The sequence below is a fragment of the Jatropha curcas genome, chromosome 11, assembly GCF_041381405.1.
Source record: "Jatropha curcas cultivar XTBG-Jc1 chromosome 11, XTBG_Jcur_1.0, whole genome shotgun sequence".
NCBI lineage: Eukaryota > Viridiplantae > Streptophyta > Magnoliopsida > Malpighiales > Euphorbiaceae > Jatropha > Jatropha curcas.
This window is the reverse complement of record NC_143161.1, coordinates 9,131,924-9,236,579: the sequence shown is the minus strand read 5'-3', so window position 1 is coordinate 9,236,579 and position 104,656 is coordinate 9,131,924. Positions and strand designations below refer to the sequence as shown.

Here is a 104,656-nt window from a genome sequence, read left to right as displayed (position 1 = left end):
GGTTTCTACCCAACCTCAATGGAGCTTCATATTAGCATATCAACAATGTAACACAATAGCACATAAATGGTTTTGCAACTTCATAGTTCATCCTATTGATTTGATTTCACACCATATAAATGCTTACATGTTGTTTGAATCCATGTTCTTATGTTGTATTTTTGTTGTAAAATGATTGGATGCATGCATGTTGAGCAAAGAAATGTGATTACATAGCAATTGAAAGGCAAAAGAGGGTCACAGCACAAGTCGCGACCGCGTATGTGAAAGTCGCGAGCGCGACTTGTGCACCCTAAGAGTCAGTGTGTTTCTGGCTGAAGTCGCGACCGCGCAGCACAAGTCGCGAGCGCGAGATGAAGTCGCTAGCGCGCTTGTGTGATTCGCGAGCGCGAGATGCGCACTCTGAGAGTCAAAGAGCTTCTGGCCAAAGTCGCGACCGCGCATGTGAAAGTCGCGAGCGCGAGTTGTGCCATTTGAGAGTCAGAGAGCTACCTGACTCAAGTCGCGAGCGCGCAATAGGAAATCGCGAGCGCGACTTGCTTCCCAGTATGCGCGAGCGCGCGACGTGATTCTGTGCAGTCTGTGTTCTTTTGGCCATAACTCTCAATATACAACTTCAAAGTGAATGATTCAAAAGCCCATGTAAAGCTAACACAGAAAGGAACAAATAACTCTTCTATGACAATTCCTAATTCCATCATTATATGGGTTCAAAATCAAGATGAAGTTGCTGGTAACATTTCCAGCAAACTCTGTTTCCGTTTCATATATTCATCCCCTGTTTTCACATCATTTCCAGTACTTCCACCCAACAACAAGCAACATATCATCTCATGAGCAACACTCCACACAATTTTTCATGCAAAGAACATGGAAAATAACAAGAGATATCAAACCTGTCTTGCCACAAAGCTGGGGCTCTGTTTTAACTTCTCTTTTCTGCTACCTTTGAACTTTCTTCTCCTATACACAAGAATTCTCATAACTCATCTCCAATATAACTCAATTAAAGAGTGGATAACATATAACTTCAAGGAATTCTACTTACTTGGAGGTGACTTAGTGCTTAATGTGCATGAAACTTGCAAGGAAACGGGAGGGAAAGTAAGAAGAGAATATGAAAATGGGAAAGTGAGTTGATAAGAACGGGTAGTCTCTAGAAGCAATGACTTGGCTGTGTAACATATCTACTTGGTACCTCAAGTGTACAAAGACACAACTTACTACCCAAGCTATATGTTTGGAGGCAAACAAGTCCTAAACTTTCCATGCAAATAAGTCCACTTATCATCTCATGCTACCCGAACCGGGTTTGGTTTAACCCAACTCACCCTTCCTCTATGATATGACTCAACTCAACGCACTAGGATGTTACAATAAACCCATCATGAAGTTCGAATTACAATTGCACTATCAAATGCCCGTCTATATAAATTTTTCCGAACTTTATCTCAAAAAAAATATATAAATGTATCTGAACCAATTATTTTAATATTTTATTATTCTTAATTTTTTATTTTGATAAATAGAATATTTTTACTTAAAATATTATACATATTAAATATTTAAATTTATAAAATCATTTTATTTGACATTTCAACTTATAAAATTAAATCAATTAAATACTTATTAGATAGTTGAAAATGTAAAAATTATTATTACAAACGTCGTACTTACTACACATTAAATCAATAATTTATATATAAAGTTAAAACTTTAAAATTATTATCGTTAGTGTAGAAAAGTTGTATAGTATTACTATAATTCATAATTTTAAGGATACAATTAATTTGTCTTAAAATTAGAGAATGCAGAAAGATTAAAAGAGAAAAATTCAAAGATAATTTATATATTTGGCCATTGTCATTTATATAAAGGTCGAATACATGATTTAATTCCTAAAATTTGGTATAAAAAAAACGATGGGTTTATAAATTTTAAAGTCAATCTTGTAGAACCCTGAATTTTACTTTTTCGAAATATTGATTTGAGATAACTTTAACATAATTTTTAGAATAATAATTTTTTTTAATTATTCAATAAGTATTAATTGAACTAATTTTATAAATTGAAGTATTCAATAGGTAAAAAAGAAATAAAAAATGCCATGATATTTTTATGAAAAGTACATAGGTAAATTTATATATTCGACGATTATAAATGCAACGGCACGTATATACACACACATGCATAATTATCAAATGCATAAACACACACATGCACTCAAATTTAATTTAATTTTTTATTCCATTTTACTACAGAAACGTTGATGTCAAAATATTTTTTATTCCAAAAAAAATCATATTTTCCCTAAGACATGATATTGATACTTTTTTTTGGGCTAAAAGATTGATCTACTTGCACATCTTCACATCCAAAATTCTAGGGATTTTAACATTATTTCAATTTTTTTTATAATTAAAGTTATAAAATTGGTGGTTCATAAAATTAAAAAATTGTTTGATATAAGAAATTGTCGATCTAGCTAGTTTATACCTAGTTCAATGGACCAGAATAACATTATAGGCTACACAGTAGGGGGAGCCTTCCCCTTTGAAGGACATTCAACAAATTAATGATAACTTTTATAGTAGAGAGGATTCGAACTCAAAACCTCTTACTCCTACATCTTTTACAAGAAGTACAAAAATCAATCAGACTATACTTGATCAGCAATCCTATTAATTTTTTTTTGTATCATTCCGCCCCTATGCATATAATTAAGAAGAAGGTTGTCTAAATAAATAATAAATAATAACAAATTTTTTTTTTTTTTTGGAATAATGCTAACCAGTCAATATTTGTAACACTAAAATAAAGTCTGCTTTGGACTGGACTAGACAGGTCACTGACACCATGTTTTTTTTTTCTTGGTTTTTAATTTGTTTTGCCATTTTTTATTTCTTTTTTTTATTAATGAGTACTACCCGACCATAAAGAATGGGATACCTCAGCTTGACTAAAAGCCTACGCTATCAGGTTTGGCCATTTTTTAATTTTCTTAACATTATTTAATTGTTTATTACATTTATGATTTGTTTAATTCATAATAAACAATTTATATCGAATTGAATCAACACAACATGTGGAAGCACACAATATAATAAATACTACTTATATATATATATTTATTAATTAAGCATTTAATTATTAAGTTTATTAGTCACATGAAAATCTCAAGTATTTTTTTACTCTTGCCAACCTCTCACCACCACAAAGGCAAAAAGAATAAAGATGAGAATAAACCAAAAAAAAAAGTGTGCCCAATTAAAAAAAAAACAAAAAATTCACAATAAAAACAAAAAAGACGTGTGCCCAATTAGAAGTTTATGGATCTCATACGGAAGTTGTATAAAAAACAGAAAAATCAATGAACCTAATATATTTTTTTATGATTATTATTTATCAGGAGATCTAACGAGATAAATAATACTATAAGCTACATAACATGATAGTTCTTTCTTTGATTTATTAAATTAATGGAAACTTTTGTGATCAAGAGAATTTAAATTCAAAATTTCAAACTTTTATATAAATAAAAATATCAACGAGATATCACATAATTAGCATAAAACTAATATTTTTTATATAAATAAAATCTAATTTCAAAAAAACTATGAAAATGATTTGGATGTGAGGCACAACAGCATATATTCCTTTGATCCTACGCCAAATGTAATCACTGTCTACCACAGATTTTTTTTTTTTTTTTTAATTTCAAACCTTTCAATTATAGAATGACAAAAGAGCAGGATCAAACCGATAATATAGTTTATTTAAGGTGTTACTTTTTTTTTTAATTATTGTATTTCTTTAAAGTAATTATACAATAATTAAGGAAATTATTAAATAATTTTCAATGGTAGCAAAATATGTTAATATTAGTACTTAAACAAGTATATATAAATCATTTAGTATTATATAATTTGAATTTTAGGTTTTTTTTTTTTTAATTTGATACGTTAAAGCACGTTAATTGATGAAATTATCATGATGGTGATGCATTTCCTACCGAAAGGAAAATTGAACTACTTGAAGTAATGAAGTCAACGTCGTATGTCAAAAATGACTTGTTTGACTAACTTTTGCATCATCCATTATGTCACAAATTGTCTCCACGTAATGCAATGGGTCAAACCGTGACGTACAAGAAATAGCAATAAATGTAATGCTCTTAGCCTCTTGGCATTATTGGTTAATTACTTTATTCACGCTACTTGTAATGTATACGAGGAAAAAACTTAAAACTTATACATTGAATGTATTACAAATAATAGTTTGATTCAAACAATAGCACTTTTGATCATTCATGGAAAAAAAAAAAAAGATAAAACAGTAACATTTTTTTAAAAATATAATTCTTAATTAACTTGGTGTAAAGGTTAAATGTAGGCAATAAATTTTCACTATATACTTAATATATGAGCCTTTATTATTTCTATTTTTAATTACTATTTTAAAAAAGTATTACCCTTATTATTACTTTATTTCTTTTTATAGAAAAAATATACAAACACTTTATTTGTGCCAAACTTTTTTATTAAATTGTATAAATCCATACATTAAGAGCAGGTAAGTTTTTTTTTTTTTCCGTAGAACTACTATCCTATCTTAGAGGACTAGTCTTTTGCAGTGTACAAATAGTGACCAAATGGGACAAAAACTTGATTTGGACAATTGTCTACGTTGTCCCAATCTTCCTATTTGATTTGGCAAATTCCTAAAACAATCTTAAGAAAATAAAGGAATCAAAAATTAAAAATTAACTAAAAATTACCTAAATAAATTAAAATCATTAAAAATCCTAATAAAAATATATTAAAATTAACTATAAATATAAATCTATCAAATGCAAATTCAAACACACACATTAGATCTTCCATAAAATTCAAAATACTATAAAATTAAAATTATAAAAATTAGGGGGTCTATGTGGACTGATGTGGTGTATTGTCTTTTCATCGTTTTTTAAATTAATATTGTCAATTTCTGATTTGTTCATTGATATTGATTACACAGGACACTGACTTTCTTTCCTCTTTCTTTTGTTTTTACAATAAAATTTTTAAAAGCGAAGGAATAATAAGAATCTATAAAGATTATCTTATCTTTACGTTTTTAAGCTGCCTCTCATGCTATTCCTCCTTTTCTGAAGAATTGAAAACTACAGGAGAGAGAGAGAGAGAGAGAGAAAGAGAGAGAGAGAGAGATTTGATTGATGACACGAAGAAGAATAACCAAAAAAGGTTCATATTGGGTGAAAGCAATGGTGGAATCAAGATCGACAATGGCCAACAAAAGTTGATTAAATCCTTTCAAATCTAAGATAACGTTTCAAAGAAAAAAAAAAGTTATTGCGAAGATTCTTACTTCTTTTTTTTTTCTTAATGGCTAAAAAATATTTTATTTTTCATTTATTAGGAACTCTGCATTCGGTGGCTACACAATACCAATATCGTTCCCTTTATTTACTAATCAGTAAAAAAGTTTTTATAGTTGAGAGGTCTCGAATCTGAGAGTGTTCATCCATCTATCTACTTCTCATGTAAGTGAAAAAACTGATAAAATCACACTCAATTAGCTATTTTATTTTCCAATTAATTAGTTAAATATAAATTTTAAACTTAGTGGTGTTAGCCATAATCACAACTCACAAGGATTATGTGCAAAAAATGACAGACACGTATTATTATATACTAAACAAAGAGGGAAAAAAAATAAAAGAAAACATATGATTATCATATCAGTTATGATGGAAAGCTAGTCTGAAAAGAAGGATTTTATGAAAACATTCACCTCTTCGATCAATTTTTTCATTAAAACCAGTTTCTAAAGCCATGTAAATCCTAAATCTTTGATTGAAATATTTATTGCATTTATCAAGAATTGAGAGAAATATTTGAAAGAAAAACATAAATTTACAGATAGTTGAAAGATTGAGAGACCTTGAGAAAGAAGATGCAGGAGATAGTTCAGAATTGTCATACAGTAAGAATTGTTACAGAGGAAGAAGGAAGAGAAACTTTCTAAGAGAGGAGAGAGAAAGTGTTTTAATTACTTTAACGAGCAATCAAATTAAATTACCTCTTGACCACATCTAATAGATATATCAGTCCTATGATTTAAAATATTTTACAATGCATAATACAATACCGTTAATAATACTAGAATTCAAAACATGAACTAAAAGTTGAGAATCGATAAATAAACAATCAAATTTACAATTTTTTATATTGAAGCAAAATAATTTGTGGGTAAAAATTGCATATGTTAGATTGAAAAGAGATTATTTTATGAGATTTTGATATTATACATATCCGTGAGAGTGAATGAATATAAATATTTTAAAAATACATGCTTTCTCTTCGATGCTGAAAAAAAAATACATGCTTTCTATCCAATTTGAAAGGGAAGAATATTAGCAATTTTAGCAAATTTAAAAGTATAATTAAAACACTTTGTTTTTATATATGATTAAACATTCGAAATATTTGAAATGATAAAAAATATACGAGTGAATTTATGTGATTTGTTAAAATATTAATGATAAAAGAACATTTTTCGCTGATTGATGCAATTTATTACTCTGATGATGGCTAATTTTAGTTTCTTACCTTGGGAAAAATAAAATAAAATGAAAAATAAAGGCAAAATTATCATTAGATTCCAAAAGCAACGAAGCCAGAAAAAAAGAAAAGAAAAGAAAAGAGAAAAACATAATCTTATTAAAGATTTGTCACCATTTAATTACCCCACCTTCAATAGTAATGCAATTAATGGGAGTCTTTTTTTTTTTTTTTTAAATGCAATTAATGGGAGTCTTTGCTTCAATAGATAATTAAAAACGTATGAACACAGCCAGCTGTCAGGATATTCATTTTCCAACCCTTTCGCGTACCGGCCTGAGACTAAAACTCCAACCCACCATCATTTTGGGGGATATCAATCTTTTTTTTTTTTTAATATACAACATCCAAAACATTCCACTTGGCAAATCATGAAATAACAACTTTTAATCTGACATTTTTTTTTAATTTTTTGCTTACCAAAAAAATATTCTCTCTTAGTGTATGGATTAAGATGATAGTTTAACTGAATAATTTTTTTTAATTTATATCTATTTACCCTTAAACAAGGTTTTTTAATTGATAGAAGCCAACTCATAACGATAGACTCGTAAAAAATCATTAACTAAACGATTTCAGTTGAAAAAAGAGGGAATTGTGAGCTGATATCAAACTTTTCTAAATTAACATTCCACGTTTATTGAATTTCCATCATTTTCTAAAGTCTTAAGCAATTTCAATCAATGATGCGCAAATATGACAAAAATATGGAGCCAAAGTTGTTGATACTCTTATTATCTCCTCAACTTCTACAATATGCACTTGTATAAATTTGAAGCAAAACATGAACATGTAATTGCATTCACAAGCTTTTCAAACTAAAGGCAATAAAAAAGGGAAATGATATTTCTTGCATCATAAATAATCCATTTTCATTGATCTCAATAAAATTTCAATAAATTTATAATTAGCTGCTACTGTTTTTTTTTTTCATTTTGTATAACGTATTCAGAATATGAGCATGAAATTTTCAGCGGTGCGCAGTCAAACTATAAAATTATATTAAGTAATTCAGAAAATGAAATTCGTGCACATATTTACAATGTGTGATATCAAAATAAAAAGGTCTTTTAAAACTATGGTGCAGTTATCCAATTATGTGTTCATATTTTGAATAATTACATAAATTATCACTCATGTTTGTGCTCACATCCATAAAATCGAGCACACTTTAAAAAAATACACATTGAAAAATAGTCATCCAATCATAATTTAGAAACTTAAGTGCATTAAATATCTTTTCTTTTTTGTCTGTCACTTTCCTCGTTCAAAGCACCATCGGCATGCGGATTACATAGTTAATATGAGAACATTTTGGATATCATCTTATATCTTTTTCAAAGTTTCCATTTTGAGTAAAGTTCTCTATAAAAAAGAAACGCCCTAATGAGCAAGTTTCTCTATATAAAGAGAACAAATGGAGCAGTACTCATCTTGTCCCATAGTTTTTTTTTCATCCATTTTAAATTATTATCTTTTTTTATTATTATTATTAGTGAATAGCATTTGAAATGTACTACTCTATATTTGTTTTCTTTATATAGAGAAAACATAATTTGCACAAAGATTAATGAGGTAGTTTAACTGAATATTTTGTCTATTTTCTTCCTAGTTTGCCCTTGAAACACCATTAAATATTGTCTTATTTTTACTGTCAGCCAACTCACATTTTCCTTCTCTAAATTCAAACTTTACCTAAAATTGAAATTCGTTTTAAAATTTGGACTTACTTCTTGACATTAAGTATTGTCCATTGAAAAATATGTGCGCAAAAATGATAAAAGAATTGCAGAGTCAATGATTTATGAAAGAGTCTTTTGAACTTCTTAAATATACCCACATATAAATAAATCTTGTGTGCATATTGATAAAGTTTCAATGCAAAATAGAGTACACAAGAATTTTTATTAAATTAGTGTATTTCCAAATAACTTTGTGATCATGTTTTACATATGTATATAAAATTTTATCCAAATTCGTGATAATATTATTCACGTGTGTACATTATTAACTCTCATGTACTAAACGATTGCGTGAAAACACGAATAAATATGTGCATCATAATTAAAAGTAAAACAATATTGCATTTAATGGAGGGAGAATACACTTTCAATTATGCTTTGAAAACATAAGGACGTTAAATGCAATAACCCGTGTTTTGTTTGTCATTATCTCATTTTTCTAACAAAATTAATGCAGATAAGAAAGGTAAATTAAGGGAATTATAATCGTTTTCCTTTGGCATTCTTTCCAAAGTTATCAAATCAAGTAAGTTTCTCTATATAAAAAAAAACTATAATTAAAGAAAATAGAAAGAGTATTTTACTCTCATTTTATGTACTTCTTGTCAATAAATATAGTCAAATTATTACATTATCATTAATTAAATCTTGATATAAACAAAACTAAAACATCGATTTTTAATCTTTCAATGTTTGATTATAATTTGACTAGTTTTAAGAAAAATTTAATATGAACCGTTTAATTTCAATGGATATTAAAAAAAAAAGGATTTACTCCCTCTGTTCTATTTATATAAGGAAAATTTCCTCTTTTTTTTTTGCATTCTATTTATACAGAAAAAATTGCTTAAAATGGTAACTTTAGGAATAATGCCAAAGTAAAAAGTTCAATATGTTATTGTTTTGGTTTTTAGTTTAAACATTGACCTTGAGAGAATTTCAAAAAAGTGGCAGATATTATTATATTGTATTGAACAATTAATGTTTCAAAACAAATTAAACCGTTCATTAAAAGAGTGAGAACTTCACATTATACGCACATATTAAATTTGATCAAGTTGCAAGCAAAGTCTGAGTTATATACACACCCTCTGCCTATCCCTCGTAATTAAGTTTGCATGTATTGTAAGATTTACACACAATTCTAATGAGTCCAAAACAAAAGAAAATTTCCTTCAAACGACGACAATGCTTAAATAAAAATTGTTGTACCATTTATATCCATTATGATTAACTTTACCTTATAAACAACTTAAAATATTACAAACATATAAAATAGTTAGTCCATACTTATAGCAAAAATATGTGGACATTTTTTACATGACAGCCCAAACTTTTTTTCAAATTTCATGCCAATTTTTCATTCTAGATTTGAGGTTGAAATTTTATTGGCAGTTGTAACAGTGAAGCCACGGTCTTGCTTGGTTGGAAGCCTAAGCAAATAAAACTCTTCATTTAAGTAACATCATCTCTCTCATTATTTACCGCTTTTCATAAATTTGGAGACCACTTAAATGTCTTTTTAGGGGTAAGTTACGAAAAAAAATTTAATAAAATGAAAACGAGAAAGATCGATTAGGCAGAAGTGGTGATGAAGATGTGCTCCTAACAAGCTTCAAAATCGTGATTCCCACGTTTTTGTTCCTAATATTGTGTTTCATCTTTTATGAGACAGCACCCTTTGTCATAAATTTTCTTTGATCTGTGATTTGTGATTTGTGACTCACTTCATTCTTTTGGTTTGGATTCTTTAACACGTGTACTTCAAATATTTATTTGGACATCACACTTTAAATTTTTGGCCAAATACAAAAGTAAATTAACTCTTCCAAGGGAGTTATACATGGAATAAATTAATGGAGGGGGGAAATGTAAATTAACAAACTAAAATGTAGTGGTATGCATTTCCCCTTTTTTTTATTTTAGGGTTTAAATTTTCTTATTTTTCCATAACATTTTTACTAGTAAAAATACCATTATGTAGATGTTTGATGTTGTTATTAAGTCATGTGAAATAGGCAAGTAATATAATAAAATTATTTGGCCGAATTGTATTTATTTTGAAAATAAAAAAGTTGAAAAATAATAAGTTTTTTTAATAACAAAATTATAAAAAAATTATGAAAAGAAGTATAATTTCTTGTAATATTATAAAATTTGATATTTTATAAAAATAGTAAAATTTAGATGGTAATATATATATGTGTTTATTTATTTATTTATATTAGGTAAATAGGTACGGAAGATTGACTCACAATTTGATCCTTGTTGAATTGGATCATTTTTTTTTTTACCATAAAAAGAGAACTTGAAAAGAACAATGAGTAAAATAAGAGCTCATGCATTTTCCTTCATCCAACTCACGGTTCTGCTAGAATTTTATTGTCTTTAAAGGTATTGCAAAACTTCTCATCTTAATAAATAAAATATTTTAAAATTTTATTTTTTAAAATTTTAAAACTATCCTATTTTAGGCAATTTAAAAAAAAAAAAAAAAAAAAGTTGACCAAACCATATAAAATACACTAAATTTTTTGATAAAACGTCCTTAATCCTTAGATCTCTAATTTTATTTTTATCACATTTGCACCCTAATCAAAGTTAGGGTAAATTTTCTGTATAATTACATTTATAAGTTCAAATTATAGCAAATTATTGATAAAAAATAAAAATTATGGATTTCAGTTTTGAACATTGAGTTTAATCCAAGTTGTTGATCAAGTGAAACGTTGCGTTTCCTTTTAACCATCACCTTCTAATCTTCCTCTTCATTCATTGATTGTCAATCGGTTCTCCATCTCTCTCCTTTGTGCCTCCATTTCCTCTATCATCTTTCTCATTATGAATAAACCTCATCTACGAAGCCACCATAAAGTGTTTTACTATATTCTGAACCTTATTTTCTCGGAGTTAGAGTTTAAATTTATGATGTACTTATGATAAAAAGTTTAATATAATTTGAATTTAAGATGCAATTATGACAATTAATTTATTATAATTTGAATTTATAGGGCAAATGTAGCAAGTTAAAATTGAAAAATCAGAGAGGTTAAAGGTCGTTTCTTGATACAATTCTTACAACCTGCAGAATTTTGCTATTTTATATGATTTTAGCAGTGAATTTTGAGGATAGGGCTAAGAAGGCCAATCTTAGTACCCCTATTTCAACCGCTGTATACAATAAAATATCGCAGATGTATAATTTTAATTAAAATTGAAAATTTATTATGTCATTAAATAATTATCCCACGTTTAATAATTTTAATCTTATTATATCTCATTTAAATTTAAAACAAAATTTTAAAAATAAGTAAATGAAATAAATAGGCTATTCTGTATCAATTTTATACTAATCTTCAATCGTACCCTCACAAACAAGCGCAGGTGCATCGTAGCAGTTGTGAAGGTGAGCAACGGAACTGATTGTGACAGTTTGTAGAAATAAGACTGATTATATAATGTCGTTTTATTATTCTGAAATTAACCACTACTGCTCCCTTAGTCATCAATTCAGGACCCATTTTGATTTTGTCATTTCTATAATGTCTACATATATACAGAAGATACGATTCTAAGAGGATATAAGATTTGTCTTCTTTAAAAGCACCTGTCATAAATTGAAATTGACTAATCATTCTCCATGGACATAGAAATGGCACGAGATGGAAAAAATGGTCACGTAACTTTGGGGTGGGTGGAGGCAGCCGAACCGAATTGAAAAACACATCCCAACTGAAAAGTCCGAATTTTAAAAATGTGGAAACTGAAATGGATTAAGTATGAAATTCAAGTTGAATTGAATAAAACAAAAAAAATCCATTTTTAATAATAGAAAAGAAACCCAATTGAACCAAAAAGAACCTTGAACCAAACAAATGAAATCATGTCGATTTTTTTTATGGACCAAAATATAGACTTATCCAAACACTAATTTGATTATTTCAGTCCATTTGGTTTTCTGTAAAAAAAAACCAAACCAAAATAAGAAAATAAAAAGAATAGCATCTATTCAATTTAATTATTCAATTAGAACAAAAACTTCCTCAACCATAGTACGATTGGGATAAATCAACTTTCTTTTTAAAGAAAGCCAAAATGAACAGATTGGTAGATATAATTGAAACAAATCAATTCAACTCAATCACCTGAGCTTATTTCTTAATTATTTAACCAGATTCAAAACCAAACCACATATTTTAGAAACCATAACAATTTGATTTGATCAGTTAAGAGCAAATCTTTTATATATATTTAAGCAATAGTTATTACCCACTAGCTAAAGAAAAAAGAAGAAAAGGATACGAGCAATTTCAGTTTAAACTTAATATTACTTACAATAACTTATCTTTTGCCATTAAGAGTTATGCTTCAAAATTTTCTCCCAGGAAAGCTTAAACCTCACCTTGGTAGTTATAATTCATGTTAATGTAACAGAAGAATGCGAAAAACAAAAGGAATTTTAAAAAAATAAAACAGAGAAGAAAAAAAGAATTTAAGCTATTATTTTGCATTAGCGGTAGCGTGTTTGTCATGTTTATGGAAAGGCCAAAGATTCACCAAGCGTTCTAGTACTGCTGCACTTTTCGAGAAGTAGCCGGAGAATCCTGCTGGGGTTGCTGCTGGTGGAAAGTCTTCTGCTGGCATGGCGAACGGGCGAACCATCTTCTCCATTTTCTCTAATGTGAGATACGATCCCACTTCTTGCAGCCTTTCTGGACCCATAATAGGCAGCGTATGTTCCTGATGCAATGAGGTAGCCTCACTGTCGTTTTTCTGTCAAGCAAAATAGAAATAGTGTCATTTGTCAACATCACCCTTAAAACATGTTACTTCAATATATGTAATCTAACTTTTAAAATCTAATCTTGTGGATACACATAAGATCAGATAACTCTCAGTGTTAGCAAGGTCAATTTAATAGTATTAGGAAATGCGAAAAGAAGTTTACTGAACAATCCGAAGATGCAAAGGTATCATGTCCTTAGTAACCTAATTTAAGGTAAATTCCATAAAAATTTAATCCAACTAATGATAATTTTCAGAACCATAAGTCTAACCTCTCATTTCATTGAAGTCCAATTTCTCATCTAACATTCAATTCCATGTTTCCAAATAAAATATAAGCTAAATCATATTTAAGGGCATATTATCCTTTTGTCTCTCTCTCCATTGCTTTTCCCATTAATATATATACATATGTATATGTCCTATTCTGTAAAGTAATAAATGTTTATTTAAATGGCCTTAGGACATAATTGAAGTAGATGGAAATTTCCCCGGAACAATTGAAGAAACATTACCTCTAATGGGGATAAGTCTGCACCACGACTATATGTCATCTCTATGCGGAACCTTTTTGGGTCTTCTAAAGCAACCTGCTGTTTTAATTTTGAGAACACTTCTTGTTAAGCAAAAGAATCCCATATGAATAATTATCGAAGAATAACAAATATGAGCAGTCAGTGAAATTAGTATTAGTAAGTAAACCATTAAGTACAATTGTAGAGTAAGCATTGTTACATGATCCTGACAATAAGAAGTTGTTTTCCTGCTTTAAACATGCTCAGTATAACACCCACACATTCCAACAATCAAGAGGGCAGATACTTGTGCAATTGGATTTTTGATTGGATCTAAGAAACTATCTCAATGTAACCATTAAATGAGCTAGAAATAAGGTAAAAGTATAAGAGTACATTGTTACTAGTAAGGCTGTGCACAGTTCTTGGGGACCCGAACCAAACTGAATCCAATCGAAACCGACAAAGAACCCAGACCATAGGAACCAAAACTGAATGCAGTTTACTCTTTTGGTTCTAGTTTGGATTCTTCATTAAGAACTGAACCGAAATTGTTCCAAACCAAAAGAACTGATCTATAATTTTTTTTTAAAAAAAAAAATTTTGCCACTATGTAATCTAAAACAGCCATCATATTTTATTATGTAAAAAAAAGATTACCAATATTTACTAATAAAAATTGAACTATTTGCCCACACCAGAAATTGATAACTTACCATTTCTATCTAATATTTTAACAATAAGATAATCCATAAATGTATATAATTTAAAAAAAAAAATTCTTACTATAATATATGCAACTTAATTTGTTTTCAAAAAAAAAAAAATATGCAACTTAATTTAAGAATTAATAATCATAATAAACTTGTTTTAATTATACATCTATAGAACTTGAATAAAGATGTTTTAAATAAGCTACACATTGAAAAAGAACTGATATTATAAAACCTAAAAATATGAAACCAAATTGATATCATATTCTCGGATAATCTTATTTTAATATAAAATTTAAAGAAAAAAATTAGATACCATCATTCACTAAATATAAAAATATTGCATATATAACATATACAATTTAGGTATATATATATATATATATATATATGGTTATTTTAGCAAGTGTCAACTAACAAATAGGTCCTGTCAAAAAAAAAAAAAAAAAAAAAAAAAACAAATAGATAGGATTTCTATTAAAATTTCAACAAAAAATCACATGCAGTAATGTTTTGGATAGGGTTTCGTTAACTCTGAATTAATTTAATATTTCAATTTCAATATTTCAATTCAGTTCAATTGAAATAGAGATAAAATCAATTTTAATATTTTAATTGAGTTCAGTTAATATAGAAAAAGAACTGGAACATAAACTAGAAGCAAAGAACCAAATCGAACCGAACCAAAATTTTCAGTTCAATTTGACAGTTCTGGAGCATTTTGTTTCTGGTTCCCAAAAATAAAGAGAATCAAACTGTGCACAGCCTGGTTGCTAGAAATGAAAGGTATTTATGCAAAGTGTAATAAGACAGCCAACAAGAACTCCGGTTCCTCAAGGTTAAAGATTAACAACAAAACTTAATGTCAGTGAATTGGTTGCAAAGCATTAAAGAGAAAAAGAAAAACACCACTTCATTGGCTAGATTCAAGGTCTCAAATCAGACCAAACAAACCAATTTCTGGCGGACTGCTTATAGAACAAGCCAAGGACAGAAAAACTAACTTTCAACAATAGAAATGCTTCATCTTAAAGAAGAAAGCTAAACACCATGTAAAATTGAAAAATTTAAATAAACACAGTACAGAAAGAATCAGTACCTCAGTATTCTCAAACATCCTCAGCACAATGTAACTCATGTAGTCAAGCTCCTTGGTTTTGTGAAGACGCTCCAAGGCATTAAGACAAACAAGACTATCCTCTCCTTGAAGAGATTCGTCCAGGTTACAGTAACGGAGAACATTCATAAGGGAATGGATATGAGATTCCTGTTGGACAAAATTGCAATATATAATTTAAGAGTGCCATCATGTGTCATACAAAGAGAATATCATACTTTTATATTTATTGGATGTGAACTACATAGCACTTTCAAATATCAAATTGATGGAATATCTAAAATTTTTCATGACATAATAAAGTCAACTAGAGCAAATGAAGGAAGAATAGCAATGATAATATTTTCTCTCTTGTTGCCTCTTTGAAGAAGGGGCAACCCTCCTTTATGTTGAAAGAAGTAGAAGAATGAGCCTAGAGAAATAATAAATTGGTAGAAAAGCATGGGTTTAACTCGATACCTTTCTAATCTATTAATAGATTCTTTGGATTGAGGGTTTTGGGGGCTTCTGAGGGTAAGATAAAGCTACAGTTAACAAAATGGGTTATTTGGAAAGAGGATTTAAGGGAGGAGAGTTTTTTTATGCTTATTTTCCAACCCATCAAATGGGAGGAGTTAGAGAAGCTTAAAAACGTTGATTTCCCATATTATCCATGGTTTCCTAGAAAAAAGAACCCGAAATTGACCCATACCCTATTTCATCAATTTTTTTCTCAGTAAAAATTTTTAAAATAATGTCCTTAAAAATTTTTATTTTAATGTCCTTCAAAATCTAGTTTAGGAAGAAGCAATTTAATATACATAAATTAATATTTTATTAAAAAAATTCTAACCAATTTATATATCTGAAATAACACCTTTCATGAGAAGGGCATTTTCGTAATCTTCATATTTAATATTGCCTTCCGATACCCCCAGACCAAACAACACAAAGTTACTACACCTGACATTTACCTTATCTTACTTTAATAAACCTTCCCTCACCCATCCAAACAAAAGCTAATGCTATTTCTACTATACCAAAAGTGCACAAAGAAAGGAAACAAATACAGATTTAATCTGAACATTTGAAATCCAAAAGGACATTGATTCCGTGAAATGTTTTCAAGTCCCTCACGAGAGTTTGATACTTTGCAAGTGTAAAATTCTTCTTCAATGAGGGAAAAATTGCTAACAAGCAACCAATAAGCTATTTCTTCACCTTTCTTGGCAAACACATTTGAATGATTCCCATTTTACTTTATGTTCAAAAAATTTCTATGGAGGAAAAAATTAAGAAAATCTTGACTCCTGCTTTGTGTTTGTCTACAAGGGGGAAAGAGAGACAAAAGAGGTATAAGGCGATTTCAGAGCAAGCAAATGGTGCACATATTATACTTACTGAAGTAAAATAAAGACGTGTCCGGACATGGCGATCAGGCGTCTTCACATTTGCATACCTGTTTAAGAGTAATTGATGTTGCAATATTCAGTTAGGGCATTAAACATTTTAAGAATGAATTGAATGGTTGGAGTTAGTACTTTGGATCCAAACGATATTTTGTCTCTTTATCATCATCATCATCTTGATCCATCGATTTTTCACTTGTGGTGCTAGTTCTTCTGGGGTCTTCATTTTTAATAAAAAACTTTGATTGATTATCTGGATCGTCCTTTTCACTCTTTGTTAATGTTGAATGTTGGTCTTGATTGCTTTTTAATTCTGCAACACTGATGGCTTCTTCTTGGGTATTCCTTAGATCAATCAATATTTTACCCAACAAACGACGCGCAATCTGAAATTCAATGAAGTCGAAGTTCAGCTATGTTTAATAACGCATTCATGTTCTTAGGAAGTTGAAGAGAGCAGACACATCTATCAAGGCACAAACCATGTGATTGTTAAGAAATGCATGCTAAAATCTGTGAATCCACAAACCCAAACATACTTAAAGAGAATATGCAACAAATGGTTTCCTCAGGAAACATTAGAAAGAGTGTTCTGATCTTACAATCAACACAGGTTGTCAATACAAAAACCCAAAGCAACCAAACAAATTGCTATCACCTATCAAATGAATTTATGGTGCAAGATGAAACCAGAAGCAGCAAATCAGGGCCTCACCTTGGAGCCAATCTTCAATTTCTGCTTCGGATTAATCCCATACTCATTTGGAATGACACCATCTGCAAGTAACTGCAATAATAATATAAATGGAAGTAAGATAAAAGCAATAAAATAAGTATTTGTGGCACTCCTGAATTGTTATAATGAGAAGCAGGATTACTCATCTCATTATCAGTAAGTTAGACCAACAATTGATAAGATGTGAAATTTAAATGGAAATCAAACCACCTTTAATAATGAAACTAGTGTGTGATCAGACAGTATTCATACCTGAGCAACTTTGAAGAGTTCATCCAGCCCTTCTAGATTAAGGTGTGCATTGTGCAACAGATCATATCTACAAAATGATAGGTTGGTCAATTGAAAAGAAGCACTTTATCAGTCAGAATAGGTGTACCTAGGAATGACATAATACAAGACCATTCTTAAAATCGGATTTCCATAAAGTTTTGAAGCAAGGCCATCAATTGGCTTAAATTTTAGTGTCATGGAACATAACATCAACTTAAAAGTATTCTGTCATTACAAATTTCTTTTTCCCTTTCCTGTTCAGCACTAGGAAATAATAGCCATGCCTACATGCATGCCAGCAGCACAATTTGTGTCTAATGGCCCCTGTGCATGTTACGTATTCATGCACAGGTAGTGGCAAAAGTGCATGTTTGGCATGCCTCTGAGACCAAATGTTGTTACATGCCTATATTGGCTACCACACAAGCACAACCCAACCTAGACCACCATAATTGAGGTGCTAGTCAGCAAATCTCAAATGTCTTTCCACTACTAATTTTCAAATCGGATGCCCTTCAACAGGTAAAAACAATGTTTAGAAGCAACTTTAAAATAAAGCAATGCACAAATTTGGAATCGGGAAGTTTATCCACTAGAGGTCTTAGATTTTACATTCCATATTTCAACAAGCACTTGCAAAGAATTATCTGAAGAATTAACAGTTTGTACATTAGGGAGTGTCTCAAAGAACTATCTGGAGTAACAATAGGTTCTCAGATCAATGGAAGGTCATGACACATAATATAAGGATAAACAATGCAACATCTGATGGCAAATAGAATAGCACAAGCAATAACCTTTAGACAATAACAATCAAATTTAAGTTAGAATGCCTACTAATAGCTTAGTAGGAGAATGGGTTCTTCAAGCTAAAATCATAACATTACAAAAAGTGCTTCTACATCATGAGTAACAGAATTTTTTACTTATGTATGGATATATTACTACTACCAAACAGCTTGCATCCACATACAAATTGGAAACAGAGAACTTACTTGCAAGAGTCATAAACATCAGGAATTTGAGTTATATCAAATCGTCTGCAAGTAAAACAACAATGACACAATATCAGCAAATATAGTACCCAATGGGGGAAAGCATATTAAAATACTAACCACCCCCCCCCCCCCCCCCCCAAAAAAAAAAAAAAAAAAAAAAGAAAAGAACCCTTTTTCCGTTTGTAGACACCAGAACAACACAATTCTCAGTAATTTGAAAGAATTGAAAATGCAATATTCTTAATATATTTTATTGATTATCTACACTATTAATGTAATGAATGATCAACCGAAAGATAGCAACCACTTACACTTTGCGTTCATTGTACAAGTCCCTTTCCAGTTTTCTCCAGCGTGCATACATCAAAAGGAATCCCTCACTACCACAGGGTAATCCAGCAGCAATACGATCAATATCAATGTTTGTTTTACCAAGGGCCTTTGCTTGGTCATATGGGAGAATTACATTGTATGAGCTTGTCTCTGTAAGTTCTTCATCTTCATCCTTGGCAAGCAATCTCACTTGTTCTGTGACCTTCTTAGTCAATTTTACCTGTCCATGAAGCAAACAGAGAAGGAAATAAAAAAAAGTTTGAAAAAAAAAAGAATAAAATAGGTTATAAAACCAATGCTATAACATGCAAACATACTCTTTTGGTGTCTGACTAATAGTTCCGAGCATTATTATATATAACACATCATATAAGTTCCATATTAGAAACTACTACTATTCTTAAGACTATTTTCTTTTGGAGAAAAGATATTATAATAAAAAGACTTTCTTGATATAGCTAGGCATATTTTATATATAATTAATAAACAATTGGTTCCATAGTTGAACTGCAGTCTGACACAAAGATATTTTTTAAATATAACTTCAACGATATTAATCAAAATCACATCAAGCAGCATTGGGTGAAACCTCATGGTACAAAAAGTGATGCAAAACGTTCTTGTTGACTTGTGTGATTTAGCATAGCCTATTTAGGAGAGATTGTTGATCCTACCTTACTTGTATTTCTTCCTATTTAGAACTACATGTGTGTGTATAAATAGGATGTATAATCTCATGAAGTAATATAGAAAAATTTAGAGGAATTCTTTTTCACATATTCTCTGAAAATCAACAGTTCTTTTGTTCCATCTCAAAACTAAGAGCTACTGAGTTTTTTTTTTTTTTTTTTTGCAAGAATTTTTTTTCCCTTTATCATATTGCACTGTAACTGCACAACTTAACTTTAAACAAAAGCAAAGACACAGGCCAAATAGGGATTAACCACCACAGTAATTAGAGGCGCAAAGGACTGCTGGAGCAGGCACTAGCCTCTAGGCAAAGGCGCACACCTGAGTGAGGTGAGGCGTAAAAAATGTTTGGTTAGTTAAAAAAATTGCTTGGGATAGGTTTCCATTTTTCGGTTTTGTTCACAAGGAATCCAAAATTCTTTTATACATATTTTTATATTTAATTAACTTGAATTTATATTGAAATTCATCAATTTTCAAGTATAATATAACCAACGAATTTTATTTACTTATTTAAGAAAAAAAACTTGGATCCATTTCATTTCTAAGGTGAACCAAAACATTCCATTGTAAAACATACATATGAACAAGCAAATATGCAAATCATACATGCAAATATATTTAGGAGTACAAGGTAAAATGTCTCAGTTGAAAATATAGTTACCAGTTTGGGAAGAAGTTCAGAAGCATTTTGAGGCAGTCCAGCTCCATCAGTCATCCAAGGAAATTCAGAGGAACCAGTGTTACAAGCAGCCTTTGCACCAGAAGTTATGATCTCATTTAACCTAGCCTGCAAAAGTTAAAAAGAGAAAAGGGACCAATTATCTTAGATAACATAACAATGGGCGAGGCAATTCAAGTTGGTATGTTATTTTCGTGTTGTGCCAATACATAGGTGTTACCACTTAACATGACACAAACACGTTTATCTAATAAAACCCACTTAACTGTTAAACTAATGCTTTTCTTTTTTTTTAGAAAAAAAAGTTTTATTTAGACAATATCCTACTTATTGTATCCAATAAGAGAAAGATATGTTCACTATATGGATGCCGAAAATAGGATATTTAAGGTCAATCGCAAAAGGTCGATTTGTATTTTATTGAACCGGAATAGTCATAATGAAAATATAGAAAGTAAATATATACCAATCCAGTAGTGTTCTAAGGTTGGCATGTCAACTCGTAACATGACATTATTATCTTTTTTCAAAATTCTGTGAATGTTATTACATAATGGAAACAATTAGGTTCAACACAAATTCTAATTTTGTGTTTTATACCAGGTTCATATTGCATACACGTCATGCTGAACATTCCCACCCCTATTCCAATTTTGACAACATCAAAGTGTAGTTAATGCTCATAAAGGCATCCATGGCTCATGAGGGTCCTCATCCAGGGAAGGTATAGGGAGAGTTCTCTATCATATCAATTTTTTAAGATGTTGTCTCCACAAGAATTCATGATCATCCAGTCACAAAAGAGCAACCGTATCACCAATCCAAGGCCTTATCGTTAAGTAAATGCCATTACAGTTAGTTATTAGTTTAACCATGTCTATCTTCTGAGATCAAGTCAATCAGCACTAGTAGTAAAAAAGCAGTCTTAGGCAATAATAGCGTATAAACTAAAAGGAATATACGTGAATTGAGTTATTAACATTCTTTGGGCCGTAATCTTACTCAATGACTAGATGCTGACTGCAACATATTCACATATAAAAACGCAAGACAAACCTTGGCTTCTTCCATCTCAACACTGGCATTGTCAAGTCCATCCAACATTGAGGAATCTTTGCTAACAAGGGAAACCTGGACAAAGCTTGATGAGTAAACTACAATTAAACATCCATGAGCAGTCAAACCCTAAAAACATGAGACCACAAACCAGGATTGGTGTAAGTTGTCCTTCGAGATCAAGGAGGCCTTTGGCAAATGCAGCTGCAGACATCTGCAAACAAATATCTTCTAAAATGGTGTTTGGTGCCAGAAATATTTGGACAACAAAGAAAGCAATTAACAGAATGACAACAAATCAACCAAGATCAATTATTATTTTCTCCTCATGAACTGTTATGTTATACCTGAACTCGACCCTCATCAGAGCTGTAAATTTTAAGATCGTGACGATACGTGCTATGAAGGCGTAGCAAGCCTGTACCTTCACCTGCAATGCATACAGCTTTTATCAAGAGAAACTTAGGAGGATGCTAAATATTAAATCTAAAAAATTTTTGGACATGACAGATAAAGCCGTCGAGCATGTTGTACCATATCAACCGCCATCTATTTCTTCAGCTCCCTAAAATTCATGTGGTGACTAGGGAGTCTCGCTTAACTCCTGATAATTCTAATTTCTATTGATTCTACTCCTATTGCTGACGGTTTTGATATTCCTATTGCTATTAGAAGAGAAGTTAGAGCTTGTATTAAACATCCTATTTCTAACTTTGTTTCCTATAGTTACCTCTCTCTTTCATATAGATTTTTTCTGTCTGTTGCTTCAGTTTCTATTCCACAGGATTGGCAAGAAGCATCTTATGGTAAATGTTGAGAGATTATATTGTAATTGTATTTCTTGTATCTCATCAATCGATTACATAGGTCTATATATAAGGAATTCCCATGCTACCGAGCTATTTAGGAATACAAATCATAAACTAATTAGGAATCTAACTCCTAATAGAACTCTATTTACAACTAATTCTTAACACTCCCCCTCAAGTTGGAGCATAGATGTTAATCATGCTCAACTTGTTACAAACTACTACTTTCAGCAAAGCACAATACCATACTCAGCAACTATACCCACTTCATTATAGCAATATAGAATCCCAAACCAAATAGTAGTAGCAGAATTAAGACAATACACTTAGGTTGTCGAAACAAATCTCACTGAACCAGAAAAACTCACAGGGCTGTTTCAAGCTTCCATAATCAATGCCTCAAAGAGGAAACCCAGTAGCGCGGATATTCAGAAACGCAGCAAAGGAAAATCTGGCAAACGGAGCACACCACTGAAGGCCAAGAACACAATGCAACTCACTGGGGTTGCACTGCTCTTGACAAAGGAGAAGGTTCAAAAGCAGAATACCTGTAATTGCAGCAAAGGTGCAGTACTAAACCCTAATGCAAAAAGGAATCACTAGAAAATCACCGAAAATTACCTAAACCAATTGTCACAGCAAAGGAAAAATATGTTTCCTCAGCAAATTAAAGCAACAACAGTAGCAGAGGACTGTCCGACACAGCTGCAACAGAATCGCAGCAAACAAACCCATTGAATAAGCCCAAGAATGACGATGCAACTCACTGGGTTGCACGTCTCTCTTCAAGCCAACGTCGGAGAGAGGAACCGGAATGAAAAAGACCATTAGATATGCACCAGCGCGTGAACTAGAGCGGGAAGAAAGAGGTGGCGAGTGGTGGCCATTCACTTGGAATCCAGCGACCGGATTCTGAGGTCGCTGATCGGCAACTGGAGAATATCCTAGGGTGGATGGTAAGGCAAAATACTAACCCTAGAAAGGCTTCCTAGGGTGGCAGTAGCTTCTCGTAAGGGAAGTTTCGAGAAATTTTTTTTTTTTTTTTTTTTTTTTTTTTTTTTTTTTTTTTTTTTTTTTTTTTTTTTTTTTTTTTTGTGTGTGTGTGTGTGTGTGTGTGTGAATGGAAGGCTCTGATACCATGTTGAGAGATTATATTATAATTGTATTTCTTGTGTCTTATCAATCAATTATATAGGTCTATATATAAGGAATTCCTATGCTTCCTAGCTATTTAGGAATACAAATCATAAACTAATTAGGAATCTAACTCCTAATAGAACTCTATTTACAACTTGTTAAGGATTAGTTGTAAAAAGAACTCTATTAGGAGTTGTAAATAGAACTCTATTAGGAGTTAGATTCTTAATAGGTTTATAGTATCTTGTATGTGTATATATATGTGTCCCTATTGATGAATCAAATACAGAAAAATATTTTTCCACATTAAATCTACATGGTATCAGAGCCTTTGGCTCGTTAAACCTTTTTTTTTCCGTTTGCGTTGAAATTCCAGCGGCTGTCGGTCTCGGTGACAGTTCTAGGGTCACCGTTTTGTCTCACCACCTACCTCAGAAGGTTCCCCAGCTGCCGATCGGCGTTCCCTCCAAATCCGGTCACCGGATTCCCTGCGCGTGGGCCCCACGCGCTGCTTTTGTGTTTCTGCTACAGTACCACGCGCCGGCGCATGGCGGCGCGTCCGGCTATTTCCGGCGATCGGAAATAGTTCTCTGGCTTCGTTTCAACTTCAACAATCTACTCAGGTGGTTGTTTTTCCGATCCGGCGAAGTTTTGGTAGGGGCGTTCTCAGTTTTTGTCAATTTGGCGTTTTCAGGTTACTGTTTGCTCCTGTTTGCTTTTGAAAGGCTATTTTTTTTTGGATCTCTTTTTGGGTTGCTGGTAGGGTGTTTAGTTTTTGTTAATAATGGATCCTCCAACTACAGATTCTAAAACTACTATTACTGAATTAATCCCAGCAATGAATAAGATCACAGAACATAAATTGAAAGGAACTAATTATTTAGATTGGAGTAAGACAATTCGAGTTTATTTGCGAAGCGTTGAAAAAGATGATCATTTAATTGATGATCCACCAACTGATGACACTAGGCAACGTTGGCTCAGGGAAGATGCTAAGTTATTCCTACTGATTCGCAATTCTATTGACAGTGAAGTGGTTGGATTAATCAATCATTGTGAGTTTGTTAAAGAATTAATGGAATATCTTGAATTCTTGTATTCGGGAAAAGGTAATCTGTCTCGTATGTATGAGGTCTGCAAAGGATTTTATCGGGCTAACCAGCGAGATATGACCCTTACAGCTTATTTCATGGAATTTAAAAAGATTTACGAGGAACTTAATGTTTTATTGCCTTTTAGTCCCGATGTTAAGGTTCAACAAACGCAGCGAGAACAAATGGCTGTAATGAGTTTTCGTGCAGGTCTTGCTCCAGTTTTTGAAACTGGCAAATCACAAGTTCTTTCAAGCAGTGATGTTACCTCTCTTCAGGAGACTTTTGCTAGATTGCTCCGTACTGAAGGTTCTCATACACCTTCCCCTTCTGATAATAGTGCCCTTGTGAGTCATAATCAGGTAGCTAGACAGCCAGGAAACAGAGGAAGAGGAGGAAATAACCGTGGTAATGGACCAATCACTCGGGAGACAAGCATTCTTATCTGTCATTATTGTCATGAACCTGGTCACACTAAACGGTATTGCAAGAAACTAATAAATAAGCCACCAAGGGTAAATATGGCAAATCAAGATTATGCAGTTACTTCTTCTGACAACAATGTAACAATTTCTGCTGCGGAGTATGCTGAGCTCTCTAGATACCGTTCCTCTAAGTCTACTAATTCCTCAATTGCTGCTGCTGCCAACTCAAGTACTCCTCCTTCTTGTCTTATGTCTACCTCATCAGAGTGGGTCATTGATTCTGGTTGCACCGATCACATGACAGGTAACCCTAGTCTCTTATCCTCATTAAAAGAACCTAAACAATTTAATCGTCATGTTACTCTAGCTGATGGGTCCACATCTCCTGTCAAATGTATTGGCACTGCCAATCCCATTCCATCTCTTCCATTGTCTTCTGTTTTTTGTTTGCCTCGTTTTTCGTTTAATCTATTATCTGTTAGCAAAATTACTCGTATGCTGAATTGTTGTGTCAAATTTTATCCTACATATTGTGTGTTTCAGGATCTTTTGACGAAGCGGATTATTGGTAGAGGACGTGAGTCTGGTGGCCTTTATCTTCTGGATGAACACGTTTCATTATCTCTTGGCTTGTGCTGGTGCTCTATCTCCTCTTGAGGTTCATTGTCGTTTGGGTCATCCATCATTGTCTACTTTAAAGAAGTTGTGTCCGCAGTTTCAGTCTTTGGAATGTGAATCTTGTCAATTTGCCAAACATCATCGTTTACCTTTAGTTCCTCGAGTCAATAAACGGGTTTCATCCCCTTTTGAGTTAGTTCATTCTGATGTTTGGGGTCCATGTCCTGTTATTTCTAAAATTGGCTTTCGGTATTTTGTAACTTTTGTGGATGATTATTCTCGTGTTACTTGGTTATTTTTAATGAAAACTCGTTCTGAGATATTCTCTATTTTCTGTTCTTTTTGTGCTGAAATTAAAACTCAATTTAATACTTCTGTTCGCATATTGCACAGTGATAATGCTAAAGAATACCTATCTAGTTCCTTCCAATCTTATATGTCACAAAATGGTATTCTCCATCAAACATGTTGTGTTGATACTCCTTCTCAAAATGGGGTTGCAGAAAGAAAGAATCGACATCTTCTTGAAGTTGCTAGGGCACTTTTATTCCAAATGAAAGTCCCTAAACATTTTTGGGCTGATGCTGTCTCTACTGCATGTTTTTTGATTAATCGCATGCCTTCTTCTGTGCTTAATGGTGCAATTCCTTATAATGTCTTGCTTCCTTCTAAACTTCTATTCCCCATTGAACCTCGTATTTTTGGTTGTACTTGTTTTGTTCGTGATGTTCGTCCACAGGTTTCCAAATTAGATCCAAAGTCCCTTCGTTGTGTTTTCCTTGGGTATTCTCGGCATCAAAAAGGGTATCGTTGTTTCTCTCCCGATCTTGACCGTTATCTTATTTCTGCAGATGTCACATTTTTTGAGAATACTCCATTTTTTCCTTCTTCTATATATAAGAGTGAGAGGGAGGATGATGACCTTTTAGTCTATGCTATCCAGCAAGTTCATAACTCTCCTGCTCCTGCTCGTATTCCTGACCTTGCTCTTGCTCCTACTCCAGTGTCTGCTGCTTCTATTCCCGCTCCTGCACCAGCATCTACACGCCCTCGTTTTGAACAGGTTTATTCCAGGAGACCAGGAACTCTTGACTCACTTCCTCCACCTGCCGTTTCAACAGAAGATCCGGTTCTCTCCACTCAACCTGAGCCTGTGCCATCCACTCCCCAGTCAGACCTTGACCTTCCCATTGCTCTTAGAAAAGGTAAACGCAAGTGTACCTACCCTATTTCCTCTTTTGTTTGTTATGATCATCTTTCTTCTTCATCTCGTTGTTTTGTAAGTAACTTAGACTCTGTCTCTATTCCTAAAACTGTTGTCCAAGCCTTGTCCCATCCTGGTTGGTGTGCAGCAATGAAAGAGGAGATGGCTGCCTTAGATACTAATGGTACTTGGGATCTTGTGCCTCTCCCGGCAGGTAAGAAAGCTATTGGTTGTAAGTGGGTTTTCACCGTTAAAGTGAATCCTGATGGGACTGTTGCTCGTCTCAAGGCTCGATTAGTTGCAAAGGGTTATTCTCAGATCTATGGCCTTGATTATTCTGATACTTTTTCTCCTGTTGCCAAATTGTCTTCTGTTCGTTTATTTATTTCATTAGCAGCTACTTTTGACTGGCCTTTACATCAGCTGGACGTTAAGAATGCCTTTCTTCATGGGGATCTTCAGGAGGAAGTTTACATGGAGCAACCACCAGGCTTTGTTGCTCAGGGGGAGTCGGGTAAAGTGTGTAAACTTCAAAAATCTCTTTATGGCCTAAAACAGAGTCCTCGAGCTTGGTTTGGTAGATTTTGCAATGTGGTACATCAATTTGGCATGCAGAAGAGTACTTCTGATCATTCTGTATTTTTCAGAAGTACTAAGACTGGTTTGATTCTACTTGTGGTTTATGTTGATGACATTGTTATTACAGGGAGTGATTCAGCCGGCATTACATCACTCAAATCATTTCTCCAGACTCAGTTCCAGACAAAAGACTTAGGCTTGTTGAAGTATTTTTTGGGTATTGAAGTATCTAGGTGTAAGAGAGGCATCTTCTTATCTCAAAGGAAGTATGTCCTTGACTTACTGAAGGAAACCGGAAAGTTGGGTGCCAAGCCATGCAGTGCTCCAATGACTCCAAATATGCAACTTTCAATTGGTGGTGAGCTATTTGATGATCCTGAGATGTATAGAAGGTTAGTGGGCAAATTGAATTATCTTACCGTAACACGTCCAGATATTGCTTACTCTGTGAGCGTCTTGAGCCAGTTTATGTCTTCTCCTACTGTTATCCATTGGGAAGCTTTGGGACAGATTTTGTGCTACTTGAAAGGTAATCCAGGTCGTGGCCTGCTTTACAGTAATCATAGGCATTTGAACATTGAATGTTTTTCAGATGCGGATTGGGCAAGTTCGAAGGTTGATAGAAGATCAACTTCAAGATATTGGGTCTTTGTAGGTGGAAACTTGATATCATGGAGGAGCAAGAAACAAAATGTAGTCTCACGATCGAGTGCTGAATCAGAATATCGAGCTATGGCACAATCTGCTTGTGAATTAATTTGGATTAGTCAGTTGTTAGAGGAAATTGGCTTCAAGTCATCCTTGCCTGCAAAGTTATGGTGTGATAATCAAGCTGCTCTTCACATTGCATCAAATCCAGTATTCCATGAACGAACAAAACATATCGAGATTGATTGTCATTTCATTCGTGAAAAGATACAACAGGGTGTTATCTCTACAGGACACGTTAAAACAAGTGAACAGTTAGGGGATATCTTTACAAAAGCTCTAAACGGACCCCGGGTTGACTATCTTTGTAACAAGTTAGGCATGATTAATATCTATGCTCCAACTTGAGGGGGAGTGTTAAGGATTAGTTGTAAATAGAACTCTATTAGGAGTTGTAAATAGAACTCTATTAGGAGTTAGATTCTTAATAGGTTTATAGTATCTTGTATGTGTATATATGTGTCCCTATTGATGAATCAAATACAGAAAAATATTTTCCCACATTAAATCTACACAACTAATCCTTAACTGTAAAAAAGGAAACTTTAGCAAAAAAATGAGACTTAGGAACTTTTCACTCCTCCATTAAGGAACAAATAAGTTGGATGTAAATGGGTGTTTATAATAAAAGATAAGGCAGATGGTTCGATTGAAACGTACTGTTAAGAGAAAATATTGTAGTTGTATTTCATGTATCTCATCAATGAATTACATAGGTCTATATGCAAGGAATTCCTAGGCTACCTAGGCTATTTAGGAATACAAATCATAAACTAATTAGGAATATACTTCGGAACTAATTAGGAATACTTGCTCTATATTGATTTCCCTTAACACTCCCCCTCAAGTTAGAGCATAGATGTTAATCATGCGCAACTTGTTACAAATATAGTCAAAACAAGCACCATTCAAAGCTGTTGGGAAGATATCTCCCAATTATTCTCTGTTATCCTAGTCATTACCGGAACAACATCAGTGATAACAGCCTTAGGTTCGATAATCCCTGGAGTCCCCATGACTTTTAAATGGAAACGCTTTCAGCAAAGATAGCACAACACCACGCTCAGCAACTGCACCCACTTCACAATAGCAATAAAGAATCTCAAACCAAATAGCATTAGCAGAATCAAGACAATACACTTCGGTTGTTGAAAACAAAGAGGAGAGGAACAGGAACTCAGAAACAAATCTCACTGAACCAAAAAACAAATCTCATATTTTATTTTACAAGTTGGCATATGTGATATCTGTGCACCAACTTGAGGAGGAATATTGAATAGTTACTTCCTATTTTATGAAATGTCATATTTGTATTTATTCCTTATGTTAAGGATTATGGAATACTTGCTATACTAGGATTAGAGAATATTTCCTATTTTAGGATTATAGCACGTATACATGCTTCTTCATAGAGATTTTTATTAAGAATAAGAGTAATTTTTTCTCTCTCAAAATACCTAGAAATAACAAAAAAATGCAAAGCTAAAGACTATTGACTACCCATTACCCATTATAATACCTGCCTACAAATAACAACCCATAAAAATAAAGAACTTGCTTAATTTCCATCCACTATTAAAGAGAATGATTCCCATTAGAATATTAAATAAAACTACCCTAATTATAGCAACTCTGTAACAAGTTGATATTTGGTTACACAACGAATCGAGATGAAAACCACTTCAAATCAATGAAGGGACTAACTCCTTTCAAATTATCCATTTATTTTTATAATTCTATTGATCACTTAAAACTAAATTAACATATTCAGATTCTTTCTTTGTCCTTTCAATATTAAATTTCATCCCCCTTCCATCTATCCAAACTAAAAATAAATGTTTCTCTTTCCTTCCCATCCACATCTAATTTTTAATTTTCCAAATATGAGACAAAAGTTTCCTTCTCCCATCCCATCCCCCTCTTCCCTTCCTTTAAAAAACCTTCCCTTCCCCTTCACCCCTTTCAACCTTGCATAGTGTTAGAGAGAAGGAGATGATGCATCTTTTGAGTTTTGGTTTTTGAAGGATTTTTTTACCTGAAACTTTGCAGTAATGGTGAATTAGGAAAGTTCAAAGTTCACTTTTGGCATGAGATTTCAATAAGGAAAGCTTAATTTTTTTTACTATTTTTAAGTTTGAATATTCAACTTCTAATATAAAGCAAAAATTATTTAAAATAGGAAAATATATAGAAATTTTCAAGCGCACCAAAATCCAGTACTATGCCTGACGTGAGGGCCCAGATGTAATAGGCATGCCTATTAAGTTTGCATCTCACTGGGGTATGATTCAGGCAAGAAAGTTGCGCCAAGTTGAGCCTTGAGCCTGGGCACACATTAAGAACACTAGAAATCTAATGGAATTGTTTTTTTTTGTAAACCATTAAAAACCAAGGTTATGTTTGGGGAAACTGTAATGGAACATAATGTAATATTGTCAAAGACATCTCTAGTAAGAGTATAGAAAATGACAATTCATGAAGCTCCATTTGTACACTACAACACTAATGCAATTACCACAAAAACCATAAATTAAACAAGGAATTCTGAAGAAGACTTGAGTCCCAGTTTTTGCTAGTCACAGATGCTCTAGTTATGAGATTGTAACAAAATGTGTGGAGAGAGGATTAAGAAAATAAACCTTAAACATACAAATCCTTATGAGATTACTCCCATAAAGCAGGTCAAGTGAACTAATTTTGCAGGAAAAAAGGAAAGTAAATAACTTACCTGGATACATATTATTCCGAAAATATCTACCCAGTTCTTCTGCCTGCAAAACAATTAGAAACAGAAAAGAAAAATCAAAACAGAAGTTAGAAGGGTACCTGATGATGAAAGGTGTTAACCTTTAAGAATTTTGCCAGCATGCTTATCTGAAGATATCTTTATCGTTCTATTGTATATGCAAAGATGAATAAAGAACCATATCTATCTATGAGTTACTAATAATTAACACCTGCTTTCTGCCAGCATGAGTAAGAACACCCCCATACTTAAGAACCATCAGAGCTTCGACAGGTCGTTCTTCCTCACCTTCACCATTACTTTTTGGAACTTTAACCCACTTTAGTGGCTTTAGCTGGACCTTCCTATAAATTCCAGAGAAATGCCCACCCTGGATCATAAAAATTTGAAAATATTACAATAAGACATACTCCCAATTATAGTGTATTAAAGATACTGGTAAGCATAAGATTAACAGTTAGGTGTGACGACTATTTATTCTTTTCCTTCACCACATGGTCCAGCATCATTCGCATTAGTTTTAACAATTGCCGAAATACAAGTCAAGCGAAACCACCAATCAAATTGTGAGCTAACTATATCACAATGACCACTTTCGCTAGAGAATAAGGTTGAATGTTAAAAATAAATTTAATTCCTTTAGGATAAAAAAACTGATTAAAATGAGCAAACATGCGCACGCAGAAGCAATAAACCCACTTGAGGCTAGGTTAGAGCACAAATGCAATGCAACATATTACTGAATCGAAAATTCATAATTTGAAGTGATGCTAACCTCTTCAAGCACTGCTTTAACTTGGCGAAGCTTTTCAGCGTGCTCAATGTCCTCCGCCTCACTATCACTTTCTCGACCAGGTCTGCATAATGTATGAAGTCACCAATAAATCAGAATCGAACTACTCAATTTAATAGTGGATAAAGTAATTCCCACTCTTATTTTTAATTTCAACATAGGACGCCAAGATACAACATTTGGATTCTTCACTTGGTACTAACACAAATGAAAGGTATATCATGGACCTAAACTCTCCAAGCTCTCAAGTTTGTGCTTCTACTGTTTCTCAAAAGACCTCAACATAAATCATGTACTTATAACCAATCCATATTCCAGAAAATAGATCCCCTAAAAGAGAGAAAAATATATATTTCAAATGCATGATGTCGACCATGATAAGGGAAGCAACCATAAAATTTATACAATGAGCATATGTCCAAAATTGCAATTTACCAAGTTCTGAACATGCACATTAGTAAGACGGATTTCATATCATATGTACAAATTAACCATGGCAACAAAGATAAAATAGAGTTACAGTTTTGGGTAAAACCTTGTCCGTGGTACAAGCATTCGTGTGGCATCCAACAGATCTTGCAACTGAATTGCACTTTTAAGTTTCGTCTGCAGAACAAATGAAGGGGGGGGAGAGAGAGAGAGAGAGAGACCCAAATATTAACCAGTTGTCTTGCAAGATATTAGAAAAAGAAAAGTACCAACAAACTAACTCACTTCAGATCTAGGTCGTCCCCCATTGTATTTCAACATCAGGTTTAATAGCTTTTCCTCAGTAACCTTTAACTTCACCTTCTGTTTTGGAGTTCTATCACCACTGTCCACGAAAAATTTACATAAAAAGAGAACTGAAGATCACCTCATTTTTTAATTCCATAAAATTGTGTAGAATTCTCACTTGAGATTCTGTAACTTAAATCCCACGAAATTCAGAATACTTAGAATGAATCTTTTGTGATGAATGGAATTCAAGATTGAATTCCACAGTAATGCAAAACCAATTAGAATTAAATACACTCCATTATTTAATTAAAGCAAAACTCTTCTCTATCTTTTGACACTCCCTCTCTTTAATGCATGCAATGCATTCTTTGAAAGAACATATGAACTCAATTCTCCATTTGTTCCAGACACAATACTAGTTTGATTTCTAGTTATGGCAAACAAACTATGGATTCAATTGCTATAGATTCTTGAAAATAAAATAAATTCCTTGTTAACTAATCCAGTAAAAACAAGAGGGAATTTTTACAACATACTGGCGAATGATTGCTATTACACAGCGTAACTCCTCTGACTGCCCAAATGCACCAATAATCCCACTTCCCTGACGAGTTAGTCCCTCAGAAGGCTGTACTGGTTCATTGACTTTCCATGGTAAAGTGGGTGGAATTACTGATGAAAGGTGAGGAGCTTTGGCATCTAAGAACATCTTCCTTAATACACAAGCAGCATCATCATAGTATCTGCATTAGAGAGAGTACTAATAAGTAAAATATAAGGAAACTAAGAGTAGTGCAAAGGTGGTCAACAGGAAAATGGATAACAGAGTATACTAGCTTCCGTCAAAATAATCAGCCTGAAATGTTAAATAAATAACAAAAACTAAAATTATAAAAGTTGGAATAAAAACAATGAATACAATATCAAATTTTTATAAAACTCGAGAATGTTTAGTTGTCATGCTTGAATGAATAAAATACCACTTTATTTCTGAAGATTTAAGCATTACAGTGACATAAATCAAGCATTAGTAGTTTGAAAAGTATCATGATAAAATGTCTTGATCATTAATATATGTTGTGTCGTACCAATTACAAGAACACTGATGCATCATGATGAAGCTCACCAAGTTTCAAACATTATTTTTATTTTATTTTTTACGCTTGATTAGTTTCCAGCTAAATTTGTAAAGTTTTATGTCACAAATCACAATTCCTATGCCACTTTCAGTCTTCAGACACAACAAAATTCTCAAGAGATTGGGGGCAGGGGCAAGGAATCAGCCTTAAGTTAACACAGCAATGACAACAACACAAATAGCGACAACTGAATTTTTTTTTTTTGTGCTTCCTCTTGGTTCCTTTTGGAGAGGAAATTCAATATAATATTTACACCCTAAAATGACTTGCTAAGATTTGTAGCAACACATGTTTTTAGGCTATATCAAGAATGAGAAGAAAGTGAGTATTACTTGTAGGAATTTTTCACAAAACTCCATCCATTCACATCACATACATATGACCGTCCTTCACAACGCAAGAGATCAAACCCACAAACCTGCAAGCAATGAGTGAAATAATGACTACAATAACAACAAAAGTAATAACGTAGACAAATACTTTAGGAGCTTATTTTACTAATACAACTTGCTCTAGCATTCATGTTCAAACTACCCACGATTAACAAATAACTGCATATTAGCTCTGCTTATATGACTTCAGATAAACCGGTAAGAGTTCAAATAAAGACAGCAAAGCCTATGCTAAAGTAATTACCACCAAGACGAATTGAAGCACATATTATTGAGATCTAAAAAAAAAAAACATTATATTTCCAAAAATAGAAGAGAAAAAATTTTGAACAGCCTAATTGGAATGGGCAACAACAAGATGAGCTTATTGTTCTGGCAAACTTCAGTAGTTCAGGGTGAAACACTAGAGAGCCAACTCGTCCAACTAAGATCACTAATCATTTAATGGAAATTTACTGTGATAGATAATCAAGGCACAAGTCGATAAACAAATGTGGTGACACTTTGCACAATGTTGAATAAGTAAAAAGAAAAAAAAAAAAAAAGAAAGTGGAATGCATTAGATATTTCAAAGTGGCCACAATCAAGTTAGTAAAAATAATAACACATTGGAAATCAGAAGAATACTGATTATTGAATCTAAATTCTAATGTATACCGCTTGCCTAAACGCCAAGCAAACTTCTCTTGCCATTTGCTTCTCATTAGGTGTCAGCAACACAGGATACCTCACCTGTAACAGAAATTAACAATAATGAGTTTCAAACATATCCTGAGGAGCTACTTAAATACAAAGTAAATTCAACAAATCCAGTGCTGCTCATCAGATCCTTAAACCTCAACCCATTTGTAAATAAGTGCCCAATCTCCCCCAACAGTTTATTCCTTCCTTTCCCTTTTTAAATGGAATTCCGGCTTTTCAAACAAGTTTCTCAACACTTCCACGAACAAACAAACAAACTAAATAGAGACATTCTATGCAGCAAAAGAGACTTTAAATATGACTTGAAAATGAAAGCACTCTTGAAGACAGCAAAAAAGAAAAGAAAAAAAAAAAAAAAAGGCAACGTCCAATTTAAACCAAACAGAGCCTAAATGATTCATTACAGGCAGTAAGTTGTATTAAATACATCAAGCACCCAATCTAAACCTCACAGTTTTGAAGAGCAATTGAACAACAAAAGCCACAAAATAAACATTCCTCATTTATGGAAATGAAGCATTACAGATTTACTCGATGATAAAAGTATTTAAGGTTTTGATTTGCATTTGTTCCATGCATGGCAAGCATGTGATTCTCTTTACTCTCCTCTAAGAGACCCATGTGTCACGGGCATAGAGTCTCGCGCAGCACTGCGCCCGTGCGGCGCCCCGGGAGCCCTCCCGCATAGTAGTCGATCCCTGAAAATTCCAGCTACTTGTTTCCTTCACCATTTTACCCTTTTGTCATCAAATTTCACTGTTTCTCAACAAACTCCGGACCTTGAAAAAAATAAAAATAAATAAATAAGCTAAATCCTGACCCTCATGCTTCTAAAGTTTCCTAATTTGTGAAGCCTCTCACCGAAAGACTTTGCCACATGGCTCCGCTATGACTCATCAACCAAGGGACTGATGCTTGCCTAACATTAAGCAAAATTTAAAATGACCAATCCACTAACCAGAGTTAGCGGAAAAGATAGGAACTAAGAACATGCTGCTGACAACTATACTGATAATCAAATTGAAGACTAGTGGTAGCCTGCAGACAACATTAATTGTTTTCTGTTCTAGATAAATCTGAAGAGAAGATATTGAAGAGTAACTGCACTATATTGATGACAGCCAGCAACACAAGTAAGCAAGTGCAATATTTCACATTGACGAACAAAATAATTTCATTAAATATCAGTTTAACGCTATTGTCCTCTCTGTCATTTCATCACCTTCAATCAGATATACAAGTCTTCACAAGGGCAGGCACTCAACTCCATTACACGTCGCCAAATCATCTCAACATTCATATGATAGTGCTTAAGGTATTTCATGATACTTCTTCCACACTTTTTGGCATTCATTTGACTTTAGATCAACCATAGGAGAGTTCAGTAATGATTAGTAACAAAAATCAATTTTTCTCATATGGAACGAAGTGAATGAACCATTTACCAAGAACAGGTGACATCCATAAAAATCTTGCTTTCGCACACTTCAAAATCTCCAAGATAAAAAAGAAATATTGCCAGAATAATAAGAGTAACGACAGGGATTTTTTTCCTTTTTTTTTTTTTTTTTTTTTGAATCAACAACAACAGGGATTTGAGAAACAGGGAATTGACATATAAGAGAGTAAAAAATGGATCTGTGTATCTCAAAGTTAGGTGTTCGGGTGTGTGACAGTAATATTTGTGTCTCAAGTATTTGGATATATGGAAGAGAGATGCTTAGTAAACTGCATAAGTTAAAGGAATTACTTCCTTGCCGTCAGGGTTTCTCATAACGACACCATCAACAACAGGAGACTTCCTTGCCTCAGCATGTGCATATTCAGGGCCAACAGTATATACCTATAATCAGCCAATGAGATGCCAAAGCAACCATTCATGAGGATTGGAAAATAAACAATTTAATTGCTACAGAATTAAAAGTTGCATGCAAAGAAAAACTATATGAAGAAGAAGTCATAAAAGCATTACTGGAGATACAAATAACCTCGAAAATCAAAACCAACCAGCAGTGAATAGCAGGAACTGAAAACAATTTACGAACTGCATACTAAGCAATGACCAGTTGAGACAACAATGAGTCAATACAAGAAACAAAATAATTGATATAGCTAGAAACTCATCTTACTTTTCACAAATTCAATTCCTTATAATTGATATGTTTATGAAAAAAATAGATATTTGGAATAATATAGTCAATCAATTGAAAGGATGCTCCCTTACAGTCACAACACATGTGCTCAACACAGTGCATGGAAGACACCAATCACAAAAGAGTGACAGCAGGCTTTGGGTGCAATAAATCATTTTCTTATGGAAGCGGTTAATTCCAATTTTAAGAAGAAAAAAAGTTAATTGAAATTTCAACCTAAAGAGAATGAAAATTTACTAAAATTTATAAAATCTCACAAAATCATCAAAGGACCTTAGAAGAATAATCCAACTGTTTAAAGCAACTCACTGCCTCCGATCCAACAAATTTCAGTTTGAAAGAGTCTGTTAAATAGTTAAAGTATTGCACAAGAATGTGTGCTTCATTGGCAAACAAAATTTAAGAGTAATCAAACATATTTTAGGAAGTAATATAGGTGCCAAGCATGCAACCTTGACATCTGTTCCTCCTGTTGGCATAAATTCTTCATATATATAAGAGCCTTCACGCCTCACTCTTCTAACCTCTGGGTGGAACTCACTAGACCGATTCCCAACCTGAATCAGAACCAATCAGATACAAAGTAATTCATAATGAAAATAGATACTTATCAGTAAATAAATTATTGAGACAAAAAAGTAATTGCACATGCTGAAATGTCTAATGCAAATATTACATCTTAATTCTGATAACACGGTTATAGTTTAATAAGTTCACAGCCATACACCAAGTAGAGGTAACCTAAAAAAAAAGAGATTTGAGTTTCCTTTTCTATTACCAGAAAACTCATTCTGATAAAAATCTCTTTCAATAGTAGATTCACCTAGGATTTAAGAAAGAGTAAAATTACTGATTTACATGCCAGCATCAGAGAAGAAACATGGAGCGTATTTTTTGCTCCGGATTATAAAAACATAAGATTGTCAAGACGTAAACATACCTTTCTAAATAATTCTTTCATACCACCACCTGCCGAACTGGGATAATATATCATGATACTATGATCATCCCCTTCATAAAGCACAAAACGTAACTCAGTATCAAATGGGCTTATTGCAAAAGATATGGTCATTTTACTAACCAATGCCAATAATGTACATGAAAGAAAATACTATGGTAGAAAAATTTTCAAATAGAACGCCATAGGTAGTACTGATTTAACACAGAAGCCTGCATCCAGTTGTACCAAGAACATTCCTAATAAAAGAGAATAATGTCACTAATGGTTAAAACAAACCAAATCTTACTAGAGGAGTTCTGGAAAATTGAAAACTAAGGACATTATCAAGCTCAATCTTTAAAAAAAAATCATAATATTGGCACACATTTAACTGAGCTTCACCAAATAACAAACAAACCATAATCTGCATTTTTTATGTTATAGATGTTAACCAAAAGAATGTGTCTCATTGTTTCATAATTATGAGGGACCAGAATCCAGCATTGATACTGCGAAAGCCACAATTCAGCAGAGGTGATTTCTATATATTCCCAATTTTCAGCATTTTCGATGAAGCATTATCAACAGTTAAGACTGATATTTCACATCACAGTTTTAGATAGTGGCTGTTTCATAACCATTTAGCATTTCATAACAGAGTTCTAGCATACCATCACATAATTTTCCGTTTCTCTATGGGTGATTGATCAATCACCTAGAAACAGTAGATGAAACATGAGAAACGACCATTTCTCGATTCTCATGTTTTTTCTAATTATTAACATAATATCTTCCATTTTTATTTACTCTTTTTCCAACTTATATTTATTCAATTATTGTTTATTGTTGATTTGAATTATTTTGTGAGTAACTTTAAAAATTCACCATAGCAGCAGCTATTTAGAACGATCCAATCCTGTTCAAACTGATTTTTGGACACTGTTTCCATTTACATTAATGCTTCTGATTCCATTATTAAAACCCTGATCAATGTACTTAAGATTGGTGGCTGAAAACTCGTAATGACCAATAATTGAAAAGAAAATTGCACAGCTGACAGACATGAAATTTACAACTGCCTCTTCTATCTTCTTTCATGGTCTGTCCACTTTATTAACAGGACAACAAAAGTAAAGAGACTAGTAAAGCTACCTAAATAAGCAAGCATGTGATCAATGCTTTTATGCAAAAATAATTGTCTCCTCAGCTCACTTATGCATTTTATTAAAGCATGTTACTAAGCTTTTTCGATTGCATGAAAAATGGAAATATAAACCAGATCAATTATCCAGTGAACGCATAATAATTTCCCCAAGTCAAGGGCAATAAAATCCATCATACTTTTTTCGTTATTAAAACTAGCTTGAAGCATCAAGTAAATAAAGGAGCACATTCACATCATGGTCAAGTGCATAAATTAGAAAACTAATGGTATATTAAGTAATATGCTCACCATCAATAGGCTTCTCCACAAATGGCTTCCAAAAACGATTACCATGAACCTCGACAAAATCTTCTTCCTCAACAAAACAATCCAGTTCTTGATATGGAAATTCTCTATTGACAAGGGCATATCTTGGAACAGGGATTCCAAACATTTCAAGGCGCTGCAATCCCCAAAAAATAAATTAATAAATTTATTAGTCTCACATTCAACTATTATATTAGGAACTAACTATGAACATGATACAGCTTAATGATATCCATAAACAGTTATTGACTTTAGAAAATAAATTAAAGGAGTAATTTAAGATCATTCTTCCGAAGTGAATTCACTGATTATGGGCAAAACTTGCCCTTGGAAAGGGAGGGTGGAATGAGAAAAATGCTTCAATAGAGAGAATTATAAAATGCTTTTTTGTTTTTCCCACAAGAAAACAACAATGTGTAGTTGCAACATGTGAAAAGACTGAAAAATAGCTTTAAAAGTCTTGATAATAAGGCGGAAGCATGCACCAAATACCTGGTATACTTTCCTTCGGTCATGAAGAAGATGTTGTGGCTCTAAGTCATTAACCAGATAAGGCCTGAATCAAGAACATGAGCAATATGTCAAAGTGCATCCCACATAAATGATTCAAAATTTAGGGAAGATGCATCTGAAAGTTGATGATATACGAAAGCAAATACAACATTGCCACTAAATTCTCATGAGACCACTTTACCTTTAGAACTGCATTATTACTTAATTAGTTATCTAATCATTAGCTAACTTCAGTAAGCAATGGAGTTTGATGGAATTGTGTTTTTATCCATAGTGCAATCATATGAAACAAGGGTAAACAAATTGGAATGGTTAATGATATAAGTTGACATCATTAACAGTGAACAAATTAGAATGATAATTTAGCAAGCAAAACTAAATCCACAACAAAAGTTCTATTATATATTATACACATATGGTAAACGAGAAAAAAAATGTGTTATGCATAAAAAGATGAATTGGGAGAAATCATTTCAAGCTTACTTATCTTTGGATTGGGAAGTATTTACGGTTAATTGGTCATATGAAAAAGATATAAAAATAATAAGTAAAACTTACTTCCTTAGAGCAGCATATGCTTCAGCCTTTTCAAGGGGATAGCCACTGGAATGGAAGGCAATCAAGCAATCACATATCGGCCAGCTGAAATAGGCAAATCCTGCAACAATTAGTCATCTTGCAGAGAAAAATTGAATTGTCAAATTCCAAATCTCCACAATTTAAATTGATTAGGTGAGATAAGACTAACAACATCTATACAAAATGTTAACAATAATAACTGCTCGCCAGTATAAGTATGTGCAACATAACCATCATGCCTTCACCTTTATATTACTAAATTTTGAAATCCATGCAGGATCAAGCACACTTGTCATTCGTTTTACTTCAACATGAAGTTGAAAAGAAACGAATATTAACCAAATAATTTGCCACTAAAACTCTAACCTTAGAAGGAAAACTACAGCCAAATAATAAGATAAGAAAGTGGGAAACATAAAGAAAAAAGGTCAATAGGTTTATGTGCAAAAGCAAATGTAAATTCAATGCTTACAGCTAGAAGAAGAAAGAGCGGCAGATGGGGAAGATGCTATTCTGTCGATTCTAGAAAGAATCTTCTTGATTGCTAAATGTTCCCTCGTTCTTGAATATATTTCCTATTTGGTTGCATCTATTAGGTAATGAAACAATATCAACTTTACTTTTAGCACAGAACCTCCTCTATTGTGTTACCATATCAAAATGTTATCACCTTCAGTAGTCAAGTGTAAACATGAAAAGGTTGCAAAGTTTACACATTGTTAATTTGCATTGCTAAAAGACACTCTTCCCCTTTTCGCAATCAGAAAGTAAAAGACAAAATACTCTGTACATTATGAAAATTAAAGGCTTTTTGTTTCTTTTCTTAAATGATCAGACTATAACAACGACCAGAGAAATATTATTCACCCTCAAATCCATGCCACTATCGCTACCACCATGATAAGATAACACAGCCAGTGGACCATTGATGTCATCATTACTCGGGACCAACACTACTGTCATCACCACTACATCTGCACCTATTATAGCTGTAATTGATAAACCGCCACTGTTGCTGCCACCACTAGTAGCAATTTAGCAACATTGAGGAATCACAATAACCACCACATGGCAAAATACAAATAAAGCACAAAATGCAAAAAGTATACGCTTGACATGTATGCTCTTACTAAACATTCAAAATTTGTAAGTGCCTTTGCCAAACTAAAAAGTCAAAAAAGTCAACCTAACAGTGTCTTGACGGGTTAACCTACTGCACATACTTTTCACAGAAAATTCCAATCACCTACTAATCAACAGACTTTTAAAGAACAGTCAAACAACCACAGGAAATGAAATCCACAGCCTCTACAAGCCAAGTAAAGGAACAACATATTCATTCTCAGGCTAAATCAATAATCAAACATAGTTTCAACTAATGATTCAAAAAATGTACCTCTCAATTGGATCTTCGAGAATGACTTTATCGCCAAAATGTATAATCTTCAAACATAAAAGTCACAACAAAACAGTCACATTAAAAACTCAAACTCAAGCAAAATAAAAAAGGAACACGGTTTCATCCCAAACTCAATGTTCAACAAAATTCAAGTACCTCAAATTCACCAAAAGCCTCTAATCTCTCCATAATTCGTCCCATTGGAGCCGAGGATACCTAAAGAAAAACACAAAATTCAGAAAAAAAATAAAAATAAACAAACACATACAAATCCTACATTATTCCAATCCTGCTTTACTTGTTTCAGACTCTGTTTGTTTCTCTAAGTAGATTCTGTACGTATATTATTAAGAACAAAGCTAAAAAGATTAGAACCTCAAATCCGCATTTCACCTTCTTTTCCATCACACAGACTCCAATAGTTATCTTCTTCTCAACTCCTCTTCCTTCTTCATCTTCCATCTCGCTTCTCTGTTAAATTACGTATCTCTTTCTGCTCCCTATAACCAAAACCGGAGGCTTGTATCTCTCCCTGTACACAAGCAACAAGCGAGAGCTCAAACAGCAGAAGCGAACGGAAGTCACAGGCGGCAAGAAGAAGGCGAGCGAGCGAGACGAACCGAAATAGATTTTGTTAGCGAGCGAAGGCTCTGTTTGGAATTTGGATATGAAAAGAGATGAATATATGATTCTGGAATATGCAATTTCTCTTTTAAAAAAACAAAATTAATAAACAAAAGGAAAGAGACGTGTAAAAGTTCTTTTGAATTGAAGAGAGTTTTCCTTTTTAGTTCTTTATAACGGACGTAAGATTAGTCCGTGTCGTTTTGGTTTCTCAAATATATTTTATTATAATAAGCTTTTTGGACCTATGAAAAACGAACATAATGTGACAAAAAAGTAAGGATATAGATAATACAATAAAGAAGAAGTGGGATCTCACGTGTCATTTGCTACCTAATTCCATTGGTCCCCTCACCCTCTTAATTTAATGATTATAATATATAGTTTTAGTTTTGTATGCCCACTGATTTTGCTAAAATAATTTGACTTGCTGTTTTGGCTAAATTTTATTTTATTTTAATTAAAATTTTTGTATAAAGTTCTTTTTATGTGAAAGATGAACTTCCATAAGGGTGAAGTTCTAGAAAACCCAACAAATCAATTAAATTAAATCCATTCGTTTTTTTCTTTAAGCAATCAACTTCATTACTGCAAATTAAACCTCAATGCATCAACAATAAAAACTGAAAGGGATACGACCAGACTCATAAAAAGAATGAGTTGCTAATAGATGAGCAATTCTATTCGTTGACCATTTTATAAAACACATAACTATAACAGATTGTTTGAGTGGAGGTTATTTGGTGGGTTTAAAGAGCAAAAGAGGTTGTTTAGGCGTTTGGAAAAGAGAGTTTGAGGAAGATAATGATTTTTGAAAATTATTTGAGAGTTGAAAATTCATCTAAACAACTCAATTTTCAACCGGCTATTGGGGTGTAAGCATGGTTAAAATTTTTTATTTCCAAAATTATTCACAATTATATTTATAAATCTTTCATGACAATGGTATTTTGTAATTTTTATATTTAACATTACCTTTCTCTACCATCAAACCAAACAAAACAATATTATTAAATCTGCATTTATCATCCCTTATCCACAAACATAAAAAAGACATTTACCATATTTTCTCGTACCATACTTTACTATACCTTACTTTAATGATCTCTCTCTTTTTTCATCCGAACAAAACGTAAGCAAGTTCCTCAGTTAAAGATTTACAAGTTCCTCAGTTAAAGATTTACATTCTAAAATAAGACTACCAAAATAAGAATTATCTTGAGACCCCTATACATAGCTTGAACTAATATTTGGGAGTTAGATTCAAACACCGCACTTGTAAAACCATGTTGCTTAACCCAACTTGGTGCTTCTCGAAATGGTAGAGCCTTTACAAGATTAGGAGTTGGTGACCCCGAAAGAAGAACTTGACAAACCTGAATTGATTCGATTTGATTCGTTTATATAATTAATTTAATTTTAATTTTTTAATTCAGTTGGATTTTTATTAAACTTAGAAGTAAGTTTAAATTTACATAAAAATAGCTAAAATGAATAAACTTATTTTGATTGAATTTTAATTTTATACATTATTCTATTTAGTTTACATATTTATGAAAATATCAATTTATTGTGTAAGTATTTTAAATGGGGTGCCCAGCATTTTAGAGTAATCTTGCAACAAGTTGCATATTAAAGCCCACAAAATATTAGCTAATCCTAAAATTAAAGAAAATATCGTCTACAATTATGCAATTATCCACAACAAATTATTTGTTGAAGGATTCAAATTGTACTTGGCTTAACCATTTTTTTTTTTTTTTTTTGAAATAGAGTGAGCAACATCATCTAACGAATTAGAAAAAATAAACAATCTATATATATAATATATATATGAAAGCTAAAAGAAAGAGAGGATTCAAAACTTCTCTCAACAATCACTATTGCATTTCTCTTTTTTTTTAGAATTTTTTTATTTTTCTGCAATCCGATTAGATGTATATTTTTAAAAAAATTAATTTTTAAAATTGATATATAGATAATTAGGCTTTTTAAAATGTTTAAAATTCAATTTTCATTTAGATAAACACTAACCAAAAAAAATATCAATTTGAATACAATACAAATTCTCTTTAATCCAACCTATTTATATCATTGGAATTGAGCTGTCATTTCTTGTATTGGCAAACTGAGTAATGCGATTAAGGATGTCCGACTTTCAAGTCTTTGGTTTCTAACTATTGACAAATTGAGCATGCCAGCTATGAATTATTTTATTGTTGTGCAGGGCTCTCCAATTGGATCAATGAGAAAGGGGTAAGGGCAGCAATGGAAGAGTGTCAAAAACTAGGGTTACCAAATTAATTAGCGTCTGTAAGAAGCTTTCAGATATTCTTGGTATAGCAGAGATCTCTCCTGCTGTTAATCAAGTAAGTGCGTTTGCGTTTTTTTTTTTTTTTTTTTTTTTTTTTTTTCCATTTTAAGTAATATTTGCTTATGCCGGTTGCTTAGGTACTTTTCGTTTGTTCTAACTTTTTTAAAATTGCTTGTGCATCATATTTGCAGTGTAATTCATATTTGCAGTACAATTCAATCCTTGCAAGAAACTTAAAATGGCTACAACTCTTGAATTTCACGAAATTTTCAATTATGCCTTAGATGGCATATGAGCAGGGAAAGGAGAGGATGAAAGAAAATCTCAAAGAAAATTCTAAGAAGATCAGTCAAATTACATAGAGTATTATTATATTTTATTTTGCAATTAAAATTTGTGAAGGCGCTGTTGGTATATTCCAAGTAAAAAGATAGTTGGCCATTTTAATCCTAAGGTAGCCGAAGTTGTGGCAATTCGAGAAGTTTAAGTTGCTTTAAAGACAATGGATGGAAAAATGTGCAAGTTGAATTAGATGCCCAATTGGTGATAAAAGAAGCTATCAATGCTAACAGTAATGGAGATGTTAGTTATTTTGGGTGGGTCCGTTATTCATGATGCTAAATCTCTAATCACATAGATAAGTAATGGTCAAATGCTTTTTGTCCGTAGATATGCGAATGAAGTAGCTCACGTGTTAGTAAGGGCAATTCATTCTATATCAGATTGACTGCAATGAATTATTTTACCACCTATTTGTATTATTGATGCTTTAAAGTTTGATAGCCTTTAGTTTATAGAAATTATTATTTCCTTAAAAAATATATATATAATTAAATAATTATGACTTTTTTTTTTTCAAAACTATGTCTATCTTCTTTTTTTTTTTTTAAATATTTTTTTTCTTCAGTTATCTATATATTTATTTAAATTGAAAAATTTTATCTTTTTATTAATATATAGATATAGATTACTTTCATTTTTTTTCAAAACTCAACTTATCTATTTATTTATCTTCTAACTTTATGAAAAATGTATTTATATATAAATACCTGCGAAGCGCGGAAGAACTACTAGTTTATATATAGTCAAATCATTGATCATTTAATAAAAAATGAATAATATTTTGATTGCACATATCTCAAATATCATATTCCTAAATTTATAAATTCATTACCCACTAGATATGAATATAATTTGACATTCAAAAGATACTTAATTATTTTATTTTTATTATTAATTTTTTTCTAGAAAAGAATGGAAATAATTTTTTATTTGTAGTTTTCTTTAGTTGCAATTGAGGATGCTATTACTACAAAAACTCAAAATGGGCTAAAATTAACAGAAAGGTCAAAATATGGAGAAATTGCAAAGCCAGCAAAATTCAGGATATTCCAATACATTAGATTGGGATTAAAAATGTAACATTTCTCCGTCTTAATCAATTTAACCCCCTAAACTTAACTTATCCCATGATTAAAACTAAAAAAAGATGCATGAAATATCGAATAGACGAAAGAGATTCATGAAATATACTATACCCCTCTTTACTTTAACCGATGATCTTGGATTCGTAAATTTATACTAATTTAAATATTTTAAAACCTTTATTACTGATTTATCATATATGAAATCCATGCATTCTCATATTGAGCAAATCATAAATTTATACTAATTTAAATATTTTAAAACCTTTGTTACTGATTTATCATATATGAAATCCATGCATTCTCATATTGAGCAAATCATTGTTATATTACATATTTTGTGAATTTTACTGTGTTGGAAAGTAGTACTTTTATAGATTTTAAACTTTTATTTAGAAATGTTAAGAAAAATTTGAGAAATCGGCTCAAAAGGTAAAATTTGGCCTTTTTAATCAATTTAAACATGCGTAGGTGTTAAATTAGTCCAAAAGGTAAAATACGAGCTTTTTAATCTTTCTAAACAAGTTGAGGGTTGAATTAACCTTTATTCCAATTTGGCATTCTTCAAAAAGATGTCAGGTAGAGAAGAATATAATGTTGATGACTAGTGTAGTAAATTTTATTTGTGTACTGTTGAGCAAACATGCATATGAAGAAAAGCTAAAACAATATGAAAAATGAAACATTCAGGTACAACTTCTCATAAAGTGAAAAAAGGATAATGTTAGGACTGACTTTCAACTCATAAAACTTCCTCCTTTAGACTATCTTCAACTGCTAGTTCACCAATACTTGTCCCAGCAATGTATCCGCCAGACCACGCATTCTGTAAAGAGAACAATTGATGGTGCAATTTAGTATCAACAGAACAAGAGTGTGGTGAATAGAGAGGGGTACGACATTCCAGCAGTTATAATTCCAAAATTTTGTCAAAAATCTGTAGAATGCATTGTCCTCGGTATTTTAAATATTTCAGTCATTGGTGAAAAAGCACAAAGGGTTGCAGAATTAATTTGCTCTGTTAAAAGTTCAAAATTCTGGTAACAATCTGAGAGATTCGAATGAGAACTACCAATCTAGTAAATAAATTATTGCCATTGTTACGAAATTACTTTGGCCTACTAATGGAACAGTTCAAAACTATGTTAAATAGGAAAATTAATCCATATCTAATTAATTAGAGACCTAGTTGCAACTTCACACATTCAACTTCTGTGCAAAATTTAGCAGAAAGAGATTTGCACAGTGAATAAAACTGAATTACAAAATACGATATCCTCAAGACAAAAAACAGAGTTACTGCATTTGCTATAGCTTTACATAGTTTATTTATAAATATATTATCATTATACTACATTATATTATATATTGAAAGAATGATTTTTGTACCTGGAAATTAAAACCACCTGTCACCCCATCAACATTCAGCACCTGCAATTGATGTTTAATCTTTACACCCGAAAAGAAAAAAGATAGTACTCATTCACACTTGTGCAGGAACTCACAAAATAATGGACATTTGGGCAATTAAATTCAGTGTGGAAGTTGCAATTGTCGCATCTACATTGAACAATGTCTCCTAGTAGCTCACTCAAACAAGAAATAAGAAGCAAAAAGATCTAAGATGATAAGGGACAATACCTCTCCTGCAAAGAAAAGCCGTGAACAGATCTTGCTTTCCATTGTGTTCAATGAAATCTTCATGAAAGAAAAAGCAAGTAGAGGAATATTTTCAATAAACAAGAGAGAGAGAGAGAGAGAGAGAGAGAGAGATAAAGAGGGAGGGAGGGAGAGAACCTCGGACAATGGAACACCTCCTGCAGTGACAAATTCATCCTTAAATTGACCCTACAGTAGGTATAAATGCATACCATTTAAAGAAAGTATGGAAAAAATATTAGGAACAGAGCCTAGATTTCACAGTGCAGAATTGTACCTTTCCCATTATTCCAAATGTACAGTGTTTTAAAAGATGCGCAATGGAAATGATGGAGGTATTCGATATGGAAGCCCACAAGGTATCTCCAATTACATTCTGCATATCAACAACAAAAATTGAATTTTGCAGATACTTTTATGAGGAATCATTTAGTACATGATAAGTTGGTTTGAAACATCCAAGTACCTCACGATCCAATATATATTTCCAAAATCTCTTTGGAAGGCCAAATTCTGAAGGACATGAATTGACTATTTTTTGCTTCTGCAAACAAGTAAATACAACATTAGAAGTAAAAATAACACTATTCTGCTAACTTGCATTCCTAAAAAAAACATAAATGAAGTATGTCAATAATTTACAAGAAAACATAGAAATGCTAGTATTGCAAAATCATTTTTTTTCTAATGCCATTGTCTTTGTAGAAAACTAATTTTTATCTCTATTTCAGGAGGAGGCCAACAAGATATCATGAATCATGTTTGACAAGGTTTTTGATACCCTTCATCGACCAGTTTTTGCCAGTTATATTTGCTGAAAGGTATCATTTGAAGGAAAAATGATTCCTTCCTCACTCTTCTCATGCTAATGTGAAGTTAATGCCTATTTCCAAAGTTCTGTGTACTCATGGTCTTGGTTTGCTAACTTAAATTGACAAGGCAACTTATAAAATTTAAACATCTACATGGGTCAACCCAGATACAGAGTTAAGTTTTCCAAGGACTATCGTGAAATAACCCCTTGACTTCATGATCCACAGTCAAAAATTCAATTTCAGACTCATTTAGTATGACTTTCCAAAACTTGCAATTACTATATGCAAAAAACGTGATTGAAGATTACCAAAAATTTAATCTTGTGTTGACTGAGGATTGACTTTATGCTTTCTATATGCAAGTCAGGTATAAAATCCACCATAAGCATTCCTGCATTCATATCCAATGAAGTTACTAAATGAGAGAGAGACAGAGAGAGATAAAGTTTCTGATAATACCTTTGTAAACTGAAGAAAACAGATGACGCGCCCCCCAAGCAGATAACCGAAGAATTACTGGTCCACTAAGTCCCCAATGTGTGACTAACATGGGACCAACCTGAGTTTCATAAGTTCCTATTAAGGCATAGAATGTGTATATGCATTTACATTATAGTTTTTGAAAAAGCTTGCCTGTGTAAGGTGTGGTATATTCCTTCGGACATTTTCTAATTTCAGCTTTGCCTCAACCTTAGGAAATGTAACCTGAGAATTAGAAGAAGCAAAACTTAAGTAACAAAGTTAATAAAGAACAATTTAACTAGTTAATACTCAGCAAGTTTTCCAGAGAGCCTGGATATGTGCAATGCATATGTATCTAGATGTCTTGATGAAGGACGAAACTTAAAAAAGAAAAAAAAATGTATATATAAACAAAATTGTCAAAATATTTTCCATGACACCAAACTGACAATGGAAAAAGCGGGATATCCACTGCACAAGAAAATTGTAGGATATCAGTAATATATCAAATTCAAAATAAATTCACTGTCACAGTTATGACCGAGGCAAAACATATTTTGCATTTTTGCTCCCTAAGACAGAATTGTATGAAGGCGAATTATTTCTGTAATAACAAATAAATTAACAGAAATTTACATAACATAGTTCAACAAAATGCCACTCACTGCCAATAAAATGAAAAAAAAAAAAAAAAGTTGGGGCATGTATAAGCAGAGGTGACTGCTCAAAAAAATTAAATAAACAAATACATGTCAATACTAATAGAGCATGATTAGAATTCATGCACTCACACAGTTTGACTATATTGCAGTTATACTTGCAAACATTACTTTATGGATGATTAAAAGGTGTACAACCATCAATTATATCACTTATTAGTTTGTAGAGCTATAATTACAACAAAAATGTTACTATGTGACCTTTTCCTTTTCTTTTCTTTTTCTTTTTATTTTCATTCTGAAACTCAAGGACAGAGAAAATTGTCAATGAGCAACTATACTAAGGAAATAACAGTTTTTTGACTTGAATACACATAGTACACATAAAACAATAAAACTAGAAACACCAACTTTTGAAAGTAGCATGGCAAAATCTTAACTGATTACTAGGAAGCTTTACCCCTGCTAACTCCGCAAGCTGTTTATCTTCAATCTTGAAAGTGAATAAGCTTGGTACTGGATCAACAATTGAATGACCTAGCTGATTTGCAAGATTATAACCCTATGAAAAGGGTAAAAAAAAAGAGAGAGAACTGTCTCAGGGATCTCAGCTATAGTCATGATGATGCAAGTGAACAGTTCATCCATTATTACCTGTCGACTACTCCCACTGGCAATCAATAGATAATCAGCTTCAACAGATTCAACATAATCAATTGTACGTTTCTCAACCTTCAGATGAAACTTTCCACCCGCACTGATAGACGCATTTGTTACAACTTTTCCAGTTTGCAGAGAAACTGATAAGGAACTCACATTTCAGATTGCACAGCTTTGAAAATTTCCTTACTATGGAGAAGGCTCTTATTTAAACAGTCTAAAATGCATTTAACAGAAGGAACAAAATAAGTATAACTTTAGATGAGGCCAAGACTAAAAAGAAAAACTATTAATCTCCTTCACATGTTTCTTGAAGATTTATCACATTAACATCTCATATAAATTTATTCAGTGTGAGGATTAATCTCCTACACTACTGAGATACCTGTGTCATATGCTAAACAAATACTTACAAGAAAAAAAAAAAAAAAAGAAACAGAAAGAAAATAAGAGAGAGAGAGAAAGAGAGAGATCAAAAGGCCTATTTTAAGTTGAGACCAACAAATGAAAATATATAAGAAACTACCTTCCTTCCGCTTTGCCTCTGTTAGAAGACAATCAATAACTGAAGATGAACTATTGCTGATGGGAAACACTCTTCCATCATCCTCAATCTATAGGCAGATAAGCATAAATCACATAAGCAGAATAAGAGAATTAACATATTTTATGAAGTTTTCTCGAAAACCTTCAATGCCACCCCATGATCAGAAAACCAAGACATAGTATCCAATGGGCCATGTGTATTGAAGAAAGATCCTCTCAATTCTTTATGACCCCTAGGATAATGCTCTGCCAAAACCTGCAAAAAAATAATGAACAAGGAATACTCACAAGATTCTCAATTTACAAGTATTTACAACAATTTCAGTTAGTTGATGCTGATTAGAACCTATTATATATACTTTAATACAAATTACAGGTTGAATTAAACATATGAATGAAGTCAAACTTGTTCATTACAGTGTTTAAATATCATACGAAATTTTTGGGTAACGTCTATTTGTAGATTTTAAACAAAGTTCATGACCTCTGACAAATTCATGCTAATCAAAGTTCACTCGTGTTCATATTACTCTAGAATCTTCCACTCTAAATAATTACCAGATTCAAATAAGAAGTAGGACAAGGAAGTAAGTTCTGTAAAAATATTACTCTTGAGTTTGTTTTTTCTTTTTTAACATTAGATAATACTCTAAGTTGAATATTATATTAAACTGTCCCTTGCAGCTCAAAAAACTTTTTCACATTGACACAGCAATAAAAGCAAATATGATTATCCAGATATTCTCTTCCCTCTTCAGGGTATTACTGAATCAAAATTTTTAACTTCAAAGCTCCATACATTTATTAAACTTCTAAGCATCCACATTCATTTTCTGTTGTGCACTCAAAAATTGAATCTAAAAATTCAACCACTATTATGTTTCACCAATAGTGGTAGATGAAATCTCATGAGAATAATATATTTTCTCATAAAACAAGCCCTGGCATATGGTATTTTTCTTTCTAAAATCAATTGACAATATCCATTCCATACTTCTAATCTCACAAAAGAGTTCCTAACTCATGCACTATAGTACAAAAGAAGTGCAGAATGTTCCAAAATTGAAAGAAATCTCAACTGATAAGATAACAATTTCTTACCATATGATCAGTATAATGCCCATTTGTAACATTGCATCTACCTCCTCCAGATATTTTCACCTGTCAATAAAAACAAACAATCACCAGCATATTATACATACCAGCCAAGAAAAATGGAAATAATACATGAATATAAGTTAATTTAAAAAAAAAAAATCCAAAACCTTAGATAGAGGCTTTCCTTTCTCTATAATCACCACATTAAGATTAGGAGCCAAAGTGTTGGCTCTAATTGCCCCATAAACTCCGGCTGCTCCACCGCCAACCACCACTAGTAGCTCCTGGTTCGACTATCATCAAAATGGAAAAAGATTTAAAGAAAAAAAAGGAGGAAATAAACAAATTAAGAGAGAAACATTACAGGTACTATAAGGCCGAGATAAGTTAAAAACCTCGTGAGCTGTAGAGGCGGCAGTTGCTGTAAATTTGCGTTTGTTGGGAGTTATAAGAAGAAAGCCGTAGTTGGCGTTGATGTTTGAAGAAATTCCAAATTTGAGGAGGAAGCGCGCTAAACTGAAGCTCATGGGTAAGCACCAACTAACACTAAGAGAAAGGGAGCAGGATTGAGATAATGATTTTTTTTAGGTCAGTTCTTTGACTGTTCATTGGCAAGAAGGAAAAAAAAAAAAATACTAGATTATATTGATTTGTAGTAAAAACTGGGCTGGAAACTGCGATTTGAGAAAGGAGATGGGATTTTGGAAGGGAAATTATTAATGGAACGAATCGTTCCATGGAACAATGAACAGTTTGGATTATATATATATATATATATATATATATATATATATATGCGGAGAAGTTTGGATTATATGTAAATTAAGTATAAGCTTCTCAAATTGTCAAGCGTGAAAAGAACAATAATCATTTAGCAATGTTGTAAAAAGATAAAGTGTAACAGTAATTGTAAGAAGATAAATTGTTTTATATTTATACATAATGCGTTTTATCATGATAATATCTATTAATTACATCTAATCAAGGTAATGCATTAAATTAAATTAAAATTTAATTAAAATACAAATAACCCAAATTTATACCAAGAGCTAGGTTGTACGGACATAGCGCACCGAGATACGGAATGTATGATAATAAATAAATAATCATTTATAATAAATAAAAAATATAAAATAAAAAGTTTAATATAATTAGTTTAAATTAAAATACAGATAACCTAAACTATAAAATAAAAAAATTTAATTTCTTACTTTAATGATTACCTTGATGTATGAGGTAGACTTATATACCAGAAGTTAGGTTGCACAGACATAAGACGCAAGATATAGAATGTATGGAATATGATGATATATAAACAATGATTTATAATAAATAATAAATACTTAATTTCTTATTTTAATATAATAAGTTAAATTCTAAAAATTATTATCATAATTCAAAAATCTATATCCATCTATATAATATATAAAAGTAGGGTAGTTTGTTTTATATGGAAGCCAAGTGTAAGTAACATAGTTTACCACTTGGCATCATTTCGGATTATAGAATAACGGATATTAGAATTTACACAATTAAGCACAATTGTAAAAATTGTATAGATATCAGTTGTTTTATATTTTTAGAAAATACCTCTATCAAGATAATATATATATAAAAAAAAGATTATATCTAGCATTTAATTTAATATATTAATATAATTTTATTTATCCTTACAAAATAATTAATAAGTAATTCACACGTTTAAAAGAGTGAAAATAAATAATATATCACTATTAAATAAACAATATATAAGCAATTTAAAAAATATAAATTGAAGCGTATGGGATAGGATAATTTAAAAAAAAAAGTATGATATCCACATGCTTAGAACATACTACACTAAATAAGTAATACATTAATATTTTAAATAAATAAATAATAATTTATAATAAATTATAAACATAAAATATTTTTTTTTAATTTCTTATTTCAAGGACTCAAAACCAAATAAAAAAACACTTTATTTTTATTGTTAATAAAAAAAAAACTTGGTTGATTAGCTTGGTGTAAGGAGTAGTCTCCTATACTAGGAGTTAGGTTGCACGGACACAAGACACTAGACATGAGAACATAAAGACACAACAATTTTTTAAAAAAAGTAGGACATTCACATGCTTAGGACATAGTATACTAAATAAATAATACATTAATATTTCAAATAAATAAACAATCATTTATAATAAATCATAAACACAAAATAAAAAAATACTTAATTTCTTATTTCAATGACACAAAAGCGTATTAAAAAACATTTTATTTTATTGGTAATAAAAAAAACCTTGGTTGATTAGCTTAATGTAAAGAGTTGTCTCATATACAAGGAGTTAAGTTGCATGGATACGAAACACGAGATACGGGAACGTACATGTACGATAATTTTTAAAAAGTAGGAAATCCATATGCTTATGTCATACTCTACTAAATAAGTAATACATTAATATTTCAAATAAATTAATAATCATTTATAATAAATCATAAATATAAAATAAAAAATATTTAATTTCTTATTTCTATTGTTAAATTCTCAAAATTATAGTAATATTGAAAAATATATTAATAGCGTGTATGCATTTTTTATGTAAGTCATATCATGCATGACTTTTACTATTGCATATCTTATGAAAAGCTTCGCATGATAAAGATATATCTTAATATCACAACTTTTCAATATATCTCAATAAGATACAATTTATTATTTTATTATATAATTTTACTATTTTTGAATGATGTTATAAAATATTATTTCATCTTTTAATATTACTTTGCACATCATGCGAATTATAAGGGAAAAAATAATTATATTTTCAAATAATATCATATAGGAGAAAAATAAATAAATTAATATAAATAAGTAAAAACTATTTTATTTGGAAATAAGAAAGAAATATAAGAGAAAAACTAGAAGACAAAAAGTTTGAGGACAACTCACAAAGGTAAGACACTAGTACACTAAATTAACTTGTTTAGAGCCATTAATGACCATATATGGACGAAATTAATATAAGAGTATATTAGGAAAAATAAAATAAGTATAATTTTACTGTATTAATTAAATTTTTTTAATATATGTGCAAGTCAAATTATGATAAATTTTTTTTTCCTAAAAAAAAAACTACGATAAAATTTTCTTCTCTCGGTTAAAAAGAAAATTTTTTTCTTCTAAAAAAAAAACTATGTTATTTTTTTTATCAGCAAACTATGATAAAAATTATAGGTTAAAGGGATATAACTTAATGTGTTTAGTTATTGATATTATATAACAAATTAAATTATTTTATTAAATTTGATTTTTAATGGAAATTATTGGTCAGAGTTAGTCTGCATTTTGTCAAATTTGATTTTTAATTCAAACTTGCAAAGTATTGGTCAGAGTTAATTAGTTATATTTTAACTATCCGTTTTTGTACAACAAGTCTAACAATTATGTAAAAGATAACAGGTCCAACCGCCAGTGGATTACCACTCGCCTTCACTTTGTAGCTTAGACAAATGCTAAGTTACAGTTGCACGGCGGTTTAAACTTAGACCGGACTCGGGTATGTTGACATAATTATATTACTGTTTAATAATATTTAGAAATATCAAATTCATATATAAAATTTAAAATTTATGTAATATACTAAGAGGACATTATAAAATTTTATAATAGAAATATATGAAAATTTAAATTAATTAGAATTTCAAATCCTATTATAAATATGACGGAAGTAATAATTAATATTTTATTTAAATGAATTTATTATAAAATTTAATTATTGAAATAAATATCTAAATTGCATTAAAATAGATAGAAAATTTGAAAATGCGGCAATTATTTAATTCTTTTAATTTTTAATAAAAAAGAGTCACATTTCAAATTTTAAGTAAGGCAAATTAAGAAAAAAAAGGAATAAAATGGTATTATCTACAAAAATTGCCCCATCCCTATTAAAACAAGCTATTAAAGCAAACTTGTAAAGAGCAGTACCCTCTGGACCTCTCAAGTTAAAAAATATATATATATATTTCTTTTAAAGTTAAGCTTAGCAAGACGAACAAACTTCACCAATCAATTTTAAGGGAATTGTCTGCTTTACCCCTCCTTTACTGCACTTACCATCCTTTTTTCCTTTCTTAAACGGGGATTCAGTTAAAATCTACCATGGCCCACCTATAATAATAAAATATATACCGTGCCGGGATCGAGTCGTTCCATGTATCACTGCTGATTTTGGAATTGAGAGAGTAAGGTGGGGAGGATAAGGGTGAAAGTAAAAAAAATATTAAAATTAATTTTTTATTCTTATAAATAAAAAATTTCCCCCATAGGCAAAAAAATTTACTGACTGTGTTTCGAGTAATATTTAATGTTTTGATATGATTGAAATACTATCTTAATTAATTATAGCGTCTGGTAATAGAATTTAAGATAATATTTTATGAAGGTTATCTTCGTTAACGTTTAGCATGTTATAATTTCTTTGTGACATATATACCCGTCACTTCTTGTCTTTTTACCTTTTTTCCTCGCTTTCATATCTTTTTTGTTATTTTATATTAGTCGATTAATCAAATAGTTATTTGTATCGAACACTTTTATCATAAACCGCTATATAATCATTAATCACTAACCACTAATATTTAACAGCCGACAGTTATAAAAAAAATTAAATTCACGAAATAGACTCTTAGACTTTTAGTAGCTGCTAATTGTCTAGCCCAATAACTCAAACTCTACTACTTCTATAACATTACATCACCGAACAAAAAAAAATAGTGTTTTGAACTTGGTTAAATCCCTATACGCTGCCTCATAAGCTATTACTAAACAAGGCCTAATTTTATAAACTTACATCTATCATCCATTATCACAAGAACATCATTTATCATTATTATTATTAATTATTAATATCAATTGCATCAGTTGAACTAGCTACAAACACATTCAAATTTGGGTTTTTTTTTTCCCTCTTACAATCAAATAAGAAACCATGCATGAAAAAAAAAAAAAAAAAAACTAAATAATGGAGTTGAAAGGAGAAAATAAAACATTTACTTTTAAATATTACTTACGGTTTGCATTTATATATTCCTAATATTGTTACCGTTTCGGTATCTCTTATTGTGTCCCACGAGTTTTCAAACGGACGAAATTGTTTATCGTCTTACATGAAAAATGATCAGTTTTTTATATAAAAGATTAATCTCTTCTGCTATTATTGATTGTCTTTAAATAAAAAATTTTAGTTTTCTATATTTGTATTTTTTTTATTCCTATAAAAATATTATGATATATTTATCTTAAATTTTTTATCAATAATTTGCCAATTTTCTGCAAAAAAAAAAAATTAAAAACATTAATAAATTTAAAACTTATACAAAATTATATATTTGAAATTCTACCAAGTTATATCTAATAAAACAGTTATGCAATTAACTAGTTATATGTTTTCTTTCTAATCAATATTTGCATGAAATTCTGGTAAACTCATGACCAACTAATTGTTAATGATCAAAATCATAACTTTTGCATTAGAACTGTTTTATTTAATATTCATGTTATATTCACACTATTAAGTTATATATTGAAATGGTCTGGTAAATTGTAAAATATTTTAATAATTTGACATTGTTATTTTCAGATATACATTTATATGGTCTTTGGAAATTTGTGAGATATTGGAGCAAAATTAAGCATTATAATTATACAAAAATTCAAATAATTATGAGTTAATTCTTTTCTATTAGACAAAAAGTAAAATAAAGTTAAATTGTCAAAGTGGCATTTGAACCGACGCCCTTTCCTTGCACCGAAAGTTTAAGCCTGGTGCCTTAGACCACTCGGTCATCCTAATTCATGAAAATATTTTGCTTTAATAAAAAATTCTATACTTTTAAAAACAATTTTCGCTTTTTAGGTGAACCAGTTATGAGGCCCCCAAAGAAAATGGAGGAGGTTTTTCGATGGTTGTTTTTTTTTTTTTTTTTTTCTACTTTTGCACCGATTATCTAATAATCTGTTTAAAACTTTTCTTTCGATATTTTAATAAATAAAAAGTTAACACACAATATACACAATAATACTTTACATTGTATTGCAATAAATTTAAAAATAATTAATTAAACAATAATGGCCAATAAAAGATATTAATACTCTAAATTAATTAATTTAAAAATAATTAATTAATAAATTCAACAAAGTGTCTATAAAAACTCATTTAGAGTAAGTTTGAATATTAGTAAATGAATTTGAGACAGATGTGTATTAAATTAACTACGCATAACAAGTTTAGCATAGGTATGTTTAAAATTGCATGCACTAGCTCTCCACTACAATCCATTATATAATTTAAATATATTTATGCAATAAAATATTTTAGATGAAAATTTAAGTGCATATTAGTGATGGAAGCAGCAATTTTCGCATGTGTTCTACTTATCTCAATCCATTTATTTATAAAATTTGATATTTATAAATTTTAAAATTTATTTTAATTCTTTATGATTTTCACTAATTTTATTTAATACCAATGGTCCTTCGTGTTTCGTACGGCTATACAATATTTATATATTTTTTTTCAAATGTAAGAAATATTTATATATTTTTTTTCAAAATCAGAAAAATCACATGGGTAGCCTATTTTCATGATAAATTCAATATAGTCATACAAACCATAAAGCGAATTTAAAGATCTCAAATATTATCGACTTGAAAATATTCAACTTATCATGTAAAGGAAAACTAAACTTATATCTTTGTGATTTACTCAAAATCTGAAAATCATATGTGTACATTATATGTTGCAAGTTCTTGGAAAACAATCAAGGTATAGAAGATCAAGAGAAATTATTTATTTTATCGTCCAACTCAATTAAAGGACTAGTTGCTACTACGAAGATTTACATTTTTTATCAAGATCATCTTCAAGCGGAAATTATATAATATTATCTTTTATTTTTAGTATTATTATTCAAAATAATATATATATAATTCTTTTGATTTGTTAAAAGATAAGCAACTCTATTAGCTTCTAATTGCAATGTTTGATATTATAATTAACGAAATATACTTTTAAAAAAATAGAAAAATAAAAAAATAACAATTATAAAGATTTTTTTAATTTATTGAGAAATAAAACATATCCAAATGTGTTTAGAATTAGGAAGCATGCTTTTCTTTAAACTTTCAAATTTTTTTTAATGCTAAAATGGAAACAAGTTTAATTATGATAATGCAAATAAATTTAATTATTAAAAAAATTTATGTTTATTAACTAATAACTTTTTAAACCCATTCAATGTAAAACAACAAAATGAATTTCTCAATTATTTTAAAAAACAAATCCACAAGGCATAAACTTATTACATTTTCACTTTTATAATAAGTGATTAATCAATTATTTCAACATACAATAACCATAAAAATAAAGACAACACTGAAAAATTAAACTTGATGGTTAGCTAGCTAATTATAATTAATTCTCAAGTTGCCAGAGAAAAGCAGAATCGGCATTCTTATCACTACAATACAGACAAGGGTGTTGATCAAAGCCTTGTGTTTCCAAAACCTTTCTGGCCATCAAAACAACTTCATTATTACTCAGTACCTCCAAATGCTGTTTCAAAACCATTTGCACAGAATTACTAAAGGCTCCATATGCCTTTTCTCCTTTCTCAATTGGGTTCATATCGGCAGAAGTCTCATTTGCCTGGCACCCACTTAACAATATTCCTTCATCTGGTTTAATTTCCAATTCGGAAGGATCGTCGAACTTGAATTTCGGTAGTTTGAATTTCAGGCTGGCGTCTGCTCCGAACAACTCTAAAAAGTGGGTTGCAGTGTCGGATGTGTTTATTCCGGTGAGAGATGCTAAGTGTTCGATTATGGATTCAAATGGGATGGATTTAGAAATATGGCGAAGTTTCGTTGTATTTGTTGAAATATGATTAGGTCCTATTTGCTCTTTTTCTTTGTCAATTAGACCACCACTATGGCATGAATCTGATAGGATTGTGAAGCTTGTTCCCTTCGGTAGTCGGTTCACAAGCTGCCGGAAGTCCATATCTGCAACAGTGTACAGTGATTACAGATTATATCACATTATATATTATAAGTAAAAGTGTGCAAAACCACCTACTGAACCGAAAATCGAATCAACTCATTTTGGTTTGGTAAGCTATGCAAGGAAAATTTGGTTCGAATTTATGTTTGGTTCGAGTTGGGTTTAAAATCGAATTAACATGGCAAAAACTGATCAAATCTGATTGATTCGGTTGGATTCAAATGTCAATTTCAGTTTCATTTGGTCTGCCTCCAAAACTTCCGTTAGCAATTTTTGGCTTTGGTTCAGTTCGATTTGGACTGAGATGCCAATTTGCTTACCCCTAATTATAAGTTTAATTATCATAAAAGGATTTTTTTTTGAAAAATTCTGAAAAAATAATAAAACAATTTTGAGAATTTAGAAGCATTGCATAATTTTTTATATTTCAACCTATTCTAATATTGCTGTAAAAAAAAAAATAAAAACAAATGATGGAAAAAAACCTGAATTTTAACACTTTTTTTTATATAATTTTACAATTTTTTAAAAATTTTATTAACCAATACCTTATTTATAACAATTATGACTTTTAAGTGCATATACGATCTGACAATAGATTAGTTTGGAATCTCTTTTCTCTCAAATACTAAAAAAAAATGATTATTTGACCTAGAAAAAGACAAATAAATATGTTAAATTAATTATAGGCACTAGAGTTTTCTTTTTTATCTAACAAAATAAAATATTAAGTATGAAAAAAAGTAACAAAAACGATTGAAAAACAAATTGATTGACTAACTAAAATCAACCCCCCCAAAAAACAAAGGTAAAACCTACCAGTGATGAGATTAAAGTCACAAGGCACAATTGCCTCATCTTGCCTAAATGGATGCCCAGGCTTCAAGGATGGAATTCTTGTTCCATGTCCACTATAATGGAAAAATAAGACATCTCCTGGTTTAGCCTCATCAACCATAGCATCAAGTGCCTTCTTTATATTAATACCAGTAGGCATTACAGAACTCAACCCAGCAACAGTTGAATCTACTAGGAGCTGAATGTGGGTAGACTCGAACCTGAAACGTTTCACGAGCAACTCTCTCATCGCTACTACATCGTTAATACATCCATGTAATTCATTTCTGCTGTTTGGATAATTGCATCCGACTAAAACGGCCATTCTCTTATTTCCCTTCTCCATTTTCAAAAAGTAAATATAATAAAAAACTGAATCAAATTTTAGAAAAGTTTTGTTGTTGTTGTTTTTGGTAGATTACAAGTGAATATATATAGATAGATGTATGGTGGTTTGAAATGTGGTATTTAATATTTATGTTTCACTTGTAAGTTTTGTATCACATTAATTGACTTTAAAGTTTGGAAAGGTTACTTAAATGAAACACAAAGTAATTCTAAAAAAAAAAAAATAATAATAATGAAACTCTAAATGCTAAATTAGTTTGACGACAACATGCATTTAGTACCTTTGGCCATTATCAGAAAAAGCTGACCACGACGGCAAGTCATTCATGTTGAAGGAAAATCCTTTTATAAGGTTTAGTTGGATTTGAGCGGTTTTGACTCCAAAATCATAAACTGAAATAAAAGATTAGTTTTTTTTAAAAATTTTATATTAAAATCAAACACCCACATTTTAAAACTGCAATTTTGAATCGGTTTTGATGGATTTGGGCCATTTTGTGAACACCCCCTCATGCAAACGACAGGAACCGTCTAAAAAGCTAAAGTGAAACTTTTCCTCCATGTGTAAACGACATGAAGTTGGTGCCGGTTTATTTCGAAAGAAATGCTTTTTACAGCTCGTTCTGTAGGATTCCTATAATAGCCTAACTAGAGTATGCTATGCCCATAGCTAACAGAGTATGAACCATCAACTTGGTTACATTCATGAGCCAACTCTTAAATGGCACCAGACTGAGCATCCAAGCATGGAAGCGTTGTATTTCCCTTGCAGAACGATGTGCGACCACTCGCCAGCTCCAGGCCCTGCACGCGACTTTCATTGTCCATGGAATCCACAAAGACAACTATGCTATGAGCAAACTCATTACTTTTTGCGCTCTATCGTCCCATGGTAATCTCTCTTATGCTTCCCTTTTATTCAACCAAATTGAAATGCCCAATTCATTTATTTATAACACTCTTATAAGAGCTTATTCTCGTAGTTCGCAGCCTCATTTAGCTCTACACTATTTTGATAACATGTTAAAAGATGGTAATAATATAAAGCCACAAAACCATACATTTCATTTTGTTCTATTTGCTTGTGGAAATGCGTGTTGGATTGTTTTGGGTAAGCAAATGCACTGTTGGGTATATAAAAATGGAATGGTTTCAGCAGATGGGTGTTGGGAAAAATTACGCAAAATCCCCTTTATGAAGGAGCAAAAGAAAATAATAACACACAATTTGATAACGGAGTTCGGCCAATATTGCCTACGTCTCCGGACTGCCACAGATCTTTTATAGGAGAAAAATAAATATTGTTTACATACACTCACAACACTCTTTCAAGAATATCTTAATTTTTCTTCTTGAATAATCTCTCTATTTTTCTCTCACAATTACTCTCGCTCTCTCACAATTGCTCTCACTCTCTATTTCTTAGTGTTGTACTGAGATGAAGAAAATCCTCTCCTATTTATAGGAGAGGTTTAACGCGTCCACCGAAACTGTAACGCGTCCACCGAATCCTAACGCGTCCACCGAAAACAAATTTTCTTCTTCCTTTTTATTTCTTCAAACCGTGTGGGTCTCATATGTTGGAGGGACCCACAGTAATACTTTAACAATCTCCCACTTGAAGACTGATTTTAATCTGTCTTCACACATCAATCATGCGGCAGTCTTCTCTGGTCTGTTATTCTAGCAGGCCAACTGAAGTCGAGCACAACTTCAGTTTGTCAATGGTCACCACCTTTGTTAACATATCTGCCGGATTCTTACTTCCTTGGATCTTCTCCAGTATTAACACATCATCTTCTAATAGAGATCTGATGAAGTGATAACGAAGTCCAATATGCTTGGTTCTGGAATGAAATGCTGAATTCTTTGCCAAGTGTATTGCACTTTGACTATCACTGTACAAAACATTCTTTTTCTGTTTGAATCCCAACTCAGTTAACAAACCTTGAAGCCATATCATCTCTTTGCTGGCTTCTGTCACTGCGACATATTCAGCTTCTGTTGTGGATAAAGCTACAATCTTCTGTACCTGTGACATCCAACTAACAGCTGTAGTACCAACAGTGAAAATATAACCTGTGGTGCTTCTTCGGTGATCAATGTCGCCTCCATAGTCTGCATCTACATAACCTTGTACTTTTAGTTCTCCTTTACCAAAGTACAAACACTTTTCAGTAGTGCCTCGTAGATACCTCAAAATCCACTTTACAGCTTCCCAATGAGCTTTCCCTGGATTTGACATATACCTGCTAACAACTCCCACTGCATGGCCAATATCTGGTCTCGTACATACCATTGCATACATCAAACTTCCTATGGCTGAAGCATAAGGAATTTTCGCCATGTCTTTTCTCTCTTCTTCCGTCTGAGGGGACTGGTCCTTGGATAGGCGAAAATGGCTAGCCAAGGGTGTGCTGACCGGCTTAGCATTATTCATGTTGAATCTTTGCAATACACGATTGATGTAATCCGCCTGAGATAATTGCAACACCTGTTTTTGCTTATCTCTCGTGATTTGCATTCCAAGAATCTTTTTCGCTGGACCTAAGTCCTTCATGTCAAATTCTTTTGACAATTGCTTCTTCAAGTTTCTGATATCATCCATATTTGAACCTGCTACTAACATATCATCAACATAAAGCAGTAGAATGATATAACTGGACCTGTATCTTTTGAAGAAGCAACAGTGGTCGGCATTGCACTTCTGGAAGCCTTCATTGTGCATGAAACTGTCGAACTTTTTGTACCACTGTCTTGGAGCTTGTTTCAGTCCATACAAGCTCTTCTTGAGTTTGCACACCATATTCTCTTTTCCTTTTTCTGAGAATCCTTCCGGCTGGTACATGTATATCTCCTTATCCAAGTCTCCGTGAAGAAACGCCGTCTTTACGTCCAACTGCTCAAGGTAGAGCCCTTCACTGGCAACAATACTCAACACAGACCTGATAGTATTGAGTTTTACAACCGGTGCAAATATGTCGGTGTAGTCAACTCCTTCCTTCTGCTGGAACCCTTTGACTACCAGTCGAGCTTTGTATCTCTTGGAACCATCATGTTCCTCTTTCACTCGATACACCCATTTGTTGTGAAGTGCCTTCTTTCCCACGGGTAACTCAGCTAGTTCCCATGTTTGATTGGAGATTAAAGACTTCATTTCGTCTTTCATGGCAAGCTCCCACTTGCTGGCATCTACCGTTTGACATGCTTCCTCAAAGCATTCAGGTTCTCCTCCATCTGTTAATAACAAATAATTCATATATTTTCTGTTAGGCTTTGGAGGACGTTCAGACCTTCTTAATGCTTGTGGAGGAGAAGTTTGTGGTGTGTTGATCGATTCCTCTAATTGAGGATCTTTAACTAACTCATTCGGCAGACTTTCTGAGATGTCGTCCACCTCTACAAACACTGGCCCACTCTGCTCTGAGTCGCTGGCAACTGTGTCATGTCTGTTCTTGTACATCATTCTTTCATTAAAGACTACATCTCTGCTGCGGATTACTTTCTTGTTTTCTTCATCCCAGAGGCGGTATCCAAACTCATCACCGCCATAGCCGATGAAAATGCATTTCTTAGATTTGGGATCAAGCTTATTCCTGCCATGATCACCTATATGCACATATGCTACACAACCGAAAACTCGTAAGTGTGAGAGTTTTACTTCTTTTCCACTCCATACCTTTTCTGGTATTTTGTGCTCCAATGGTACCGATGGACCTCGGTTGATCAAGTAAGCTGCTGTGTTGACTGCTTCTGCCCAGAACTGCTTTGGTAAGCCTGATTGTACACGTAAGCTTCTGGCTCTTTCTGTCAACGTTCGATTCATGCGCTCAGCTACACCATTATGTTGAGGCGTGCCTGGCACGGTTCTCTCCATCTTGATTCCATGCTCATAGCAGAACTTCTTGAACCTGGTGTCTTCATATTCACCACCATTGTCGGTTCTGAGCTTTTTAATCTTCAATCCTGTCTCATTTTCAACCATAGCTTTCCAAATTTTGAAAGCATCAAATACTTCTGACTTATATTTTAGAAAGTAAACCCATACTTTCCGAGAGTGATCATCAATAAAAGTCACAAAGTAGTGTTTTCCACCAATGGATGAGACAGTAGTTGGTCCCCACACATCAGAGTGAACAAGCTCAAGTTTCTCCTTCTTTGGGGTTCTTCTATTTGTCTGAAAGCTGACTCTTTTCTGCTTTCCAAATATGCAGTCTTCACACATGTCAATTTCAATTGACTGAATACCTGGTAGTTTTCCCTGTGAGTGTAGAATCCTCATTCCTTTCATACTCATATGGCCAAGCCTCTGGTGCCATATATTGGGAGTTTCACTGTTTGCTGCAACAGCAATGGAATAGGTTGCTCCTCCTGTGCTGTAAAGAGTACCACTCTTACTTCCACGAGCAACCATCATTGCACCCTTTGTAATCTTCCAATTATCGCCGTGGAAGGTTATTGTGTAGCCGTCGCTGGCCAACTGACCTACTGAGATTAAGTTCTTTCTCAGGTCAGGAATATGTCTGACATCCTTCAACTCCCATGTAGACCCATTCAACTTAATCTTCACTACTCCTTTACCAACAATATTACATGGTTGGTCATTACCAAGGTATACTTTTCCAAAGTTTCCGGGGGCATACCTTTCAAGGAGTTCTTTTTGTGAAGTTGCATGGAATGACGCACCGGAGTCTAAAACCCAAGATTCCTGCTTGCTTTCCAAAGAGCATATAAGTGCATCATCTTCTCCTGAGGTGGATGCAACATTTGCCTCTAACTTCCCCTCCTGGTGCTTAGGTGCATTCTTGCACTGATTTTTGTAGTGACCAGTTTTTCCACAATTCCAACATGCAATGGTCTTTGTGCTATTGAAATTGCTAGGATTTCTGGATTTGGACCTCCTGTCCTTTGACTTGCCTCGGTAGTTCGATCTACCGCGTCCATTCCCTCTGGTTGAATTTCTTCCTCTTGATTCTGTATGCAAGACTGAAGAAGTTGAAGGTTCACCTGACTCTCTCCGTCGGATCTCTTCACTAAGAACTAGGTCACGAACATCATCAAATTTTAACTTCTTGCTTCCGGACGAGCTACTCACAGCTGTGACAGTAGCATTCCAACTTTCTGGTAGGGAAGACAAAAGTATCAATGCTCGTACCTCTTCATCAAATTCAATTTCAACTGAACTCAATTGGGTTGTCACTGTATTGAGTTCATTGAGATGTTGGGCCACCGAAGCGTTTTCCGTCATTCGTAGATTGAATAACCGCCTCATCAAGTGAACTTTATTTGCGGCCGATGGCTTTTCGTACATATTGGAAAGAGCCGCCATAAGACCCGCGGTGGTCTTTTCTTTTGCTATGTTGAAGGCAACATTACGGGAGAGGGTTAAACGAATAACGCCGAGTGCTTGTCTATCTAGAAGATTCCAATCTTCTTCCTTCATAGCCTCTGGCTTCGTTCCTGAGAGAGGTTGGAAAAGACCTTTCTGATACAGATAATCCTCTATCTGCATTTTCCAAAAGCCAAAATCTGCACCGTCGAATTTTTCAATTTTCGACTTTCCTTCATCTGCAGCCATTACTCCCACTCGAGTCTAACTCCGCCTTGATTGTTAGTATACGTGAATAGTGACCGTATACGTAAATAGTAACCGTATACTTAAATAGTACTATGCGTGAATAGTCCTTGGGCTTAACAGTGTCGGACTTAGCAACCGTAACTCTAATAGTACTATTCACCACCAACTTTGCGTTACTGTTTTACTATTCACCACTAAGTCGATTCTGCAACGACTTTCCGAGCGGACAACACCAATAGACTCGTCGTAATTTTCTGATCGTCGTGGTATATTTGTTTTCAGAGTATATCCACGGATCCGGTACCGCTCTGATTAGCGGGACCTGCCGAAACCTTCGGCTCTGATACCAGTTGTTGGGAAAAATTACGCAAAATCCCCTTTATGAAGGAGCAAAAGAAAATAATAACACACAATTTGATAACGGAGTTCGGCCAATATTGCCTACGTCTCCGGACTGCCACAGATCTTTTATAGGAGAAAAATAAATATTGTTTACATACACTCACAACACTCTTTCAAGAATATCTTAATTTTTCTTCTTGAATAATCTCTCTATTTTTCTCTCACAATTACTCTCGCTCTCTCACAATTGCTCTCACTCTCTATTTCTTAGTGTTGTACTGAGATGAAGAAAATCCTCTCCTATTTATAGGAGAGGTTTAACGCGTCCACCGAAACTGTAACGCGTCCACCGAATCCTAACGCGTCCACCGAAAACAAATTTTCTTCTTCCTTTTTATTTCTTCAAACCGTGTGGGTCTCATATGTTGGAGGGACCCACAGTAATACTTTAACAATGGGCATATTCAAACTGGAGTTGTTAGATTATATACAGAATGTAAAGTTATGGATTGTGCACAGAAGATGTTTGATGAAATTCCTATACCAGATGTAGTTCAATGGGATGTGCTTATAAATGGGTATGCTCGCTGCAATTTGGAAAATGAGGCTTTAAGGGTTTTTCAATATATGTTCGTCAGGAGGGTTGAGCCTGATAACTTTTGTGTAACTACAGCATTGATGGTTTGTGCTCAATCTGGGGCTCTTTGGCAGGGGAAGTGGATTCATGAATATATTAAGAAGAAATCATTAGGATTTGATGTGTTTATCGGGACAGCGCTTGTTGATATGTATGCAAAATGTGGATGCATAAATATGGCTGTAGAAGTCTTTGAGGGTATGCCTAAAAGGAATGCATTCTCGTGGGCAGCCATGATTAGGGGATTTGCAATACATGGATATGCAAAAGAAGCAATTAATTTCTTGGAGAGAATGCAGGTGGAAGACAGGCTTAGGCCTGATGGGGTTGTTCTCCTTGGAGTCCTAATGGCTTGTACTCATGGAGGGTTGATAGAGGAAGGCCGATTTCTTTTAGAGAACATGGAAGCTAGATATGGGGTTGTAGCTAGACATGAGCATTATAGTTGTGTAGTGGACTTGCTATGTAGGGCAGGTAAATGGGATGAAGCGATTACTCTTATAAACAAAATGCCCATGAAGCCGCTTCCCTCAGTTTGGGGGGCTGTATTAAGTAGTTGTCGGACCCATAAAAATGTTGAGCTTGCTGAACTTGCGGTTAATGAACTTCTACAGCTAGCAAATGGTGATAGGGCTGAAGAAGAGGCAGCTTATGTCCAATTGTCCAATGTTTATTCAAGTGTGGAGAAAGATGAATATGCATGCAAGATACGTAGGAGATTTGGTGAACTAGGGATGAAGAAGCCACCGGGCTGTAGTATGATAGAAGTGGATGGTATGGCAAATGAGTTTGTCTCTGGTGATGTATCACATAAGAATCTAGCTCAAATACAAGAAATCCTAGAGACTATACCTCTCTTCTAATAATTTTCAGATGCTAAAATGCTTTTCGTAATTAGCTTGGATTTTCACAGGGAATGCAGTCTTTCATTTTAGGCTTTTGGCTCTTGTGCTTAATGCTCGAATTGTAGGGCTATAAAGAATTCTCAAAACAAAATTTGGTGCCAATCAATTACCATTCTGGCTGCTTGGCAAGAGATATCCAGCTCAAGTTTATGTGTGCACTCAAGAAGAGGTCTACTATCGCATCCGGTTCAGTCATTATTATTGATTAGAGAATTATTTGGAGGCATGAGGCCTCTTCTTCCTCGCTCATTCTTGGACAGTCAAAATGAACTGTGATGCACCGCATATTGAAAGTCATATCCATCAGAAAAAATATGTTTTCTTCAAGTTGGGTCCTTTCTTCAAGTTGTGGATACCCTTATTGTAGAAACCTTAGCAGTAACAGAAGCTGTCAGGTTTGTGATTGTTAGAAGGATTTTGCAAGTGATCATAGAATTTGGCTCTTCAGTGGTGTATCAAGCATTATCAACCACAGCGAGGTAGTTTTTTTGGAAGATCAAAGGCGATGTTTGAGGAGATGAGATATTTCTGCATTGGGAGGGTTGCAAGTTTGAGCATGTTCGAAGAGAAGCCTGTCAAGTAGCTTATCAGGCTGAACAAAGTGAGTCCTAAGATCTCTCTCTCTATCTCTCTCTACATACACACACACACACACACACACACACACACACACACACACACGCGCGCGCGCGCGCACACACAGATACTCTGTTTATTAATTTATTTTGTGATTTTTTTTTAAAATTTTTATATTCCAATGTTTAGAGTGCACATTTTTAAGTCAAACACATTTGGTAGATATTTGAACTTATCATTTAACCAGTTTTAAATTTAATCTTCATTTAACAAATGGCTTTAATTAAAAACTCAATCTACATGAGAAATCGTGATACTGACAAGAAATTCCAAATCCTCCATCTTTTTCAAAACCTGCCAATATTGAGCATAAGAATGAAACCCAAAAGTGCATTCTGTACATATGGTTATAAGTGTCTATAGGTGCATTTCCTGCCCATCAAAATGAGAGAAACTTAGTTGATGCTTGATAAGGTATAAGCCATTGCATAGCCATAGCACAGAAAGCAGAATCCTTCATTAACGCTCCAAATGCTGAACTGCACTTTTTCTGGTTTAGAAATCTATCAGAAAGTGTGATCATGGTCGGAGATAAACTCGAGCATTATCAGCTATATCCAATTATAATGCAGTTAACTCTCAGGGTTTGCTATATTTGATGCCTCTGGTAAATTGCACAAAAGAACCATTGTTAGATAAACACAGTTAAACAGACAATATTTTCCTGAAGAATTAAAATATTTATGCAGTAATAAAATAAATATGACCTAACCTTTTCCTGAAGAAGGAACCACAACAACGTCCATGCTTGTGTTGTTTGGAGGAAGATGTAACCGAAGAGGATAAAGCTTTCCATTTAATGGATTTTGAGAACAAACCAAAATATCATCTAAACCTGTCTCTTCCTCTAACTTGAGCTTCAATTCCTCCATTTCACTTCCCTTGAAAGTGAAACTAAGCTTTTCACTTTCATCAACAAATCCTTTATCGTTAGCTACAGTATAATGAATTAGTCTTCCTTCGTTTTTCATTGGTGGTGGTATACCCGCAATTGATCCATCAGACTGCAAAACGAAAAAATAAAAAAAATAATCCTTTTTGGCATTTTAGTAATTATATGAAATTTAAATCTTCTTGTGATTAAGGTAATTTTATTTGATTTCACGACCAATTTGTTTTAGAGAAATTAATTAAGAGATTATTTAAATTGATGGAATTTGAAATTTCTTTATGTAGTCAAGAATAAATAGATCGCAATCAATGAACTGATAAATTTTATCAGATTGTTTGGATGTAGGTTATTCGGTGGATTTGGAGAGTGAGACAAGGTAAAGATTAGTAAGAGGGTTTGAGGGTGATGATGGTTTCTTTTAAAAGTTTTTCAAGGGATTGAAAATCCATCTAAATACTTCAATCTTCCACCTGAATTTGAGTGTAACCTGCTTAAAAATTTTGATTTTCAAAATTATATTTATAAATTTTCCGTGACAAGAATATTTTTATAATCTTTATAATTAAGATTATCTTCTAATTCTATTTTTTAATAATGATACATATTTTTTTTATTTAAAAATATCTTTTAAATCCATGAATTTTGTTTTCAGAGTGAACAATCAAATTTAAATCATAGATTTTGCAAATCATATTCCATCAATTTAAACCAATGGCAGGGGTCATTATACAGTATAATTTTTTATTTACACAGAAATCATCAAAATCAACGTTAAAGATAAGCAAGAAGAAAAATAACGTAACATTTGATTACCAACATGCAACAAGTTAATTATTATTTTTTTTTTTTGAAAGAGAACAAATTAATTAAATTAAGTAAATACAAACCTCAGTTCTTGAAAATGTTGGGGCTGTTGTAAGCGAAATTCTAGTTGGCGATTCAGAGTCAAACGATGTCGTTCTACTGGGCTCAGAACGCATGCACGGTAAAGGATCTGGTCTTCTTATCTCAACAATGTCAATTTCCCATAAAATCCAATCTTGCGTTGAAGTTCTATGAGGAATATCATGTGTTATGTGATTCCGCCATGGCGGTAGACCTGCATTTGCTCTTAAATACTGTCCATATCGCGTTTTAAGCTTGATTTTAGCGCCTTCTTTGAGCGGTTCCCATTCAACAGAAGAATCCAATCTTCTTGGAAGTGTTTGTAGCACTTTTTTCCCTGTCATTCCTAATAAGAATGGCATGTTGGAAGCCGTTAGGTATTTTCCATAACAGCTTTTTAAACGCACGCAGTTGGCATTTTCGACGATTTCTACTACCCATTTTGCGTTTACGACGATACCGTTTCGGTCTTGGCTAACTGTTTCCTCATCATCATCTGCTATTAGGAATTTATCGTGGTGGCTTCGCAAGCGAATCACCTGTGCTTTTTCGAAAAATTCCATTGCCGGCTCCATCATGATGAACACAACGATAATTGATTTTACCAAGAAAGAATAGAAATATATATTAGATCTAGTTAACTAATGGTGTTTGGATGGTAGGAAAAAGATTTAGATCTAATATAAATGTTTCTTTTCTCTCTATTTTCTGTTATTTGGTTTTTTATTTTCTCTTAGAGAAAGGAGAAAATAAAAAACAAGAAACTAGAGAAAATTATTGGTATTCATAAGGGCCTCTCCTCTCTCCTGTGCTTGGAATTAGGCCCTCTGATAGGACTTGCAGTTTAAATTTAGTAAATATTGTTTTTATTTTTCTTGGTTTTTATTTTATCAAACCAAATTATTTGGTTTCAACTTTCTAGATACCATATGTTATTTCCTTTATTCCACCTTAATAGCGATAAATAGGCATTTTACTTGTTTCACTTTAAGTGCTTATTTTAAGATTTTGAGGCTATATTAATTATTTTTTTCAACTTTATCCATATTTATTAGGTATAATTTAATTTTATATTACATTTAAGAAAGACAATTCAGACATTATATCATGTCTTTTTAGAAAATTAATGAATTTCAATCATTTTTTCTTGTGAAAAGATTAAATATTGCTTTTTTTAAAGTATTGATCAAATGTTGCTATTAAAGTGGAACGAAGTGCATTCTATTAAAAAAATCAGATTAATGACTAATTTATAATTAAGAATAAAAGTAATCGGATGTTATATAAGTTAATCAATTAGGTTCAGTTTAGTTTATATTTTAGGGAATAAAGGTTGTCTCTATTTACAGAAAACAATTGTTTTGTTTTTTATGAAAACAATTTTCTTAAAAAGTGAAAATTAAAAAGTAAAAAATAGAAAATGCGATGGCTTTTAAATATGCAATTCATTAGTTTCAAATTAACGATCACATCCATTTCTACAGTACTACAGTAGTATAAATTGAGAGTGAATAGAAAAATCCAAATTGACAGCTCTTGATGTTAATTGGGTGAGACAGAGCAGACTTTTGTAGACAAATGCATTGAACTTTAATTTATCAAACAAAAAAATAATAATAATAAAAAGAAATTGACTTGTTCATATTTTTTAATTATTAATTTGAATTCTAAAAAACAAAAAGGTGGGTATACCAATGAGATCGGTTTGAACGAAAATACTCAGTTTCTTAGAACCTCTTATTAATTTTTATAGAAGGAGAAAATTCAGCTCAGAGTGTTTCCTTTAAGGATCTTAAAACCAAATGCTGCATGAGCAAGATTAGGTTAGAGTCAAAAGTTGAATTTTAGATGATCGAATCAAAGTTATTTTATTATGAACTAACTAAATCGAAATTAGATGGACAAAAACTCAAAATAAATTGAACATAATTGAAAATCGAACTAAATCGAATTATAATATCTGAATAGATGACCAATTGATTAACCAAGCTAATAGAAAATTTAAATGAAAAAGAATATAGTTGTTGCATTTAAGCAGTTGCACGTTAACGTTTCACAATCAAAATAATGAAACAAAATGATTAAAAAAAATGATATCGGTAAAACACTAATTGAAAAAAAAAATTATATAACACAAATACAAGAACAATTACTAATAGAAGAAATAAAGAGACAACTCCAATATCCAAAATTCAAGTCTTTCAAAAATGATACTGCAAGCAATAGTAATGAATTTCTTTTATATATATTTCTTTGTTTAAATTATTCTAAAAGCACTTAATTTAAACAAAAAAAAAAAAAAAAAGGAAATTCATTCCTTTCTTATATTTACATCTCTGCCATTGGAAAAAATTGAACCAGAAAAATCAGATGGAAAACGAAGAAAAGCTCGAAACTGGAGATACATAACTACGAACTGATTCAAATTCAAGAATATCCACCATTTCCACTTTCCAAAGCACCCAATCCTGCGTAGCACTTCTATATGGAATATCATGCGTAACCGAATTCCTCCATGGCGGCATACCTCCATTGGCGCGTAACAATTTTCCACCTTTCGTTCTTAACTTGACATGAAATCCTTCTGTTATCGGCTCCCAATCAATTGAAGTACCATTTTCTACCGGTAACTTACTCTGAACGACCTTGTTTCCGGTCCAGCCTAAGAGGAACGGCTCGTTGGATGCCGTTAAATATTTACCATAGACACTTTTTAATCGGATAAGGTGAGGATTGCCTTTAATGAACTCGATAGTCCAATAGGCTCTATGCGAGGAACCGTCATGGCTTTGCCGGACTGTTTCTTCGTCTTCATCGGCGATCAGGAACTTTTCATGGTGGCTTCTTAGCCTTACTGATTTGGCTTTGTTAAAGAACTCCATTATTGATTAGGAAATTAATCTAAAGCTTGAAGCTGATAATGGAGAATGGGACAAATGGAAAGGAGGAGGGATGTAGTTAATTTATAGGGCGACGAAAATTGAAAGTGTTGATAGTGGTCAAATTACGTGAATTTGTCAAAACAAATTGTAGACCACAGGGCTAGAATTTGAACGGTCAAGTTGATCAATTAGGAAGGCTCTTTCTTTATCAGAGACGCGTGTTTTTTTTTTTCTCTGAATTGTCTGAAAAAAAAAAAAAAACATTAAAAGCATAGTATTGTTACTGAGTTCACCTCGTTAAAAGTATACTCATCTCAACATTATAAAACCAAGCTCAAATTTATTAGTTTCACTAATTCAAAAAGTTCTGAGCTCAATTCGTTTGTTTAATGAGTTAAATAAGCAAACTCAAAATTGATTCTAAGCTTTTTTTTTCTTTAATTTTAAATTGAGTTTAAAGCAATTTATAAGCACTATGCGTATTTACAATTATAATATTCTTAATAATTTAATGGTTGCATTTCTTATTTTAAAATTTATTAGCACTCTAATACGGTAAAAGGAGTGGAGATAGCAATGTAACGGCCCAGCCCATGTGTGATATTGTCCGCTTTGGGCCACACAGACCCGCACGGTTTTGTTCTTGGGGGAAATGGGAAACTTCCCAGGAGGGTTGGTGATTTGTTTGATCAGTTGAGAGGGGCTAGTGTATTCTCGAAGATAGATCTGAGATCAGGTTATCATCAGCTAAGGGTGAAGGGATCAGATGTACCTAAGACTGCTTTCAGGACACGCTACGGTCACTATGAGTTTTTAGTGATGCCATTTGGGTTGACTAATGCCCCAGCAGTGTTTATGGACCTGATGAACCGGATCTTCCATCCTTATTTGGATCAGTTCGTGGTGGTTTTTATTGATGATATTTTGGTGTACTCTCCGACTAGAGAGGATCATGATCATCACCTACGAACAGTTCTGCAGACTTTGAGAGACCGACAGTTGTATGCCAAGCTTAGTAAGTGTGAATTTTGGTTGACTGAGATTGCTTTCTTAGGGCATGTTGTTTCTGCAGAGGGTATTCGGGTGGACCCGAAGAAGATTGAGGCAGTGCTTGATTGGAAGCCACCTACTAATGTCACAGAGATTCGCAGTTTCTTAGGTTTGGCTGGATATTACAGGAGGTTTGTCAAGGGGTTTTCTCTTATCGCAGCCCCTTTGACTAGACTTCTCCGTAAGGATGTCCGTTTTGAGTGGACTGATAGATGCCAGAGTAGCTTTGAGAAGCTTAAGGCGATGCTTACTGAGGCTCCAGTTTTGACACAGCCAGCTCCAGGCAGACCATATGATGTTTATAGTGATGCTTCACATAATGGTCTGGGTTGTGTGCTTATGCAGGAGGGCAAGGTGATTGCTTATGCTTCCCGGCAGCTGAAGCCACATGAGAAGAACTACCCTACCCATGATTTGGAGTTAGCAGCTATTGTGTTTGCCTTGAAGATTTGGAGACATTACTTATATGGTGAGAAATGCCACTTGTATACGGATCATAAGAGCCTTAAGTATTTGCTTACGCAGAGAGAGCTTAACCTGAGGCAGCGCAGATGGTTAGAGCTACTTAAGGACTATGAGTTCACTATTGATTACCACCCGGGTAGAGCTAATGTAGTGGCAGATGCACTCAGTAGAAAGGCATTAGTTGCTCTTCGTGCTATGAATGCACACTTATCTGTGACTAGAGATGGTGCTCTTGTAGCAGAGCTTATGGTGACACCTAGCCTACTGCAGTAGATTAGAGATGCACAGCAGGGTGATGAGACTATTGCCTTATGGAAAGGCCTAGTCAGAGAGGGTAAGAAGAAGGGATTTGAGATTAGAGAGGACTGCTTGTACTTTGAGGATCGGATTTGTGTGCCTAAAATTTCAGAGTTGAGAAAGAGTATCTTAAAGGAAGCTCATAGTAGTCCCTATGCTATGCATCCTGGCAGTAATAAGATGTATCATGATTTGAAATCACAGTATTGGTGGCCGGCGATGAAGAGGGATATCACAGATTATGTGTCGAGGTGTTTGACATGCCAGCAAGTGAAAGCAGAGCATCAGTTTCCTTCTAGTTTGTTACACCCTACTTCTATTCCAGAGTGGAAATGGGATAAGGTTACTATGGATTTTGTGACTGGATTGCCTTTAACTCCTAAAAAGAAAGATGCTATATGGGTAATAGTTGACAGGCTAACTAAGTCGGCACACTTTCTTCCTGTTAGGACTGACTTCACCATGGAGCAGTATGCAGAGCTTTATATAGATGAGATAGTGAGATTACATGGAGTTCCTTCTTCCATCATTTCAGATAGAGATCCGAGATTTACTTCTAGATTTTGGAAGAAGCTACATGAGGCTTTGGGTACTAAACTGCATTTCAGCACAGCTTTTCATCCTCAGACTGATGGTCAGTCAGAGCGGGTTATTCAGATTTTGGAGGATATGTTAAGAGCTTGTGCTATTGAGTTTGAAGGCAGTTGGGAGAAGTACATTCGACTTGTAGAATTTGCCTACAATAATAGTTATCAGTCGAGTATTCAGATGGCCCCTTTTGAAGCATTATATGGCAGGAGATGTAGGACTCCACTATGTTGGTCAGAATTGAGTGAGGGCAAGATTATAGGTCCAAATTTGATTCGAGACACAGAGGATAAGGTCAGAATTATCAGAGATAGATTGAAAGCAGCTTCAGATCGTCAGAAGTCCTATGCAGACTTGAAGAGGAGGGATATAGAGTATGCAGTGGGTGATAAGGTTTTCCTTAAGGTATCTCCGTGGAAAAAGATCTTGAGATTTGGAAGAAAGGGTAAGCTTAGTCCTAGGTTCATTGGTTCATATGAGATCATTGAGCGTGTGGGTCCATTAGCCTATAGACTAGCTTTACCACCAGACCTGGATAGGATACATAATGTTTTCCATGTGTCTATGTTGAGGAGGTATCGGTCCGACCCATCACATGTGATACCAGTTGATTCTGTTACCATAGAGCCAGATTTGACTTATGAGGAAGAACCAGTGGGGATACTTGCGAGGGAAATCAAGGAACTAAGGAATAAGAGAATTCCTTTGGTAAAGGTCCTTTGGAGAAACCATAAGATCGAGGAAGCTACATGGGAAAGTGAAGATATTATGAGACAACAACATCCTCAGTTATTTACACCAGGTAAATTCGAGGACGAATTTCTTTTAAGGGGGGGAGAACTGTAACAGACTGATTTTTCTTTTAGTGTCGGTAATAGTGATTTACCGGTCTGTGAATAGTACCATCGGTTCGGGACTTGATATTATTTTAGTCCGGAAAAATTACTATGCATAGTTAATATTTTATTTACTATTTTTGGAGCATGTTTGCATGATTTAGGTGGGTAGAAAATATTTAATGAATATTTTTGGAGAGTTTATGTATTGAATGCATAATATTTCTACTGTGGTATATTAAGAAATAAATGAGGAATTATTTTAGTGGAGTTAATTTAATTAATTGGTGGAGTTAAATAAGAAGTAGAAGAGAATTATTTGAGGAATATTTAGAGCCATTGGATGAGATTACTTAGGACTTGATCTTAGCCACACATTTTGCATGATTTTAGGAAGTCAAATTTGACTTTGGCACTTAAAAGTAAACACCACAACACTTATTTCTTTCTTCTCTTCTCCTTATCCACGCCATCTCCATCTTCTTCCTCTTTCTTTCATTTCTTCATTTTCTTACCTCCAAATTTACCACCAAACTACCTAATTAAACCATAGATTAGTACTTAATTCTTAAGACTTAAGAAGTAGAAGTTGAGTTTGGTGATTAAAAGCAAAGAGAAGTGAAGTTACCATTGAAGCAAGTAAGTTGTGGTTTTTGAGTTTTGTGAATTGTTAAGTAGAATTCATGGTTTAGACATGTTATTGATGCATTAAATCATGCTCCAACTATTTCTTTTGTCAAGTTTTGCTTGTAATGTTGATTTTTCATGCTTTGAAGAGGTTGGAGAACCATCCTCAAAGGGTAAAGAGAAAGCCAAGGAGTAAGGCTTTCCAAGCTTATTCAAGCTTGTTAATAAGGTTAGTGCAATCATAATTTCACTTGTTTAAGTTGTTTTTACATGGTTAGGGTTTTGAATATATTTTGGTAACTTTGTATGTTTTGTTGAAATTGCTGAATTTTAATGTGAGATATGTTCTGCCGTGGGATTGGAACTCATTTTCGACCCCTTTATGCTTCCCCTCTGTTTCTGACTTCTTCATGAAAGTTGTAGCTCTATTTCTCAGCTTTCCAAAACATATTCTTATGTCCAATTTCAATACTTGTAGCTCAACTTATGATTGAAATACCAAAACTGGTTCTGTTATGGTGTCTTCCCTGTATATCCGAAATGATTGTCCATTTTGACCACTCAAATGGCAAAATAACGTTTTATGTTCTTCATAAAAGTTATAGATTTACTTCTTATGTTTCCAACCCATCCTCTTGTGTCCAAATTGGAGATACATAGCTCAACTTATGGCTGAAACACCCAAACTGACTCTGTTGTGTCGGGCCACATGCATTACTAAATTGAGTGCCCATTTTGACCACTATAATGATAAGATTAGGTTCTGAGTTCTTCATAAAAGTTGTTGCCCTGTGTCTTGAGAATTCTCTCGTTTTGGATTGGTTTCATTTGAGTGTTTGGTGAAGTAGGAATTCAAGAAACATTGGACTTGGTTCTGCTGAATCAGGTCTGATCTGTTGGTCTGTGTTCTGAGCTTTTGTTTGCTATCTTACTCTGTGATCTGGGCTGTGGTCCCTTCTGAACATTTGTAGCATTTTGTCTTAGCTTTCTAATGAATCTGATTTTATTCAATTTGGAGACCCATAACTCAATTTATGTATTAAAAACCCAGCAGAGGTCAAGTTTATGGAAATGCTGAAAAGTTCTTGATTTATGTACTTTTCTACTATATTAAGTATATATACATTTATAGTGTTTTGAGTAAAACTTTTGAACTGATGAGTACTAAATGAAGAGGTTTTGAGTTATAATTATTGCTTTTGTGAAAGAATGTTTTTGATTTGGGCTCTACTATGCATGATTGAAACGTGGTATGATGAGATGGATTTTCTTATTGTGAAGCTATGATCATATGCTAGGGTTATCAGCCCTTATAAATAGGCGGACGCGCTTATTGTGTGATGGGGTGGTGCTTTCATAGGCCACGGTGGTGCTTTCATAGGCCATGGTGGTGCTTTCATAGGCCACGATTGTGTGATGGGGGTGGTGCTTTCATAGGCCACGGTGGTGCTTTCATAGGCCACGAGTATGTGATGGGGGTGGCGCTAATATAGGCCACTATCAAATCTGCTTATGTTCATTCTGCATGAGTATGAGCCTTAACGAAAAATGAAATTTTATTTTTGCTATAAAAGAATGAAGACATATTTGTATTTATAATCTTCTCATTGCTTTCAAAGTATTTGGATTAAATGAATGCGATTTCGGTATTTATATAGTTGAGTAATTTAAGTTTTGCCTTGACTATTATTGTTAATTAAATTGTTGGTTATTTAGCACCACTGAGTCTTCCACTCAGCGCGTTGATTTTTATCACGCGCAGGTTAGGAGCGGAGGGTGTTCTTCAAGACCAGAGGACGAGCATCAAAGTAGATATCACATTTTGGGTAGGATATTTTGTAAATGGTGATTTTTGGCATGTATATAAATATTGTATTGTGGAGGTTGTATATAATAAGTTGATAATGTATTAAGAGTTATGATTATTTAAGGAAATAACATCTTATTATATTTTTGGTGTATGATGATTATAGATTCCTTGAAAAGAATGTGTTTCGAATATTATGCGTATGTTGATGGATATTTAGAAGTGCTTGTGGTATGTTGTGTTGAATTGGAGTTTTGGGGTTTTGGAGAAAATTGGAAGTGTGTATATTTTCTTTGTGTGGCAAGTTAATTTTTAAGGGAAACTCTTACGAAATTTTTGTAGGAATTTCCTTAAATATTATTTTCGTTAACAAAAGAAAAAAAAAAAACAAAATGTTAATTACTTGCCTCCTTATGAAAATTTAACCACTTCTAATTTGTGATCTAGCTTTTATAGTGACATAAGATGGTGCTCCGGCACCGATTGTGGCATCCACCGTCTGGTTCTCCGGGATTGGTCGGTGGGTGTTACAAGCAAATTTTCGAAAAATGAATATAAAACACAATTTGTATCAACTCTTTTAAACTTAGGTTGCAATTTGATAAAATGTTCTAAAAAGTAGTGTTAAAGGACTCAAATTTGAATTTATTGACAGATCGTATATGTACTTATAAATTAGATTATATTTGGTGTGCAATACCCAAACGACTAACAATGGTGGATGTGCTTTTGAGTAAAAAGATTAATCAAAATAATCCAAGAGAAATGTAGGGATTTAATATTTTTTTAATAATAAGTTTACATTTAAATATGAGGTTTTCTTATGGAGTTTAAATATTAACCTTTAGCAATACTAAGCATTAGTAATACTCCCTCTTTTCTTTTTATATAGACAAACTTTCCTTTTGTAGTATTTTTTTTTATATAGATAAAATTTTTCTTATTTGGTAATATCGAAAAAAGTCAATGTGAAAACTCCATGTTACCCTTGTCTTATTCTTTGTGAAAAGTTTTATTATAGGAGATTATCAAGGTAATGACAGCGAATAAAATTTAGTGATAGAGTTGTCATTCTTTAATTTATGTTGGAAAAATAAATGCAGCCCAATTAAGAATACTCTAATTAAATGGAATTTGAGTTTTTAAAAGGCACAAAATTTGAAAATGGAGCACAGTTAAGGGTGCCGAATTGAATTTTCAGAATTTAAATTTTTATTCCCCAATCAAATCTCTTAATATCTCATTCATTTAGCAACAGTAAAGCGAATTCCTTTTTTTTTTTTTTAAGGATGGCAACACATTTATTGCGGTTATTCAACAAAAAAAAAAAAACGTTATTAAAGACAATTGTATAGTTTAGAGGAAGAGTTAACGTGACACCAGGGGTATATTAGGAAAAAATAAGGAAAAATAGTTAGTTAGATTGATTTCTTAATCTTTGTGAAAATATGGTTATGCCTATATAAAAAGAACGGAGGAAGTATTTATATTTTTCTTTTTAATTTTGATATTGTGATATGATTTTTTTTAATTTAAATATTAATTATAAATATTAGTCATCGACGTAATAATTGACTTTAAGTATTAGTGGTGTTTGGTTCAACTTAGGGTCTATTCGACAATACTGACTGTTGTAGTAGCTGTTAGCTGTTTTAGTAGATATTAGTAAGGGGTGTAAATGAGTCAAGTTGAGCTTGAACTTGCCAGACTTGAAGCTCGGCTCAAAAATCAGCGAGCTTAAAAATTTAGGCTCGAGCTTGATGAAAGTTCAATTTGAGGCTCAAGTTCAACTCAAAAAATTTTAAGCTTGAGCTTTGCCCGAGACTCGATGCTTGAGTAATCTAAAATAATGCTCCCTTCGTTCTCTTTGTTTAGAGAAAATTTCTATTTAGGGCGTTCTTTTTATATAGAGAAATTTACTTAAAATGGAAACTTTGAGAAAGATGCAATTGTTCAAATTCTAAACTGCCCTCATTTGATTTGAGTCTCTATGTTAATTGTGCACGGTTAGCAAGAGAAAGTGGCAGGCAAAAAAAGGTTGGGCATTTAATGCCCTTGTGTTTTCAAAGCAAAAGTAAACAACTATTTTATCATAGATTTGTCAGTGTGCTCATATTAAAATATATTGGACACAAATCTTTTTCGCCTGCAGAAGTATAAGTAATTTAAATCTGCTCTATTTATAAATATGTGCTCATTTTTTTTATTTGTCTATCAACATTATGTTTTCGAAAACTCCTTCTTAGTCATCAGGTAAGTAGTTCAAATCTGACATTTGAAAAGTGGGCGTATCTTTTAATATATATGTACCCGAATTGGTTGAAATGTCATTAAGATCAAATAAAAATGATGGATTCATAAGGTATGAAAAATTATTGCTGTTATTTTCGAAAACTCTATGAATGCAATTACATATTATGGGTTTGGTCGAAATTTATATGTAGTCATATTATAGATGTTGAGGAGAATGTTGTAGTAACCAAAAATTTTGGCTCCAAATTTTTATCAGATTTGGGTGCGTATTATTGAAAAAGCTCAATACTGGATATAAATGAAGAAAAATCAAAATTGTAAAATTTTGAATTCTCAGAACAATTATAGTATTCCCTTAAATATTTCTCAATTTTGACATTAATTGCTGAATAAATATGCCTTTGGGACTCTCTTTTTGTGACTCGGCTTCATCACAATTAATAGAGCAATCAATGCAAATTAAGGGTATATTAGGTAAAAAATTCAAAAAATATTTAGTTTATGAAACACACCGTAATTTTAATTTTAAAACTTTTGAATTTAAAATAAATCAAAAATCAGAATTTTGACTGTATAGACTGCAAGTATGGTATAATCTTAATCCGAGACCAAATTCGCAAGTTGAGCCTAAGCCTAAAGTGTGGTATCGTAACTCCCAACCAAACATTATCTAAACTTTTTAATGATTATATTGGACATTAAACATTAAATTAATTAAAATAAATCAACCGGATACGTAAACCAATTTGATTTTTCGAAAACCGAGTGAAAATCCCGTAAATTAAGCAAAAATCAAGCCAAACTGTTGATCTGGACCAAACTGATTCGAATCGAACCGGAATGGCCCAGACTTCTCTAGAACCATCTTTTCTCTTTTCTTTTTCTTTTCTCTTCTCCTTCTTCTTCCTCCTATGCGCAACAACCCTCTCCTCCTTTGTTCACTGCATTTTCCGGCCATCGGCTACGGGATCCGGCAAACGAGCACTCCATCTTGATCCTTTCGTCGAAACGAACTTCTCTGTGGTATTGGTTCGCGCGATAAGAGCTAGAATCGAAAGATATCGCGATTGGAAGGCCGCGCCACCGTGCGATGGAGTTCTCCGGCAAAATCTCGCCATTTCCATCGACTTCAAGCGCTAGGGATGGTCTCAATCGACACCTAGTCACCTCCTGGACAATTTCCCTCCATTAATTCTGGCGATGGAGCAGTGAGGATGAAATCACCATTAGAGGCGGAGCTACAGCCACTGTCGAGCCAAATCCGACGGGTTGGAGATCTGATCTAGCTCAATTGACGCCGAAAATGAAATCTTTATAAAAATTTGAGTCCGGTGGGGCTGTCTTTGCAAAATTCTGGGTTGTTTGACTTTCTCGGCCACCGTACACGGCGGTGACGGCGGAGGTCCGGCAACCGGCTGGTGTGACTCCGGCGAGGCTTCGAGAGGCAGAATGACCTCCTCTTCGCGTAGATCACGGAAATGGAGTCCGATTTTCGATCGGTACACTGTAAGACCTAGTTGCTCATTTTCAGTATAAATTTCAAAACTTGAATTAATTAATTAATTCATTAAATATAAGATTAATCGAATTAGTCAAAAATTGGAGTTTTATGAACGTGAATACAGATAGCTGAGATACATTAGCGTCGTATAAAAATCGGACTTCAATGTAGTTAATGGACAATAAGGACTTCTGTCAGAAAATATAAACGCCTAAATTTCAAGCTATTAATCAAATTAATACGTGAATGTGGTTTAAGTATTGAATTAGAATACATTGTACAAATGATCATGGTTAAGTAAATTGTGAAAGGAAATTAATAGTTAAAATGTATTGGTGGTATAAATCACTTATATTATAATGTGTGAGTATTAGAGCCGCTCTAGCTATAGTAATAAATGGAAATAACTCCAAAATTTATTGGTATAACTAATACCACGATTGATGTTACTTTTATATCTGATGTTGCTAATATTATTAATATTACCATTATTATGAAACATTAAATTTACTAAAGACACTTATATTAAAGATGTAAACAAAATAAACGAATAAACAAGACTACTGTAATTAAATAGTTTAATAACTTAAATAATGACTTTAATTATCTAGCAAATAAAGATTGAATTTCTTGGATTAGAATTCTTACTTAGAATTTCCTTCTAGATGCTTGCGAAGTTTCAGAACGTCGAAACAAAAGCTGAGAACGAGCAATAATAAAGAGGGTCCTATTAAGAACAACAAAAAACTGTGAGTAGTGTTAGATAATTCGTATCATCCACTTACATTTTGCATTCATGCATCACGACTAAATGTTAGCATGCATTACTTGGTGAAATACTATATTGTTTTGCATTATTTGTTGCGATTAAAAAGAAATTGTTTGATTACTGTGTTATAATATTACTGTGCCTTGTTTATGTGGAATTGGGATGAAGAGGGTCACCATGGGATTGTGAGGGTGGTCTACGATACCGTCAGCCGTGTATCGGGAGATCGGTGCCCTCGTGTGCACCTGATGATATGATATGAATGATATGGAAAACCACAAGGTGACCTCTTGTTGGTATGGAAAAGAAAAGAGAGAATGGAAACACAATGATAGGGCTGGTCAAGTGAGGATTAGACCGATCGGCCATGTATGGGAATCGGCTCTCTGGTGCACATGTTATGAGAGGATGGGCCATGTGGGAGGACGGCTCATCGGGGCTTTCGGTGATGCCACTGACTAATTTTCACGTGATGTGATTATATGAAGATAATATTTGTGGTTGATGTTGTATTGTTATTTGTGTGTGAACTGCATGATCATATAATTAGTCGGAGGACTAAAATGATTTCTGTTAGCATATGTGTGATTGTGTGGGGTGAGAGGGTTATCCAATCCTACTCATTGAGTTTGGTGCTCATCCCTGCTTACTATTTTTTTTTCAGGTAATAGGAAGAAAGAAGAGTCCTATGGAATTCAACTGAGTTGAGATAATATTTATGGAAGACTGTTAATGATTGTAATAACGATGTAAATGTAAAAGACTGTAAATTATAGAGATCTGCAATTGTATTCCAAATGGATTGTAATTGGATAATAAGAGCACATATACCAATATTATGGATCGTATTTATGATATAGTGGTATAATAAATTATTGGGCCTGAAGCCACATTTATGAATAGAATATGAGTTTAACTAATATAGGATTACTACGGGTTTCGGGAGCCTTAAGTCTACCCAGGTCCTAATGCCGGTCCGGCCCTCGAAGATGGGTCGTGACAGTTTAGCTACCACTTTAATTCTTATGTATTTTCTATTTTCTCCAAATAAAAAGAATAGAGGAACTATTATATATATATATATATATATATATATATATATATATATATATATATATATATATATATATATATATATATATATATACTCAATAAGGCTCAATGAGCTTTCGAGCTGAATATCTTAGATTTGAGCTCGGCTCGTTTGCTAAATGACCAAGCTCGAGCTTGATTCGAGACAAAATTTTTCGAACTCTTTTCGAGCCGAACTCGAACACTTCGCGGGCCGGCTTAGCTCATTTACACCTCTAGATGTTAGCTATCAGCTGATAATGAAATCGTTGAACCAAACAAGCTGATCTTAATGTTATAATTTAATTATATATTAGGATTATAATTAAGTTAAAGTATTAATGCTTTTAATGTGAATTATAAAAGATTAATCTTTAACATTTCTAACTAAGTTAGCAAGTTAAAATATTAGTACTTTAATAATGTCATTAGTCATGAGATATGATTTTCTTAACTCAAAAGAATGGAAGAAAATTGTTCTAATCTTATGTTCAAACCATATCTTGCATGTGTCCAATTTAAAATTTTAAAATAAAAATTTCAGAATCCATATAAAATTTTAATATGTGATTAATTATTGAATTTATAAAATTCAAAGCTCAAATGTGTAGTTTTCTACTTGTGTCCAATTTTACACTATAAATGAGACTAAGAGACAAGGTAAAGATCTTTTACGTCCGGATCTGAAACCCACTCTAATCCCCTTTAATTAATTTGTAACCTTATTAAATAATATTAAATTTCTTGCAAAAGTAATAAAAAATGTTATAACTAGATATAAAAAATCAACATGTTGATTAAAGAGTATTAAATTTTTTACAAAAGTGATAAATAAATGTTGTAATCAAATATAGAAAAATAATATGTACTCGTCAATTTTAAATGAAAGAATTAATTATATCAATTAAATTTCATATTTTACCGAATATGCATTTTTGTAACAAAGTATTCATCAAATAGTAACACTTTTCTTTCTACAAAGTGAAAACGATAGCAAATCTAAAGTTCAATTTATTTTCAAAAAATAACTTATTTTTAAGAAATATTTTTTACAATTTATTTTCTATTGTTTGATTAAAATATTGAAACTAATGTTAAAGTCTATCATTTAAATAGTAAGCCAAATGTTTTCAATTGTAGTTTGTAGCTAACCTAAAAATTGTTTGTAAGAAACTTCAAACAATTCTTGATAGCCAAAGAAATAAAATTTATTTGATAAAATAAATAAAATTTGTGGTGATTTTTTCTTGTAAAGAAAGTAAATATATGTAATATGTATAATATCAAGATCCATAATTTAATTTTTATTTGATTTATAGATTATTGATGTTTGTCAAAATCTAATATTAATATTCTCTACGTTTGTCTGAATTTTTATTTTAATATTAATATAATTACTAATATAATATTTAATTTAATACATTATAATTAAATTAGTTTTTTTGGTACAGTCCACTTCCTAGATTGAAATTTATAATTACAATATTTTGCAATAATGGCTTTTTATTTTATTTATTGATCAATATAATTTAGATTTAAATAAAAAACTAAAGTAACCAATCAAATTAAATTATTTTTTTTCCGACCAATAAAATTAAATCCTTAAAAATATTTTTGGCAATACATAAATTTAGTACGGATATCTTTACTAAACCCAATGTTCCCTTGACTCGCGTTTACATATATTTTTTATTCAAGCTTACAATCCCTAACGTTTTGATGAATAACAAAATAAATAAATTGAAAATTATTTCTACGCTTACAGAAATTACAAATCTAAGAGAAGTGGAGCAATAATCATAAGGACTCAAGAACCAAAATTCATTGAGGACACCTTGAAGATTATTGAAGATCATAGGTTAGTGTCTTAGGATTATTAGGATTATTTTAAAAAAATCTTTCTTTCTTTATTTATTTAGTATTTCAAATTTGATTTTTAAATCTAATATTTTACTCTTTGAAATATATTATAGGGAAAAGTCTTTCAATAAAAGGTCTTTAAAATTCAAATTTTGAGTTTACTGTGTAAAAATATTTTAGTGGGAATTTCAAAACTCAAAATTGAGATTGAGCTTTGATTTGACTAGATTAAATTTCTAATTTTAGTAAACAAAGCCAAGAGCTCATTCTTTTCCCTCCACTTTCTTCGTTTTTTTGCCGCCAATGTCATTCTCTCTTTCTGTAGAAAATTTTCTTTTCTTTATAACAGAAAAAATTTGATGAAAAAAATCATACAACGGAAGCCACAGGATCAATATACATATATAGGTAAACCACTTAGATACAAAAATCATAAATTGAAGTTCTAGAATTGTAAATATCCCTTAAGAGAAAGAAATCAATACTAATTTCGAATTCTTATTTCACACAACAGCTCCTGCTCTATCGATACCGCACTGATTTTCTCTGCAGCAGTCTTATATTGTGTGAACTAAATTATTTCTTTAGAATTATTTGTGCGGGCAGAAGGCTATTAAGAGAAAAACGAAATATGGGAGACTGACGCCTAGATTTAGCCTAAGCATCTCTTATATATTTTTTTTCAATTAAAAATAGTAATATTAATAAAAACGATATATATAATCACGTTTTGCAATATTAATATTATATTTTATTAACCTTTTAATTAGTTCTAAATAACACAGACACACCGGGAACCCTCAAGAATAAAATTAATAAGGCTACTTTATAATAATAATAATAATAATGTATTTATACAATCTGTAAAATATTATTATAATAAATTATGAATTATTCCACTAAAATTTCATAATTGAACTCTTTATTAATTTTGAATCTCCTAACATTAAAATATATAAAATCCTCATTTTAAGATTACAACGTATCAATTAAATTAAATTAATGACTATTTTATTTAATTGATAATTTAATTCCTCAAGAATTCCACTCAACTTATTTCATGTGTTGGATACAAAATCCACCTGCATGGTTTTACACAATAAAAACTTATAAGTTTCTCAAGGAGTATCATTAATCCATATACTGAAACACGGATTCTATCCATGAATTGTATTTCACAAATGCATATTGTTATTATCCAATTCACTGAGTTTATTGCTCCATAATGAAACTTAATCTTTTAATAAATCAAAACAATAAACAATATATATTACTTATAACAATTAAATAAAGATTAGGAGTAGTACTTAATATAACTATTAATGAGCTAAAGAATTTATTTTATTTAGTCAGTATAAAAACACTTATTCTATACTTGGTCTGCATGTGGGTCGAGTTGGGTCGGGTTTATTGATTTAAAGCATATGACCCGTATGTGCGGGTCAATAATCTTTTGACCCAATTCAACCCATTAAATGTGTGAACCCGCAGATTATAGACGAGTTGGATCGGGTATGACTTTAACTTAAACTCGTGAATCAAATAAATAATAATAATAAAAATATTTTTAAATAAAATACAACTGTTTAAGAGGATTACTAAAAAAAATTAAATATACTTAAAAACTTAAGTATACAATAAATATACTTAACATGATCATTATTATCATCATCATAATCATAATCAACAATGAAAAATTAAATTTTCTAATAAAAGACAACCAGTAAAATTAAAAATACTTAGTAACATAATTATATAATATGTTTTAAACCACAATGTACTCCAATAATAAAGGTAATATCTACTAAATATGTATATAATTTAGTATTTATATTCAAAATTGCAAATCAAATCAAATTAACTAAATAATTTATGAATTATTTATGGGTTGGATTGGGTATGCGGGTTTATCTAGTGAACGTCTGACCCAACTCAATCCGTGAATTATAAAGATGACCTGCCCAAACCCAATCCATTATATCTTCAAAAACTCGCCTAATTGGATCAGGTTATAACAGGTCATGCGTAGTCCTATCCATGTTCAATACATAAAATATGCATCAACACAAAAAGTTAGAATTTAACCATTCCTATAACTAAGATAAATTACTTGTAATCCTGTACTACAATCATAGCAATGGTTTGTGAGCTCCACCTTAGATTATGAACAAAGATTTTATAACTCATTTGAACGAAATGATTTAATCTTTTATGTACAGAATAAACTCTATACATTAAAGCCTACTAGTATAAGATAGAAGACAAAAATTATAAATATATCATAAATAATTTATTAAATGTAAATCTCAGTTTCAATGATAAGTAATTATTCAAAAGCTATACTATTACAAAAGCATGTTTAATAGCATAGTCCCTATCAAAACTGAGGCTCTAAGTATAAAAGTTCAACCTGACAAAGTTGCAATCCAAGAGAGAAATCTGAATTTAAGTTTCAAAATTTAATTTTTTTTTTTTGTCTTCTCTTCAACCTTCTACTTTTTTTTTTCCTTTGTTTTCATTGAAAATCTTACTTTTTTTTTTTTTTCCTTTGTTTTCATTGAAAATCTTTGAGATATTTTTGAGATAGAAAAAGATGGTTTCAATAATTTTTAATTTTTTTTAAATATGTTCTTCTTTGTGTTTAATTTGCATTTTTCTCTATCCATTCTAGATTTGCTCTAATCTTCACTAGATTAAAGATTTTCAAATTGAAAATTAAGTTGACATTTGGTTCAGTAGTTTTATACAACTGATAGCTGTTTTATACAACTGATAGCTGTTTCACACCAACAGTTACATTGTAGGTGTTTGGTAAATTAAATGAAACTTACATAAATAAAGTAATATATATGTTCTCTCCATAAATTTTGTTTGATCCTCTTGCTTTTGATTCTAATATTATAAACTGATGAGCATATATAACTTTTTTTTTTTTTTTTGGACATCAAAGATAGAGTACATATAGAGTGGAAAGTGTTTTTTTTTTTTTTTTTTCCTCTTTCTTTTGCAAGAAGGAGTGTGGCAAAGTTTTAATTGTAAGGACTAAAGGAAAAAAACAAGTTTACTTTTCATCATATATTAAAAATTAGTTAAAATTTTTAACAAACTATTCTAAATATTACTAAGTTCTACTGGCTGCTAATAGGGGAAAAGTCCAATAAGTACAACTTCATTTTAGAATGGGGCAACGAAAAATTGTTAATGGCTAACCTAAAACAAAAACTTAAAACTGCTTAGCTTGATCATAAATTAAGTATGCAACTGATTAGCTCTGCCCTCCTAACTCATATCCACATTTTCTGATATACATCATACTCTTTTACTTTAATTTATTTTTGAGATAGTAAAGATAACTATTGACACTTCAAATTTTGTTAAAAACGTGATACACATTTTCCATGTTTATGCGAATTAAACATATTATCATATGAACAAAGAAAGAAGAGATAGTAACTAAATTGCAAAATGAATCAAATTATAGCTTATGTTATTATCTTTATTAAAAAAATTAATTTTTAAATGTATTAGAAATATATATATATAGTTTAACTATACATGAATGATTGAAATAACTAGTTATGATTAATTCTAATATCATTGAAATCTTTACGATTATGATTACATCATGATGAACCAAATTGTTTACTAATGTTAGTTCTAAGGTTCGATTCCATATAAAGCTCAATCGGCTCGATTTGAGTTTATTTTTTAAACAAATTAAATTTGAACTAAATTTTTAGACTCAGTAAATAAATTAGCGGAGTTGGAACATGAGAAATCTTGACTTTTTACGGCTAGTGTAATGTTGGGTTAAGGTGTTTACAAAATATACATAGTTAGAAATTGAAAACGTGTTTAGTAAGTTCAAGAATGCGAATTAAGCATGATAACGCGTCAAAGTCAGCTCATGCAATAGTACATATCAAAGATGTCTAGGTCACTATTACGCTCATCACAAATGACCAAAAAAACCCTAATCTCAAATCCCAAAAGAACCAGCTATATATAAATATTAACTCCAAAGATACTGTAGAGTCCAAAAAAGATGTCCCATCTAAATCGGACACTCTATTCAAAAATTTCTAATAATAAAAAACTAAGACGCCATTTTCATCTCTCCAACAAGCTCAAGTAATCTCTCACAATGTTCTTTTTGATCTCTTTTTGTTTGGGTTGTTTCTTGTTACTTCTTCTTATGATGAAAAAAGAAGATACAATCCCCAAAACAAGCCAAGCGTGTGCAGTTTGCAAGTACCAGAGAAGAAAATGCACTAAAGAATGTGCATTAGCCCCTTATTTCCCCGCCGATCAGCAAAGAACCTTTCGAAACGCTCGGAGATTATTCGGAGTTCATAACATTTTGAAGATATTAAAGCAAGTGAAAGATGATGAGAAAGATGAGACAATGAGATCTATAATTTATGAGTCTAACATGAGAGCAAGATTTCCTGTTCATGGGTGTCTGGGTATTATTTTACATCTCCAATATCAAGCAGAACAAGTCAAACAGCAAATTTTGCATGCCAAGAGGCAGATTGAAATTTGCAAGAAGCATCAATGTGATGGATTTGTCAATAGTGATGGAATCGGAACCAGAACTGGAATCGGGACCGCTAAGGGGAAGAAAAGTGATGATATTGTAGAACCCAGAAGGGTTAATAGTAATATTATTTTCAATAATACTAGTATGGAGATGGAAACAAACCCTAATTTTTTTGATTCTATCCAACAAGAGATGGAATTTTCTCTTCATTACAATCAATCACATACCATTGATATTAAAGAAGCATGTCCATCGAGGTATATTTTTATTTAATCAAATGACTAGGACTACTAATTCAATGGTAAAGTTTCACCCATAACATTTATAAACATTTTCAAACTATAAAGCTTAGATGTTTTTATGTTGCTTTCTTTGTGTTTATTACTAATGTCTAACTAAATGTGCAGTGCAGAATCAAGAATGAAAAACATTAGTTGAAGTTTTCAAGGATAATGCTGCAAATTTCGTTATTAAAGATGCTGAATCAATTAGGGTTTCGATTCAAGTTTTAATTAGAGTTTTGATTTTTTGGCGTATACATACATAGTTTTTCTTCTTAAATTAAATTTCACAATTTTGCCTGGATTCTTTTTGTTCATATTCATTATTAATAAGAAGTGAATCATTGTATAAATGTTTAGTTGCTTTGTTACTGTTTAGTTACAGTCTGATAATTCAAGAAGAAAGAGTAATTCAACATAGAGTTCTACAAAAATATGCAATTCTGGTTCGGTTTTTGAGAAGAACCGGAATCGAAATTCATTTTGGTTCTTGAAATTTTTGGTTCGTTTTTTGCTGATTTTTTGGCTAAGAAAGGTGTTAATGCTGCAAGGGATTTTTTTAGCTTGGGTGTAACTATTTTTATTGTTGCTTGATCGTCGGTGAGTTGTTTTTTTTGGACGTTTTGCATCTCTTTTCTTAGCTTTAGAGAATGAGAAGGTTTTCCCTCTTTTCTTAGCTTTAGAGAATGAGAAGGTTTTCCTATCTGGTTGCATTGTTTTTGTCAGGTTTTTATTTAAAATTTTCAGGCTAGTTATGAGTGTATTGAGGAAGTCTATTGGCTTAGGATAAATTCTTGGAAATGCTAAACTTTTTCTGGTATCTTTAATTTTAATAAAAAATTTTTTGTTGATTTAAAAAAAAAGAAAATTTTGATTTGATTCCAACTTAAAACTAATATATTTTTCAATTTTAAAAAAAATATTAATGTTAAAATAAATTTAAAATACTTGATAATTGAAGAAAAATTATTAATAATAGCATATAACAATAGTATAAAAATTATAAACACGTACACAATATTAATTATTAGAAATGTTACAATTATAACACTGCATATAATTAGAATTACTTGTTAATATTAGGTACAATAGTAGATATTTATAATATTATTACGTATTATAACATTAGGTATAATTATGATATTATTAGGTATAATACTAGTTAATATAATTATAACTATAAAAGTTATAATCATAATATTATTAGAATATTAGTTATAGTTAGAGTAGTTATATATAGTTACATTGTTAAATACGATTATAATACTGGCTATAATTAGAAAAAAAAATATAATTACAATACTAATGATACTTAGAATAATTACAGTTATAGTTATAATATTAATCATAATTCTAATGGTAAAAGCTATCAAAATATATTCATGAGAAAATACCTAAATCATATGTTGTAATTGCAATATTTTTATATGACTGACGTTAATATTCAATTCTTTTATTAAATTTTATAAAGTCATCCAAAAATATAATACAGATTTGATTTGATATGAAATAGTTTTTAATTTTATAATAGGCCTAATGCATAATTTTTCTCTTAAATTATTATCGTTTCTCTTACTGGCCTCCTGATACTTATAGGGTTTCTATTGTGATCCTGTATTAATAAATCCTTCAGTAATCATGCCCCTTACTAAGTAGGATGCATTTAATCGCGTTTGGAAGTGCAAGTGCTGATTTTCTCAGCTAATGAGTGTCCAAAGTCGCATGATCAATGGTTGTTATTGTCAAATAGCTTAAGGAGTTTGTTCTTTATCAATTTCTCTCTCTTCAAAATCAACCTCATGAACTACATCCATCTCTCTCACTTTCTCAACTGATTTTGTTTCTCCAACTAGAATCGGTTCGAAAATGGGAACATATGTGAAGGAATTAAAAAGTTTGAGCAACTGTTGACAACTGATTATGGTAAGTAAAGTTTTTGTTTTTCTGGTTCAAGTTTTATTAGAAATATAAGCAAAAAGCATCACTATCAGAAATAGGAAATTACAGAGGGAGTAGAGACTGAAAGAGAGAGATGAAAAAGAAGAAAAAAAAAAAAGGAAGTTAGCTAGTTGAAGAAGCCAAAACTAATAGAGTCTCCGATTATATGTCAAATTGTAGATTCTAATCTCTTTTGGACTCTAAATATTGTGATTTTCTTCTCTCATGTTTTTTTTTTTATTTTCTATTTCATTATCTTAATCAATTTCTTGAGCTAAACATTGTAAAGTATGGTTTGAATTATGATGTTTATATAAATAATTATTTTGGTTAATTTTTATAGTTCCTGCAACAGAAAATTTCTCATGACGAAAGATGTTTGGTGAAATGTGTGAAAGAACCAACAATAAAAGGAGGAAATCTTTTTTTACTGTTAGTATTTTTCTCTTATGTGAATTCTAATTCAATACACGTGTAATTATTTAGTACATGTCAACACACGTGTATTTCACTTCTTTTTTACACTTCGGCGAGAGACATGCTACTGAAAGATTTATTAATACATGGTTATTATAGAATCTCGCAAAGTTTAAAGGGCCATTATGAGAAACGACGATAGTTCAAAAGCAAAATCATGCATTAGGTATTTTATAATATCAATCATCTTATAATGTATTGTTGTTTATATATATGTGTGTGTGTGTGTGGTTATAGATTATCATATTTAGTCGGATATAGTAAGATGTTAGTGCATACATTTTATCAGTTGGTATATTGTTAAATATCAGATATCGGGTGAGACAAATAGTTTTAGGGAAAATTATTATTTCGTCCCTAAGGTTTGCCATAATTATTTAAGTAGTCCTCGACATTTAACGTCTTTGAGGTTTGCCACCATCATATTAATTGGTTATTCCGTCAAAAAAATACATTTTTTCCGTTAATTTTGAGAGGAAAAGACGAAATTATCCTTTGGAAAAATAATTATTTCGTCTCTGAGGTTTGCCATAATTATTAAGTAGTCCCTGACATTTATACAAATATTTATAACGTCGTTGATGTTTACTTCCGTCGTATTAATTGGTCCTTCCATAAAAAAAATACACTTTTTCCATTAATTTTGACCGGAAAAGAAGAAATTATCCTTTATAAGTTTTCATTGACATTATTGTCGATCCCTTTCCTCTAAAATACCTAAAACTCAAATTTTCACCATCTTCCTCAACCCAACGCGGTCTTCATTGCCACCACCGTGTCTCTGTCAAGTATCATCTCCATAACCAGATCACCAACAAAACTAAAAGGGAAAATAATTATTTCGTCGCTGAGGTTTGCCATAATTATTTAAGTAGTCCCCACCATTTATACAAATATTTATAACGTCCTGGAGGTTACTTCCGTCATATTACTTAGTCCTTCCGTCCAAAAAATACACTTTTTACTGTTAATTTTTAATAGAATGACCAAACTACCCTAAGTCCTCTAATCAAGGAGAGAGAGATAAATGGATGAAGGGTGATGATGGCTTGATTGAGTTTGGATGTTGGGTTTTAGTTTTGGTGATGATCTGGTTATGGAGATGATATTTTTCATTGACACGGTGGTGGCAATGAAGACCGCGTTGGGTTGATGAAGATGGTGAAAATGTGAGTTTTAGGTATTTTAGAGGAAAGTGATTAGTAATAATGTCAATGAAAACTTATAAAGGATAATTTCGTCTTTTCCACTCAAAATTAACGGAAAAAGTGTATTTTTTTTTTATGGAATGACTAATTAACATGACGGAAGTAAACCTCAGGGACGTTATAAATATTTGTATAAATGTCGGAAACTACTTAATAATTATGGCAAACCTCAGGGACGAAATAATTATTTTTTCAAAGGATAATTTCATCTTTTCTTCTCAAAATTAACAGAAAAAGTGTATTCTTTTTTACGGAAGGACCAATTAATATGACGGTGGCAAACCTCAGGGATGTTATAAATATATGTATAAATGTCGAGGATTACTTAAATAATTATGACAAACATCAGGGACGAAATAATAATTTTCCCTTAGTTTTAATATATACACTATTTTTATTAATAAATAGTAATAAAAGTTCTTTTTTATGTAAAAAATAAAGGTTTAAACAATATATTACAAAATATATAAATTGATTCTTTGGTTTGATATGGTTCTTAATAACAACCAAAATCAAAATCAAAATAGTAATATGCATTTGATTTATTTTTTTTATTTTTTTATTTTTTTTGGATTCAAGGGAAGGGAAAAATCCCAATAAGAACTAGCTACAGATAGAAACAACGCGTGGCCAAGCCACCTGTTGGCAATCCCATCCCAGCAAATCAGTAAACACAGCAGGAGGATGATGCAGATATGTTCTACCCATAGCAGATGTAACAGCTAAATTTGCTAGACAATCAGCCACCTTGTTTGCTTCCCTATAACAATGCTGAAACCTAACTACCCAGTCCCTCTTGAGTAATCTCTAACATTGCACTATCATGTTGACCAACCTCAAATTAGAACTAAAAGGAGCAGTAAACAATTGAACTGTTACCTTAGAGTCCATTTCAACAATAAGTTTCCTGCAACCAACATCCCAGGCAACCATTAAGCCATGAAGCAAGGCTAAAATCTCAGCCTCCATAGACGAACACAAGCCCAGCAGTCCCGAATTACACCACACCACCACTACAGCCTGGATTGCCCTCAGACGCACCATCAGTATTCAGCTTGTACCAATCAAAACTAGCACTACAAAAAAATGGCAAATTGCGATCGATTCGCGACCTATTTACAAACAGTCGCAATTGTAGCGCTAAATATTCCCGCGAGTTTGTATTTCAGTTTGCGACCGATATACGACGGATTTGCGACTGATTTTGCGACCGATCTACGAGTATGCTTTATTCCGCCGCAAAATTGCGCGCTTCAAAATGAGGAATAAAATCTGCGATCGATTTGCGACCGATTATTTGCGACCGAAGTATATGGTCGCAAATCGGTAGCAATTTTATTGCAAAGTAAAACGACGTCGCAGAGTTAAAAATTGCGACCGATTTTAATGAAATTTGCGACCGACCAGTCGATCGCAAATTTTAGGGCTTTAAACGCCAAACGCCCTCTTTCTTCTTTCTTCTTTTTTCTTTCTTCTCCTTCTCCTCTCCTCTCCTCCATTCACAACGCCGCTCCAGCCCCTCCTGACGCCGCTCTAGCCCGCCTGACGCCGCCACCTCTGCTCCATTGCAGGTCCGGTCACTCCTCAACGTCGTTCGCGCTATTTGGACATTAGTTGAGGTAAGTTTTGCGATTTATTTTTTTTCGAATTTTTTTTTTTTGCGATTTTGGTATATTTGATAGGGTTATTTGAAATTAGGTGCGTTCTATATTTATTATTATTATTATTATTATTATTATTATTATTATTATTATTATTATTGTTACCGTTGTTATTATTATTATTATTAATATTGTTACTATTGTTGTTATTATTATTATTATTATTATTATTATTATTATTATTATTATTATTGTTATTATTATTATTATTATTATTATTATTATTATTATTATTATTATTATTGTTATTAAAATTGTTACTGTCAGTATTATTATTATTCTTATTCTTATTATTATTATTATTGTTAATGTTATTATTATTATTATTATTATTAATATTGTTATTGTTCTATATTTAGTACATATGCATTGATTCTAGTTTACCCTTTTCTTTTCTAATGAATTGAAAAATAATAAAATAAATTAAATATGTTTTCGATTAAGTATGCATGTGACTAATAAATAAAATAAGTTTACAGTTGTAAAGTTTATTTCTATATCAATTTTAATAAGTTAATATGCGAATAATTAGAAAATATGTCACAAATTTTCTGCAAAGATGCAAGCATTCGATTAATTCAATTTAAACCAAACTAAATTAGTTAGTTTTACTAACATCGACTCAGTCTATTCTTATGTTTCATTTCTTTTGTGCAGTAATTAATGTGATTTTTTGAGCAACATTTGTTTATAATTAATAATTTAAATGAAAATTTTAATACACTCTTATTTATTTGAGAAATTGTATATAACTTTTTTAAATTTGTATTTAAAAAGAAGTTATTTTAATGCATTAAGTAAATTATAAGTGAAGATTATAAATTTAAATTACTTAATACCCAAGTGCCTTATGAGATTGACCATTTATCAAGATTAAGAATTGTATTAAATTCATAAATTAAAGTGATAATAGAAGCCCACAAGGGAATTAAAAAAAAAAAAAATTCCAATGGCTGTGATTGTAAAGAGTATGTGTGAGAATGTTAGATGTGCTTAGTGCTTTACCATTTTTAGGTACAAATAAAAAAGAAAATGAAAAAGTGATGTGCTTCATAAATGGGCTAGAGTGAAATAGAACATTGTTTGGAAACACAGTTACAGATATCTATCAGAAGGGGAAAAAGACAAAAAATCCAATAGTACATTTTTCTTTTGACGTATCATGCATAGATGCTTAAAGGGCATTGGAATATATTTTGTACTAACATTCTATGTTAGTGTTTTTTTTTTTTTTTTTTTTTTTTTTTTTTTTTTTTTGATTATGAGGAATGGAGGGAATATTTGAAAAAATTTAATAATTAGGAAGCAAGTTTCATGTCATGTTAAGTGCAAAACAAATTAGTTAGTTTTTTAATAGTGTTAAGTATTATAAATGATAGTTAATTTTTAATAGTTAATTATAAAAAAAATTAAAAGAGTAAATGATAGTTAATTTATTTAGTTTAAATCATTAATTTTAAACCTAATTTAAATTATTTCATCAATTTAAAATATCATTACATTTTAAGTATATCATAAGTAAAAAATTAAAAAAAAAAACATTACGAGTAGAATAACGAGTACAAATATGTATAACACATATTAAAAAAAAAAACTAGTCCATTTTGTTATTATTCTTAAATAAAGCAAACAAAAAACTAGTAAAAATATGCTTTTTTTTTATATATATTATTGTCGTTATTATTCTTAAATATGTTTTTTTTAAATGAATGATGCGTTTGGATTGAAGGCCTAGTAGTGGTCATTTTGCCTTTGGAGAATGTTGTTATGATATGAAAGTGTTTATTGAAGTGTCTTTGTATTTGAGATTTGATTGTATTGTGCCGAAATGCTACCGAATTTTTTTCCAAAAAATTCAATTGTGGAATAGTACACTTACATTTATATGTAGTTACCCTTATTATAGAAATAACCTTAGTAAGTTAGAAGTGTAAAATTGAACATTACATTGTGGCATGTTTTAAGGATGGTTTAGACTAATGCAATTACATATAATTTGCCCTTTATAAACACAATGTTAATTAGGTAAAAAAATGCAAACTAATCGAGATTGGATGTACTGGAGGTTCAAAGTCAATGGGATATTAAGACAAGAGTTCTTGCAAGGATTGGAGGCGTTTATACAGTTTGCAGTTGGTAATCCCAATTGTATGGATGGTAATAAGTTGAGGTGTCCATGTAATCACAAGAAGTGTCGAAATAGAGCCTTCTTAGACATCGATACAGTCAAACTTCATTTGTGCAAAAATGGGTTCATGGAAAATTATTACGAATGGATACATTATGGTGAACCTCGAGTTTCTAGTGGGTCAGACCACTATATTCCGGTAAGTTTAGAAGGTCAGCCTTATCAATTTCGGTATGGTAATCAATGCAATGATATGATAATCGATGCGAGTAGAGTAGAATGTCATTGGGATAATATGGAGGAATCGCCAAACGTAGCAGCACAACAATTGTTTGACATGCTAAGTGCAGCTAACAGTGAACTGTGGCCTGGATGCAAGAATCATTCAGTTCTATCTGTTGTGGCACGATTACTACACATGAAAGCGGAGCACCATTTTTCAGAAAGGTGTTACGATGATTTTGTGCAGTTAGTAAAGGAAATGTTGCCTGAAGGCCATTCAATGGTTGATAATTTTTATCGGACAAAAAAATTAGTTCGGGGATTGGGACTACCCATTGAAAAGATTGATTGTTGTCGTAATAATTGTATGATATACTGGGGCGTTGGCTCGGAAATCAAAAACTGCAAGTTTTATAATCTTCCAAGATATCAACGGCGGGGTCAGGAGACTGGTAGAGTACAAAGAGAGAAGGCTTTCAAGAAAATGTATTATTTCCCTCTTGTTCCTCGCCTTCAAAGGTTATATGCATCTAAGGCGACAGCTGAACACATGACATGGCATGCTTTGCATGAATATGAGGATGGTATAATGACTCATCCGTCAGACTCTGAAGCGTGGAAACATTTTGATAACATTCATCCTGTGTTTGCTGCTGATATGAGAAACATGAGATTGAGGCTTTGTACTGATGGGTTTCAGCCGTTTGGCCAATCAGGACAACAATATTCATTATGGCCTGTCATTGTCACACCATATAATCTACCACCGTTAATGTGTATGAAAGATGAATATATGTTTTTGTGTGTTATTGTTCCTGGCCCTACTAATCCGAAACACAAAATTGATGTGTTTCTACAACATTTGATTGACGAACTTAATTATTTATAGGAACATGGGGTTGAAACATTCAATATTTCGACCAATCAGAATTTCATAATGCGAGCTGCTTTACTTTGGATCATCAGTGACTTTCCAGCATTTGGAATATTATCTGGGTGGAGTACGGCATGCAAATTGGCTTGTCCTTATTGCATGGAAAACACTAATGCATTTACACTAAAAAATGGAGGTAAATAATGTTGGTTTGATTGTCATCGCAAATTCTTACCAGAATCTCACCCTTGGAGGAGAAATCGACAATGCTTTAGAAAGAACACGACTATTATTGAACCCCCTCCACCTGTGAAGTCTGGACCTGAAATATTACAAGAAATTGAAGATCTGGGGCTTGTGAAAGTTATAGAGTTAGGTGCAGATGAGGCAAATGCAAGAATTGACAGGAATAACGGGTGGAAAAAGCGAAGCATCTTCTGGGATTTGCCATACTGGAGTTCACTTCTTATCCGTCATAACCTTGATGTGATGCACATAGAAAAAAATGTGTTTGAAAATCTATTCAAGACTGTCATGAACATTGAAGGGAAAACCAAGGATAATGCAAAAGCGAGAGCAGACATGAAGGAAATTTGTCGTCGACCAGAACTCGAGCAATCTGTACTTACTGGTAAGTTTCCAAAGGCATGTTATTGTTTAGATAAACCCCAAAGGCAATTATTGTGCGAATGGGTACGATCATTAAGGTTTCTAGATGGATACTGTTCAAATATGGGTAGATGTGTGGATATGAGGAAGTACAGATTGTTTGGCATGAAAAGCCATGACTGTCATGTTTTCATGCAAAGATTGATCCCTGTGGCATTCCGGGAATTATTACCAGGAAAAATTTGGGAAGCAATGACAGAATTGAGTCTCTTTTTCAAAGAATTGATGATGACTGTTATCCGATGCGATGATATGAACCAATTAGCGCAAGAAATCCCAGTAGTGATATGCAAATTGGAGCGAATTTTTCCACCTGGCTTCTTTGATTCTATGGAACATCTGCCAGTTCACTTGCCCTATGAATGTCGTGTAGCAGGGCCGGTACAATATCGATGGATGTATCCATTTGAGAGTTGAATCACTAACATCCCATTCTAATCATTACATCATTTATTTGAACTCATACCTACATATTGGCATTGTACAATGACAGACACCTGCAGAAAATTAAAAAGAATGTTCGCAATAAGGCAAAGGTCGAGGGTTCAATTTGCAATGCATATTTGGTGGAAGAAGCTTCCAACTTCTGTTCACACTACTTTGAACAACATGTTTTCACCAAGCATCGGAGAGTGCAACGTAACGATGACGGAGGAGATCGAATAGAATTTGAGTTTGAAGGAAATCTAACAATTTTCACCTATCCTGGGCGTACGATTGGTAAATAAAAAAAAAAAGACGATTGACTGATGCAGAGATACGAGCGGCTCAAACCTATATTTTGTTGAATTGCGAAGAGATTACACCATTTGTATAGTAAGTATAAATATTGTACACTGTCTAAACCCGGTGTGGGGCATAATTAAATCATACTTATGATAATTTGGTTCGTTCATAAACAGGAAATATATCAATCTTTTGCGGCTTCAAAATCCCAATTTGACTGATATTGCAGTTGATGCAAAATTGGACTCCGAATTTGCAGAATGGTTTAAATTTTATGTAAGTTACTTTCAATGTACACAACATGGAATGTACATTTATTAAATCTCAATCGTGTCATTACTATTTCCCATAGGCTCGAAGCTTGGGAATCGATATTGGTAACAGATTCATTACGGATCTAGCAAAGGGACCTCTACCGGTTGCTAATGCCTACTCTGGCTACTTTGTAAATGGTTACAAGTTTCATACTAAGGGTTATGGGAGAAGCAGAAAGACAATGAACAACGGTGTTTGCATAAAGGGATCAAACTACAGTGACGTGTCAAACGATTTTTATGGGAAATTGGTTGAGGTTTTAGAGTTAGAATATCCAGGTCTACCAATGAAGTGCACAATCTTATTCAAATGTGAATGGTTTGATCCTACGCCAAACGTTGGCACAAAGGTTCATCCTAAGTATAATCTGGTAGATATTAATCAAAGAAGAAGATATACAAAGTATGAACCTTTTGTCTTGGCAATGTAAGCTGCACAAGTGTACTATGTCCCATATCCATCGTTTAAACGAGATCGTTGCGATTGGATGGCAGTGTGTAAAATCAAGGCTAGATCAGTTGTTCATGCACTTGAAACCAAACAATTTGCTTCACTCGCAGTATCAGAGCCATTTCAAGAAGTTAGGGTTGATACGCAACCGATGCATGTTGTTGAAGATTTAACGGATAGATTGGATGATGAAAGCCGATCTTATGTTGAAATAGGAGCATTGGATGATGAAGAGGAAGAAGATCAAATCATCATGGGTACCTCAGAAGACGAATATGAAGAAGAGGAAGAAGATGAAGAGGAGGAGGAAGCAGATGATATTGAAGACACTTAACACTTAGAGCAGTTTTACTATTACAAATTGATAAATGTATATCTAATTCATATTATTAATGAAGAATTTCGATGTTATTAACTTTCTTTACTCATATTTACCACATGTTCTATAATTCATATAATTGTATAAATTCATTTTATCTAGGTTCTGATATCTACAGTACAGATGGCTAGAGGCAGAGCGTTTGATTCAGACGCATCTGGCAGTGGTTCGCATGGAGGTCGTGGCCCAGGATGCAGTGCCCGTGGACGAGGAGAGTCTATCCCTCCTTCTTCTTCAGGTACGTCTGGGGCTTCATCCTTTGCTCAGCGACCAGTACTGCCGCCATCACTTCCTTCTACTCCTTCCTCTTCTACCTCCGTTTCTGGACCAGTACAATCTCCACCAGTTGCACAGTCACCTACTGTGCAAGGTAATCATAAATGTCATTACTGTCATTTCAATTATATATTAATTATTTATCTGCATTTATAGCATTTGTCGATTCTTTTGCAGCTTCATCAGATCCACGTATCAGCCTCAGTTTGGTAGCGGGACAGTAAGTACTTATTCACTTTTTCCAAGGCATGTTTTGTTCAGATTGTGATGCTTTCGTCCAATTATATTTCACTTGTGTTTTTTTTTTCTCAGCATATATCCATTTTCTCGAGCATCGAGGCAAATTATGCGGATAATCAAGCTACAGCTATATAAAGAAGGATACACATGGGATGCCGTACCACAAGAGGCGAGAGACTTTTATTGGGAGGAGTTTCAGGTATGCTTTGGTTTAAGTTATATCATCATTCAATGTTTACAATTCATTAAGATACCTCCTTAGTATTGAAACGCTATTTTTCATTTTTGGCAGAAACATTTCATATGGGACGAGGCAATTACGGCTATGCTGAAAGTGGCCTGGGAGAAGTTATGCGTTGATCGATATGCTGACTTCACTTATAGGATAAGAAGAAGCGGTACGAAGCAGCAGTGCGTGTCTCAGGAGATATGGGAGAGCTGGTGACAGCTTATTTAGCAAGTGTACAAATCGCTGTAGGTAATATAGAGTGAGTAGAGTATCGTATCCACAGGAATTGTATACCAAGTACCAAAATTATATTATCCTATTATTATTTAAACGATAGATGAGGAAATTTTTTATAGAAATTAAATTCAACAAGTAAAAATAAGAAGTTAAGCAAGCAATTATTGATTAAAGAAATCAAGGAAGTAAAACTACTAGGGGTTTTGATTTCACTTAACTCTATCCAATTTATTTCATTAGTTCATTGATCAATTTAATTATTCAAGTAGGGGAAACAACCCAAAAAACACTAACAAGCTCTCCCGATGTATTGTTAGCTATTTTAACCCGGTCTAATTACCTATCTTCCAATAACGCAATCAGACATGAATTAAATCATTAAGTTTTATGGTTTGTTTTGTGAATTCATAACCTAAGGTCATTAACTTATGAAAACCCCCCATGAGTCAAACCGTATAGCTTCCGCATCAAGTTATTATTCTCATGTGTTTTATTAACCTTTTCATATCAAAGATCCTTCTTCCGATAGTGATAATTGAAATAAATCAATCTAGGGGAAAATTCTGCTTAGAAGCATTAAGTTCATTAATAAATCATAACTTGAATAAGGAAAAATAAATCTAATTGCATAAATTGGAAAAGAGATTAAGCTACATCAAACC

General features: G+C 32.3%; 5 protein-coding genes, 3 long non-coding RNA genes and 1 pseudogene across 17 annotated transcripts; 4 read left to right on the top strand and 5 right to left on the bottom strand.

The window, feature by feature from the left end:
• Window positions 1–12,667: 12,667 nt before the first annotated feature.
• LOC105642524 (inositol hexakisphosphate and diphosphoinositol-pentakisphosphate kinase VIP2) lies at window positions 12,668–42,538 on the bottom strand. 7 transcript variants are annotated; one of them, XM_089716682.1, is made up of 31 exons: window positions 42,148–42,538; window positions 41,929–41,988; window positions 41,770–41,816; window positions 40,353–40,436; window positions 39,774–39,837; window positions 39,264–39,417; window positions 37,811–37,881; window positions 37,323–37,427; window positions 36,468–36,560; window positions 34,673–34,747; window positions 33,956–34,041; window positions 33,021–33,227; window positions 32,479–32,578; window positions 32,300–32,370; window positions 31,747–31,828; window positions 31,183–31,341; window positions 30,954–30,996; window positions 30,433–30,549; window positions 22,002–22,084; window positions 21,806–21,868; window positions 21,655–21,729; window positions 20,581–20,706; window positions 19,205–19,446; window positions 18,891–18,935; window positions 17,875–17,941; window positions 17,602–17,673; window positions 17,019–17,272; window positions 16,879–16,936; window positions 15,481–15,648; window positions 13,669–13,746; window positions 12,668–13,141 (listed from the first exon to the last, which is right to left on the bottom strand). In XM_089716682.1, the coding sequence occupies exons 1-31, from the start codon at window positions 42,232–42,234 to the stop codon at window positions 12,869–12,871; spliced, it is 3,309 nt and encodes a 1,102-aa protein (XP_089572808.1). In that variant the 5' UTR covers window positions 42,235–42,538; the 3' UTR covers window positions 12,668–12,868. The 7 variants fall into 7 exon arrangements, with proteins under 7 accessions (XP_089572808.1, XP_089572809.1, XP_089572810.1 ...); XM_089716683.1 differs by having other exon boundaries at window positions 13,669–13,743; XM_089716684.1 differs by having other exon boundaries at window positions 42,166–42,537.
• Window positions 42,539–44,529: 1,991 nt separating this feature from the next.
• On the top strand, window positions 44,530–45,462 carry LOC119371337 (uncharacterized). Its single transcript, XR_005178942.2, has 2 exons — window positions 44,530–44,765; window positions 44,902–45,462. It is a non-coding gene; the product is annotated as an uncharacterized LOC119371337 (long non-coding RNA).
• A 1,264-nt stretch (window positions 45,463–46,726) lies between these two features.
• On the bottom strand, window positions 46,727–52,770 carry LOC105642517 (FAD/NAD(P)-binding oxidoreductase family protein). Of its 4 annotated transcripts, XR_002285463.3 has the most exons (17): window positions 52,429–52,769; window positions 52,201–52,326; window positions 52,037–52,096; window positions 51,078–51,191; window positions 50,916–51,003; window positions 50,384–50,529; window positions 50,190–50,291; window positions 49,242–49,313; window positions 49,068–49,167; window positions 48,917–48,999; window positions 48,260–48,337; window positions 48,071–48,169; window positions 47,932–47,982; window positions 47,776–47,832; window positions 47,640–47,694; window positions 47,524–47,565; window positions 46,727–46,960 (listed from the first exon to the last, which is right to left on the bottom strand). XR_002285463.3 is itself a non-coding variant. In XM_012227364.3 (16 exons), the coding sequence occupies exons 1-16, from the start codon at window positions 52,558–52,560 to the stop codon at window positions 46,877–46,879; spliced, it is 1,434 nt and encodes a 477-aa protein (XP_012082754.1). In that variant the 5' UTR covers window positions 52,561–52,768; the 3' UTR covers window positions 46,727–46,876. The 4 variants fall into 4 exon arrangements, 1 of the variants encoding a protein (XP_012082754.1); XM_012227364.3 differs by lacking the exon at window positions 47,640–47,694 and having other exon boundaries at window positions 52,429–52,768; XR_002285464.2 differs by lacking the exon at window positions 47,640–47,694 and having other exon boundaries at window positions 46,911–46,960; window positions 47,932–47,951; window positions 52,429–52,770.
• Window positions 52,771–59,313: 6,543 nt separating this feature from the next.
• MC9 (metacaspase 9) lies at window positions 59,314–61,332 on the bottom strand. Its single transcript, XM_012227353.4, has 2 exons — window positions 60,895–61,332; window positions 59,314–60,077 (listed from the first exon to the last, which is right to left on the bottom strand). Exons 1-2 carry the CDS (start codon window positions 61,256–61,258, stop codon window positions 59,488–59,490), a joined length of 954 nt encoding a protein of 317 aa, XP_012082743.1. The 5' UTR covers window positions 61,259–61,332; the 3' UTR covers window positions 59,314–59,487.
• Window positions 61,333–67,037: 5,705 nt separating this feature from the next.
• Window positions 67,038–69,466, top strand: LOC149492527 (pentatricopeptide repeat-containing protein At3g28660-like). The gene has a single exon (XM_089716555.1). It carries the CDS (start codon window positions 67,685–67,687, stop codon window positions 68,678–68,680), a length of 996 nt encoding a protein of 331 aa, XP_089572681.1. The 5' UTR covers window positions 67,038–67,684; the 3' UTR covers window positions 68,681–69,466.
• A 70-nt stretch (window positions 69,467–69,536) lies between these two features.
• LOC149492526 (actin cross-linking protein, putative (DUF569)) lies at window positions 69,537–71,896 on the bottom strand. The gene is made up of 3 exons (XM_089716556.1): window positions 71,138–71,896; window positions 70,071–70,362; window positions 69,537–69,962 (listed from the first exon to the last, which is right to left on the bottom strand). Exons 1-3 carry the CDS (start codon window positions 71,711–71,713, stop codon window positions 69,931–69,933), a joined length of 900 nt encoding a protein of 299 aa, XP_089572682.1. The 5' UTR covers window positions 71,714–71,896; the 3' UTR covers window positions 69,537–69,930.
• Window positions 71,897–73,358: 1,462 nt separating this feature from the next.
• LOC149492525 (uncharacterized) lies at window positions 73,359–74,126 on the bottom strand (annotated as a pseudogene).
• A 3,591-nt stretch (window positions 74,127–77,717) lies between these two features.
• LOC149492524 (uncharacterized) lies at window positions 77,718–79,830 on the top strand. The gene is made up of 3 exons (XR_016318936.1): window positions 77,718–77,892; window positions 78,030–78,109; window positions 79,643–79,830. It is a non-coding gene; the product is annotated as an uncharacterized LOC149492524 (long non-coding RNA).
• A 2,966-nt stretch (window positions 79,831–82,796) lies between these two features.
• On the top strand, window positions 82,797–85,115 carry LOC149492523 (uncharacterized). Its single transcript, XR_016318931.1, has 3 exons — window positions 82,797–83,446; window positions 84,107–84,190; window positions 84,875–85,115. It is a non-coding gene; the product is annotated as an uncharacterized LOC149492523 (long non-coding RNA).
• Window positions 85,116–104,656: the final 19,541 nt, after the last annotated feature.

Bases quoted from the DNA above. Each gene is read 5' to 3' on its own strand.
- LOC105642524 (XM_089716682.1), bottom strand. From the start codon at position 42,234: ATGGAAGATGAAGAAGGAAGAGGAGTTGAGAAGAAGATAACTATTGGA. The intron at 39,838-40,352 runs GTAAGTTTTACT...TTCTTGATTCAG, and splicing joins GCATATGCTGCTCTAAGGAA to GCCTTATCTGGTTAATGACT. The intron at 16,937-17,018 runs GTACTAACTCCA...ACTCTTAAACAG, and splicing joins AAATATCGTTTGGATCCAAA to GTATGCAAATGTGAAGACGC.
- LOC105642517 (XM_012227364.3), bottom strand. From the start codon at position 52,560: ATGAGCTTCAGTTTAGCGCGCTTCCTCCTCAAATTTGGAATTTCTTCA. The intron at 51,004-51,077 runs GTTTTCGAGAAA...ATCTGCCTATAG, and splicing joins ATCATGGGGTGGCATTGAAG to ATTGAGGATGATGGAAGAGT. The intron at 47,566-47,775 runs GTATTGTCCCTT...CATCAATTGCAG, and splicing joins GGCTTTTCTTTGCAGGAGAG to GTGCTGAATGTTGATGGGGT.
- MC9 (XM_012227353.4), bottom strand. From the start codon at position 61,258: ATGGAGAAGGGAAATAAGAGAATGGCCGTTTTAGTCGGATGCAATTAT. The intron at 60,078-60,894 runs GTAGGTTTTACC...ACACTGTTGCAG, and splicing joins TGACTTTAATCTCATCACTG to ATATGGACTTCCGGCAGCTT.
- LOC149492527 (XM_089716555.1), top strand. From the start codon at position 67,685: ATGGATTGTGCACAGAAGATGTTTGATGAAATTCCTATACCAGATGTA.
- LOC149492526 (XM_089716556.1), bottom strand. From the start codon at position 71,713: ATGATGGAGCCGGCAATGGAATTTTTCGAAAAAGCACAGGTGATTCGC. The intron at 70,363-71,137 runs GTTTGTATTTAC...TTCGTTTTGCAG, and splicing joins CAACATTTTCAAGAACTGAG to TCTGATGGATCAATTGCGGG. The intron at 69,963-70,070 runs GTTAGGTCATAT...GCAATTTACCAG, and splicing joins GGTTCCTTCTTCAGGAAAAG to AGGCATCAAATATAGCAAAC.